Source organism: Rhopilema esculentum, chromosome 15 (genome assembly GCF_057945365.1).
Source record: "Rhopilema esculentum isolate cy_ngs chromosome 15, ASM5794536v1, whole genome shotgun sequence".
In the NCBI taxonomy this organism is placed as follows: Eukaryota; Metazoa; Cnidaria; class Scyphozoa; order Rhizostomeae; family Rhizostomatidae; genus Rhopilema; species Rhopilema esculentum.
In genome coordinates this window covers 417,184-538,248 of record NC_142829.1, presented here as the reverse complement: position 1 = coordinate 538,248, position 121,065 = coordinate 417,184, and the positions used below count along the sequence as shown (strand labels likewise).

Sequence of the window (121,065 nt, the reverse complement as noted above, 5' to 3'; positions counted from 1 at the left end):
AGAAAGTGTTAAAACAGGGTCGCTTGAGGGGTTGGATGTGTTTGTTCGTTGGAAAACATAAATCCCCAATGCACACCTTGTGAGGCACTTTGCTTGGATACTGCCTCTGTCATCTTTCGCTATATTTCTAAAAACTCACCATCCAAAGTAGCGAGACGCTTCTAAGGATCTTTTTTTGCTCGACGGATTCAACGTATAGAAACTGCGCCAGTTGTCATCCTAGCAAGCGATGTACAGCAGCATCAAGCGCCAGCGTCTGTTACTCCACTGAGTTTTATCTGCTTAACAATAATGCATGAACATTAGAATTTCAACAGAAGAACGACTCTTAGGTGCCTTATTGCCGTCCCCCCGCTAATTAATTTTCCAACCCCCCCTCCCCCGCTCTTATCATAACCCCACCCACCCCCCCCCCCCCCCAAATTTTTTTGGCAGGCAAAAAACCTGTCGGCAAAACCGTTTGTTTTATCAATTTCCTTAGCTTCTAAACATTTTGCATAATCATTTGTTCTGTTGATATGGTTTGTTCTGTTAATAAAAATTGCATTTTGAGTATTCAGTATATGTAACTTCATAATTTAGACCCCCGGTAATTGGAGCCCCCCCTGCCAATTAATCTTTAACATAAAATCCGATCCTCCTTTAATTCTGACCCCCCCCCGGAAATTAGGTACCTAAGAGTATACTTCTAAAAATAAAAGGCTTATAGATTTGTGAAGTTGATTGGTTAAATTTTTCCGTAGTAGTTATGTCTTATATCCAACCTTCATGAGATCAACCAAATCACTTTATTACACAGAATTTCAAATCATAGAATTTCGGTAAGCAATAGTAGATTGCCAAAGTATACTATTGTATTTCCCTGCGCTGGGTTCCAGAGTAAAAAGGGTTTTCAATGGGATGCAGAGAATCTTGGTTTGGATTTACCCTGCGCACCCCACCCAAAGAAGGTGTATTTTTGTCACAATATAAAACAAATATAGAATTTAAATGATTGTCAAAAATTAATTTTTCTTGGTAACTACAGAAAGGAGCCCGAATTTCATGAATGTTCACCTCGGTTATAAACCAAAGCGCTTATCTGGGCCTTTAGCTTGTTAAATAAATGCAATAAAGATCGCATTGAGCAAAAAAAGGCAACCCTAACAAAGTCAAAAAACGATTGAACAGCTTTGAAAGAAAATATGATAATAATAATAATAAGCTCTTTATTTACAGTTGGTTTGAGCAATAGTTAATATACATAGATAATTATGTAAAATCTAACTATTTACATATTTTACAACTACATCTGTCTCCATTCCAGGTAGGTATGTATTTTTAAATTTAAATACGTTTTCCACATTTTTTATCGTATTATGCAAGGTGTATCAGGCCAGAGAATGCTACCCCGGAATGCTAATGATATCGTTTCGGCAGGCGGAAGTTGCAGCATATTTTTCATTTGAAAATTACAAGTTAATTCCCTTTGCACGAAAAACTCTCTCATGAATGAGGGACTCTCATGATTTAACAATTTGTATATCTCTATCATTAATTTTTGTAAGTTTTTGGTGTGGATGGCTATTTCATTGTTCTTTGTGAGGAGACATTCAAAGGTGGATTCATAATCACAAATCATTAAGACGGAAATTAAAGCAAGTATTAATTAAGAAGGGAATAAAAGCAGGTATGAATTAAGAAGGAAATATAAGCAAGTATAATTGCTACTTTGAAATAAACGAGTGGGTCAAAGCATCAATATGAAACGGGGACAACAAGTACTGTGCTTCCTGTGAAGTAACGCCTTTGTCTAATCCACTTCATCTGCAGCAGCCTTTTTCCAATATTCTGAATGAATTTGGACAAATAAGTAACTATAAACATTAGCTTCCCAACCATTATCAACACCATGATCAAGGTATTTAACTCTTTCAGCATCAAAGATACTTTGTTCTTTTGAGGTTCTTCTGTATAGACAATATTGACAACACCCTTCTTACTTCCGGGAGACCTAAATCCTGGACAGATGATGTTTCAATTTTGCCTTCCCGTCCTCAAGCCCTTTCAGTGATATATCTGTTATCAAAATACTTGTAAGCAAAATACTTGGGTTTGTGTGCATCTTTAATTTTGATTTTGCACTAGTTGGGAAAACAGCCAAAAAGGTCCACAATTTTTACAGTACGAGTTTACTACTGACATAGCACCAGTATTCCTAGAAAAACAGTTTTGACACATACTTTATCCACAGGGGCATTTCTAGCAGTTATGAAGTTTGTTTGTTGCTTGCCACCACCAATCGGGATAAAGGAGCAAAGACATTCCTTTAAACAATCAACTATGCAGTTCAGAGCCAACTATCTCTTTTTTTTGCACAATTCCGTATGTAACTCTTTGTAATAATACGAAAAGAGTGTGATAAATGTGAGTCTTTGTAAAAATACAAAAAGGCGGGTGGATAATATGTTACAATATTCGAGTCCCATCGTTCTTCTCTGAATAAGCGACCCAGATTGTTCATGTTCTTTCCTGAGAGGTTTAAAGAAAACCAGTTATATGAAACAAAGTTCGATATCGTGTACTCCGTTTCTTAACGCACAAGGAAATTCCAATATTCAGTGCTTCTTAACTATGAGTTTCTGAACTAAGATGTCATTAATTCTAACGTTCGGGGTCCTAGATTCATTTTTCATGCCGGGAAAGTTTCAAGCAGAACCTTACTAGATCGGGTTTTCGCAATCCTAAGCAGCAAGACTCGTCAATGTTTCCATTGTTTTTAAATGCTCGTGCTCTTTCTGTCAAGAGATTGGCTATCGCTAATGCTGTACATGTTTAGAACTTGTTCAGGGCTTTATGATTTTAAAAATTCACTTCTTTCGTAATGTATTCGCTAGAGTGCTGAAGTTTCTTAATTTATTCGTCGTTATCTAGTACAAATTTCTCATAGCGAGTTTCATATAGAAAAAAATCTTTCATTACAATATGGACAATATGGAAGTGTTTTACTCTGCACTTCTACATTGTATGTAGCCAAGGGTGGTGGTCTGACAGACTTCTTACATTGTGTTTTTTCATCGTGTCCTGGCGAGGTAACAGATTGAGGGAGGGGCTGAAACATTTTTGGGGAGGGGGGGGGGGGGGCTAAACATGTTTGAAACCAAGAACAAGGCAATTTTGTATGGTCGGGCAATTTTTTTGGGGGAGGGCAATTTTTGTATTGCCCCCGCTTCCGCGGTCCCTGAGCAGTCTACATACAAGTACATGAACCTACTTTGTCATCTGCAGGGCGTTTTTTTCCTCGTGACCGCACCACCATTGGTCACAGAAAATGACAGGAAAATTATGTTTCTCTCACAAAAAACCTTTGTATAGACTATCACGAAGAATTCACTAAAAGTTGCTGCCAAAATCCTAAATTCTGTTTTGCATCATGTATCTTTTAATTGTCTTCAACAACACTATTTTCATTGCATACATGGGGAATTTTAATATCACAAATTCCAAATTACGCTATCATCGGAAATTTTCTTCGAACCTTTACGGTCACATGAAATCTCTAGATAAATAGCACACTGGTCATCTGCAAAAATTTCATTTGCAATTAGAACAGGGTATTTTTTAAAGAACTAACTTGTGGAGCGTTTTGCTTGTCCCATCAGTGAAGGAAAAATCGGTACATTTACCCCAGTGGCCAAGTCAAAAATGGGGTTCTTTTTTCATTATTCCTTGTAGACAAGAAGTTGTTAATTATTCCTTGAATTTTCCAGATCAAATAAAATCTCGGGAAATCACCTATCAGAATTGCATAAAGAAATTTTTGTTGAGAATGAATTAATCATAATTTGTTTATTCCCAAGGGCATGTCTTCCTTACCAGCGCCATTCTTTCCGGCCTTCTTCCCTTGTAAGGGCATGGTCACGTAGACTGTCCACAAGACATAGCACTATAAAAGTTGTGCAGTGCTCACAACAGTTGTGCCGTACCCCCAAACAGTTCTGAAACCATCCAAGAAAGAAAGAGAAAGAATTTATAATCTATGATTACTCCATGCCAAGAGCAGGAGATGAAATCAAAAGCAAATCTAGCATTTCAACGAGCATCTCTAATAAAACACTGATAAATGCGATATAGATTTCGACATGATTCACCCTAAAGGGTGAATGTTCCCAATATGCACCGTGCCCAATACCTCGTTTCTCAAAACGACTCTTATCACGCCCCTTAACTGACCAGTAAAGAAATCCAGAAAAGCAAACAGATTCGATCTTTTTCTCAATTGATTCTGAGAAATTTCATTGAACGGCTCCAATCTTGGGGTATACCGTGCTCAAAATGCATGGAGAGATGTGCTTTTTTTGTTTTATGCAAAAGTGTTCTGTTTATCAAGACAACTCTTAAACGTAGGATTTCGTCTTTACTTTCTTCTTCAAACTGCCACCAAGAATATCCCAATGACGAAGAAGTAAAAAGATTTATACTTGCAATCAAATAGTAAATCAACTACAAGAAGGTATTTTTGACCTCCGTCAGGCCTACAGAAATAAATGGCAAGAAGGTGACGAGATCCTAGTATTTTATAGAAGACTGAGGGAGGAGTCAACGCTAAGAGATGCAAGAGTGAGATACAAAGGGTGAGATGCAAAGGGTGAGTTGCCCTCTTCTTACACAAACGCTGCATCAACTGCATCAACTGCAGCATCGTATTCATGATTGCCAGCTCAATCACGATTTTTTGCAAGATATTGCCCTTCTTTCTCTATTTTTCAATCGGCCTACTATATGCGTACAAAAAGCCACGGTTTTAGCTGGTGTAGTGTGTATATATAATATTTAATGAACTGAAATGAATGAATGTGTTTTGAGGTAATGGTGTGAACTGCTCATAGGTGGGTTGCACAGCATTCTCGTCATCTTGCATCTTAAAATTTACTGGCAATAGAACGAAAGCTTTCTTAGACTCCGAATAATTCGTGAGCTACCAACACTAGATTGTTAAAAAAACTCAAAAAACATCTGAAAAGCGACTCTTGAAATAAATTTTCGGGTGGAACAGCAATGATGAAGTTCTATAGGACTGTAGTGTTTTATTCTTAGGACTTCAGTTCTGAGGTTTAAACCATTGTAATTAGATGCTATATAATTAAATTTGCTGAAAGGTTAATATGTGTGTAAATACTATTAAATGAAATGTGAAAAATGAACGAACCTCTTTCCAACCAAAATTACTCCAAGTTAATCAAAGCTTCACCATCAATCAAATGCATAGAAATACCTGAACCTGGTCACCCAGTCCATTTCCTGTTCTTCCTGTCTCTAATCAGAGTCATTACAGTATACAACAGTATACAGATTCAAACATTATCTTGACCACAGAAAGCATGCCTCGGGACACAATTCGTACTTCTATAATTTGCTAAACCACTGTCAGCAATGAGAAACCTCTGACTTCTTAAAGATGAACCAAATTATAGACTTAAAAACAAACAGCAAATGAAGAGCTAATTTCTTTAGGATTTACGCTGCAGACATAACAGTGTAAAACGGCAAAGACTACCATGTGAGATTCAATTTTTCATGAAAATATCAAGTGAATTTTTTAAAATATTTTGCTCTTAGAAAATATCAACTGCAAGAGATTATCGATGCTAGTTTTGACAAAATAAATACATAAATAGATGAAAAGAAAAATTAATTTGCATATAAACAAATTCATTTTTGCTGTCTAGACGCAGAAGCACTCAGTGGATCTCAATGAAAGTCACGGTTGAACTGCTACAATTACAGTACTTCACTGTACTTCAGTCCTCGCGTGCGGCAAATATATTTCCACACGAGCCTTTCGACTCTGTTGGCCTCAATAGAGCTTCTGCTTCCAAGTATCTACAAAAAATTTCGAGGAGATCATTCGGTGGAGCTGAAATTAAATGGATTCAAAAAGGTAAACTGATGTCAACAATGTGGTTCTCCTTCGCTTTGCGAGGTGTATGCACTGTACTTAGAGAATGTTTTACAGGTATCATAAAATTAGAAGTTATCGGCTATGGATTCAACTACAGTTTATCGAAAGAAAGGGGTTTGTGAAAAAAAGGCCATGGAAACGAACGACTTTAAACTCAGTCAGTATAATTTAAGAAAATTATGAACTTCAATTACATATAAGATATTGGATCTGGGGTATACAAAGTCTGTATGAAAACCAACCTTCACGACGCATTTTTTCAAAATCAATTTGTACTCAGCTCCGTCTATTTCACCGCTCCTAAAAACCGGTTTTAACACCTTCTTCACTTCAGATTCAGCAAGGTTAAGACGCTGTAGCCGACTTATGCCCTAACGTAATAAAGAAATAAATGCGAACTTATTATCATAACTTTTCACTAAAAATCTTTAGCAGCTACCTAAACGATGAATTGAGAATAACTGTTTTTAAATTGTCACGACTCTTTAGATGATGGCGACGGTCCCCGAAAGAACAGGGACTGAATTAACTTGTTCTCAAGTTCACCTGGAGAAACAGAAACATAAAAAAACATTTTACAAATGTCTCTTTTCCTTGAGTTATTCTGTTGAACGTGTGACTGCCAAGGATAAAAACAATGTACTGTAAAAATGTTAGCAATTGTTAGTTACAAAGTGGGGGCTAATTTAAGGAGGACTTATACCAATCAGCTTTTCTGGCACACTTTTCAATAAAAGGGTTGATAAATCAAGCAATTTTTACCAATTTAATATACACAAGATAGACCTTACATGCCGAGAAGAACATAAATCGACAGCAAAATAGAGTGTGGAAGTATCTCGTTTCGTACATGAAAATCTATTCCGCTAACCAACTGTCGAGAAGCTCTATAAATAAATTGACAGAAGCGTTCATGTCGTGGTTGCAAACTTGTTCCCTAGGACTTAGCTTTACTTCGGTAAAGAGACTCTATTTATCCAGCAAAGTGTAAACGGGGTCTGAAAAAGATGGGAAATTGAGAAAACTCACCCTTTTTCTAATTAGGGCTCGGTCCTCTTCTGTGATCAAAATATGCCCATCTGAATGAGGATTTACGGTTTCTGAATTCAAGCCATCGTGAGCGACAAAGCGTTCTTTTAAACCACCAACTGAAGGTCCAGCTTCAGAACTGACTTGTGTTAAACGCATGTGATGCAATGGACTTGTCTCAATTCTGTCACTTGTCGCCAAGTCCTGTTCTTTATAGTGTCGCTGCAATGCATGCGAGGGAATCGAAACTTTACTATCTAATCTCTGACTAAGAGAATCTTTTCGCTCCTCAATCATTCTCATCAATCCTGTCCTACGTCTCCCCACTACATAGGAAATTTCAGAAGGTGGGCTCTCGCTAAGAACATTTTCGTTTTTTAGGTTCCCTTTAGAAACCTTTGAACACGCCTGCCTTTTACCATCATAAAAAAGTTGTTTATCGTCCAAAACTGAACGAGAAACAGCCCAACTTGCAACTTTTTTAGAATCTTCTTCAATTGCACTTCGGTTTGCTGCAATTTTCCCTCCACTGCCTGGCAATAAAACTCTAGGCGTTAATCTATCAGGAACTCTAGACATTGCCTTATTGTAAGACGCTACTTTTGCACCAGCCTTTGTTATTGCCTCCATTTTGGGCTTCGCGGACGGCGTCCATGGTTGGCGAGCTTTACGAATAAGCGTATCATGGTAAGCATTTTCTTTTGTCGCTGAACTCGTCACTTTGAAACTTTCTGTTGATGAATTTTCGCGCTTCTTTGCCATTTTTGGTATTTTGAACGACTTGAACTCTTCGATAGCCGGCAATGGCTTGTACTCCAAAGCATAGGAATGTGATCGCCAAGACTTTAGATCTGTTGGCACAGGTGCATTTGGCACACATTTTGCGACAGTTGATAATGACCGTGGTTGACAACCGTTAGTACTCCGAGAAGCAGTTGAAGCAGAAGAAATCACAGTGGAACAAGACGTTTTCACCTCTCTGAATTCACGGGTTGCACTTACATCTAGGGGCCGATACTCATTATGATTCGCGACTTCTTCATCTGACGAGCTTTCCTCAATCTGACGCTTTACATTTAAATGCCTAACACGCAAATTAGGCCCATCCTCTTTTCCCGTACTTGATTCAAAATGGACCTTCTGTCTTTTCTTGATGTTGTCAAATCCCTCTCTTTTTCTAGAGCTACTCTCGGAATCACTGCTATCTGAATATATTACTCTTCTAGCCGAGTATTTCTTTTTTTGTATTAAAGTTCCATCCCTGGCTATCGTGACGTTTTCCGGATCAAGACTGCCAAAACCTTGGATTATCCCAGAAAGCACATCAGGGTTGTTCGACTCAGGCCTGAAATTCGAAACAATTATGTCAATATAAAAAAGTCTGAATTGGGTACCGTATTTCCTTTAAGGAGCACTTCCTTCTAATGAACGTCTCCCTCTTATAAAGTTCCCCCTCTCGTCCCCCTCCTATAAAGTTATTTTCAAATTTATCATTCTGTAGCTCACATACTCAAACCAAAGTGCCGCAGCTTTTCTTCTTTCTCGTATATCTACACAAAGAGTCATTGCAATCGATTTCTTTCATATAAAAACAGTAAGTCACATAAAAGGATAAGCCATGCTACTCGTTGGGAATTTCTGTAAAAACAAATAACATGAAATGACTATACTATATTATTGTTAAGTTTAAAGAAATTTGTTGATTTCCGATTGAATTATCCAATGATCCGAGACTTGGAAAAATATTTGAGATACCTATTACCGCACTGTTTATGGAAAGACAGGTTGATACTGTTGCCTTCGATAGTTTTAAAAGCTAAATATTTCAAAGAACGCAGGTAAAGAGCAAACTTGGCATTACTGTTGTACTTCAGTCTTGTTTACGGGTTGTTCATCTGGTGGTTCTTCACAGAACTCATCCAAATCAAACGGGTTGCCTCGCAAACTGAAGCTCAGCGTGGGTTCAAGGCTGGCAGACCCCAGCATCGACAACCTTCGATTACCTCCTGCCTCATTTGCTCCAGCCCCACTAGATTTCTTGATCGTTCCACTACTTTTTGTTGACTCTTTCTTCCTACTTGTCACAGATGTGGTCTTTTTCCTCTTCTTACTTCGTTTCTTTCGAGAACGCTTTCTACTCGGATTCGCAGCTGCACCAAAGGAAAAATTCGATTATAAAGTTCCTCTTAACATCTATCCTTTTATGGTTTTCTCTGGATTTTAATTCTGACCAACTCAGCATCAAGATTAACCTCGTAACTAGCCTCTCTTTTCCAAACGTCTCTAACCCTGCCTCGTAATTAGTTAATTGATTCATTACCTCAATAAGTAAAACAATAAATAAATCAATGAAACAGAAAATCACTTCGATCAATATCAAAGGCTTGCAATCATTGTAAGACAGAAAATGGGAATATTCAATTTTCAACATTGGTAACTCAAATAAGCCTTCCATACTGTAAAATTAAAAAATAGGGCGGGAAGGCGGAAACATGTCATATTGAGGTACTTTTCGTCCGACACTGCTTTCGCTTTGCTTCGTTTCGTCTGCCCAACACAAAGTATAAACGTGATAACGACCAAAGGTAAGCAGAAATTAATACCCATCAAAAGTGACTTTAGGGGAAGAATGGCACGTTAGGTTGGAGCCTTATTGTTGACCAATTGGGAATCAGTAACCCCTCACCTGTGCCGGACCAAAAGATCTTCAGCAATATGACATGTTTCCCCGTTCTGTTTTAATTTAAAATGGTACTTCAGTCAGTGCATCTATCAAAATCAACACTCACAAGAATCTGTTTTCCTCGTTTTTCTTTTTCTCCTTCTCCGAAACCCACTAACATAGAATTCCCTGGAAGCAAGCCGGTTTTCTAAAATAACAACAAAATAGAAGGATTAACACTTTGCGTGCACTTTGAATACTTCATCTTTTTGATTGAAAAATAAAGGTGAGAAGGTTAACTTTTTTATCTTTTGGAAATATTTCGAAACCACATGACAAGTTTGAAAATGACAAAACGCAAAATACAGTTCAATTTGAACTACTAGCATAGCAGTTGGACCATATGCAAAATGCTCCTTTTTCTAAAGATATTGCCGGGGTTCGCTTAAACTAGCTTAAACTGTTAAGTTGCTCTTTGAAAGCAATTAGCAGTCATTCTTGAAAACCAAGTTACAGTTATGCAATCATCTGACTAGACCTTACAATCAACAAAGTGTCTTTAGCTTACGCTTATCGCAGAAAATTTTCCCAGAAACTCCTTATGCCATAACTTCCGAAACAGCCTTACCTGTAAACCAGGCTCTGACAAGCCTAGCATAGTTATTCGAATACTGCACAGTTCTAGCGCCTCTGCGACGGCGTCTTGTTGGGTATGCCGTTACAGTGACGACTTCTTCATCCAACGGCCGGCTGGGGAGGCATCTAGGGCAAAACCAGTCACCAGAAGGAACCTCTTCCAATGGAGGATCTAAGCATTCAAGGTGGTATCTACAAAAAAATTACTCCCATCGAGTACAGTCATTTTTGACTGGAAAAAAAGAATTTTACTGTATACGTAAACGACAATTGACTGAGAACGACAATTGACTGAGATCACCGTAATGCTACAGCAATTATGGACTCACCCACGGTCACATTCATCGCATAAAAGCATTCTGTCTTCCCGGTCTCCCATGTTACATATCTTGAAAAAGAATTCAGTCTTGTCTTATTTTCAGGCATTGAAATTCATAACCCAAAATTGTATGAATCTGAAAACAGTTTTATAAAATGTTTTTAATTACCTGGCAAAAGGTTGGGTCCTCAAAATCGGAATCATTTTCTTTTGGTTTTACATCTGCAATATGCAACTAGGTAAGAAGATATCAAAATGCAAAAATGCAACAAAAATCTCAAAAAATAATACTGCTCAGAATTATACTGCAAACTATTGGGCATTCAAATCACAAATTACAGATAATTCAAAGATTCTTTAGAGGAGGGCATCCTTACCCCCTCCTCCAAGGAGGGCATCAGAACCCTTATCCTCTCTTTCAATGAGGGCATTGGGACCCTTACCCCCTCCTTCAATGAGTGTGTACTTGGAAGTGAAGGCCATTGTCACAATTTATATGTGAACCCCTAATAGTTTATGATGGCCATGTTTTTCTAAATAGGAAAGACCTGTGTTCACATATGTAGAAATAGCACATAGATTAATACATCCAGTACCCAACATCTACAAGTTAATACATCTACAAGAGAGTGCAGCAGATGGATAGGGTGTGGACATGGGCGTGGCAAACAGAACAAGCCTAAAGAAAATCTCACTGTCATAACTTCGTACCACAAGAGAAGCTCACCATGATTCTGTCTTAAATATTGATCAGATGAAGGACTAAGATACAACTGTAAGTTTCTTAACCATGTTTTAGTTTAGCATTTATGCAACTTGAATGAAGCTGAGAGTTTGAGAAGAAAAATAAGAAAAAACCTCTTCAATAAGTTGACCATTTACACAACTCTTTACAAAGAGTTTGTTGAACTTCAACCGATCTACGGGACAGCTGTTCACATTCTGTTGAGAAAAGGTTGAAATTAAGAAATTAATTATGATTTCATAAAATCATACATAAGAATTAAGTTGACAGCAAAATCAATAAAAGACAAGAACTAGGTGCAATGCATAAGCTACAATTATGTTTGAGAATTCATAAGAAGTGTAGTTGCCCATAGGTCTGTGATTACCACAAGATGAGTTTCATGAAAAAGCAATGTCAGCATTACCAAACCTCACAATTAAAGAATATTGAAAAATGATATTCAAGTGCTTCAAAAATACATACTTTGGACCATTCTTTTATGCAGTCAAAACAAAATGCATGCCTGCACTTCTCTGGCTCCCCAACCAGTTGATCTATTAATTCACCAAGGCAAATAGGGCAATCTTCTGAGATAATATCTTTTTCACCTTTTTTCCCAGAATTAAATACTTTGCTATCATCTTCACATTTTGCAGTCAATGGTGAGGTCTTTTGAGAATCATTAATACATTTCTGTTCCCCAGCCATATCAATACCATTCTTGCCAACATCACTTGGGCCCTCTCCAGAACTGGCTTCACTGCCATCAGCAATTTCTTCTTCGTCATCTTCAGAACTGTCTGTTGTCAATTCTAAAAATCAAACAGCATATCCAAATAGATACAAATGTAAATTGCCAAATGCATATGTTGCCAAAATACTAATGTAATTTATCTACTTTAATAGCATTTGATTATCAACAATAACCAATTAATCCCTTATCACATTTAGAAAATCATACAACCCTCACAACACTTATTTGTCAGCTACCTTCCTCACCGCAATTTACTTTTATCCTTGAAGTCAGTATTTGATTATCTGTGTGAATTAGTGTTTGTTGCATTAACATGTTGTATATTCAATGGTTACTTATATGAAGTTTCAGGATGCCCAGCTACACAAGTCATGAGGTGTAAGTAAAATCACTGCTACAGTTTTCATACAAGGCTCTGAGCACTGAAATTCATAAAAACATCATTTAATTAACAAAAACAAAGGATAGAAATGGATGAATCTAACTGGAAATGAATCTTATTAATATTTTCACATTGGCATTGGCAATGTTGGCAGTGGATCACATGGAGGCCTTAGTGGAGACTTTCTAGAGGAGAAAAAGATTTCCAGGTTGCAATAATGGAGCTTAGTTACTTACAAGATAGTCCAATTGCAACTATTTGAATTAGGATTTTAAATCTAATCTGATGATAAGGATGTGTTTTCATATGAGAAATTTGACTTAAATCCATAAAATTGTTTGTAAAACTATATAATAATACTGAGATAAGGAAACCTTACCATCATCAGAGAGGCTGTTATCATCTTCATCATCACTGTCGCTTTCAGAAGAATATAAATCTTGCTTCTTACGTTGAGGCACAGTGAAATCAGCATCATCAAAATCATTATATTCACTCAATGATATGTCAATATTGCAGCAAAATCTCTGCCTTTTTCTTTTCCCACTCATTTTAATTTGCTAGCTCATTCTTGCCAATTACATACATGTTGACAGCAACATCTAAACAAAATATATTTGTATCTTTTAAATCAGCATTAAATCACTCCTTATATGTATATATTTTTATAAACAGTGGCATATGAAGCAATTTGAAGGGATTCAACTGTATTTGAAGCAGTAAAGATTTATCAAGCCATTGAACACTTCTAGAAAAAACATTCCTTCTGTCTGATCCTATTGCTTGACATTATTCTTAATATTCGTAACGACCAGATAATGTGTGAAAATTAATGACTAGGAAGGAAGAGGGATAAAATTGTATTTTTGAGATTTTCATACCCTAGGACTATATTACAAATTGAATTAAAAGGGACTTGTGTCTGCATTTACACATCTATCTAATTGTGCAACAAACTAAAGGAAAACCCAGTCTTGGTCATTTTATGCATACAATCACGCAGGTATCAAGAGAACAATTAAAAATGTTTAATTTTTTTTCTAAATTGTATTTAAAAAAATTATTTGCAGACAGCAGGTCCCTATCAGTTGCAAGCTAGCTGCAGGCCTGGCCGTTTGCATTTTTATAGGTGAGCTGTGAATTGCTCCCCTCATATGCTGAGGCGAGCTAAATCAGTAACACATAGAATGTATATACTTTAAAGACAATCGACAGATGACTTAATAAGCCCCTTTAGTATCTGTCGGTTGCCTTTAATAGCCGCAGTCAGGAGTATGCTGTTTTACTTCTTTCAATTTGTATTTGCTTTAACCGTGACTTAAGCACCCCCTTTTCTTGAAGTATTTAAAAGAACACATTCTTTCAGTTTCATGTAAAGCTGGCACAACACAAAAACAACAATTCTCTTGCAAAACAACCTTTTTGTTGTACAGAATTTGAAAAAGGGCTTTGAAATTTTTTTTAAAACAAGCTGAAATTATACGTCTGGCACTCTTCAGAGAATAAAACGTCAGAACATAGATGGAAAACTCTACGCTAAAATACCCAGTTTTGGATCGAAATAGGCCAATCAGAAAACGTGAGCACATGACTGTTGAGGTCGCCCAATCAGTGCCGTTTTCCTATTGAAAATGTTACTAACGGAGTCCTAAGGTGAAAACGAACTCACTTATGTCTACGCAAAAGCGGTCGGTCACGTTTATATAGTAGATACATTCACAAAGTGCTAGATGGAACGATTATCAGGCTTTGCCATTAATGCCAAACACGTCGCCGTTATAGTTTTTCATCCAATCTGGGTTTTTCAGTAAATGCTGCTGGATAGTGGAATTCCATGTTTTGGTTGTCGTTTTTGATTTGCAAGACAGAGTACCCTGTTCTCTTTGAGGGATAGTTTTGTTTCTATTACTGGAAGGGACCTGCTGTCTTATTATATCCCCAATCTACAATTCCTACAATTTCTTCGACTTTCTTTCCAAAAATATGCCTGTTTTCTTAAGATTGAAAGGTTCTAATCACTACAAACGTACCTTTTGGTTAACTATCCTTTTCCAAATAGATCGAAGTTTATGCCTATCATCGTCCAACAAGCAAAAAGTTAATTGCAAAAAATGCAATGACGGGAGAAATCGCTGCTACAAAAATAAACCAATTAACCTTGTGCGTTTTCATAATTCTCTGAATAGGAAATTTTAGGGGAGCGATTCTTCCTCCATGTTCTGTTTAGGAGAGCAATTCATTGCTCGCCTTAGGTTGCGAGAGGAGCGTGGAGACTAGCGCGAGCTATTGCTCGCCTCAATCGGCCAGGCCTGTAGCTGCCATTAGTTTAACCTGCTTAAACAAATAAATATGTATATATGTATGTATGTTGTATGAATGTACTAATTGCCACATACAATGAATGTACTAAACGCTAATAATGCGAACAATTGATCACAAATGAATTATATATTTGACCATTGTGTTTGAACTCATTACATCTTACCCTAAGACAAACCAAGCTTAAAAAGAGAAGCAAATTTGTGTGAAAGACAACAATTTTTGACACTGAAATTTTGAAATAAAAGCTTAAATGTATTCCTATTGATGCTGTCATCGAATTTTACTCCCTCTTAGTAACTTGAAAAGCAAGATAGGCAAGAGTGTGAATTGCATGCATGAAATAGGGTAACAGCTGGATAACCAAATTTTTATTGGAAATTTCCACCATTGTCACCAGAGTTCCATTTTGAGAGACCACAGGTCATGGGAGGGAGACCACAGGCCACTGAAAGAGTTGCTGGTCTCAGAGGTCATGCTACTTGAGGGTGTGGGGGATGTGACACCCCCAAGTGTTACCAATTGATTCTTTACTCATTAGATTTGGCACTATTTGAGCTTACTCTGTAAACTTGGTGGTGGCACAAATTAAAAAAAAACAATGATAGTAGATGGTATATTTGATTGTTTTCATTTTCATTTTGATTTGATCCTCTTTGCTCCTCTGCACATTAACATTTCAACTGTTAATTTGCAAACTGAAACCAGTGGGAACCAAACTCCACATTACAATGTTTCAGGGTAGGGTATACGAATGACAAGAATGATTTCAATAAAATTGATTAACATTAACATCAGGCCTCTCCATGAATATTTTAGTGGGCTCGTGCTCAAACCCGTGCCCTGCCTTGCTAAGGCACGTATTTTCGTGATTGTGCACCTTAAAGGAGAACTGACACGCAAAAATAAGTTTGGCTAAAACGGTAGTTTGTGACAAGCAAATTCCAGGATCGAAAAAATTTTTTAATCACAGTTACCGTTTTTGAAATACAGGCGTTTTAAGTTGAGAAACGACAATTGTTCCGACAACTTGAGACTCGAGGCGAAAATCGTCACGAGTGGACGATCATCTTTGACGTCACAAGTGACATGTTCTCAGCACGTATTGTGTTTCTCTATAGCAACCTTTAACAAAATGCTGCGGACAAATGTTTATTCTGTGCATGTGAAAGGAGCTAATTTTGCATTTTTGACACATAATTGACTTTTTCAATAGTTTGGGACTCTGAATCAGAGTTTTATTACACTGATTTCGAAACAAATGGAGAGTTTCAGCCGTCTGAGTTTTTGCTACCAACCAGCGCTGCCGCTTGGGCAGACAGTCGTCCTATGGCTCAACAGTGACGATATTGTAAACAAAGAACAGACTGGAAGTACAAACTGATATGGAATTTCTATTAAAAATAATGCTATTGCTACAATCTAAATGAGATCAGGTATCGTAAAACTAGAATTTTATTTCAGATTGAGGCGTCTTTGGCCAGACTGCTTTGTCTGTATGGCCTAAATTGGCTAAAATGCCCATGATGCCCTAAACGGAACTGCAAGTTATTAATTGTTAATATAACATTCTATGATTGTTTTTCAATGTTTTAAACGCGTTAACTGTATAGTGATATTGAATAGTAAAGGCGGGTTAAAAGTCGACTTGTGCGGATTTTATGCCATTTTCACCCAGCGTGAAGGGTTTCGGGAACTGATAAGTTACCTGGCAGTCGAAAGATCTGGATTTACGAAATAGGCTCTTAGCTCTTAGTCAAAGAATTTGATTTCTTAGTCGAAGAAAATGCTGTTTAGTTGTCATAGGAATATCAACTGGCGCATTATATTCTTTTGCAAGCAATTTTGACTTGGGTGGGGGTGGGCTTTTTGCAAGACTAGGTTATTCCCTAGTATCTCAACCTCTGTGAAAATACAATAATCAAGTTCAGTGAAATTATTATTTAGTCACACTCGCAGCTCCCATCAACCAAGGTTTTTTCTTGAATTCATATTTCTGCACCCAAAGCAGGTTGCAGGATCGCTTTTACCGCTGTCTCCACTAGATTTCGTTTGTCTTTTGGCTACTGCTTCAACCCCCTCCCCCCACCCCCATGTTGCGATTTTTTTGTAATTGTAAAAATAAAACTTTGAAGAAACGGTATCAGTTTTCAAACAAAGTCGACTCCTTTTTTCACAAGCTTAGAGGTTCTTTCAATGTTTCAAAGCATGCTGGTTCGAAGATATCATGGCATGAAAATAAATTTTATGTGGATATAAGCGTCTTAGCAGACATGTAGCTAGGATTTTCTAGCTTCTATATACTTATAAATAAAATGCCTGACAATTTTTTGTCTTTTCACCGCGGACTTTTTTCAATAAAACACAAAACTTCACTTGTACTTTCACCGTTGCGGTGAAAGCCTTTACAACGGCATTGTTAACATGTCACTTGTGAGGTCAACCGAGAATTTTAACAACTCCTGGCGATAATCTTGTTTCCGCTTCGGGAAATTCCCGAGTCCTGGCTGTGACGTATTTGACGGATAAAAGTGCAAATATCAGAAAAACGGCGAATCTAAGAAGAAAACTTTTTCCAGATTTGAAATCAGCGACAAATTTTGCATCGAATTAGCCAAAGTTATTTTTGCGTGTCAGTTCTCCTTTAAACAGAGAGCCCTGTAACATCAAACAGCTTTCTGCCTAAGGATATTAATTCTAGGGGAAAAAGTACTTTTAGGTCTGGGGATAAACAGAGGGTTTTAAAAATGAGCCAACCTTCAAAATAAATGAAAAATTTTGAAGCTTTATTTACACTCACAGAAGGAAAACAGAAGGCCCCTTCTTCTTTTTTTGACATCAGAGTATACCTTCATTTAATTCAATTGAAAAATCACTGACTCTGCAACCTGACACTTGACACCCCTTAATAAATTTTTCAATCATGGCCCCTGGCTGGTCTCCAGCCGTGGGACCATAATTTTATTGGAATTGTCCACCACTGTCAAGTTAATTACATTAGATAATGCTGCATCATTAATAGCTCCTTTATTGCAGGCATATCATGCACAACTCCAGCTTCTAATTTACTTTAGTTTAATTTCAACCAGCCAAATATTGGATAAGTCGAAATCAGATGGCAGTAAGTTTAGAAATAAAGCTAACTATAGTAAAATCAATTGAATCATACTTGTTTGTTTATTTAAACAGCTTTTTATTCCACATTAAGTCTGCAAGGAACAAGACGTTATTGGTAGTGGAAACAACTGACATAAGTTCTTGTTTGAATTTCAGTCAAAATTACTTTGCAATAACCAAGTGTAATGTCCTGCAGTTCAGCAGTTTGCAGGTCCTTTCCTTGCAAATTCAGCAAAGGATGAACTATTTCATGCAAAATCAAGTATCTCCAGTTCACTTTTTGCTCATTCTCCTGTTCTCATCAAATCTTACACATTTCCTATGTCTATATCCAAATTTCCCGTGACTTTTCCTATAAATTCATAACAGATGTATAGAAAATGAAACATAACTCTATTACTAGTATTTGTATTCAAATTTCTAGAATTCCGCCAAAATAGCCAGTTTATTCGAACAATGTCAAAAATTCGCCTAAAATGGCTCACTTCCTATGCAAATCAGTTTAACAATTTGGATAATAACTTACCCAGACAGCCTTGTAATAGTGTTGACGGAACAACCAGCCAACTCGGGCAGGACTCAGTATGGACAAGACCCTATCACAACATTGTGCAACAACTACCAGTAGCCATTATGCATTCCATGAGTCAAAATGAGATATTCTTGAAACGAGGCTCTCAGATTTCCTTCAGGAAGACTCATTCCCTCCAACTCAACTTCAACTTCAACTTCAACATTTCATTATCAGTATATTTTAAATAATTAAAAGTGATACGGTAGTGCTAACATAAACGATTAGAATATTTAAAAAGCATAATTTACATGAAATTGTCAGCAAGGAAAAATTAAACACTCAAGGACACGTAGAAATAACTCAGAGGAGCTTTCGAGCTACGCGCGATTTTGTATTTCTACAGGTTACATTGTATATATTTAAAGAAACAAATTCAAGGAAAAACATGTATGTGAAGTTGTATCATTAACAAAAACAGCAAGAATATATAATAAAGGAAACAACTTAAAGAAAGTAAAAAATAAAAATTGATATAAAAAGAAAAGAAAGTGGTGGCAACACTGTGTGGTGGGAAAAATCGCCCCGTCCCTTTTATTTTTTGATACTTCTGAAGACTCCCGCTCCTTATTTCAACCAATAGCCATTCAGCCCAGTAAACAGTTTGTGCTCCTTCTGGTAATTACATCCTGCAAACTTCTGTCCTGTGCCTGGCAGATGTAATCCAACGAGGGAGCATCTACCAGATGTGCCCGAAATACTTCATTTGGGACCACAGAATTTGACTCAACAAGCATGGACGAAAACGTTTGCCTAAAACGTTGAAATTTAAAATGTCCTTGTAAACACTATCAATAATACTTTCTTTCGCTCCAGCTAAGGTCGACCCTCCGTTTATGAAAACTCTCAGGTTTATTTAATTTTGGATTTTGCCACGGTCCCCTGTTTATTTGAACAACATATTCCACTTTTTCCCGATCTCAGAGTAGCAATAATGTCCCTCAATTTTTTTTATTAGGAAACGGCTTTGAAAAAAGCACATATTTCACAACATACTACTAATTTGGGCGCACAACCCAAATATTGGGGGATAGGATAAAGCAACATGTTCCTTCCAACATATGAAACAAAACTGCCCCTCAAAGAGAACAGCCTGTTCGATTTTTAAGGGTAAAAACGCAGTAGAAATTAGTGATTCTGCCATCGGTCAACATCTTTTAGATAACCCAGATTGTGCAAAACTCTATAATGACGACATGTTTCAGATAATTGGCAGAGCCCAGTCGTCTTTTCATCTAGTAGTTTTGGAATCGATCTACATACAAAAAAGCCGCCATTGTAGCGTTTTCTCTCTTGAACTCCAGTGGCTATTTTTCTATAGGCACGCGGCACTGATTGGTCAACTATACCGGTCTTGTGCTTGCATTTTTCTGATTGGCCTATTTCGATCCACAACTGGGTATGCATTTCCCATCGTGTTCTTTTGGACCCTTATTCTGACGTTTAACGAAAAACCTTTTAGTATTATGTTGCGAACTGTTTGTTTTTCAAAACCATTTTCAAGTTCTGCACCGCCAAAAAATTATTAGGAAACGTTATTCTTATATGTTTATACACTAAAAACAGCATTTGTTAGGGAAAGTGTGAAAGACTAACTTTGCATTATCAAAATGAATTGTGACTATCACAAGAGTTAGAAAAATTAAATTCCAGAAAACAATTTGTGAAATATTATCTTATAAAGTTTTAAAAAAGCTAAAATCAATTGAAATTGAGAACACAGTCAATTCGAACAATTAAGGTACGATTCAAAGAACATTTTGCTCCTACTTCTCAATAGAAAACAATTACTTTGTTACTACCTGCCTCCCGAAGGTCGTTTTCGGACACCGGGAGGCTATGTTTATCGAGCAGTGTCACATGAAATTGCAGTGGGCTGGGGACTCCCCTCACTCTGGGCTGGGCGAAAGTTTGTTAATGTCAGGAGCTGGAACCCAGACCCTTGGATCTGTAGTCCGCGACCCTAACCACTGAGCCATCCTTGTGCCTAATGTTCTCTTGGCTCAAGAGCCTGTTGTTACGGAGAAAATCATCCCACCTTTCAGCCTGTGAACCCTCCTATAGAATCCTTTGTATTTTTAGTCTTGCACTTATATGGCAAACGAGTCAGCCCGGTTAGGTGAGATCCAACTATGTGGGAGGTGGGTTCACACTTGGGTGGGATGAATTTCTTCCATATAAAGGCTGGAAGGTGGAATGAAGCTGGAAGGTGGGATGAATTTTTCATATACACGCCATCAAATTTCGTCCCACTTGTCAGCACATAGACTGGTAGGTCGGGTGATTCTCTCAATATACAGCAGGAAGGTGGGATAGAATCTGCATGTAAACATTCGATGGGTTGGGTAAATTTGCTCATATCAACAGGCTAGAAATGAAAAACTTCTGCAGGTTTAGAACAGCGCAAAAACTAAAGCAAAGTTAACACAAAGCAGAGTTAACACATGCAGCTTAACATGCAACAACTATTTGACCATAGGAATGTATATCAAACTGCATTGCAGTCCCTTTTAACGGTTTACAGACAATAATCAAGAGATGGGCCTAGCCGATGTTTCGAATAAAGAAAGGCCGATATGCTCCCCCTGCACTACCGAAGCAAATCAGATACGGCAGAACTGAATATAAAAAGCACTGATAAGCTTTAATTTTCCGTTCATCTTCTGGCAAATTTAGGAAATATGAAGTGTTGAATTGGAATGGGCGTAGTTTTGATAGATGCTGGCATATCACAAATCAAAATGTTAATATTTTGGCTACTTTAAGTACCAAATCTGATAATAACAAGGCGTCCTGCAGGGTGGGCAAAATGTCTATTTGTCTTCCGCCAGCCTCGATTGTGCATGCAACCTCAAATTGCAAAAACACCCGTCCTCATCAACTCTGCTCTTCTTTCTTCCATACAGGGCATGACACTGTATCTCGGTTTCTCCGAACCGTGATATATTCTAATGGGTTGTCCTTGGCCTTATAATGTACCAACAGTTCTTCAATTGCTTTCTCTTCGATCTGTGCAAATCAGAAATTAGATTAGCTGATGATGTTTGATAAAAAAAGCGATATTGAACTGCGAGAGCATGTTTTTGCAAGTTGAAATGCAATGATAACGGCGAAGCATTACTTGGGGCTTACCTGAATAAGCTGCAGTGGCTTCTTTAGCATTCTGAAAAATCAATCAACAAGCGGTCACAAATGCAAGTACCTAATTGAAGTTACAGAGCACAAGCAGCTTACTTCTCATCAACAGTTGGCAATTGATAAAAAAATAGAAGAGGTTCAAAAAGCGTTCCCTAAAGGAACATTCATTAAGTCATTGAAGAGCTGTTATTTTTTTTCAAAGCGGAAAGACAGAAGTTTTAAGAACTAATGAAGGCAGGATTTTTACCTGGTGGATGAATCTCTTTCGACAATTTGAGACTTCATAATTGCTGACAAACTCATAGCAGAGGAAGGAGGACTGGTGGCTAATGACGTCATGTTCCAGGCACTGAAAAAGACGAAGATTTCTTATATGTTCATAAGACAAAAGACAGTTTCACACAGACAAAAGGCATAAGAAATTTTTAGGGATAAGCCGATATTCTTGTGGATTTACAAAACACAATTATTTGAGTAGGTGCAAACTTTTAGAATAGTTTCCATTAAAATTGAACAGCAAATATCTAAATTAAGTTTATTAATTGAGTTCATATCACGTCCAACTTCAAATACCTCTCTGTTGAAGGGCGTTTTCCAAATTCATGGTTTTCGTCACTGCCTTTCTTCCAACTACGGTAAGACAAAATAACTGTTTAGCTCAGGGATGTCCAAAGTTTTCTCAGCGAGGGCCAAATGCAGAATAATCAACAAAGGGTCGGGCAACACACTACTGGCAACATACTGATACGAAAATACCATGTGTATATTTCTAAACGCAGAATAAATTGTTCCTAAAATTTGAAGGAAATTTATTTTCATTGTTTGAAGAATTGCTCTGTTTTGTGCTGAAAGATGGCTGATAGGTCAGCAGAAGTTGGGTGGTTGAGATACGAAGGACTTCACAGTTATGGCTATTTAGCAGAAAAGACTCATCATTTTATATGCATGGCGTCTCGTGAGAGGAAACTTGTCATTATCCAAACTCTGATAGAAGTTAGGAGTGATGAGAAGCTGATTTTGACTCGTCAGAGAATCTTGCACTGCATTTCAATGAACCCCAACTGTAGATCCTCTTCCACTTCTTCTATATCCACCAGAAAGGAGGTCGACCACGGCTTAATCTCTTTCTCAATGACAGCAAAATCTTGAAAACCCTCGTTAAATTCAAAAAATGCAATGACAGAAACATATTTCTCTCTCTTAGCAGAAAGGTCAACCGTTGGAAAAGCAGACTTGATTTCAGACAGGAAAGGAAAGCGAGGACAGTTTGTTTCCACTGAGGACAGCTATTTGAAAACATCCATATACAATCTTTAAAGATTATAAATGGCAGAAGAAGTAGTGTAAAACTACCAACAATAAATAACATCAGAAATAGGGCGTGTGTTATTGAGGTCTTTAAATGCTTGGCACCGCCATACTTCATGACGTACTTTCAGAAAATTAAGCATTGCAAAGCAAATCGTGAAAGCGAACACAATTCATTGCTTCCAAAAGTGAAATCTGAAGCAGGGCGGAAAACGTTTGCCTTCCAGGGTGCAAAAATATCCATTGAAATCCCAAAGGAACACATAACATAAGTTCTAAAGTTCATAAGTTTCTGCAAGGATTTTGACTTTTAAAATTTTTCTTTAGACTTAATCATTGCTTGCTTCTTTTGTAAAACGTATTGTAAACATATTTGTAAAACATATTTAGACTATTGTAAAACATTCTATTTTAGAATTATTCAAAATTATTATTGTAAAATATTATAGGAACACTAGCTTAACAGGTTTTTGATTGATAAGCAAATTATCTTGCTGGACAAGTTCACCTTTATAAATATGGCTTATAAATATATTATTATTATTATTATTATTATATCTTCTGTTGTCGAAACAAACCATGGCTAAGCAACGAACTAATTGACTTTTAAATATTGTAATGCAGATAAGCCAATTATATGATGCCTGTAAAAGCGAGTCGTATAATTGTAAATTTAAAATGTATTCAATGAAAATGAGATGTTTAAAAAAAAATTATTATTATTATTATTAAGTGTGTAGTTGTAAGTTTTGTAGTTGTGTCTAAAACATGCGGAGCTTTATACAGAAGGCATACAGGTGTGGCACCAGCAGTTCTTTGCATTTTGGCCTCTTGTTAAGGGTATTCAGGTGATCCAGTTATGTGCGGGCCACATAAGTATTTCAAGAACTTATTGCGGGCCAATAAAAACTGGATTGCGGGCCGCAGTTGGCCCGCGGGCCGTAGTTTGGACACCCCTGGTTTAGGTCCACTGGGCAAGGTCTTTGGAATACTAACGTCGCATTTTCCCTTCGCATTTTCCCCCACACCATCAGAAGAAAAACAGTGCCTGTTTTTACCTTAGTTTTCGCCTGACTTCTTCGACGGGTTTCCTCTCTCCACCATTTTGCAAACTCTTTCGAGTTAATTCCATTTTTGACTCCTCGCTCATAACATCTTTGAAGCTTCTAACTTGGGACTGCTCAGGTTTCCCCCTAAAATATTGGGTTGAAAAATCAGCAGAAATTCATGAAAATCTTGATAAATTTTCTGTTAAAAGCATTTGGTGCAATGACAAAACAACAGAGGAATTGGAATGCCTGTATATCACTGAATATGATTTGAAAAAAGGATGTGATGACAAACCATGGACAAATAGGATCTTTCGTTTGGGTTGCTTCCTCCATTATTGGAGTGTTATCTGCGGTAGGGTTTAAATTGCCGTTGACTTTGGTGGCCTCTTTCCTCTGCCTCTGGGATTTCTTCTTAGACATTTCCCATTTGATTGGCAGACTGATACTGGCTTCCACAGGGCTACAAACAAAACCCGATAAAAGGTAAAATGTTGATAACCATTTTCATATATTGTTATCATTTCATTTTATTGGCCTTATAAAAAGAATTTACATGGTGCACAAAACTCGAAAGTAGCAACACATATCTGGCAATGGTGACAGCACAAAAAGGGTGGATATAAAAAGAAATTCCCTTTGTTGATTTTTGTTAAATAGGCTGTAAAACAATTTGTGAAAGAAATGATCAATTTTTTAAATAAACGATAAATTTGATGAATGCGTAATAAACAGTAGAATCGATAAAGGCCGAATAACAAATAATAAAAGGCCGTATGATAGATACATCAGTAGTATAAAACCTCCTATTTGTTTATCTCGATCTCTCGTTATCTCGAGAAATATTTGTGCCATTTCTTTCTTTGCAATGCCCTTTACCAATTGGTACCACTTTTCAGAGCTGTGAGCGCTGGTAAATAAATGCAGTTTCTATTCGAGAGCGGCTTATATTCGAGGGGGCTGCTATTTGAACGCGGCTTCTATTCGAGAAAATACAGTATGCATACAAATAAAGGTTCTTACCTTCTTTCCAGTTTAGATGTCTGTTTCAAAGCACGTTGATTCTGTAAAAAAAACACGGGTTATATGATGATCTTATATGAGCCACTAAAACAGTTTCAGAAAAAATTGAAAATTAATTCTAGTTGGTTTCTTATTTGCTGTCTATCTATATATTGTCAATAAATTATAAGCTTTTCAGTCTTTTAAGAAAAAAGGAACAGAGAATGAGCGAGCGAATTAAATTGTGAAAGCTATAATGCATGCTGAAACATGCTTACAAGTTTGTTTAGTGAATTCTTCTCTTCCTCTTCCATTATTTCTTTTAAAGATAGCATTCCACGTGTAGGTGACTTTGCAATCTGGGCAGGCTTTAAATTTTCAGCTTGTTGATCCTGCAAGAAAGTGAGACCATTTTCGATTTCCAGAAACGAAATCTACAAACCGAAAACTTAGTTACCTTGAACGTTTAAGTGAAAATTAAAACCACATTGCCACAAAGATAAAGCTGTATTATTCAACGTAGACAAAAAATTCAAGAGGACGTGCAATGCACACAACTAGATTCGAAAGCGTCACAAATCTACCACAGAAAGAATTCAATGACCTAATCTTTTTCCAAAGCTAGAAATTATTTTTCCACAGAATAATACATTTAATTATTCCTTGAATCATTGTAGCGCATCTCAGAGTTGTAGGAATAATTTCAAGAAACAAAGAATACCTCAAGAATGCGTTGTGTAACGTCATGCGTTTTGTCGGACCCCACCGTTCCATTTGCATACTTGTCTTTGATACTCGAAACTGGCAAATCCTTGGAAACATTCACCGTCTTTTCTGAATTGATGGGAACAGTACTGCCTTCGTTATGAACTGTTACCTCAGAAGACCGGTCGTCTTTCGTGGAGCTCGACTTACGTCTTCTTCGCCTTTTTTTCGCGGAATCGGCTTTGTCTCTTGGTGAAACCACGTCGTGCTTACTGTCTTCATGGAACGCATCAGTTTCCACTGGAAAAGCGGCTGCAGCTTCGTCTACTAAGTCTACTTCAACATGATCCATCAAGGGCGTTATTCTTCGGTAGGCCATGTTGGGAATCTGAAAATGGGTCGCATTTTTAACGAGCAATAATTTAAGTAAAATAAGTAGGTCAAAAAGCGAGTACAACAAAACTTTCAAATTTAGATCTTGTTCTATTAATAAGGGCAGAGAATCAAATATTCTTTTAAATAAAAATGCAATTTAGTGTAGAGAAGAGAAAAATTTTTATCGCAAGAGAATATCTCATTCTCGAGAGTAAACAGCCAAAAGACAACAAACTCACCAGTGATTTGTAAACATTAGACAAATCTGATAGCGCATCCACCGGCAATGTATCCAGATTCCTACAACAATTGGCAAAGAAACAATTTAATTATGATAGATTGACGTCATCTAATAGCAATAAAATATAAAATAGGGAGTAGCAAGAGAAACAAATGGTAAAAAGGAGAAAATACTCGGATAAAAAAGGTAAAACGAGAAAGACAAGAGGAAAGGGCATGCCAAAACAATGTTAATGGCATTAATTTGCATTACTCGAATGTTGATGGAAAAGCGATGGATTGGATGCCAAATGAAAAGAAACTGAAAAACGTCATCATCATGGTATGGAAGGGATTACCAAGAAAAGTAATTCACAAAACTGCAACAAATAAAGCACTTTTGTGTAAGTTGGCCGTGCTAAGGCAGTTGCCAGAAGGAAGATCACAAGTTGTGGTTGGATGGCCATACTGATATTTCAAATATACTTTGATTCAATCACCTTGTTTCCAAAAAATAGGTCAAGTTATTGCAAATAAATTCACAGCAAACTGTCTGCAGTTGTTTTGCGTTGTATGTAGAGGCAAATTCCAGTATTTCTATACAGTTCTTTAGCGAAACTGCAAAAATAGGTAACAACATCAACAACACATTAAACTAACTTACGCTAAAGCACAAACGAAACGAGTCGCTCTCTGTTAAGTATCAATCGACACAAATGGCTGTGATTAAAGAGCCAGACAATCAGATGCATAAAAACTATTCATGAAAAGAACAGAGCATCTTTCCAAGAAAAGCTTGACAGTCAACATTAGCTTACTGTAAGATTTTTAGCTAACTCTACATGGCATGAAATCTTCCTTGAGAACAACACAACTGAAAACGTAGGGTTAAAAAGAAAATAGCCTTACTTTGTTTGGCAAGGGAAAATTCGCATATCTCCTTTAATCGGACAGCAAGTAGCTGCAAAATGGAAAGGAAAATAACCAGTTACATCACTTAAAGCTAATCGACATTATTCACTTGATTAGTCCTTGCTCAGAGAAAGCTCTATTCAGTAATCAAGGAAATGCATAATTAGACGAAATTAATGTAACGATTTGGTGTATAGAACAGGGCGGTTTTTAGGTGTAAGATTAGTGCAAAATACATAATTACACAAGGCTGAAGTTAATGGAGAGAATAAGAAGAGCAACGAATGACAGAAGATGGTGGCGGGAGCTTGTACAAAATTGGGTTGACGGCAACGGCAAAAATGATGATAATGAAAGTTAATCCTTTTTATAATCGTAATGTAGGCATTCCAAGAAAAAAGCTTAGCCTGTGCATCTTCTGAATGAGAAATTTTTCTAATTTTTTTATTCCTATTAATATCTTCATAATTTAGAAACTTTCAGGCAAAGGGAGATTTGTAGTTTTTGCAAATTCTTGCAGAATAATTAGACATGGAGCCATGGTGTTAATTTTTCAAGTGTGGTTTGCAAATTTCTAAGGCTACCAAAGTTCCACCAATTTTCTAATCGTCAAGGCGAGTGTGTTGCGAAAAATCAAAGGTTGAAAAGGAAAGAAAATTGACTCAAACCTGATCGGCGTAGACAATTATTTGGCAAAGCAAATCAATGTTTGTGCAGTCTAAATGAAGAGATACGATAACAGGATTAACAACTTTAGAAAAGAATTAATGGATTGAAAGCAAATTTACTACTATAAAGCTAGAGGACATAGAAAGTTCACCAATTAAATATAATAAAATTCAAATAAATAAGACACCAAATAAAATTCAAGACATAGAAACTGAAGCACTTCTTTTGTAGATTCAATAGACATGAAATTTTGACAACAAAAAAGGATAAGGAAAGCCTTGAATAATTGGAAAATTCCACCTGCGTCACAGTGTGTGGGTATCTAACAATGTGTCCAATGTGTGGGTATATTACAATATGTCTTCAAAAGTAGCCGTGATTTTCTAGAGAGCCATCACAAATGGAACAAGAAAACTGGCGTCAAAATGCAAAACTAACCTTTAAGGTTATTTGCTTCGCCAATATATACGAAGTCTAAGATAATTTTTAAAATATTCTCCGGTATTGGCATCTTAATAGTACTGTGAGCCCAGTTCGACTCCATCCACGGGTTTCCCAGCATGCCTTGAAAGTAATCTAAAAAAAGGGAACCATTGTATCACATATTAAAATATCAAATGAAAGACATTAAAAGCAATCATAAGCAATGGCTGTTCACCTTTAACCTTTACAATGTTCACAATAGATGGTCGGGCGGACGTCAAGCTGTCGAGGAGGGGGCTTGCTTTGTTGTACTTTGAACTCAAAGACAGTAGACGAAACCATTTTCCTTTTATAGTTATTCAAACACCCGGTTATACTCTAAGAAAAATGGCTGCTGATCGGTGCGAATAACAAGTTCAGTTAACGTTTCATGAAATTTTTGAGTATGAACGTGCATTTTTAGATATTTCTCAAAATGTTCCCCCACATCAGAGGGCAACAAGACTTACCTAGTCTTGAAACTAAGATGCATTTATGACAATGGAAGATTGAGCCATTTTCAGCCTCTATCTTTATATCGGAAATGCTGCCCATTTGCTGCCAATTAGCAAACCCTCGATTGATTTGGCCGACAGCTTTGCTGCATGGAAAAGCAGTTAAACATCTTCAAAAACTATACAGGTCAGAGTTTTCATAACGTGTATCTTACGATTTTTGCCACGGCTTTTTTGCACACCACTCATATCATATTTTCCAGGTATCAACAAAAATATTTTAAGCAGCAAGAGGGCTAAAGGTGTGTTGGACTGAACATAGGCAAGCCGGAACCTACAAATTTGTACCAACGAGAACATAACAGTGTTTGAAACGATTCGATACAGTTGAAATTACTTGTGTTTAATGCGTAATGATAATGGTTGGAAGACGAGAGCCTCGTGTTGTTGCTGTCGCACGGTGTAGCATGACGCTCTCTGCGATTTCGATTCTGTGATTTTTGGCTTGCCGGGTAAAACAATGATGGCTGAAAATAGAGCTCTAAATGAAGGGGAGGGATACCTTCGATTGTCCTGATGGTTGACGGCTAGAAAGAGCAACTGACAATGGCGTCGTTTATTACTTATTGCAACAAGCAATTACAACTATTTTAGAAGACAAAGCAAGTTTTGTTTACCTACGCTTATCCTTTTCTTCGTGCTTATTTTCTTTACCCTTTTTCTTCTTCTGTTTTCTTGGAGCAGGCAGCTCCTGAACAAGTTCACCGTTTTCACCACAAACAATGCGTGATCCTTCGAAATCCGGGTTTTCCAGGTCTTGCAGACAGAATCTTTGCATGGATTGAACAACCATTTTATCAGCTTGATCATAAAAACAGCCATTGATTGAACTATCTTTCTTGTCACCAGGCATATCTCTTGCCTTTTGCAGAATCTTTCCATAATCATCAGGTTCAAGCACGGTAGATTTCGTATTCCTATAGACATCAATCAGCCAGGATTTCACGGTTTCCATATCAATTTTCGTTAAATCCAGCACATACTTGCCAATATTGCCATCAAAATTTAAGCGAGATTCGAAGTCACTTTCTTTGATTTTTGAGGCAATTATGAATCTGTGTGCAGGTAGCATGCCGTCACTTGCCTTCAAAAAAGTGAATACTAAATGTTATGGTCAATGTGAAAGATACAGTTCCATAGAGAGCATTAAATCATTCTTCAATTTCCTTTCTATCAAAGTTTCGAGGGTTTAAAGACAAGGCATTCAAGAAGGACCTATGTTAACTGGTTGTTCAGGGTAATGCTTTTAGCCAATAAAAGTGGGTATTCCGTTGTACTCGTTGTATAAAAAATGATCAACAATCGAGAACAATCAAGACCATATACACTTTTATTTGCATCGAGGTAACTAGGCCTTGCTGAAGCCTAACCTGATTCCAATGCACTTTGCTTTCAATGCTTGGAGGTTCGAGCAGTGGGTTTGAGACGGTACGTGTCTGCTCACTGTGGCGAGAGGCAATGTTGTCAAATACGTCACAGGAGCTAGGATGTACAATGTTTTGGCATTTTCCAGCCCTGTTGCTCAATTTCAACGCCAACAGACAACTTTGAAAGGGACAAGCATTAGTACGATATCCAATAAATAAATGCTGTCTAGCAAAGTCTTAAGGTGCTTGTCTAAATAGCCGTTTACTACCTTGCAATTTTTATTCTCTTCATTTGAGACATTGACTGACCGTTTGTCTGCAACTCAACATGACTATTCTCAACAAGAGTGCATGCCAGCCAACCATTTAGCAGGTGGCCCACATTAACGTTTCGTATTATCTTTACATTTTTGCTCTTCGAAAAGCAAAATCACCAATAAAAGAGGTCCTTATTCGAGCACGATAAGCTTTTCAAACATTTAGCGACACTATGAACTTTGCTACGAATTCGCAACATGGCAAAACATGAAACATAGACTGGGAAGCGAAATACCTTGATCACAACATCATGTATATTGTCAAACAACTCTGCCTCGCCTAACATTCTCTCTAGATCGTCTTCTAATGTTCCAGAACGTAAACTCACGACTGAGTTAAGGCCAATTCCTGGATCATTTTGAATGACAGCAAACGTTCGACTCTTCACATCACACGCTACACGGTAGGCCCTATACAGAAGAGGCACTCTTTCTATCATAACTTCTTCATTGTCTTCGCGTCTTCTCTTCACTTTCTCAATTAGTTCTTGTATGCTCAAGGAACATTTCATTGGGCTTTTACTTAAGCCACTCTTCCCTCCATCAGGGCTCAGTTTTGCAGTTAAATTATTTGAGATATTGCGAAAGTGACCATGAAATACAATTCCCGAGTCAGTTGCAATGACTAGATGCTTTCCTAAACAAACATCAACGATCTGCCACTCGTCTCTTTTCTTACCAGCCCACCAACACTCTTTGAAGTTCGTATACCCTGGTCTCCAGCAGGAGACAATGCCGTGAGTGGTAAGTGCTGCCACGCAGAGACTATCAGGCTGGTTATGCTGCAAATCGGCTAGGGCTTTTGACTTTAATTCACCGCCCACCATAACAAGCCGCTTGATATTTGCCATCCGAGTAGCGATGCGACGACATTCGTAATCCTGCAGCACAAAGACATCGCCATTGCTTAAAAGGCAGCAGGTCGCCCCATCTGAGACTGCGACCAGTTCAATATGGTAGTCTTTTTTGCAAAGTCGAGTGACAAGTCGAGGGGTCGACTGCCATTCATCGCCCTTGAGGTGCCCTGCAGTGAAGGAATAGAAACATAAGAAGGCTTTGGTAGTTTGCGTAGTTAAAATAAAAGTGGTTCAAAGGTGGTAGCCTCAATCACGGACCAAGAATGAAAAGGTTGGAGGGGAGAAATTAACGGTAAGTCTGATTACCTAACTGTCCAGCATTCAACCCAAATGTGAATAATTCGTCTTTCGTATGAATTACACTATGAAATCTTGCAGCGGCTACTCCAGTCATGATCTTTCCTTTCAGAATTTTGTTGCTTATCTTGAAAAATAGGAGATGAAAAATAAATCACGACTACCAACATACTTGAAAACTTTGCATTGGAACCATTAGTAGATCAAGGCAGCAAAAACGTGCAGTTGAGCATTAAGGAATACAACATACCTGTTTGGGCGTCAAATATTGCTGCGAGACCGGATAATGACCGAGTTGGTGATATGCGTTTAGCCCAAAGCTGTAAACCTGTCCCATTTGATCAAGTACAAGAGAATGGTCATTTGCATTCGACACAGCCGTACAAAACATTCCGTTGAGCCCTGCAATCTTCTGGGGAGAAAGAACGGTTTGCTCATTGCCATGTCCAAGGCGGCCACCACGCCCCTGTCCACAAGAAAGAACAGTGCCATCTTCGGTTAGAAAAATTGTGTGGTACTTGCTGACAGCAACCTAAAAAAACAAACTTTTTGAATCAAATAAAAATCTGCAACGAATTAAAAAAACAGACTACTCTCGTATATGTCTGACTCTTTAACATATTAAGAACTTGATTTTCATATGATGTCGAAGCGCCAGGTCCCTGGCTGAACTGACACTCCAATATTCAGGAAATCTCTCATTCTAAGGGGCAATGGGTTCGGCAATCATTTCTGGAGATTAGGTACACCCGACAATAATCGCAGTAACGCTATAGAGTTTTCAAGACTCACCAAGAAATTATCAATTTGAAGATTTTAAAGTCCACAAGGACAACAAGCTAAGTATTAACTTGATTATGCTTGAGTGGCAAAGTTGTTTCGTCATTCGTATGTTGATGCTTAGAAATGTTTCTTCATTCAAGATAATGGTAAAACCAAAAATGCTAAAAATCACCTCTTTAACACTATATCTTTGGCTGTGTAGACCTTTAACAAGCTCAGGAACGTCTCGGTTTCTTGTATCTCCCAGACCCAGAGTGAGGTTCGAGTTGTTTCCCCACGAATACACGTCAGACTTATGACCTAAAATGAACAGTAAAATGGCCTTCAACACCCATACACTTTCAATTAAAAAGAGTATTTGTCAAAGACAGATAATGGAGCATTTTCAGTGAGCTGTATTATTAGCCCAAGGGTACTGAGTGGCTACAAGTTTACATCATTGCTAAATATTTAATCATACAATGTGATTCCTGTTCCTAGAAGTACGAAGCTGACAGTTTTCAATCAGTGATGTTTTTTCTTATTACAATCAGGGATACAGACTACAGTTGCTTTGATGCAAAATGGTGCCTTTACTTCTAATATACCCTACCACACACTCACTCAGAGGGTGAGGAAAACGTGAGTATAATTCACAAAGTTTAACCGCTTTTTCAATAGTACTACCATGTAAAGCCATTCAACTAGGACTGACATAACACATTTTGATACTATGTTCATGCCAACATATTCAGTTCCTTGTATATCTCATCAGTTTTGATGAAAAACAATATTTTTTTTAAAAAGGCAGATAAACATAAACAGTAGTGACTGAAAGCAAACCTTTATTTGTGAATGCATCATCAGAAAATTCACTTGATTTTTCACCAAGAATGGCAACAAAATTTAACGGGAATTTTCCTTTCTCTTTCGTTCCAGTTTTTCTTCCAAACCCCCATCCTGTTGACTTGTACTCTTTTATAATATCCACCAGCTCGTCGATCTCCAGTGACAACTCACCTGGTTCTGATGCATGGTATGGTAATATGACTCTGCACAACTTCAAATGATCATCTAGCATAAGATGATAATATTTAACAACTGGTAATGGAAAAATCACATTGAAGCTATAATGAAAAATTAATGGACTAATGTGCTGGTGAATTTTAATCATGAAATTTCATAAAGAGATACCTTACCTTTGAACGCTTTTGTTCTCTGGGAATCAAGAAGTACAATCTTTAAAGGGCTAACTCCATCTTTATCTTGAATCGAGAAATCCAAGCCTTTCTTAAAAAAAAAGTTTAAGAAATGAAAATTTTACTTGAATTTGGCTTATATCAAAATGAAAGATCCAAAATTTTGTTTCTGAACTTCAATATGATTTGAGCTTTTCACATAAAAAATAAAAATAGCTGGGCATTACTTTATCAAAATTAAATCCAGATGATATTGGCATAATTTGCAATGTTTTCATGCAATAGAAGAAAAATTTTAAGATCAATGAATCTGTTATCATAGCTCGTAAAGTATACCTTTAATAAGAGAATTGCACATTGAATATTTCCATAATACAGACTTCTATGAAGGGCATTCCATCCTGACTCAAAGTCTCTAGCTTGAATATCAACAGCACACTCATTTATTAGCCATTCTGCTATATCATACTTTCCACAGGAAACTGCAATATGCAATGAATTTCTAAAAACAAAAAACATTTAACACAAAAATTGAATAGGGATGCCATTAAGGTTTGATCTTAAATGCCAGAAGGAACAGAAGCTTGGTGAGACTGTATGCTGGCCTTCTATAATCTTGCTGTCTTGCCATGAATTTTTCTATTGAGCATTAGGGAGAAACAATACAATAAGATAATAAATATCAATATTGGCAATGTTTATTTGTTATGTTTATTATGTCTATAAAAACATATGATCCTGTCATAAGGTACTTTACTCTAAGATAATATTAAATGAAAACAGATCACTACAATGATCTTTAATGCACTCCAAGAAAGATTAATTGCCAAAAAAAATGTGCTTCGATTTCAAATTTCATGTACATCACAAAGGTCATATAGACGTTATTGCCAGGTGATCAGAAAATGTTGTTCCAAAACTTTTAAAAAAAAAGATTGAGCGGCCCAGAAGATGTTCCAATTGCTACTGTAGTTCAAATACTAAGTGCCTATAGTAATCCTGAAAATTTGAGGTGGAATTGAGTTTCAAATGCATTCTTCTGTTAAGATTCAGTTACTTATGTTTCCTGCGTTTTGATATACCACCTTTGTATTGTCTGTCATTTGGTTGGGTCACAAAGATGACTAGAAATGTGTTAATTCGTGAAGCATTTATTCCTTGCAATTTACTTTTTTGCATGAGCGATCAACTGCTCTCATGGTTGACTTTGCGTGGGTGCTAAGGCAATCGCGAGTCATTGCTTGCCTTAAACAAAAAGGCCACAGCAATCAAATACAGATTTATATAGTAACTAAAAGAGCAACCTTTAAAAATGAAGTGAAGTTGACAGGCCATACCAGGAATGAATTTGCAGGAATGAAGTGAATAGCATTCTTTGTCACATCAAGGGGTGCAATAAGGTGCAATGGGGTGCTATGTCCATAAAATTTTTATCAGAAAGCATATAAAACGACACAAAATCAAAGGCTTCTGAATTGCTATCAAAAGTAGATATCTACAAAAGTAAGACGAAAACAACGAAAACAGCAACAGAAACAGTGTGAACATTCAAAACCACAAAACGGGAATTTTTTACTTTGTGCACAAAAAGGGGAGTTTTTGAAAACGCTCCAAAACAAATTTACAAAATGGTAGCAGTGGAAATGGTCAAAACCAGAAAAATAGGTATCTATATTTACTCTGTTTGTTGTGAGCAGTGTGGCTGGGAGTGCAAAACATTTGCTATTAGAAAAAAACTAGGTCATGCCTTTTTGTCAGAAAGGCTGAATTCGATATCAAAATTAAAACACAGTATAGCAGTCTGGTACACTAAAGCATTTTCATGTAAACAGAGCACCAAATCCAAGATGAAATGAACATGAAAACATGTTAACTGGCAAAAATTATGTGTCAGGTTGGGAAACTAAATACGACAAGAAATGAAAACGTTATTATTGTTTAAATAGGGCCTCAGGATGTTTCCTGTAAAGGTGGTTACACATAACCTTTATAAGGCATGTGATAGACTGCACTTATTGGGAAAACCAGGAGGGTTCCAAGGTGTGAGATCACACGCCTCAATGAGGATGGCCTGAGTTGACTTTTATTTCAACCTGGTATACAGGGCTTCATCAAAGTAAAATGAACAAAATTTTCTTCAGATGTCAACTGTTAAACTATTCTCTCGGCAGGTAATTTTTTATGGATTCACTGAGGCAAAGTCCCTAGGCTCTCTGCCATACCATACACCTCTATGATATCATGAATAAATCAATTAATGTTTTGCATCTTGGTATACATAACATACAAGATCTAACAGCAAAACGGTCATGACTGCAAACATGGAACATGGATATCCAGCCATAGAAAATATGGGTTTACAATATGGATAATCTTCAATCCCCACCTTAAAAGAAACGTAAGACCTTTCTCAAAAATGGACTTGAGATTTGAAATCTTCATCTTAAAAATTAGTTTATACTAATACATCATGTCATTTGGGTAGTTTAGCCACAAGCTACTTTGTTTTGAATATTTAAATATTTCTTTAGATTTGACCAGAATTTGCTGATAAATGAACGTTTGAGAGTAAAGGAAAATCAATGGATTTTCCAGAAGGTAGGACCAGATTGCAGAGTACAGCAGTTTCCAACAAGATCTCAGGTGTGCAAAAGCAAAATTTCAAGTGTGCAAGTGTGCACTTTGGTATAGGTATAAGTGTGCACTTCAAATATGTATATAGTGGGCACAGCATCGAGGCAGACAAGAAAATGAGCATATTTGATAGTTGCTTCGTATCTATCAAACCAGTGAAAGATTATGTCCATGAGGAAACATAATTCTTCATTTGCCCTAAGCAATAGGAAATACCAATGTCACGCCCAGAACTCAAAATGCCACACCCTTTACCAAGTGTGCAAGGACATTTTATAAAAATATCTCGGGTGTGCACTTGCCATACTCTGCAGCCTGGGACCAGGTAGGACTACAAAGTTTTAAGACTGAGAATAACAAATTAAAAGGAAAAATACCTTCCAAAACGATCAAATATACTTCCAGGGTTTCCGAGTTTTTGTTTGAATAACCTCTTCAAGGATGTCAAATCTTCTTTCGTCACACATGATAAAATGTAATCTGCATCGTCATTATGCCACCTCCTCCAAGAGGACTGAGTATCTCCATGTCCCGCCATTTTTCCTTGTCACATTGTCACGTCCTTTTTTATGCACGGTTTACAGCATCATCGAAATCAAAAGATCTTCATATTTTGGTGCATGAACCTTTTTGCTATTAGGGTTAATAATCACTGTATTTGGAGTATAAATTGATTTGAAAAACACTTTTAATGCGCTGGCCATGTTTACCACGTCGATTAGGCCAACCTCAAAGCGAGGTCCTACCTGGATCGAGACTCTTCGTCCAGGGTACCTTCATCGGCCATCATTAATGAACGCAAATGTGAAATTTTTATACCTGTTTATTGCTAGGCAGACTGAAATATTTGCCAGTCTTTTGGAAGAGGGAAAGCTCTAGAAATAAAAGGCGGGAAGACGTCGCCGAGGAAAGAATACCCAGGGATGCAATGAAACAAAACAACGTTTTTTCTGCTGACTGCCAGCATTTAATAAATGATGTACGAAAAATAATGAAATCAATCTACTTGCCAAAAGCACTCGTCATTCAAGTAGGCTGCAGGTCAATTTGCATCCAATGAAGATGATTTTCTTCAGTTTACTTGAAGTAACTTGAAGTTACAGATTATTTAGGCTGCTGTATTAGACCGTTGTCAATAGAAATCCATTTAGAACTGAGGGAAATGCTCTTCATTATAAGCTTACCCGCCCGCAGAAAACATTTCAAATGACATAGAAGTCATGGGAGATGTCTCTTCTGCCCCCAATAACTCTCCAAACAACTAGAAATTGTACATCTTTTGTCGTAGTTATTGCTATCCGTCATAATTGGGTCCTTTTCGCTGTTAGCTTCAGATGCATACCAGATGAATGTACTTCCTGCCTCAAGGCAGTGACGCGATTATGCTTGGCAAGTCATTCTTTACTGCAAATTCAATAACAGGCATCCAAATTAAAATAACTAAGCTCATGGATTTCACTTTTTTCATACCACATACCCAAGACATTATTAATGCCACTCAAAACCATAAATAAACTATAAGCGACAAGGAAAATAACAAACGATACAAATTCTACATTAGCCATGGTACGATAAACATCTCTAGACATCTGTAATGATCTGTATTTAGAACTGTTTTTACTGTATAAAGACAATATACATACTGAGTATAACTATTAGTTCTATTAGCAATTCTTTGTGAATTCTTAAATGTTAGTGAACATTGTTAGTGAACAAACGTCGCATGGTAAACGCGTGCTTGGTTGGAGTTATCATTCCAGCGTTAAGAGCCTCTCTCTTAATGTTCTGCCAGATGGCAGGTGCTATTCAAAACTAGTCTCTTCTCTGCTATTTGCTTCAAGCCCATATGGAAATATCAATCTAGTAAATGTCAATTATCGGCAAATGGGCAAGAAAATAACCGTGACATCTGGCTGAACTGACGCCCCTAAATCCACCATAAGACAGAGGGTACAGTGCTGCATCGATTATGTGAACCTCGATAAACCGAATCGCGGCCAACCGAACCTTAATTAATCGTAAAAAATTTGGAATAAAAAAAGAAGCAATGAATATGTTGGACAAAAACTTGAAATGGGTTCAAAGTCAGCCAGGGATCACTGCTGCAAGCACGTCACTTGCTGCATTGTCGAAAGCTAAAAAATGAGACGCAAGCAAAATGGCAAGCGTACATTAGACCATTTTTCGTGAATTTGCTTTGTATTTCCATATGAGTTGATATGAACCACGTCAAACCTTGCCTGAGAATAATTGAATTGACCGGTTTTTCGGGTTATGGAATCGTTTCCCAAATCCGTTTTGACGAGGCGTTCAAAAAATCAATTACATACTGTACAATATACAAGATACTTCCTAGCTATTCTCTGGTTGGGTGGCATTATATATATGCATGAATAGTCTTAAACGTAATTAAAAGAAAATTTATTTACAAATATAGGAAAGGTATTACACTGTAATTATAATAACATTTTGGAAAAGATCATCGGAAATAACTGTCTACAAAAATCCTTTCTCCCTAAACTACGACAAAACCCCCGTGCTAGAAAATGTTTTTTCTTATGCAAGTAATGATCCTAATTACTTTGTGCTAACACCAAATATGTGTCTCAATATACTTATCAAACTATTTTACGTCACAGAGCAAAGCGACCCCTCTCAGCGTCCAGTGGTCAGGATGCTGCATCGTCTTCAGCTGTAAGCAAAATATGTAAGTCAGATCTGTTCTCCTTGGCTTTTTATACACTGGGCATTCGTATAACTTCGGGTCTTTGCCCACCACTGAATTTACGGCATACACGTGCACGACAGGAAGTGGCGTGAACAAAACCTTCGGCTGAGGCTCGACTAGTTTGCAATTTCTCCTGTCCCAGCCTGCACCGTCGAGAAATAGGCCATGGATATAAACACCTTCCTGTGGGGATGAGGTTACGTCTTCTTTCATGAATTTTGTCACATCATTGGCAAGCACAACGCTGTCCAAGGCCCAGCCCTTGTGGGCTCTCGTGATTTCTTGTCTCATTGCGGTCAGAAATCCCTTGAAAAGTGATAAAATACGATAAAATACACTATTATATTTATAAACTATCATGATATTCATAAACCGTTCTAATGCTTATTTCATCACATATTATCAGATATGTAAGAAATAACAAAATGTAACAGATTTGGATCATTGCATTCCATCAAGAAAATGTATTCGTCTACCTGTGGGTTGAAAAATCCTGTCATCCAAAAATGTTTTGGCCTTCCTTCAAACAACCAGGCGGAGAACTGTGCGTTCCTCTCGATCAGCTCGGTGAACCAGAATCCAAGTGTTGTTGAGTCCCAAGAAATCTTTAAAGAGAGAGAGGAAAATCTTTAATAAATGTTTTTATTTAAAGTTAACCAAGAAAAGTTTCATGTATTATGGAAAGTATAAGGGGACAATTTCAAGTTGTTAAAGATAGATAAGAATTCTACTCCAAAGAGGCTTGTCGCCCCCCCCCAAATACTCAACATTATATAATTAATTATTCAAGAATTAATCCAACGGTATTTAAAATAAATTTCTGCGTAAACTTACTTTTCTCCAAAGGGCAGGCACACGTGCGTCGAATATGTTATCTAAGGCATCTCTCAAATTCTCACTCATAATTATTGTGCCGTCAATCGCAAGTTTCAAGTCGACCAACGTTGATCTTACAATAGAAATCACCCTCTGCATTCTATCAACTTCTTGTCTCAAGAATATATTCATTGGCATCAAGGCACCCATCTTTGAAAGTCTCGAACGAACCTGAAATTCAAATACGTGTTAGTGGTTTTTAAAAATATGAAAAAAACTGACTACCATATAAGTTGCATTAAATACCTGCAAAGAAATTAAAATTTCAAAACCTACAAGCAGTTAATTTCTGAAAAGTATCTTGTTTTTGAACATGTTCATTCTGTAGGGCAATGTCCTATAAACCATCCATTATGAGGAGATATCTTCATTGCAAAGCACTACATTTAGTATCAAAGTAGCCCATTTTCATGACTCTTCGACCTTGCAACTCCTGCATGCTTCTCCGAAACGAGGTCCACGTACAGTCTGACTTTTTTAAAGGAGGTTCTTTATGTCGTGCACATTTTCCATTTTGTGCACGACACTAAGATGCGGTTCTGATGAGAATAACATTCATTATAAACTAAGGGCAGATGCCAGCCGACTTTCCAAATGGTTGTTGACAACCAGATGAAACTAAATGATGCAAAATGCCATTTTATGTTATTCGAACGTGAATCCTGAAAGCACAGGAAATATTTAACGTATCTGATGAATTAATATAAAATTCATCTCTGAAAGAGTCAAACTATTCTTGGCTCTTGCTTCGAATTTTAGGGCATGAACTCTTTCTTACTCTCAGTGAATGTACATTAAGAAATTGCAGGGCCAGCACCTGGTAACATCTTAAAGGTGTATTTTGCTGATAAGCCGGGTCGTTGGCAGCTCATTGGTTAGGGTCGCTGACCACAGATCCAAGGGTCTGTAGTTCGTGTCCAAGACATGACGAAACTTTCACTCAGAGAAAGGAGAATCACCAGCTCTCTGTAACTCCATGCGTAGGAACCATGAGGTCTGTTTACATTGAGCAAAAAGACCAGGACTCGATAAGAAAAGCTTCTCCATGCCATGAAACTTGCCTTCGGAAGGTAGGTAGTAACAAATACAAAGGGTTCACCATTAAAAAAACATAAGCGAGCAAGTTTACCACCTACAAATACTACGCACAAGTCATTACGGTGACGATTAGTGTTACTGTTGACGCGAACAACGTACCTCATGAGGTATGTAGTCGTCAGGAAGCTTGTCAAGCATTTCTGTTGCTTGCCTTGCAACAACGGATTCACGCGTTTCTCCGCCACCACTTGTGCTGTCCTTAGGCTGAATGTTGACTATGGTGTCAAGCACATCTACTGCAGTCTTTGTTTGGTAGGTAATATCAGCGTTAGGGTGCAGTCCAAAGGCCTAAGAAAAGCAAAAAGAATGGAAATAACGAATAGCAAATAGGGCCTAATGCCACAAAGACAAGCTCACTTGCGACTAAAAAATGACACGGAAACTAAACAAACCTCTGGAGAATCAACGATTGGTAGCTCTTCAATATGATTTCTGAAGTCGTTCAACGCATTGCATTTCGGTATAGAATATCCTTGGTAGAACTTGAAGCTGTCGTTGAACATCGTTTCCAAGAACCAGACTCGACAAAAAGTGTTCAATAATCGCTTGTCGAAATCATCAGTGACCCTGCCACCATACTGTACTTCGCCAAGCATGTAGCGGACGGTTGTCCAGGAAACACCCTGAAAGAAAGAGAGCTGTGTAACAGATATGACGATTTTGCTGGCACTACTGTTCTTTCACGGTTCAAAGTCCGTAGTAACAACATCAACAAAGCGATTTGCAAAACAAAATACAAAGCACTTAGCTGGTAATAGTGTCAGAATCCCTGGCATGGTGTCAAACAGAAAGAAAAAGCACTTAAATACAATCCTGGACCAGCTCAAAACAAATTACCAATTATGTGAAGAAATCAGGAAGAGGCAAAATTTACTGATAAGACTAAACCCTCAAAAAAGAATTTTAAATAGCAAGTAAATAATAGAGAACCAAGATATGACGCACATGCAACAAATATAAAAGAGGTGTGCATTTTACCTTTTTGTCCATATCATCTAAATGATTTTGCACAAACTGGACACTTGCTGTGAAGTCAGATGAATTGAATTCATACGGGATATTCCAGCCAAGCGGGCCGAATTTGCGTCTTTCTTGAACAACGGTGTGCAGGAAGGCGACGGCAAAAAGCATTGGCTTCCACTGCGGCAAATTTATGATATCGAGCTGATCCTGTAATGCAAAGGAAAATGCTGTTGAAATGCAGACCGAACTGTACCCAAACGTGGCCCTCTTATTGCAGGTCAAGAATGAAGCCTTTTTAAACACATGACGTCATCGTCAACAAGTTAGTTTTTCAATATCTGCATTTACCTGGGTTATACCAGCATAAGTTCGTTTGAGTCCGGCTTTTATACCTTGCGGTGGCTCATTTGTAAACTTGATAGACATTTGTAGCATATTGATCGGGAACTTGGGGTGGACCTCTGTTGTCATCCACAGTCTAAAGTTGTCATGAGGAGACTCTGCATCGACGATCTAGAACGCAACAGAATAGGGCGCTAAAATGTAGACCTTGTTTCATTTTCTATATAGGATGATATCCTTCATAAATATCTAAAGAATTTCACCTCTTTGCAGTTATAAGAAAAATTGACAGTTAAAGTCAATCTCAGTATGACAGTAAAAACAAAGCTTTGTACCGTATCAAGAAGTTCATCCATGAAATTTAGACCAAGATGACAGTTTTGAAGAAGGACCCATCCACCTTCCGACATGAACTGTTGCAGCAATCGACGAGCATGGACTTCTTGGCCCTGTCCCATGGAAATCGCTCGACAGTCTGTGGATAATTGGCAGCGTTAAACTAAGAAATTACTCTAAGGTTGTGATACAGCAAAGCTAACTATCAACAACCGACTGTTTAACAACAATTAACTACGCTATAACTGAAATACTTTTTCTAAACTTTGAAGCTTCTTCGCTTGGATTACCAGTGCAAAAGATAAATCCATATACGATATTAATGGAAATATGGCCGAGTTATCTACATTGTCATAAAATTTATTACTTGAAAAATATCCGCAGAAATTCTCTTTTTATCAAACAAGATGTGACTTCATTCACCTCAATGCTTACTGAATCGTCAACATCAACATGAAATCATTAAAGAAGAAAATTCCAGAAACAGAATTGAAACAAGTGGACTTACTGAGGTTTTTCCTTTTAGCTAGAGCTTCGATAGACGACGTTGGATCAGAGCCCATGGATAGGAGACAGATCATTGGCGTGCGCATGTCACTCTCTTCCCACATTCCTTCCATGCTTAATATCACTCCTTCAGCATACTGAAATAAATGCAATTCAAATATACAGGGACCATCGACAGAACTGAATGAACCAAAGAAAATCGAAATTTGGTTGCTTACTTTGTACTGCAAAGTGGAAAGAATGAATGTCTAAGGGGAAATCATCGATGTATTTCAGGAAAAGGTATTTATTCATGTAAGTATATTCACTCATGCACGTGAGAAAAAGAGGTAAATGTTTTTCTCTCTCTAAAGGAACATGAAGGTAGCCTCAATAATTTCTACAAAGCTACAGAATGAATTCACAATTCAATTTTCTTTTTGCGCCCTTTGATCTAACCAAAATGATCAATGGCCAGCATCTTATATTGAATTTGTGACTTATTCTGAGCTCGGTTCCGAGCAGCCGTGGCCCTCTTCACATTCAAGCAAAGCGCTCCAAAGACAACAGACACTTGAGGACAAGCCAACCTATTCCACTTCTACAAGAAAAATTCTTTCATTCGTAAGTATTTCCGGCAATTTTATTGCAAGGATATGAATATTTTCACTTCCCGCACCGATCGAGGTAAAAAACGAGAAAGCTTCAATATAGCATGGTATTGTTTACCTACCCTAACACCAATTGAATCAGCAATATACCGTCTTGCTTGGTGGACAGTACGGTCTGGGCACCATGACCTTATTAGCAGCAGCTTCCTAAAAGTATCTAGAGAATCTCCATAACCATCAGGGATAACCTCTTCTTCTGGTGTTTCGCTGTCAAACCATATTTTCCAGTTTTTGTCGTTGCGAGCCACCTGAAATGCACAGATTGAAAAAAGGATTTAACATTCATTTGTATTGCCTTTTTAATTAAGAATCTTTTTAAATGTGATTATGCATATTTTTGCATCGGTGGCCACTTGAAAAATACCATTTAACATGGAAAATGCTTTTAACGTCCTAAAACGGCAACTCCTAGTCAATTATCTTTCAAAGTGATTATAGCGCAAAAAAACATTCGAACCTGATCCAAAATTTGCCCAAACTGAGGAAGTTTGCTGAGGGCAACTAGATTCAACCAAGTCATATCTTGAATCCATTTTTTCGGCTTTGGTTCTACTGCATTCAGATCTAGAGCAGCTCCACCTGAAAAAAGAAATGGCTTGAAAACGAACAAATGAGTTTATTCGAAAAAGATTAGCATCACTAAGTGACTAGAAAAGGAACGAGGAAGTGAACGATAAAAGAAAGATTGGCATAAATGAAGAAATGGGCATGAGAAGTAGGAATGGACGGTTTTTATAATTAGGAAAAATGCAATAAAAGAATAGCTACCTTCATAAAAATCTACTGGAAGCAAAATCTATAATGTAGATGTCCAAAGTAATTTAGACCTACCCTTAATAAGTACTTGAAACTCTTCTTGTTTCACTTTCCTTTCTTGCAGAGCAATTTTTAGTGCTAGAAGAAGCGTGAACAGAAACTTGTGCTCCTCGTAAAGACCACGAGTCGTGTACTTGAAGACTTCGTACGTAAGGAAATCAACAATGTTCTGAATTCTTTTCGATGGAATCGGTGACTTCGCTGAGCGGTCCATTGACAAATCAAACAAGCCCAAGAATTGCCGCAATGCAGTCTGGTACATGATGTTGACGTAAGACATTTCGACGATTAGGAAGTAAAGAATACTCCCTCTAGTTGCAACTGGAAAGAGTAGATATTACATCAATGGCTAATTCCCTGCTTGGCAGCCAGCTGGCTGAATAGTACAAAAACATTTTGCGACTAAAATTGCAAAGCTAGGATTGTACTATCAATTGCCAAAATTGGGAATGAACTACGTCAATCTACATCAATGGTGTTTAAGCGGAGTATAAAGTATAAAGATTTTAGGAAAAATTAAAGGCAAAACGTGAATGCGAGTGATGCTCAATAAAGCGGCCATGAAAGAAGACCTTGAAATATTGGGTCTAAACCGTTTCTACCATTACACAGCTTACGATAGTCCACCCAATTGTCTAATAGTCTACCCGATGTTTTAAAGGAAGTCTAGCAGTTAAAGCAAAACGTGGTTTGCTATTGCTCGCCCACCTGGCCGGTACTCCTCCCTGGCGGTGTTGATTTTTAACTCAGTCTCGGCAGCGACGATTAGTTTTTCACTGACTTCCTCCGACGTCTGTTTGGTTACACTGAGGACCCCGATCAAAGATTCGTCATCAACTAGAGAGCCCTGAGTACTGGTGAGTCGGTAAAGCAAGTTGTCCTCCAGGTCTTTCATTTTCCTCTTGTTCGCCGTGACCTCCTCCATCAGCTTCACTCGCTCTGCTTCAAGTTCCTAAACAATTAAAAATCACTCATTAATCGTTTCAATCGCACAAATTTTTTTACTAAAATGCTTCACCAATAGTTTTACTGGAAACTAATTTACAACAAGAATTTAAACAAAACAAAGCAACGGAAAATAAGTATGATTAAAAAATAGCCGATTAATTTTAAGTGATCTATGAAAAAAGACAACAAAATATCTACACTGTATCGACAACTCAGGCAGATGCACATCTTTTGCTGTGAATTATTAATTTTGTAAGATTTTCGAATTTATCAGCGGCTCTGAATTTGCCTGCGCAATTTTTAGTCAAACAAAGGATGTTTTGCACGTGTTTCATTCTAATAATTTGATTGTTTGGTGATTAATTTTTAACGGAGAAACAATTTTTTAATTCAGAATATAAATGCAAAAAAGAGAAAATTAAAAGTTTAAAAAATCCAGCAACAAAAATAATACCTGTTTTTCTTTGAGAATGACCCTGCCGAGTAGCTGGTCTTCCAGTCCTTTGATGGTGACAGTGAAATCAATAATGGCTGTTTTGGCACTCACTTCCGGGGTATACGAAGGGTTTGGTAGCTTTGTGGTGACATACAACTTGAATCCTTTCATGACATCAACTTCCTTGTCACCAATTTTTACCTACAGATAACATCAAGTAGCAATTCAAATGCATAGAACAGTAACAGAGTAACATCAATGTTGTATTGCTTTTGAGCAGAATCATCAAACTTCACCAAACATGGCCGGACAAAGTTCTTTTCACTGTCTATAACATTTAACTCTTGCAAAGAACAACCTATTTCAAGAATCATTCTATTCTCGGTTCTTACTTCAAAGACACAAATTGTCATTCAAGGGTCAAAAGCTCTTTTTCCCTGAGCTATATTCCAAGATATAAGGGGCTAAAAGATCTAAAATGTCTTAAAATTCCGAAAATCCTTGAATAATTCAATCTCAATTTTTTTCTCTGAGGCACAAAATTTGTTATGAATAAAAATACAGAAATTTGGGGATATCGCTGTAAAATCACGAAACTTAGATATTTTCCAACCATAAAGGTAATCAAGATACAAGGTGCCTTATGATAAAGGCCAGTTTGCAGTTCTTAAATTCTTACCTTCTCCTTTGCAGGGATTTACTATATTTCTTAAGGTTTCAAGATACTTTTTCCAGCAATCCTTTTATAAATATAACACAGTGTGACTTATAAAGAGTTATTAGTTTAGTACTACAAACAAAAGAAGCTGTCTCTACCTTTAAAGTTTTGCCAGATTTGATGAAATTCTTTTCCAAGACATTGTCAAGGGCTGGATCGAGCTCTTCGCCGACATCTTCGATAATCAACGGACGGCCAAGAGAGAGACAGTCTTCAAGATGGGTTCTGAAGTATTTGTGATTTAGCGCGGTCACCTGTAGCTCGTTGCTAGCTTCTTTCTTCTTGATCCAAGCCTTTCCTTGGCCCTTTAAAGAAAAACTTATATCAATCACACTGCCATGAAAAGTTAAAAGCTTTGGAAAATGTTTGGTAGATGTTGGAAACTGGATTAGATTTCAGACATTCATACGTTTTACTAATTAACTTCTCTTTCCTTGCATTCAAAACGAAATTTCCAGGCTTAAAACATATTTATTTATGATTTAAACCAAAGAAAAACGTAAAGGTGAGGTCATGGAAATCAGGCCATGGAGAGCTTACCTGTGGATCAATTAAGAGTGGGTATCTTGCAGCTTGGGTGACGATTATTCCATTTTGAACAGAAAGCTCATCATTGGGGAGACCTTGCAAAGACCATTCGCCTATCGTTGCATTATCAGCCAACATATTTGTTAAATTCAGATCCTATAACGGAAACGGCAAAATGAAATCAAGAATAAGGATTGAATCTTTTAGCTGGCATGCTTAAATAAAAAAAATCATTAATTAAGTAATTATGACAATATGTGTTCATTTCATTTTATTTGCTAGAAAAATTACCTCTGAAAATGGGATCTTGGTTTTTCTCATCTCCTTTTTCCAATTGCTTAAAAGCAAGTCTCTAAATTCTTGGTTGAATGGGCCAGAATACGACAAGAATCCCGTAGCAAGCAAAACATCACCAACTAATCTAAAAATCGAATTGAAAGTGAAACTTAGTTGGAATGACAGGAAAACGCCGCATAGAATAGTATTTGCAATTGTGGCAGGTGAAGTTCTGATTCAATACAATTCTTATGGCTATAAAGAGGCCAACCTGTTGATTTGTTGCTCAAACATTTTACTCTGTTCAGTCCAACGCACTTTCTCGCCACCGAGACCATCAATCAAAGCAGTAGCATTGGTCATCTTTCTGCGACAAGTCTCTGCGTCATCCAGCAACGTCTACAAAAGCAAATAGCTTCAAAATCTTTGTACACCTTTCAAGTTGAAATGCAAAATGTTCGGAAGTATCGAATACAAAAAGAGCAAACAAGATGCCAACTTGCAATGTACCTGCTTTTCCTTCATGGCATTGTCAAACTTCTCTCTGACAACAGCCAACTCGGATTCCTTTGCGTCTAGCTCTTTTTGTGCCTTCTCCAGCTCTCCTTGGGCTGTGTTCAGTCGAGCCTCTTGTACAATTAAATTCGCCTGCAGAAACGAGAAAGCTTGAAGAATGCAGCGACAAAATCTAAAATATCATGCTGTTGTTAAGATGAAAAAACAGGTGAAGTTGGAAGCTTTTTTTGGCATTACCTGCGACGATTACAAAACAAAAGTAACTAATTGAACAAAATCTTGGAATCGGTGAAGGATACAAGTTTCGCTAAAAGCATAAACAAGAATTCAGTGCCTTTTATTATTCCCTTTTCACGTTGAAATTAGCAGCAAAAAATTGTTATAATGAGATATCGCAATTCTTATTTAAGAGGCATTGAGTGGAAATAATCTGGTACCTTCAGTGGCAAGACTTCCTTATTAACACCGAAGAAGAAGGACATGGCTTTTGTCCATTGCAGCAATCCAGCAACGTCACTGCTGACCTTCTTAGCACTCTCCAGATTGTAGTCTTCCATTTCCAAATAAGGAGCAAGCAACTCACAAGTTTCCCCATTTATGCAGTCCTAAATTAGGAGCAAACAGAAAACGATTAAATAAACACTCTCGAAAGGTGACACTCTTACAAATCAATCTAACAGGATTTTATAAAATCTATTTTGAAATGAACACAAACGCCAACAGTTGATTTGAACAACATGGTAAATTTTACCAAATCTAGCATGGTGCAATGGCGTCTAGCGCATCTTCTTGTTGCAATAAAGGCTAAACGTTACCAATCCTTATAGTTTGGAAATGCTAAAAATGCAAGCTTACTTTTGGAAAGTTCATCAGCTGCGGCAGAAAACTGGTCTGGCTCATGAGTTTTAACGACTCGCTCCATGACGGCTTGACAGAGTTCTTTTCAGGGTCCATGACAACAGGGTCCAGTCTCAAGTTGAACAATATGAGCACAGCATCCATAACTCTCATGATAAGGTGAGGTGGTTTCGGAAGCTTTCGTACGGATGCGATGTGGGCTGGTTTGATAGTCTGAAGGGCAGATTCTGCTTCAGCAAGAGCTGGCTTGGCAGCCTCTAGTTTTGCTTCAGCAGCAACTTTGTCTACCTGTTTACAGAGTACGTCATCGATCAACACGCATACAAAATATGTCACAGAGACGTCCCAGAAGCAACGCACCGAGGAAACAACTTCAAATACATGGTTTTCTTTCAAGAAGGCATTTAAAATCGAAAAGAATCGTGAACCAATTAATTATTCGCCAAAGAAACACGTGGCTGTCGAACATCCCCCCTCCCTCCTTAAAAAGAAATATAGGCTACAAGTCGCTTTTCTTACCGCAATGTCATCAACAATGGCCTGAGCTTTGTCCTTTACTTTCTGCACTTGAGCCTTGACTTTCTCGGCTGCTTGAGCACTGGCAGTAACTTCCTAAATCAAAGCAAACACCTTCATCAGGCATCATAAAATTGATAGACTCATACGAGAAAATTTTTTTTATTATTCTTAAGAATTCATTCAGCAGCAGCAGTCGTCAGGGTTGAATATAATTGATAAAAAACAAGCTTCCCAACTAGAAAACATTTTGCACACGAAATTTACGGACGCGACACTATTGGCTGTGAATACCGTCATTCTGCACTGACTTCAACCGGTTAGATGCAACATGATGGGACGAAAGTAGAGTAAAACAATACTGTATTTAATATTATTTAATAGCATAGAATAATTCATAACAACTGCGAACAGCTAATATTATTCAAAAAAGATATCAGGCAACACTACAAACACAGATGACAAAACCAACCTGCAGCACTACGTCAGCCTTTTTGGAAGCAATGGCGAGTTCCTTCTCCTTCACAGCCAACTCCTGAGAAAGCTGAGCTACGGAAGCACTTGCTTCCACCAGTTTGGCTAGGCCAGTATTCATGCGCTCTGCAAGAATCTCAATGCCCTGGTGCTTGTCTTTGTAAATGCCTTTATAACCAGCAATGAACGACAAGTAGGACTTTGGGGTCACGTGGGTCTGGCGTCGATACCGATCAAAATACTTTAAGCATTCTTCTGCCACCCCGTCCTATAAATATTAAAAAATCTAGTTATTGATTAAAGTCAAAAAAATCTAATTCAAATTCTGTAGGAGATCGTGAAAAATTCAAATTACAATAGAACAGATTATATAGGTTTTCCTAAGGTCCAAAATTTAGCATTACTTATCTTTAAATCTCTGTATTATAGCCTTTTTCCTTACTATTTCTGGTTTAGTAGTTTTAAACAGAGTAGTTTCAAACAACAACAAAATATTATATAAATCGCTCTGGTCCTTAAATAATCAGCAGTACAAAATTCAAAGCTCCACTAAGCAGGGACAGCAGAAAAGGAATACCATGGCTCCCATACAGGGCCATACGAATTAAGCAATTGCTCTCGTACATTGTAGTAAGCTGCTGTTTAGAATTGATAGCAAAACTTGTTCTACTCTGTGGCCTCTCCAGGTTGAAGTTCAAGGGGCGGCCTCAGCTGGGATACTAAGCGCACTAGCAATGCAGACTCACGTGGAAAATTCCCATTGTGTGCACTATTGACTCTTTTGTTTCTGGGGTGCAAACAATTTCATAAGACGATAGGAAATGCCGGGCTACAGCTACCAGGGCATCTTTCGGCCATCGGCTGAACCAATCCATTGTGCAACCACTGAACAGCCCGGGGAATTTTAGCGACCGATTCCGGAATTTCTCACCAACCTAGCAAGCAGACATGAAACAGCGATGAGGTACGACCGTAAGTAGAAAGTTTGCAGCAAAATGGTTATGCAAAGATTGAAGAGTTACGAGTTGCCCTGTGCTTTATCTACTCCAAAATGTGTCATTTCTGTCTTGAATTAATATTGCCAACGGCAGCAAACAATTTCCAAATCTAATTATGATCATAAAATTTAAGCGCCGGTTGGCAAGTTAACTCTCACACTGTCTCTTGCCATACAACATCTGCACAGGGCACATCATTTTATTATATTTGAACTTCAGTATACAAATGCATACCGGTGAGAAGCAAAGGACAACGTGAAGGTTGTTTTTCACTCTTGTGATGAAATATTCGTACAAATTCTCGTTGGTCGGCGGTCTGCGAGGATACTCTTTTTTCATCACTGGAATCAACTCTTGGGTGATTTCATCTATTTCGTCTCTTGCAAAGAGATTCGAAACCTGGAAGACAAATAGAAAGAAGTGAGAAAAAACAGGCAAACAGAAAATTAAGAAAAAGAAGTTAATGTCATGAGTCCCATAAAAAAACCATTAGATTAAATTTTCTTCAAATGATAGAAAAACGACAAATTTATTTAAAAAAATGATAGCTAACCTCGCCGGATGCAAGTAGATTGTTCATGTACTCAAGGAAACCCTCATCCTTGATCTCATTATCTGTAAAAATGAAAGTTATTCCCTTTCCTTTCTGGCCAGCCGTTTTGTAGAGGAACTTCAGATCATCCATCAGATTGCCAACGTTGTATGACCTGTGATACAGAGATACTTTAATACAAAGACACTGTGATACAGAGATACGCTGATCAAGCAAACATCAAATAGCTTTTTTTAAAAAGTGCAAACAATGGGAATGTTCCACACGAGTCTACATTTAAGCTTTCTTTTAATTACAAGAGAGCAGAAACGGAATTGATTAGGAAACCAACTAAAAGTAACACACTTACCTTGTCAGCGTGATCTGGAAAGTTTCGAAGCCAGCAATAAACGAAGCCAATCGGGTCAGGCTTTGTTTTCCTGAGCCACCCACACCAACAAGCAGTGCATTGCCTCTTGGTGTCCGAATTATTCTAGATACCTTAACTAGGTGAACCATTGCATCCTGAAAAAATCAATCTACAATGTTAGAATCGGAAAATTGCTCGGATGAGCTGGTTCTAAACCGACTCGACCAGCTGGAAGCAATACACGAGCCTCATTATGAAGATTTAAATGAACGCTCAACAAACTGTTGCTATAGATCTGTCATCAAATATAACAAACACTGCCAACCTTAAAAAACACAAGGTCCAGGCCAGCTCCTCTTGTTGTTTCATTGTACATTCCCATAAACATATTAAGTCTTTCTTTTAACGACTCAAAATCAGCAATTGGCTCATAAATTTTGGGATCTTCAATAACGGCATCTTCTGGTTCATCGCCTGAAAAATGCATAATATTTGCGAATGAATGGGAAAACTTGTTGAGTTTCTACATGTAGGAACTGTCACATATGTTTAAGTCAATGCACTTATAAATAAAATTGTTTCCGGCTACTTTGGGCAAGAAGAAAGAGGATGGGTAAGGTGAATACCAGTAATTTCAGGCGCATCTCTCAGGAAATCCACAAAGAAAGGCTCCATCGCAACGGATGCTGCCACCTCTTGATCGAGCTCTTCAACCACAATTTTGATTGTCTTCTCAAACCAGTCTTTATCAATTGATGAAATGAAGCGGTCGGCAATAACGCGGGTACACTCGTGTTTCCACAGATCTAGCAGAATCTTCTGGCTCGTCATAACCTCACAATCCACAACAAGCATACCCTGAGTCAAAATTGATCTAAGTTATAGCGACAATGCGGCAGAGAGAGAAAACATAAGATTTTCAAAGAAAGATTCAAGCTGCTAAAACCGTACATTTTGGAGAGGGTTTACTTCAAATCAAACAAACTCTTTAACCAAAACAACTTTAACCACCATGAAATTTGGTGGATATAAGGATTCAATAAAGATAAAAAATTGATTAAAGCCTCCAAAATAAGATTTTTCATTCTTTGGGCCCTATCACTTACCTGCCAAATACGACTGAGATCTCTCAAGTTGAATATGTAATGGAATTTAGCTGGAGTAGGCAACATTTTGACCTTGGTCTTTTGCCAAAGGCTTCTTGTGCAAGACACTAAATCATTGACAAGTTGAATAACATCAGGGTTAAAGCCTCTCTCGCTGCAAAAATGCCCGCAGCCTATTGTTCTAAAGATCTTGTCAATAGAGGCATTTGACGGTATTGTACAGTTTATGACAGTGAACTGTCGCTTCAAACGCTGAGGTATGTCGTTTCTGCCACCTCCAGGGTGAATCATGGCGGCGATGAACTGAATGTCAGCAATATTTGTGAAGTCCCCTGGCTTTTCAAGACTGTAGAATCCCTGCACTTCCATCACTTGCCTCACAATTTCATTGGTGACCTATAAGCAAATGAGAATCAGAAAGTTTGAGTGACCATGCCAAAGAATATTCTACCTGCCGCTCTTCAAAGCAAAATAGCACACTCCAAAAATTAAGGCAAGCTGCCTACAGAATCAACTAACCTGGTCCTATTATCAATAAAGACTAACCTGGTCTCCCCATTCGTTGATCACTGGCATATTAATATCATCAATGAAGACTGTCATCTTTCGGCCTGCCGGTGGACCAAAAGTGTTGCCCATTCTTTTGTCAACGTAGCTCTCTATTGTTCGCTGTAATAAAAACCGATTTTTGCTGAAACAACATTCTTTTTGCAGATTTATCATCGCATTCATCATTTAATGTTTCAGATAAACGCAAATTGAACGGTTCTCTTCACAGTGTGTAGAATCAATATTCCAAACATGAATGATTGAAAACAAACCAGTGAGATAAACACAAGTTTAAACTAGAAAAAAAACAAACACCAGCATGCCTTCAATCACTGTTCCCTTTTCAACAAATGGGTTTACACACCTGAAAAATTAGTGGGGTGGTCGCTGACGAAAAATTCATGGTTTTGAAAAGGTGAAGCTCTGGATCATATTTCTTGCAATAATTTTTTACTATGACTGTTTTCGCAGTTCCTTGTTCTCCAATTAGCATGATAGCCTGTAGAGAGGAAGACATGAATTTGAAAATTATTAAAAGAACTAAATCCAAGTCATTACTTTAGAACAGAGACATAAAAGTTAGCTGATAAAATGTGACTGAAAATGTGAATACAGTATCTTAGAAAAGATCTGATAAAAAGCTCAAAAAGGCAACAGACGGCTGAGCATTTACAGAAGCTGCTAGCCCTAGCGCGCAGACCTTACAAATATAAGAGCATCCCCTCTTCCCAAGGTCTGCATGCAGTTAACAAGCTGCTAAGAGACAGAAGTAGTGAGCTGCTGACCTTTCCTTGCTTCGAAATGGCATTGATAAGGTAGTCACTTCTTGTATTGTCCACATTCGGAACCAAGATTGATGAGTATTCTGGAGTCGAGTCAGTAGGATAGACGTATTCGGACACCTAAAAGGACCAATCAACCAATAAAATCACTGGAAAATACACATGAACAAGAATGCAGGTAATTTTAACTTGATGATATCTCTCTGTGCAATTTGCCTATTTCATACATTAGACTTAAGCCTAATACGTCTAGACCAGCAAACTAGGGGTGACGTCCTAGAAAGCTAGGATGGAGAGCTGTGCTGTAAGGAACATCTACAAACTATTTACCGATTCTATAAGGCTAACTGAACTTGCTCATTAATGCAAACTCAACAGCATGAAAAGCGGTTTTTTCACATTGCCAAGTCGCAACCAAACTACGTCTGGCTTGTTAAGGGCCCCAAAATCTCTACTAATTTTGAAAAAGGGGTCAACCCCACTAACCGCCCTCCACGGCACCACTGCATTAAACTCAACAGCAAAGCAAATATAAAATGAACTGACATTGCACTGATAAATGGCCTTTGAACTGATAAGCTTTACTGTACATGGAGTGCACAAAACAAGAAGGTTCAAACTCACTCTCTCATCCCAGTGCTCCCACTGACCATCCTCGTTCACGAGGAATTCAAATATGGTGTCCTGCCCCTTACAAGGAGGAAGATCCAAGCTTGCAAAATTCTCTCGTATAAATTCTTCGAGCTGTTAAAAGAATAGCAGTTAAAAAGCTTCCTAATAATTGACACTGTACATTTTATATCAAAATATATAGCAAACTTACAGAAAAAAGGGCGAGAAGAAATATTTGAGAGCTGCAAAGCTAGGAGGATCTTGCCAAAAAGCTGGTAAAATAGCAAGGAATTTAACAAAAAAGTTTGCTATTAACTAAATGCCCATGGCAAGACGAATATTTAAAACCAATTCAGCATGCAATCCTCACAATAACCAATATAAAAAGGATGAATCTGAAATACCTTTTTTCGATCGTCTAATTCAAGCAAAGCTCCTGTGCTCCACATGAGTGCAAAAACAAACAATTTGCTGATAAACTTGGCATCTGCCTGCTTTGGAGAGTCTTCGCCTGGTATTAAACCAGTTAGAAGGTTGATGGCTTGAGCGACTTGATTACATTCTAACACCTAAGAGGGAATTCAGCTAATAAGCAAAATCGCTTTTATACACTAAAGCTTAAAAGAGCAACAATAGAAAGACGAATTTACGAAGACTCAAGTCATCAAAAAGGTAACCAAAAGCTCAAATGTCTCCGTTTTTGGTGTTCACACTGAAAACAGAGCGTATTCAATTCGCACCGTATTCGAAAGTATCCGTTTTCATAGCAGAGTAGTGTGAAAGCAAGGCAAAAACGGATTAGTTTGACTCCGTTTTCATTTGAAAACGGAGTAGTGTGAACGGGCCCTTGGAGATGAAAAGAGGAAACCAATATGTTCTCCCGTAAGTAGACGGTCAATAGATGGTCCGCCTGGCCGCCAGCCGTCCGTCACAAAATTAAATGATCGTGCCAGAAGCCAGTTATCAGTCGGCACAGCATGTTTAAAGAAACAAAGGTTAAATGAATTTCGTCACCTCCATCTTTGGGTTCAGGTTCTGTGCCACAAACGTTCTAATAGCCGTGAATGTTTGCTGAAATAGTGGCATCAAAACATCTCCTTGCATATCAGGCCTCCCTTTCAGCCACGCTTCCAAAATTGGTACGTAGTTCAGCCCAGAAGAGCTCATGTAAACCATTCCGTTTCTACGATTTACAATATGCTAAATTATACAATCTATGAACTTAAAAGCACAATTTAAAAAATAAGCAATCTTCTACTTCACTGATAAGATGCTGTATTGAATATAGAATCAACAAGAAATGGCTTTGTCATGACACGAAAAGCCAAAATCTAATTTTAAGCAGCAAAAGGGGTATATTTTTAAATTTACCTTGAGACAGTGGCCGGTGACGCATTGTCAATGTTGTGAGGCTCAAAAATGATCTTGCAGTTGGGCGACATTGGGATACGATCCCCGTTCGCCAGGGTTAGCGTCTTGTTATCATCCAAAACTGAATTTAGATTTTCAATCCAAATGGCATCCACGGGTCCATCCAAAACTATCCACACGTGTTCTCCCTGTTAAATGATAATGGAATAAGAAAACTCAAATCAACTAGAGAAAAGCTGAAACAAAAGTTCGAAACAAAGGACAGATGACCGATCAAAATGTTTACCACGGTCAAGTTAATGGAGATTATTTGCCAAGAGCGGATGTCAAATGACTTGTCTAACAAAACACTGGAGTATGCCAAAAAAGGTTTCAGTCACTTTGTAGAACCCAGGAAATGTGTCCCCACTACAACAAAAGACACAATTTTCTTTACCCCATTTACAAAAGTGAAAAAGCACCTGACGAGCCGAAATTTATTGAACAAATTAAGCATAACCTTCCGGAAGATCAGCCATTCTCTTTATTTTAGTCATTTAGTTATTATTTTCTTGCAAACCAAATATCAATTAAAATCTAATATTGCATTAAAAGAGTATTGTTAGAACTGATAACAAGCATTATAAGATACAAGATACAAATAGCTTAAAACAATTGCTAAACCCTCAGTACGCGTGCGCAATAAGGCTGTTTGAAACTTTCATTTGATGTTAGGCGTTGCTCTTTTATGCATTTAACGTCAAAAAACAGTTTATAAAGGTCAGGTCACTAGCATTTAAAAAGTTGTCTAGCATCTAGCACCATGTTCTGCTCCTATCCCGAGCCACAAAAAGCCAAATTTCCCTGTCAATCGACGCAGGCGCCAGCTCCATATCAATTTGCTTAAAAATGGGTTGAGCGTGTGAAGGATTGAATGTCAAAATATGCTTACCTTTTTCGTTTTTAGCGTTTTTCTCCACAAAGCAGAGAATATTCCGTCTGTCCAATCATTGGTGGCCACATCAAGCCTTCCAAACATCTGCGGCGCTGTAATGGCCTTAGGGTTCATCCTGAGTTCCCTGTGGGGCATGCCACAGACTGTCATTGCCTTCATGAGAATGTGTATGCATGTAGTTTTCCCTGCGCCACTCGGGCCAAGCGTCATCATACCATGGCGAACTCGTTGGGTTTCATACAGCTACAAGGGACATGCACATGAGTACTAAATGATACAGCGATAGGAGATCGTAGATAGTGAAAGAGCGTAGAACTTAAGGGAGCGTAGCATAAGCATAGCCATATCAAGCAGCTCTGGCTGAAGGGAAAAACTTTAGCAATAAATTATCATTGTTTACCTTTGCAAAACCAGCAGAGTGTAGGTCGATGTTTCAGTTTTTATGGAGGCCTAGTTCATTAGTATTTTTGCATAAAACATTTCATTCTATTGATAATATACTTGAAAGTAGGAGCACAGTATCAAACAAATAAAACAAAATGCAAAAGACATTTAAGTTATAAAGAATTGGCAAAAAACTGCGGAAGTGTATTTCTTCCATCTATTGACATTCTGCATCACAACACCATCACATTGCAATTCAATCTCAGTCAGTGCTTACCTGAATAAGCTTTAGTTTCCATGGCGGATGATTGATCAAATTTGCTTCTTGCACACAGTCAGCGATCGCCTGTTCGATGTCAGGGTAACCCGCTTTTTCTAGAGTCAGTCCTGGGAACAGGTCTTCGATGAGGCTCAAGAACAATGGCTCATCTTCATCGACAAGTTTGCTTAAGTTCATGTCACGCAGGACTCGCATTACGATTTTTTCTTCACTGTCCTGAGAGAAAAAACGATGGAAAATTTATTAAGGAATATGAAAGGTTTGAACTATGAGGATATCGAATATAGACACAAGGAATCATTATATTGAAAAATAAAGATATTCCTTCGACCTACCTGTGCATTTGCACGTTTAGCCGCACCCAGTGTTCTCAGAACAGATAAAATATTTCTCAAACCAAAATCGTAATGCACCTAAAAAAAGGAAACGAGAAACATGGATAGGGTAGAACTTTATAGCAACTGCTTCTAACAACACCAATATGACAAAGCTGAGCTGCAATTTCGAGCTATAATTTCTTTGTAAACGCGGCTGAAATAAAACGAAATCTTGCTAAGAATGACACCAAAAAGAGCCCAGAATAACATTGCAAAGAAGCGACCCAATATGTCACCTAATACCTTCTAGACCAAAACAATTAATTACAAATCTATAAAAAAAAACCAGAAAATGAAATACCTGTTTGCTCAGTTGCTCCTCACAAAGCTTGTACAGCGTAAAGAACTTTCTAGCAAGATTAATGTTCTGAATAAAACCTGACGCAGCAAGTTTAACTCTCATGATGATCTGCCTGTCAGGAACCATCATTGCTACTGTTCGGAACTGAATTTTCAAATTTTCAGGAAGCTCTTGACGCCCGGCGTATCCAGGATTCTAAAAAAAATACCGGCATTCAGAAAAACACGCAACTCATCTACAAACGTAATGGAATAGAAATAGTTATTCTATTCACAACGATGATTGATGGAACTCCAAGGCAGTAGCTAGGAAGACTAAAAAAACGAGAAAATACTTGCCATGGTCAGAAAGAGGCCAAACTCTGGATCCAAGCTGACAACATCACCATCCGTAAAAATGAACTGTCTTTTTCGCTCCTTCTTAGCTGTAAGTACAATGTATATTTGCTGCGCAGCCACTGACAGTACGGGTAACTCTATACGGTTAAATTCGTCGAAACATCCCCAGCTTCCTGACTGTGCTAAACCTAACAGTAAAAACGAAATAAAATTTTCAGTGCCCAGCAATCTTTATAATACCCGAAAAACTTGCCTTCTGAAACTTTTTTTCAGATTTAAACAACCACGACCATTAAGCAAAATATCAAAGCTGCAAAGTTTTTGCCAATCCAAAATATGCAAATATTTTACATACCTTTGTAGATTCTCCCAAGTCCACGATAATCCATTTGATCAGAACAATTGAAAACAACCACGTATTTTCCAAGAGCTTTGCCCATATCCTGTCGATTGAAGAGCAACTCTATGAAGGACAATGGTTCCAGGCACGTAGATGTCACTTGGCAATATAAACTATTTTTCTAGACCTTTTTTTGCAACATAAAAACTTACGTGTGTGAAAAAGAAAAGGCCACGATAGCAGGCTATATAAAATCATACCGTTGGCTTAATGCATGACAAAAAGCCCTAAATAGTCATTTGCGAACCTAGTTCTATTGTAAGCAACGATCGCAGTAATTAAAAAGAGTGCAAACCTTAGTTGTTTCTGTTTTCCCAGTGCCGGCAGGCCCCGCAGGCGCTCCACCCATAGACATGTGTAACGCTTGAGCAAGGGTTATGTAGCATCTACATTCAAAAAATTCAACCAAATTTAAAAACACGAAGCCACAAAAAATTCACATTAAACAAGTTGCTCGTAGTTTTTATAATGTGTAATTCAAAGATGCTAATAAATTTAAGCATAAAAGCCAGCAATTCATTTTTATTCGATCTCTTTTACATATATATATATATATATATACTATTTTACATACAGTATGTCACTCGGACATAATTTTTTTTTGTTATTTGAAGACAGCCATGTTGAAAAATTACAAAAAAGATAAGTTAGGTTAATTGAAATTAACAGTGCTAAGATAATTTGAAAGCAAATCAACTTTGACTAAGACGGTTGTGCATTGAATGTTTTTCTGTCCAACCTGTCGACCAAAGGGGTCCTTAGTTTCGGATACCATTGGAGCAGGTGCAATACTTGCATATGAGTCCACCAAATGATTCAAAAACGAATTTTACAGTTTCTGATAGTATTATTTATAGCATATTAGGTCTTTCTAATAAGAGCTGGTGCGTTGAGAGGAAATTTCAAAATTTTATAGACCCTGCTTGCAATAGTCTTTGGTAATAATTGGTAGCTATCATAGCTCTGCCACAATTGGCCTGTTGGTAACATTGAATAATATAGACCAGTCGCATATACGGTTCTAAGTTGCTACTAGTTTCAAGTTTAATGTGACCGTCAGGCAACATCGGAGCATAGCCTGATCGTAGATATGCCAGTATGTGTATATACCTGTCCGTAAGCGGGGTGATCACAAGCCTATCTGTGCATCCAAGGAACTCGTTTTGGTAAATGAAGTCAACATCAGTAATTGATACAATGCAATGATTGAGGTCTTCGTTGAAGTAAAACCTTGACTGCTTCAGCCATTCGAAGTCAGATGGGGATTTCACGTGCATTCGAAACTAAGAAAAGCAGAGAAAGCTTCGGTTTATTGGCGGCATAAAGAAAAACCAGCAATGATAAAAATCAAAGTTGTTTGAGGGCATATTGAAACATTTTGGAATCAGATGTTTTAGGATCAGAAGAATCTTAGTAAACAATTCTTTGGTAGTACAAAATTAAAAAAAAGTTTTGAGAAAAGCAAACTCAAGCATTTCGTCTGACACTTTTCAAAGAATGAAACGTTAGAGTGGGTCTCATATGAGAACGTTAAGCTTACCAATTCATCAAAGATATCGCGTTGATGAACGTGGATTGTGACCAGTGTTTCATACTTTACTCTCTCTATTGGAAGGAGGTCACGTGTCGTCACCTCAATCAGCTGATTCAAAAGCTCGAGAAAATAGGTGTTTGTCTGCTGCATGATCTGAAACAGAATTTGGTATGCATGAATTGGAGAATGATTGGTCATTGCTGAGGATACCAGAAGCGAATAAATGAAATGGAATTCAATCTAGATGCAAAAATAAAGTGACGGATTTACCTTTCTGTCTGTTTTTGCTTTCGTGAGTGCATCTTCTGAGTCCCTAGTCCAAATCATTTGTAAGCCAAGAAGGCCAACCTAAAATAATCGCATTCAGTAGAATTAAAATTTCCACCCAACTGCAATGGAGATGGAAGGTTGCGTAAAAGTTCTGATATGCAGCGAGATAACAAGTTTATTCTACTAGAAATATTTGTGCTAATGCTTCATACCGAGATTGAAATATAATCATACCTTAGCTGTATTAATGAACTGAAATCTGGTAAACAAGATGTATAGCTTCTTCAAGATTTCAATTCCTATCTCTTGAAATTCACTCAAATTTGTCAAATAAGATGAAATTTATCTGCAAAAAAATAACGAACCTGTGCTTGGAACGTATCGAGAAATTCGATTAATTTGAAAGACGAATCCTTGATGGCAAAAGCTGCTCGATGAATGACTGCGTGGAGTGATTTGCGAGCTTCTTCCAGCAAGTTTCCGAGCCAAACTTCCACGTTACCCTGTGTAAATAAAGTGAGATCTGATGTCAAAACCTAATAAATGAGAAACAGCATTTGGAAGCAAATTATTTCAAATCCAACCACTTGAACTGACTAAATGGAGATATGATTCAGGACATGTTTAGGTTTATTGGGGTTTTTAAAATGCGATCATCAGGCAACCGCTGCAACTGTTCTGTTCTATACACATAAAGCGTGTATAGATCTTCCTATACTGCATCGAGCACATTATGACAGACCAGTTAACAAAAATGTTCATTATCTTATCAATGCGAAAAGATGCCAATTAAATAAAGGTTATCATTAAAAAATATCTCTGCTCCCTTGACGGATATTATCTCTGCTCCCTACATACCTGAGCAAGGACCGACTTCTCCAGGGTTACTTGCTCGTTTTCTCTTGAGTTGATAGTGAGGATCAAGTCATACTGCTTCTCATCAAATGTCACAGTTTTGACATTGTCAAAAACGCCAAGCAAATGGGCTTGAATCGTATGGGAGTCACTAGCCTGACCAAGAATTTCCAAAAGTGCTGGATCAGAGATGAAGAAAAATCGCGGAAAAACAAGACGCTTCTTTTCCAGATACCTGAAGAAACAAAAGAAAAATTTATCTATCTGTGCTTTACGCGGTGGATGACATTTCAAACAGTCGGATGTTCTATTTCAAATTTGTGTATATGCATTATTACAAAGTCATAGAATGGTAGCGTGAGGGTAGGTTAAAAAACAGTACAGACATTCAACCAGTCAACTTACCCAGTTAAAGACTTTTGACAAATCTCAAGTTGTTCCAACAAATGCGGCAACAATTGGCTCAACGTTTCATCACCAACACAACACTGAACAACGTTTGGGTTCTCGTGTGCGCGATTCATAATTTTCATCCACGATTTGTCGATGTGGGAAAAGCGCTTGGCCTCTTGCGGTAACTGCTTGGCAATGTCACCTCCAACAAAAACAGCCTCGAGGTAAACCCATAGATTTTGGACTGACAGCCAGTTCTCTATTATTTCCGTTGTTCCAGAAAGATTTGCAATCCATTTTTGGATGTCTGCTTTAAATGGAGCATTGTACCTAAAAATTCAAGTTTCTTGATAACATGTGAATTATTGGAATACATTAAAGCAAGCAACTTAAAGAGACTTGCAGTAGCTATCACGTGGCTTACTTAGCACAAGCTTCATATCTTAACGTACCTGTTACTCAAAAGGGATCCTAAAATCATTAAACTGTCTTCCATCAATGAAACTACGTCAGAGGTATCAGCGCCCTTGAGAAGCAGCTCGCCGCGGTTCTTAAACAAAGCAAAAGACAACTCTTGTGTGTTCCATTCAGAAACTACGGTCTTCAATTTTGCCTCAATGTCCCTCTCCTTCACAGCTGAGATGCAAATGTCCTACACAAAAATAATTTTCATTATCTTTTTGCATTATCTTTAAGAAACAGTTTCTTCATATTTATACAGGTTATAAACGATTTTCAACAAGAAAATGTGATGAACAGAAAATATTGCATTAAAGCATTGTTCACTGATAGCAATACAGCACAAAAACGAACCTCGATGTCTTCTTTGAACTCGAGAAGCGGCGCTTCCATCAGATTCCTCAGCAAGAACGCGTCCGATTCAACATCAAATGTGTGCTTGGTGATGTCTGCTATTCTGTCCCAGTGTCTCGACTTCATTGCTCTGTGAGCCATCATCTCCAACAACGGACAGCATTCGTTGAAATCATCAACTTTCTTTTTCAAGTCAATGAAGGCTTGCCAATCCTTCAAAGCCTTGGGTAGTTTTCTTATTCTACAAAATTAACAATTTCAAAAATTAAGAAACACCAGACAATCATGGACAAATTAACTCAGATATCAAAATAATAAATTCAAAAAGAAAAATACTGAAAAGGGCTGCTTTGTTATGGGGGGCTGCCTTTGCAATTTTCAGCTGATGAGTCAATACTTGTACTCATTTCATGCAATTTTCAGCTGATGAGTAAATACTTGTACTCATTTCATGCTAAGGCAATCAACCAATACGATACACAGCTTGAAACTACTGCACCCATTACCTGTTCTGGTAATCCTGCAGCTCTGAATTTATCTTCTCAATATTGACCTCAACCCATGGGATGTCATAATAACCATTGACATTTTCGATGACCGAATTATAAAGACTGTAAAGTTTCTGCAAAAGACCCAGCTCTCTTTTGATCTGCTGCAAGTCCGGATAGTCTGTGATGCTAAGTCCAAAAAGCTCCTCCCCACCTGCAAGTAGAAAGAAGCATACTTAAGCAAATGCTGATCTAAGCTCAACCATCTGCTGAATTGCTATGCATGGCGATTTTTCGTGAAAGAGTCAAGACGAGCAAAGTTCCTTATCAGAAGAAGAAATACTTAACTTATCATCACATATTGTAAAAATGATTGTTTTCTAAACATGTTAACATTTGCAGTCAGGTTGGTCAATGCAAAACAGAGATCCATTTAGGAGCAGTAGGTTTCAGTAGTGCCGAGGAAGATTCTCATTAATTCAAGCAAGTCTCTACCTAATTAGCTCAACTACTAGTTGAGTTCTAGCAACGGCAGTAGCAGCTTATGAGAAGCCATGATTAATACCAACCTGAATAAGTGATGTATTTTCTCCACAGCTCTTCAAACCTTGCTTGAAAAATACTGAGCCTGTCACTTGCTTCCCCAGGTGGTATTCCAGCAGCTCCAGGGCCTCTATTGCGTAAATTAACAAGAATAACTTAACCATTCAGTTTTTGATTAATGAATCCAAAGCAACCTTGTTCTCAACCCAGCTCATCGTAAAAGTTAAATGAAAAAGCGACCGAGAGATGGCTTTTCCGTAGATCAGATCAAATAAAACAAATCTGCAATAATGCACGTTTCAAAAGATGCAGAAACTACGGGAAAACGAAATCAGATAGAGTCTATAGGTAGTGCAGATTGCAAAAAATGGCAACTTCTAAATTTCAATAAATGCAGCTTGTGGGCAAAGCGTATTCAAACAAGCACGATCGAATATAAGTGGTACTCAATAGACTTTTGTACTGATGGGGCTCATTCCAACATTGGGACCTGGACTCAACAGATCTGTTGTAAAGTTCTGGCATTGAACTCAGAATGCAAGTAATTGAAACTGAGCATTGTGCTTACTTGTCCTGATAATCTTGAACAAACTCTTGCAGCTGAACTTTAAAGACATCGATGCCATCCAACAAGTTGGTCTTGAATTCCGGTTGAATAATGAGCAAATGCTCTGCAACGGTGCTGGCTTGTGTTCTCAGCTTTTGCCAAGCGTATGTCAGCCCGTCAACTCGTTCTGCATCTGCGCTTGGGTAGTGTAGTCCGTAGCGGTTGAGCAGTGCGTACGACTCCTCTATTGGTGTGATTGTCATATCAATCCTGCAAATCAACAAACATGGAATAAACTCTATTTATCAAGCACAAATTCATTTGTGCTGTGAAACGTGTATATATTACATATATTTAATATTGAGATTGCTATATCAAGAGTGGCCTGTTGTTTTCCAGAATGGAGAACTGCGGTGATCAATGGCGCAAAAATCTGCATCTTAATATGCAGTAAAGGCTCCAGAACTGCTACATAAATTCACTAACTCCTTAAAATCGCAAAGTCTTTTGAAGAAAAGAAGCGTATACATCACAGAGTAAGCTCACAAAAATACAAAACCATCTAATAAGCGGCTTCTTAAAATAAACGACAAAATGAATGGCTCATTTAAAGAACAGTTGAAGGGACATACAAAAGAAACTTGAAGCAAACAAACCTTATCTCTGCCTCGCGAATTTCACTTAAAGCAGCCATGCTTCCTCTCACATCATCCAGGTCTTTGATTGACCTTGATAATCGCTTACTCAAGTTCTCAATGAAAGTGAATATTTCTTCCATGTCAGCACTTGCCTGAAAATAAAATAATCAAGCGATATCAACCCTGCCTAAGTGCTTCTCTATAATGTTCATGAGCTTTGATAACGAAGAAAACGCCAATTGTCGTTTACCTTATCACTTAATAATGTGTTTAGAAACTTTGTGAATATAGCTAGGTAACTACCTTATTTGCTAGAGCGCGTCCATAGGCTTGCTTCCAGACGCCTGTCTCTGTCATGAGAGCCCGCTTCAAAGGTTCTGTCATGTAAGTCACGGCACCTAACGTGTAACTTGGTGGCAGGTCATCTGCTAGGGCTTCCAACTCTTGATAATACCGTATCTGAGCATCAAACTCGGAAAGTAAGGGCTTATTCTCAAGGAAGGCTTTCACCTTTGCCTCAGGTTCCTAAAATAAAAAGGGCACCTTTAACACTGAATAAATTATCAAGCTAGACTTTTCTTACACTAACCAGTACCAATTAAAAGGTAGAATGAAGAGAGTGCAATAAAGATATTATTTGATTGCAATGGAAGACTACAGAAATCTAAAAAGCAGTTTAAAAAGATCGATTTTATACATATGAGCATCAAATGAGCATTGTTATTTGAAGACACATCAAATCAAATATCGTCTAGAACACTGGCTTGTGTTGAGTAAGTTCAAATCACACGGCTTGCAGTCAGTGATGAAGGTTGACTACAAGCAAAATAGGAAAATGATAAACAGAGATAATCGTACCTCCGTCCACAACTCCTGGAAGTCTTTCATCTTCTCAAGCACCTTATTGGCATCGACCTTTGAAGAGCTGATTATAGAGCTCAATACGATGACAACTTTGACCACATCCTTGTGCTCAGAAACAATCTTGTATAGAGACCGGGTTGCAGCGGGTGGGGTAGGCTTGCCTTCCTCCACCACCGGAATGGGTAGCTGATGAATCACATGATGTTGTCGCCATTCGTAGACATCCTATAGAGCAAAACTACACATATACGAAATTCAACTACCATTATGTTATTAAACAAACGAAGGGTTTTGCTGGGAAATCGATCACATGGTCGTTAAAACAACTGCTCCCTTACTTGACAAACTTTGAGCATTGTCTGGACAGTTCTATTGAGAACTTGCTGGATGTCATCTAAACTGGGTTTCATGACAATTGATGGAATCGAGAGAATGATGCCAGCCTAGAAATAAAAATAAAAATTCACGTATTCAGTAGACAAATACAGAATATTGAAATGCAAAGTAAATTTACAGACCGAATAGACAACAAAGCTGAACATTCTTAGCGCGTTTAATCTTAAAGCGTTGCAAGAAAATGACATTAGTCACAAGGGCATACCTTGAAAAAAGCTGATTTTGAATCTGAGCTTAACGGAATTCCAGATTCAGTTGAGGCGTTATATTTACTTGGGGGTTGCATACGACGCTTGAGTGAATCGAGAGAGAGTCTGGTGCATTTCACCAAAGAATCGATGGTCTTTTGGTTGTAGTAAGATATAAGATTCCAAAAGCAGCATGGGGTGCATTCAAAGCACCGGTTGCCTTTGTTGCCTCTAGCTTTGTTCGAATCTGGTATCAAGCAAGGGAAGTTGTTATCTTTAACTTCTTCCAGCTCCTTTGGTTTTAAATGCTGCTTCAGTGTGTCAATAAGAGCATCTGTTGCAGATTCAACCAGCAGGCAATAACTGAAAAAAAGTTCAAATTTTTGTTAATTTTTCAATCGACTATCTTTTTGCTTGATAATTAATACTGCGTTGTTGAACAGCTATATATACTGTTTTGCTGACAGAGTGGCACATGGGGCTTGCCGTTTCCTTGTTTTGCGCATTAATGTGCATAGGTCAGTCATATGTTTCACATTTCGGCGCTTGAAACCTTAAAGAAGAACATGAAAATAATTAGTTAGCAGAAGTTGATTTGACACCTACTTGCTCAACTGCTGTGCCTCGTGGCTACAGACCTTTTCAGTAGCCTGGTAAAACTCGTCAGGGTTGGCAGCCTCTTCATCAGGCAGCCAGCAGAGCAACGTGGAGCCTATTTCTTCTAGAACAGCCTCGATTCTGCATTCAAGAATATCTTGAACCTCTTTACTGAGCTGCTCAAACCTTAGTAAGGCAGCGTGAACGTCTTTCACATCTACAAGGGGAGAGGTTTCAATGTGAACACGCGGATGAGGTTTTCAAAATAAGATGCGACAGGCGAAAATAGTTTATATCAAAATACACTAAAATAACGAGTATAAAGTTGCCTAAATACACCAATCTGATCAAATACTCACTTTTTGCCCGATTTCCGTCGCTGCAAGACTAAATCTAGTTAATTCTAACCGAAATTAAACGAAAAAACCAAATCAGGCATCCCTGTCTGCAAGACGATAGCAGTCATAGATAGCCCAACACAGGAAGTGAACACGTGGACGGAAATACTCACAAGGATCGATGTTAAGCGAAGACCAGGTGAGCATGGTAAATCCCGGTTTGATCGTCTCATCAACGCGATTAAGAAACGGCTTCATCAGCGGCATTATAATTTCACTGATTTCAGATTTTCTTTGATTGTAATTCTCCAGTATTTCGGTGAGTTTCATGTGTGTTGCTTTGATGTGATCTTCCTTCAGACAAAGCACCTTGGCCGAGTCCGGGATCTGTAGGCAGGTTACGAAAATAAAACTTTGCATTAATATGTGAGAGTAGCAAGTTGAAATTGAAAACATGCAGAAAACGTAATCACATTCTAAATACTGCTTCATGGAACATGCAGTGGTTAACAAATGGTACAGAATTTTGAACGATGTATTGTCATAGAAACCGGATACCTGTAACCCCATCCTCAGCATTGCTTTAGACTCCTGTATCAACTCCAGCACTTGAGGGTCAAAATTGACGAACACTTGCTGCAAAAAGCAAATGATCGGGTTGTGTTATCCAACTCCGGACACAAAGAGCGCAAGCACCAGAGATTGACTTAATTTCATTGATTGCAAAATAGTTTATTTCGAGACGGGAAATCAAATACTTGGAAAAGAATTGATCTAGTGCTTGTATCTTTGGCGTTTTGTAATTGCCTTAGCCAACATGAATGAGTCATATCAACTAAAAGAAAGAAAGAAAGAAAACAAAAAAGAAAAGGAAGAAAAAAAGGAAGGAAAAAACGGAAGAAAGAAAGAATTAAAGAAATACAGAGGATTATAGTGCAGAAAATGCAGTGCAGATGAACGTTACCAAGGCCTGTAGAAAGCTGTATAAATACCAATAAGAAGGAACAAGGTAGGCCAAAGATACTTGGTATTCTGCTGAATAGCAGAGAGACTACTCATGGTTAAGAATTAGGGGCAAATGGAAGCAGAACCGGGCAGAGAGGATCTGTATTAATAAACGAAGTGAAAACAAAGCCCCGATGAGCAAATCAAAACTGAAAGAACCTTGGTCTGCGGGTGCTTGACAAGTAATGATGCATTCATTCCACTCCTTAACGATTCCACTGCTTGGTACCAGCTTCGATGATACAAAACCTTCAAAGTAATAAACTGTTTACAAACAAGTCATCTAGCTACCTAAAAAACTTATCAAAATAACTTGTAATTTCTACCAACCCATTTACGCTTTCAAAAGGCTTATAAAAGAAACCATATCGACATTGGATGTTGTCCAAAGAAGGGACGATTTATTGCTTTGAGACGAACAGTTTCTAGCTGTGTTAAGAGGCGAATATTTGTTACGTAAAAACAAACCTCAAACTCCATGAGAACTGAAGCAAGCTTGTTATACCCTTTCACAATTTTCTTGGCATCTTCACCCTACGACAAACATGGAAAAGAAACTTATTGAAAAAATACCTTGACAGAAAATTTCAAAAATACAAGCTCGCAACGAGGGTTCCAAGAAACTTAAGTGACGATTATAAAATGAAACAAAACTCAGTCGTGAAAGAAACAACTTTGTTTGCTGTTTACAGAGAAAACAGAATAGTTATACTGTCTTTAGTAAAGAAAACTCATTCAACTTTCGTCAGTAGGTAGTTTTCACCTTTAGTAAGCCTTTGCAATTCCTGAAAACTGCCATTGGCTCCGATATTCTTCTGAATAACTGCCTAGCCCAGGAAATTTTACCTGATATCTAGAAGAAAAAAATGAAAAATTGACAAAATCAAAGAGCAAATGCAAAAGAAATTCAGAACAGCATAAATCCAGAAATGAAATTACAAAGAAACATGAACTGACATGTCACATTTTATCAAATTAGAACCTAACGAAGCATATAAGGCCTTTTTTAAGATTTCAAAAGCTTACAGGTGGAATATTTCGGTGAAGAGGAGGACTGTCTTTCTGCTTCTGGTAGAGTCTTTTTGCTTGATCCAGATCCCTGCAATGTAACCCAGATAACGTAACTAATTAAAGATAACTATGACAGTGGTGACAGTTTAGGCTGTTGTTTCTTAGCGATCAAAGTCTGCTTTATTTAATGTGAAATTACAAGGCCTTCCAATTGTGTGCCTCGTTAATCACTTTAAAGCTTTAAACACTCTTTTACACCCCCCCTGCCTATTAAATTCCTCTCTAATAAGCCACCTCTCTATCTTTGACACCAGATAAACTCAGCCTTTCAATTCAGCATTCCCCTCCTTGTTTATGACCAGACTTGTCATTTGACCCTGATGACAATAGGGACATTATCAAGTCGTCATTAAAATGATATTTAACCGCTTTTTTAACTTTAGAAGCAACTTGTATTAGTTATTTTTCATAGATGTAGAAGAAGAAAAATAAAATAACATTTCATAACTTTTGTCCTGAATTTCTAGTCCCTTCTCTGAAAAGCCTCCTCCTCTTAAAGCCCTCTTCTCTTAAAATTCCCCTTCTCTAATAAGCCCTCTTCTCTTAAAATTCCCCTTCTCTAATAAGCCCCCTTCTCTAACGTGATGATAAAAACGTGATAATAAAAACGTGATAATAAAAGCGTGATGATAAAATGTAATGAACTTACTTTCCATAGTTGGTCAACACTTTTTGATATTTATCCTTTAGATACAGCTCAACCCCAGCAATGCTTTCGAATTTCTGCAGCAGCTCCAATGCCCTTGCCGTCTTGAATGGAAAAACAGTCAGCTAATTTCATGAAACACATTACAAAATCTACTAGAATAAATTGATTTGTTTATGTGCCAGTGATTGATTAATTTTAACAAAACATTTCCAGTGTACTTCAAAAATACCCTAAAAGTTATATTAAGCCTCGGGGGGCTTATTAATTTTTTCAGTCCTAGAGGTGGGCTTAAAAGAGGGGGCCTAATTAATAATTCAAAGTAGAAAAGTTATAGAAAGGTATTTTGTTATTTCACACAAATGTTCTTGAAAAGCTTTGCTAGCAGCTAAGAAAGTCAAGGAAATTTAATCAATTATAATGTCCTCATCTACATCATAATTACTAGCATCAATTGATAACCCTGGGACATCTTCTAAACAATTTCATCCTCTTGGACTCCTTCGAAAGAATCAACATCAGTATCTTCTTGACTTCTAAGGCACACCAGTAAGTTGTAAGGGAAATGTAGCAAAACTCACCGTCAAAGATTTATCAAACCAGGCATCTACAAAGCCTTGCAGCTGTTGCTTTAAAGACTCTATGTTCAATCGAAATTCTTCGTAGTCGGAATCGAACTGAAAACAATGACTGTATTCAAAACAAAGCATTTTTGTATAAACAATTGTCGAATGGTTGGGACATCACAACAGAGCAAAGAAAGCATGCTAAACTACCGTAACAAGAATGGACAATAAAACAATTTGGAATATTCTTGATAATGCAGCTTATCAAAGATGGATAAAAATTTGATCTTTGAAGAATACCTCACTCTTTCTGTGATCGAGTACATCGTATGACTTCTTTTTCACAGTTGAAACAATGGTTGTGTACTTCATTGCAATCGGCTCAATGCCCTGGAAGAGCACAATGATCAGCAATCAACACAAAGCCTAAAGAGTTCTCAGCCAAACATTATTTTTAAAACCATCTCTGGAAAAAATAGCTTCTAGGTTGAAAAAAATTGGCACCACAGCCGTCATGACTGAGTTTCGGGCATAGGGAATGTAAGACAAGGTGTTTGCGAATAGGATAGGGGTGGCTGTAAGTGTTGCCTCAAAACTAAATTCTCGGGGAATGGGAGATATTCTAGATTTGAAGACATGTCCTTTTGCTAGACTATCAAATCTAATCCACATAGCTTTAATTGTAGTTATCTTTTAATTCATTTCATTCAACCGAAAATAACAACATTCATTTAGTAGCTAATTACACTTACTTAGAAGAGTCTGTCGTACAGCAATACTAGTTTAGCATATGCGAATTAACGTGTGCATTAACAGGTGAATAAATGAATTTACAAGGAGTACGAACAGAAAAAATATCATCAAATTCAATACAAGATTGCTAATGCTATCAATTCTAGCTAGAAAATGAAAGCCTAGAAATAAACTTGACATCAAGTAAAATGAAAAATCACCACTCAGTACAGATAATCCATAAAATCCTTAGGGGCGGGGTGAGAGGGAATTCTTATCCGCAAAACAGCTATCGACATGTGGACTTAAATTTTAGTACAGACTATTTATACTGATACAACTTCACGTGGAAAAACAACTTGAAATTACTATCACCCTTGCATACGCAATTCTATTCTAACTTTCTTAAAGACTCGATTCTCTTTCTTTCTCCTAGGGCTAAATAAATTCAGGAAGAAATTCGTCAATGGATCCTGATAAATAGACTTTGCTTAAAGAAACTGAATGAAATGCGCATATACGTAGTTACATTAAAAATATGCGCAGAATGACCCATTTAAAATAAAGACGAAGGAAACTTCAAACCTCGATTTTGACTTCTGGTAGTTTCGAGAGATTGTCAATGGTTGTAAGCATGTCATTTAACTTCTCAAGACGTTTACAAAAGGCATCAAACTTTCCAAATATGTAGTTTTCGCTGGAATGGAAAATAACTGTATCAGTTAGAAAAATTATAACAAAGACATTGTAACTGCAAGACCTAGGCCTTATATTGAACATCGTGGCGGCTTTGAGATCAACAAGAAACTTTGAAGCCAGTGCAAGAAACAAGGAATTTCGAAGTGAGCTATAAGCTAAACGATATAAGACAATTGCAAATCAGAGCTTGATTCTACCATCACGATATCAGAGACATAAAATGAGCAAATAAGGCAAATAATGCATGCTGCGAGCCTCGCAGGCAAGAAATTTGCAATCTGCTAATGGATGGAACGAAAAATACCTGAATTCAAACTGCCTTTCTTTTGGGTTTTCTTTCAACTTGTTCTTGGTTTTATGAAAGCATTTCTGATATTCCTCGTTTAATTTTATGCACTCATAAAGACGTTCAGATAAAACTGGCCTAAATGAAAAGAGAGTTTATATTTAACTGGGATAAGAATAAGACAAAAAAGCAATAAAAATGTGTTTTTAGATTGACATGAATAGGAAAAAGACGAGCCAGCAATTTGTGTAGAAAATATTCATGCATACTGTTAATATAATTTGGAACAAGTGATTCTAATGATTCAATGCATGCAAAAAGCAGCATACAGGCCCAGGAAACCTCGATTTAGAGATGTTTAGAAATTCATTTTTCACCTGGGTATGTCCCAGATCTTGGAGGCGCCTCTGTTTATGTAAGATTTGCAAGTGGTTATCATTTGGTTGGTTATTTTCACAAAAAGTGACGTCATCCTTTCTGACGTATTGTAATACTGCGAGATGCTGTGGATCATACGAATCGCGTTCATCAAGCTTGGGATGTGTTCGATCATCTCTGTCTAAAAAAGTCAAGGGAAGAAAAATTACATTTGAGGAAGGAATCTGAGTAGGCATCAGCTTGTCAAAGTGATGTAGCCATCTTAAAGTTAAAATTTTGGGAATTGCAATGAACCAATCTACTGTAAGGTGCGTAATACTTGTTGCCTACATATGACATTGCGCGTGAAAATCGAAGTGGCATCATAGAGCTACCCTGTTTTACACACCAAGCATAAGATGGATATTACAAATCTTACTTAACATCTAGCACTTGGCATATTATATTTGGTTAAACAAATCTTTTTGCTTAAGAAACACATTTGTCTCAAAAGGAAATGATTTCGTTTGTCAATTTAAGGGAAGTCATCGCCCTAATCTTAAAGTCGCCAATCAGAATCACTTCAACCATCAAGTTATTACATTCAAAAAACAATTCTTGTTAACGAAAAGTACACGAATCTTGATGGCAGAAAAATGCAAAATCTTTGCATCAATGCTAGGGTTTTCAACTAGAAACTCGGTGGACTTTCTGCATCAAAATTTGCTCACCGGTGAATGCTTTACAAGTGGCACAAAGAATTTGTCGAGAGTGTACAAATATTTCACATTATCTTTGGCTTCATTGGCAGCGTCTGTAATCCTGCTGTCAAGCTCTCTCCAGTATCGAAGGCTTTTTGAGCGAGCAGCGTATAATGTACCGATGGCAGCTTTACAGTGTGGGCTCTTCAATTGATCCAGCAGGCTGAGAAAACACAAAGTTATCACGTTAATGAATTGCTCAAAACGTGACGTTATTAGGAATATTTAGTGTAACAGATGCAATTGACTAAAAAGAGCAACAAAATCTTGGAACCTGTTAAATTTGGCCATTCGTTTTCGCCAGTGGTCTAGCTCTGCACTTGGGCCAATGTCGTCTGCCTCTTTCCTCATCTACAGTGAAACAAATTTGGTGTAAATTAAGGACATTGTCACTGATTCAAAGTTTTTTAAAACTATTAAAAAACGTGTGCTACAGAACTTGTGTGGTACTAAGCAAATGACACATCAATACCTGTTCACTTTCTGCCAGAACCTGTTCAATTTGCTTCGTCCAGACTGCTACAAGGCCTTCAATCTGTTCCAATAAGTCCGAGTTATTTCCTAAGGGATGTATCAAAGGCAATTAGATATTTCACTTCCAGCTGCACATAAATAGGAAAAACGAAAGACTAGAAGAAACACACTGATACCTGCTTGAACATATTCTGACGGAGTCCTCATATTGGAGAGCGTGTTTGTGAGGTCACCAGCGTCTAGCAGAACCCTGTAATGAAAACACTGAATTTTTAACCAAACCAAGAAGACAATGTCAGGCGCAGATTCTAATTTTGCTGTCGAAATAATGAGCTATTATAAAAAAACCATCTGGGCGATTGCATGTAAATTTAAGAAAGATGCAATACTATTGCATTGAATATTCTGCTTGTTGAGGATTTTTGCCAAAAACCAAATTCCAAAACAATCTAAAAGACACACGGCCAAACGGCTTTCAGAAATAGCTACGAGAAGCACACAAATTTCTTACCTTCCAGCCATGTTTTCTCTTGCAGTAGAAAGGATCCCAACGAACTTTCCAAGGGACTCAACGAATTCTGTATTTGATGTTTTCGAATGATCTGCAAGCTTACCCCAGTCCTAGAAAAATGACGTCATAGCTGGCAATGGGAAATGAATATGGGCATAAAAGTTGATAGCAAAAATAAAAAGGAACAAAGTGTGTGTTGGGTTTGCATTGGTGTCACTTTTTTACTTTGGTCATCACCTGCCATTTGTTTTAACGTCGCGGACAACAGAACGGAATTCTGGTCTTTTGATGCAGAACCCTTTGTGATATTTTATCAAAGTACGCCCACAATGCTACAGGCTCCTGGACCAAATTCACAATAATAACAATAATAATAACAATAAGAGCTTATAAATTCACCTTCTTATCCAAGTTGTCCTTAAACTGCCTGTGACATGATTTTCGTACTTTTGGGTTTATATATCTATTCTTATGTAAAAAGGCCTGTTATTTTCATTTCCGAGGTTAGCTTTTACGTTTCGTGATTAATGACGGAGTTATTGGCGATCTTCTACGCCAAAAATCGCCATCTTGGTTTTCAGAATGAGTAGACTGTGACGTCACGGAAGGGACCCGATCGCCTCCTCCTTTGAGTTTTTGTATCGTAGTCAATGAGGGAAATCTAACAGGTCCAAGATGAGCGATATTTCCAGAGAAAGTAGTGGCAGCGAGGGTGATATTTTATAAGGTAGTGGTTACATTGTTACAATAACGAGTTCCTCCCATGACGTCACAAGAAAACGGCGAATGATGATAAAGCGACTTGGCTAGGCCGCACTATTTCGCTTAATTTCAATATAAAAACGCTTTTATTTCAAAAAAAAGTTCAGATCTACTATAAGAGCAGTGCAACGCTTCAATTAAGAGAATAAAAAAAATCATGTCACAGGCACTTTAAGTTTATAAGCGTTTTATGATTATTCAAGTTCAGCTACGGAGTTACTTTTACGCAGTTACCTTGCAGGCGCTCAGAGATGGGACAAATATGCTCTGAAAAACTGATTCGAGTCCTTCAAGAAGTTTGCCATTGGAGCAGTCCATCATCATGAAATTCACATCCTGATAAAAGAAAAAGCCACTATAAAACATGCAAATCTGGCTGACACATTTCAAGATACATTTCATGATCTCAGGCAATTTCCTTCTGGCTCCCTTCAAAGATGATTTTGAAAAAAGGAAGGTTGTAATTTACTGAAACGAGGGAGCAGATGAATGAGCCTCAAAAACTGAAATATTTTGGGATGATTCAACGATTTTCCATCTTTAGATCCAATGATCTTTAGATTTTTCATTTACAAAATGACCGACATCAAGTATCTAAAACTGCAGACAGATCATAAACTAAAAATATATTTATCAACGCAAGGGCTTCAAGTCGTACGATACTTTTGCTGAATCAAGGAATACGGGGCTTTAAAGCTAGAGGTAAAAACAAACAAATCCTACTATACGTCAAACTGCAAAACCGCTAAATCAAAGCTGGCAATTACCTGGGCGACTGACTGCGTAGTCACTGGTTTGCTGTTTGAGTTTCGCAAAAAGATGTAACAGACTCCAGTGAGTGCCTGTCAAAACATAATGGAGAGCCTGGTTATATCAACGCCACTCAAAAATACTACGCACACCGGTTTTAGAAAAGTAATATCTTTAATTGACAATGAAATGTCCCTGATCCCCACCCCCGCCCCTTCTTGCCATTGGATAAAAATAAAATAAGAAATTACGTATACCATATAAATCACTAAAAAATTAAACAAAGCACAATAAAAAGGCGTTCGGGTGGAGAGGTTTGATTGTTCAGAACAGTTTGAAAGACAAAACTGAACAAATTAAGGAACTACCTCGGCTGAACTAGTACCAATTACAAGTTTCTTCGGCATAGCTTGAATGTGCGGGGACAGATCCGAACGGTGAAGCTGCAATGAGCAACGAATAGATACATACGTTAGCTAAGAAAGAAACGTGAAATAAGTTTCTCTTACTTTTACTATTGTCATTAAAGAAGTGATAGTGCGACTGATAAAAAATGGAAAGTATAATACTTACACCAGGAACCTCTTGATAATAAAATGAGAGACTTCTGTTGCCATTTGGTTCAAAGAAGTTTGTCATTACATCATACTTGAAGAAAAAAAACCATCTTTCATCAACATTTTACATTTTTCATAAATGTTACATTGCAGAGGAGATGTTGATAGATTAAATGGTTTACTCAATGACACAAGATTTAAAATCTATGATTATGTCTGAGATTGGAGCACCAAATTGCACAGCTTTAAATGCTCTTAAAAGAAGAAAAGTACAGGGAAAAATAGCATTTAAGGGCACTTCACTTACATTTTCATCCCCCAAAAGGAAGTCCTCAACAACTGACTGATCTAAAGGTATTGAGTCTGCAAGCTAAAACATAATAAGCTGTTATGAGAGTGGAATTTTACAAAGCAACATAAAATTTGATAGGAATAATCAATTCATCAGCAGAAAAAAAGCAATCCTGGCTTGGATCGCAGATAAAATTTTGCTATTTGGGTGCAACCAGTTCTAAAAAAAGAAATTAACTTCGAAAAAAACCAACTCACTCGAGAAAGAATATACATATGTCTTGCATCCATCTAAGCGAAAAGAGAAATATTTAGAAGTTATCAGAAGATACAAGGCTTTAATTATGATGTAAAATGTTTGCTTTTCCAAAAACCATTTTCAAATTTTGTAATGCCAAACAATTTCTCATATCAACATTAGAACAATTAATATAACACCATGTATGTTTCAAAAGCAATTTCTGAATATTCCATCCTTAAAGGCAATGCAAATTGCCAAATTGTCTGAAAAAAACCAGTGTTTTCTGGACGATATGTTCATTGGAATTCCATTTGTCCGAAAGAAAAGAAAATTGTTCTAATTAAAACTTTTGCTCAAAGGGCACTGATGACATGCTACAATAATGAATTGTGTCCTGAGCTTGACAAATCAAGGAAATTCTTCTGGAGAACGGGTACCCACAAGATGTCATTTGACAAAAAGTCGCTAGTTTTAAACAAAAAGTCGCTAGTTTTTTGGCTGGAAAAAAGTTTCAAATTCTTTGTTTTTAACCAATCAATGGTTATACAAAAACAAAGATGTTTTGTGATATTAAGTGTTCAAAGCAAAAAAAAATCACAAGCAGAGAGAAATACTGTAGACAAATTTGATACTTTTTACAGGGGTAAAATCTTAATATAGATAATGTTCTGATCTTAATATCAACAAGACTGAGTCACAAAAGCCATTAACTGCAGTGAAGACAAAACCTGAGAGAATTTTCTTGCATATGATGCAGAACATTATCTGATGAAAACTTTGACTTACAGTGGTCCTTCGGTCACTTTTCAAGCTTCTCATTTGCTTTATCATATCTTTTGCAGCTTCCATAGATACTGTTATCTTTCGACTTGCCTAGAAACCAAATAACACAATTAACAATTATACACATTGACCAAGCTCCATATTACATTCTTTCCTCTAAATAAAATAAGAAAAACATTTACATTTGGTTGCCTTAAGCAAGTTCAAAGTTTTCAATTTCAAGCAGGCAAGGAAATTGACCTAGCTCATTTATTGGAAGAGCACTCAATCTTCTAAATAAAACAGTAAACAAATTTAAAATTTGGTTGCCTTATGCAAGTTTACTTCTCTCAAGGTTTTCAATATTAAGCAGATACTGGAAATATGATTTGGGGTTCTGTACAATGTTGAGAAAAGCTAAACATTAATCCATTCTGGTTATTAGAGAATAGATATAAATTCCTAATTATATGAGAAGCTGTTCATTAGTTTTGTTAATACGATAGCAAACTTTGACTAGTTACAAATTGACTAATTTTTCCAAATGAACTGGAACTGGTAAAGATTAGAATACAACAAATATCTTTTTCTACCTCTGGAATATACCATTATTTACTGACAAGAAGGCGAAAAATAGGGCACTTGAGGGATTCCTCTCTTCAGCACCATTCTAGGTGAGTAAAGGCCAACATATTTTGACATTGCAACAATACTTATTCCTTTTGTTTTTGAAAGACATGTTAAGAAAGGCTAGTGTCAAATTGCGTTTACTATAACAGGAAACAACAAGAAACAACAAGAAACAATAAGAAACAACAAGAAACAACAAGAAACAACAAGAAACAACAAGAAACGAGAAGAAACTATAAGGAAACAACATGAAACGATTTGTGACTTTGAAGAAACGACTAGATCTCCAAAACGAGGCAAGCTTATCCATCCACGTTGGCATTGTCATCTTCGATGCAGTGGCCTAAGTGTGCGGCCATGTTGTTCTCCACCGCAAAAGCTGTTGTCTTAGATGAGGTTACGGAAACCCAGTGATAATGCTTACTTATGTTTCTACAACGCTAATTTTAGCAAAAGAAACAGAAACTAAAAGAACAAACTCCAATATACTAGAGGAACAAGCTGTATAGGTTGACAATCTACTTCTTGAACAATGTTTTGCTTGGGAGCCTAACCCTAAAGCCTCTATAAAGTTTCAGTAAGTTCCTAAAGCAACTGAATTCAGGGGGGGGGGGAAGCTTGATTATTAGCCGAGAATTTAAATTGCTTTATTTTGACCTTCCCGGTAGTTGGTCCATGTTAATCCCAATGCCAGTGAGATTTGCTCTTACAATACTGGCACTTCATATCAGGCTTTCATAGTTTAATTCCTCTTACAAAAATACCATATCAATATCTACCATCATAGCTTTTAATGCAGGATTTCCACTAAATAAATAAAATTGTTTCTACTTGTTTCCAAGTTGTTTCTTACTTTTTTCCTAGCTGTTTCTACTTGTTTCTTCTTGTTTCCTAGTCGTTTCTACTCATTTCCCATTATAATAACCATGAGTGTCGAATAGCATTTGGTTTGAACTCTCTTCATAACACTGTTTGTTTTTTTCTCATTGACCAGTCAATATCAAATGCATAAAAACTAATTAGCAATACCTGAGCTTGTGATGAAGCATATACAACCTTTGGTGACTTTAAAGGCTGCCTTGATTTCTTTGTCTTCTTGCTGTCATCTACAATGAAATGTTCAAATATTGCTAAAAATGAGTAATTGACAAGGTTTTTTATTACAAAGTACCCTGTAATTTCCATTAACACAAAAGAGAGTGTGTTCAAGAAAGGAGAGAAAAACTAGATATCCCTAGCAAGCATTTAAGACATGCAGCCACAAAGCCATACAAATCATGGAAGCAAGCCTCTATATTCAAAATTCATTCATAGCTGACCAGATTTGCCTGATTTCACAATAAAACTTGTCTCACTGGTTAAAAAAATGATTCATACATAATAAATGAACAAGATTATGTGTCAAATAAAAGGTTTAGCTTGAGGCCTGCATGAGGACAAAGGTTGATGGAAACTGAAAGAATCCCAGAAATTCTCTTCATTCCCCTAAATAATTAATTACAAACTAGGTCTACTTGATTTTTGTGGTACTATCTCAATTTACAGTTAAAGCTGTTGGTTAGAAAACATTCTGCATTTGCAACACAACATAGTTTTTCTCTTATTAAGGTCTGTCTGGTTCAAAACCTTTATAGGCTTTAAAACGGCTTTGATTATGCCGCTACATGCATCATTTAACATAAAAGTGAGGTCTGATAGAAAACATTTGACATAAAGCAATGACCATATAATGTTTGCCTAGGTATGCGCTTACATGTATATATTTTAACAAAAGCATTACATATTAAGAACTCCTGAAAGAGGGATGGTGTCCCTAAAAAAACACTGTAGAGGTGGTTCTGGGGGCCCATCTCTACTATTAGCCCATTAGTTCTATCTATGACCATGACAACAAACCAAAACTCAGATATTGGGATAGTTGGAGGGTCATGGTAGCCAACCTTCTGATAGAAGATGGTACTTGATGATGATGATTACATATTAATTAATACTCATAGTGGAGGCAAACTTTTACCATAAAAAATATGATTTTGTAAATTTATTACAAGCACGAAGGCTAATAATTTAATATATGCAAAGAACATCCAGTTACCAACTGCAAATGATAAGGATTTTGTTAGAAAGGTTTCAGAACCATTTAGGACCTTCATCAGAATCAGATATGTTGTAAATAATATTTGGATTCATGGAAATTCATATACATTTCTGTTGGAATAAACTTTTACAACCCATATTATGACACTGGATATCAGGTTGAGGGGAAGCCCCTTGAGGATTTACTTTAAACTGCATGATTGCCGGTCATCAAAAATTTCTTGTTACAGTCCCTCAGCAAACAAGCAGTCAATCCTTTCAAAGTCAGAAAATTAGCGCGCAATGGAAATTCTGGAGAGCATATGGCATAGGAATGCAGTGACTGAAAAACCAATGTATCCTATCTATTTGTTTATAAGCTGTGAGATTATTATATTTGACCAAATGAACACAAAGTGATATTTAATGAAACAAATGAAACAGGCTCAATAACTGCAAAATTACTTGGAGGATAAAAAAATCCAAGAAGTTTGTTGCAAAATGTGTGAGAATTCTGCTTTGATGCGTGTGAGCATAAGCAAGAACAGAAAAGCATGTGTCTAACGCAAAATGCGTGTGTCTCATGCAAAATATGTGTGACTTGGTAGGTCTACCATCAGGGCACTCGGCTTGAAAACCTTTTGGTTCTCTCAGTGTTCTGGGCAACTTGTTAAAAATTATATTCGATAAATCATATTGCATCAATCGATTCTTATCTTTGTATCTTTTATTAAGACATATTTGGTTAACTTATATTTGATAAATTGTAAGTATGTTGCTGAATTACATGAATTTGAATTTGTTAAAAATTGATAGCACTTGATATGTTCAACTTAGTGCAAAATTCCAACTTTATATCTAAAAATATGTATTGTTTGTATGCTTTATAAGGTCACATACCAATTTTATATTGCTTGCTATGAACCACTTGTTGAAAAAAGATGCCTAAAACACCATTTTAGATTTTTTTGCATTCTTAGGAATACCAAAAACATGTCATTTGTAAAAGACATATACAATCTACCTGTCAGTTCATATTTGTCAATAGACCTTGCTTGAAACAGTTAAAGAATCTGCACTAACAATTCTCTACTGTTCAATCAGGTTAGAAGCAAGATGGTAGGACTGGGGAATCAAGCCATGGGCAATTAAAAGTCATGATAGTGCTCCTAAGAGACAAAGATTAAATTGATGATGATCAAGTGACTGGGCAACATTCGAAATCAATTCTAACCACTACTGATGAAAAGAAAAAATGCCTTCATAAATGGTAAAAACCTTAAAACAATCAGTTTATTGGTAGAGTTCAAGTTTTATATTGCTTGCCCTTTACACTCAATTATAATTTCTTTAGTGTTTGGAAGGGGGAGGTTTCAAAATGACAACACACAGGTTTCGTCACGAAGCCATTCAGTGCCTTGAACACATCTTGCACAGCCAAACAGCGTCTTCTACTTCTGCATATTTCCAAAAAAGTTCCTTATCAGTTGCAAAGACAGTAGTGGGTCTAGGGGTTAAGTTATCTGGTAGCTGGCTGCTCTGTTGCTTTGCGGGCACAACATCTACCTACCATTTTTATTGGCATTTTCGTCTGTACCGCCTGAACTTTCACTCTTCCCATCCATTTTTGCAAATCGTCGTGTGAGCAAAATTTAACGTGTTTGATAACAAATAAGGCTTGTGTTTACATAACTATTAGACTGGAAGTAAACTAATCGCTGCATTTAAGGCTCATAAGATCAAACATCATGCAGCGAGTCCTTGGTAACTGGACGCACAACTAAGATAGCAGTTTATTGTCCAATCCTTAGACTACCTCTATTGTTCTATCAGCTACATATTCCCGTCTTCTTGTATCTATGACAACCATGTAGTCGTTACTGCCACAGAATAAAGTCCTTGAAAGCCGCGGACACGTCTTCCCCAAGGCGAGTCAAATTTTCATACACGGGTAGGTCCATCCACATTTATCAAAATTCACCTAAACGTGTCCAAAAGAAATTAAAAGAACCGAAATGATCAGCTAAAAAGTGCTGATAGGACACAAAAATATCAAAAAGGACCATCGTGTTGCTGAGCACATTAGAGACCACTTGTCATAGTAATTCAAAAGTAAGTTTATAATAATCAGTTTCAACACATCTTTTATTTTATTTCTGTTTTTGATATTTTTATCTGGTTGTTGAACCTATAAGTATTAAAAAGGTATATTATTAAATCAGGTACTCCGAAGTATCACATATAATCACGAGGAAAATTCTTACACGTAATTATCGGATTTCGCTACATATCAACTTCATTGATTTTAAAGCTGCATTTGACACGGAATAGAGAAAAGCTTTATGGAAGATGCTAAGAGCTTTAGGTGTGGAAATATGATTTTGAACATCCTCTATGAATACACAGAATGCGCTGTGTAATAAACGGCCACTTGACTGGTTTGTTCCAAGTTAAAGTCGGAAAACGGCAAGGATGCCTGTTATCACCAATCCTCTTTAATCCCAGGGTTTATTTTAACGTGCAGTAAAAGCCAATATATGCAGTGATAAATCATAATTGCGCAGCGAAAAACTCAAATTTGTGCAGTGATAAAACTAAGAAAAAGAGATTTGGCATTAAAAAAGCAAAATTGCAGCAACTACCAGTAGACACATAATGCTTATAAAAGAGCATTACAAAATTAAAAAGGACAACATAAAAGTAACAATGATCTTAATCTAGGAAATCTCTTTGAAATTTGTTCATTATCAAAAGCTTTTGAGTTTTGTTCATAATCCAGTTAGTTTGATAGGTGGGGTCATGAAAATTCTCAAAAGGCGACATCCAAATTTTCAAAAATTTTGAATATGTGCAGTGATAATAATTCCTTAAAGTGAACCAGGTTAGTGTCTGATAACAACTTTCCTGCATAAAAAAGAATGTGTTTATGTTCCTGAGCCGATTTCAGCAAATTTGGTTTTGTAAATGCTTAGATCTAGTAGAGATGTGCTGCGAATTCAGTGAATCTAGTGAATCAGAATCCGTTGAATTTTGAGTGTTTCAAATCTTCGTGAGTGATCATTACATGTTTTTTGCGTTGGAAAATTTAATGTTTCTTTACAAAAAGAACACAAAATGATCAAAAGCCGTAGGATGAAAAACTTTAACGAGCAGGCATTTCTGGATGATCTTGCTGCAATATCTTGGGACCAAGAAATTTGAGATCCGAACGGTGTAACTATCCTTTTGCATTGTAAACGTGCAGAATCAGCTAAATGTGTTACGAATTGGTTGACAAATGGCCACATGATCACACGCTCTTTCTCCATTGAAGATTAAACCTTATGAACACAGCCAAAATAAAAGTAATCTCTTAGCAAACTTGAAGTCTTTGACTGGCCATATCTTACCCAATTTTCGCCATATTTAGCTAATTTTGCATATTTTTAAGTATTTCATGGTATTCTTTTATATCAAAAATCAATTCTGAAAATAACTCACTGCGACATCGTACTAAAGAGCAAAATTCGTCTCAAACTTCGCTAAAAAATCTATTTCACTCTACACCAAAATTCTTGAACCCCTCCGCTTCTGCAGCGGCCCCCCCTTCAATATATGAGTGTTAATTTTACAATAAATTCTAATGGAGCAACAAAAACTGATTTAAAGCTTCCAAAGAAAAGCATATGCAATGTGCAGAAGTCAGTTTCGTTTATGGGTGCTATACTCACGGCCGTCTCCAGAGGGGAGGGGGGAGGTTGCGGGGGGTACGGCACCTTTCTTGGAAAAGTCATGTCGGCAAATTTTCGAAAAATAGAGTTTTGTCGGGTTTTGCTTCCAAATTTCCCAAAGCAATAGCTTTACAAAACAGTAGGGATGAGATGAGGATAAGAGCGAAAAAGTATCACGTAAAATCTCTCAGCAATAAAAAATAGGCACAGATGGCGCTATGGATGTCACGGAGAGGCAAGTGTCCCCAAAAAATTTCGAATGACTCCCTGTCGGAAGCCGGGGTCTAGAACCTGGTAGACAATTATCGGCATAACTAGGGTCACCCAATTTGCACGTAAAGATTGGGGAAAATTCTTAGTTTATTGAAAAACCAGGAACGCTTATCCTGGAGGTACTGGAAGCCCCTGTGAGCAGGGCAGCCGAGAGGCAGGGTAAGGAGGCAAATTGCCCTAGGGCCGCTAGGTCTAGGGGGTCTCACAAATTGCTACTCCAAGTTATCGTTTTAAACCACAATGAAATGCATTTAAGAATGGAATTAAGGAAGTGTAGCAAAAAGTATGCCTAAATATAGCAAATCGTTCTAAACGATTGCCAAAAATGACTGCAAGAAATATTTTGAAGATAATCTAAAGGGCACGGTCGCAAAAATCTCTGCTCGTTACGCTCGCAGGGAGCCTAGTCTTTCGGTTTTCCCCCCAAGGCCTCCGAATCCTCTCGGCGGCTTGCCTCTGAGAACATACTCTTTGATGAATAAAATCAACTGTGTCAAAAGGCAACATCCAAAACCGAATATATTTTAGGCCACGCCCTACTTCAACAAATTGGTGACTGGCACCCCCCACTCCCCCTCCTGAATGTTTTTAGCGACGGCCCTGGCTATACATTCGAATAGCCTAGATACCGAAGCTAAGCAGGTAACCTCTCTGATTAGATTCAAAACTTTACTCTCAAAATTGTTGCTTTTAATGTAAAAATTTGACATATTAAGAGAACTAGAAAAGATTAAACAGGTGAAGATATAATTATCTAAATGAATCAGAATCATTTACAAAGTGAGACACCTCGAGCAAAAGGACACTCTGACATCCTTTACTTTACATCCTTTATTAAGATAAACGCACTAAATGAAACACTCAACGGTGGATGGGCAAATAAATCATCGACTGAACCAATAAAATGTAACTTGTGTGAAGCTATTCGGGGAATAGCTCTTGCAAACTTTACTGTAATAATGACCCACTACTTAAGCGTTTCAAAATACTTAATTTCAATAAAACTTACAGAACAATTAGAACTCTTGAAAATTGATTTGTCGACACAAAAAATGGCATAAATCATCATAAGGCAAATCTTTCGCCATGGTTTCTCTTTACCATCCAAATCTATTTAAAAAGAACGTTGCTACTTCTCTGGGAATCAAATTCTAGAACCACTTTCCAATAGAATTGAAAATTATTTCAAACTGTAAACGAAATATTTGAGAAAAGCGATCAAGTTCAGTTTGGACACCAATCTTTTCACTTTCTACTTTTCTTTTCCTTCCTTTCTCTTACTGTTGTCATCGTTTCCTGCCATTTTATCAAAAAATATGAAACACAGAAATTTGAGTCTCTGACGATATCTCAACCTTTTCATATGAAGTGCCTATTTTATTTTTATATCTTTAGGCTTCTTTTGATATGCACGACATCGCATTCTCGTATATGATATATGAGAGATATTTCAAGACGCAACCCCCCGAAAGAGTGCAGCATTTCAGATGCTTGTTGGTATACAAGATCAGCACATGAATCTAATCCATTAACCATTTTGTCGTTACCTGGTGTTAGATACTTTGAGAACTAGCGCGCCGAAAAAAGCTACTCTTTGGTGGCAAACAACTTTTGGTGTCATAAAAACTGCTCGATTTGCTCCTAAGGCACTACACAAAGGCAAAAACAATACAAGACTGCTATGGCATTGGAAGCATCTCATTACACTCTTGTTTCCGGCTTCACATCGCAATAGAACATTCACTCGTACCAATTCTCTATGAATACTTTGTTGTTTGGCAATAGCAGTATTGGCAATGTCTTAGCAGTATTGGCAATGTCTTTTTCGTCTGCAGCATTGGCATAGTCTATAACTTACTATTTAATGGCTTTTCTTCTTAGGCTTCGGTTCGATTTCAAATGACGCGGAAACCTTCACATTAATATGTACAGTTGCTGCCTCCACCCGCGCATTTATTCCTTGATCCCGCGTACTGCCATCAGTTGATGTAGCACCTACCACTTCGGAAGAGCTTTCCTCTATAATTTCAATCGCTGAGCCAAGCTTTTGATTAAGAAATTGTGCGATTGCTTCTGCCTTCATCCGGGCATTTTTGACAGCATTCACGACGGCTTGTCGCCTGTGAAGGAAGAGCAAAAAGAAACCTTTAAAGTCTTTCGAGGTTTATACACTGACTTTTTCAACAACAACAAACTCTATCTGGTATTCTTATCGGTGAAAAGCTTTGCCTTCCAGTTCCACTCTCTGGACAAACCAATGAGTAATTCATTGGGATTGTACTTGGGCTGATATTTGCCAGCACTATATTGCAAAAGAGATTTGAACAACGTTGCCTCTATAAATTAAAATAAAACATTTTTCTTCAAGTACCTTCAAAACTAGCTATTTTGATTGATAATTTGGCTTTCAACTGAAGGGTGAGACAAATAAAATCTCAGTGTGAAATGAGTGTAGCATAAAATATTAGTCTGGAGGACATTCCAAAGAAACTCTGCTTATGGCAAAAAAAGTGAAGTTGCAGATTACAAGTTAATCTTTGTCCTACATATCAGACATATTAAACATACCTCACAGCATCAAGCTTTCCTTTTGAATGGCTAAAAGATGGTTTGCCAACTACAACATTTTCATCAAGTTTTTCCACTAAGAAATTGCAAACATCTTCACATACTTTAAAGTCAAAAAATTGGACATTGATTTCCAATTGCACTTGGTATTGGTCATCTACACGTTCCAATGATCTGTGGGTACTAAACTGGGAGTCCTTAATGCCATTGTTACGCAGAGTTTGGAGGACATAATCAGCCCTCCTTTGAACACTGTGCTTTGCCGCTTCCACGGTACCCTTGATAACAAAAGTAATAAAAACGCAATAATACCTACAGAAAGGTATGTACTCTTGTATATCAATTGATTTTTTGCATATAAACTTTTTTGTATAAGAATAAATTCCATAAGAATATTAAGGCACACTTGCTGAGATTCAAGAACAATTTAAGAATAATGCAACAATTGATCTATTCCATCTTCATCAAGAATTAATTTTTTTGTTTATCTGATTTTTTTGGATCCGATCCCTGAAATGGCAATGCTTTTACACGGACCCGATCTAGAACCATTTGCGCTTACACGGGAACAGATCCAGATAAATTCAACAGGTTACGCGCATGCGCTTTTCGAAAATTAGCGCTCATATGACATTTACAGAACTTCGTGGGTGATAAAAACACAGTTCAACCTCAACATGGGGGGAGGTAACGCTAAGAAGGGTAAATTTTCATTGACCGAAGAAAAAACTGCGCTAATTTGAAAAGTAGTATTGGACTACAAAACTTCAAAGCTTGCAGGTGGACAGAATTAAGAAAATATGAGGACAAAGTATGACAACATATCGTCAAAATTTCGTAATAATTCTTCAACACAGTAGTCTATTAACTTGATGTCGGTTTTCTGGCGCCAAATAGCCACAGATTATATATTCAAACTACCTTCCGATCTGGATCAGATCCGCCCGTTTACATGGGATCTGGTCAAGATCGGATCCATACAGGATCACATCTGAAAGCAATCCCAAAAGTGTTTGGATAGTGGATTCAAAAGTATACAGATCCACCAGATCCCATGTAAACACAAGACCTCTTTTGGATCCCATCCGGTTCTGATCTGCTCTCATGTAAACGGGCCTTAAATGCCAGTTTCACGCTATACGTCTTGAAATAGACATATCTGGCCTTGGAGTCATTAAAACTATAATGCAACCAGGTTATACCTTTTGTCGCTTAAGAATATAAATTTAAAATTGAGGAATATTGAGGTTCAGCAAACAATTAGGTATTCTTAAAAAAAGTGTGTGTATCTATCAACTTTCAAATAACCCATGAAAACAGCCTGCCAGCTATGACAAATATCCAAAGAACCCTAAGCAAGCACTTGCTGAAAAATACACCTAAGTTTTGTATGCTTTGTATTTGGATGTTTCTGCTTATGTCACTACAAACATGATCATAAAAAATTAATTGAGTCGTAAACATTGATGAGAAATTTCAAGAGATGGTAATAAGGACAGAAATGATGGGTTAATAAGGGGTTATGTACCTTTAGACTTTTGTACGAAATAAAAACATTGGCAAGGTCAGGTAGAAGTTCAGCTTCACCAGAATCTGTAACTGCCACTCTGTTAGTTGCCTTTGATACATCTCCACTTTTATCCAAAAGGTCTTCTTTCATCTTAGCTACATCATTTGTAAAAAACTTTCCAAATGTTTGAGATGGACCAAACCATTGATGAGACATCTATTGAAATACAATGCCATCTTATTTTCAACATAAAAACAAATTGAAGATCATGGTACTACAGCTTCGAAATAGCTGCCTCTACATGATAGAATTGATAATGATCTTATCTGTGAACCCAGCAACAAATGCAACTGGCAAAAGATTCAACCTTCTCAACACCAGAAGAATCAAAACTGGCTCTTTTGGACAAAAGCACCAGGAAAAATCAGTTCAGTTAATTTTTAAAAAAAATCCATACATGCAAATCTTTTAAAATACAACAACAGGTTACAAAAGATGAAATAAATTACATACAATGAGAAAAATAGAGAACAACAAATATTTATAATTTTACAAAAACCAGGGAGATTTGCATGCAGGAATTTCTTAAAGGAGGAGCTCTCTCAATAGATAGAAAAAGAGAGGAGAGAGAAAAGATTCAAAGAGAGGTTTGATTGCCTAAGGAGCTCAATGAAATTGCAAACCAGTTTATAATCCTGACTTAAAACTACCTTAACAGTATTGGAAAGTTGCATGTCATAAGACTTTTTGATGACAAATTTACCTCTTTGTTTTGATTATTAGGATTATCCCCAGACAGCAACAAACAATGTACTTACATTCATCCTACACATTATTTGCATGTAACTTTATTCTGCTTTCTCCCATCAATATCCTATAGATGCCAAGAAGCATGGATCTCAATTCCCAGAGAAATTACCTCAAGCACAAATATAAAAGTTTTGAAAGCAAAGGTCTATCAGCCAATTCTTGCTTATGCCAAATTTGCAAACCATTTATAGGACAAGTGAGCAAAATGGGTTTCATAACATTGTGACCCATTTTGACAGGTAGGACAGGAAACCCATTTTGAATACTGAACTGTTAACAAGTGCGTAATAATGTACTAGATACCTTACCAGCAGAGATAAACACCCTTTTAATGTATAGTAGCCACTTATAGAGCCAGTTATGGAAAATAAAGTTCCATATAGTAAATTTTCAAATATGCAAAACCATGGGCCTTGTTGCTATTCATATATTACTGTAATATAAGTTGCTACCTTGAATCAACTCTTAAGCATCTTTAAATTATTTGTTTTGTTTTTAAGTTATGCAAAACTTTGCTTAGCTTTCCTTTTGCTTTTTCTGTGTTAGAAGAAAATATGCTTTCCTGCATGCTGACAATAAAACTCAAATGGCCAACCCTTCAAGAAAGACGCTTTGTTGCAAGGTCATGTCTCTTCCATAAGACAGTAAATGATAATATTGCTGTTAACATTCCATCCTACCTAATGGCACCAATACAGCTTCAAGGAATACAGGCAACTTAAAGAAGAGACATTTAAGAGGAAGCTTCAGAAAGAAATTGAACTGAAGAACATAAACATTGTTAATCCACGGACGCACGATGTTCACAGACAGGTGAAAGAATTGCCTTTAACTGTATAGATATTTCTTTCAATTCTATTCTAGCATGTAACTTTTATCATTAATTTGCACCTCTATTAATTCATAGATGCCACTGACCAATCCATTACCACAATGCCCTCTCAATGTTCCTTTTAATTTTTAGTCCCTTTTTATTCGAACACTCGTTTGTTTCATTTACTCTGATGAAGCCCTATATGCCGGGTCAAAACATTAGTATTACTTAAATTTAATTTATTTTGAAAATTGTATCTTGTTACATTGGATTCTTGTCATGGTATTGCTTTGTTACTGTATATCTTTCGTATTATTACTCATTGCAAGATAAACAGAATCCGGCGGACAGCCTATCCTGTGGTTCTTCCTTCTTACACAACATATTATTTTTTGCACTTTGAGTATTATACCGACCGATACTCGGTCCTGCTCAGTATCAATGCAGAAGTAGAAGTAGAAAACATGTTAACAAAGCCACTTTTCAGCCTTGACACATTAATTGAAAAGTTACACAGATTTGAAAAGTTAGAACAAATCATGGAGTTCTTGACAAGACCAATGTTGATTGACCAAAGATCGCCCTATTATTGGTTAACCTGTTGATTGCTCCAAGATTTTTCTTTTGGCTTTAGAAATTTACTCTGATTCAAAGTCATTCGGTTTAAGAATGGAGTTAGAAACTAGGGGGTTAGATAAGCTTGAGAAAAAGAAAACATCAATTGGTGAATTAATTGATGGGAATTTTTACCACTTTTTGTTTTTAAAAGAATCAATTATTCACAAATATTGATGAATTTTTAAAGTCTGAAAGGCGACCGGCCTAGATTTCGACAATCACAAAACAAGCAGCTAGTAGTTCAACTTGCTAATACTAGGAAAATATTTTGAATATTGACCTTTGATTCTAAAGGAATATAATGCACACATTTGGAAAGCTGCAAATGGTTTATATTCTTTTTATACACTTTTAGCAGTCTTTTAAACAGCTTTATCATAAAAAGTGCACGAAGTGGGCGCGACGCCATAGTTCAAACCAGTCATACAAAAATTTATACATATGACAGTCTCAAGTTTTTGGAACCCTTGTGATACTATGTATAGAGGATAAGAAAGCCCTCAAAAGATACATTTGGCATCAGTACCTGGTTTCCAGCGGGAATTCAGCTTTCATAACAAAAGAGACGTCTTGACCCAAGAGCTTCCATAGTTCGTGTTGACAAAGATAAGGGTGCACAGCAACCATGTTCAAAACGAGGCTGTGCGTGTGGGGGGCACCTCATTTTGTGGGGCACACTGATCTCTACAAAAGACCCCACCACAGATCTTGTATAGAGATAAATGGTGCGGAGGCAGGAACTCACTAAAGTTTGTTGATTTTAGTTTTGAATAAAGCAAGTTTGATGGCAAAGTTTATAAAATCTGGTGATGAAGCCATGAAGGATAAGTTGTATATGTATAATGAACTTATTTGGGTGGGTGAAAAGGGATAGCTTTTAGATTCAATGATCTTCAAAGAATCGATTATCTATAACCAATATGAAAAAATGACTTTCTGTGCAACTCCTACGCTAAAATGTACAACAAACAAAGGGGAAGAAGGAAAATTAACTAAAGTTAACAAAGGAAAGGGGACCAAAGAGACGATCCTTAAGCGTGCGTACTTTTAGAATAACCCCCCGAAACATACCTTTTTGTCAAAAAATCCTTTGGTTCAAGGGAGCGAAAAAATAAATTAGGCTTTTCGACCCTAATCAACTATAGGTTCTGTTATTGTTGTAATACCCGCTGATTTACATTAAAGGATGAATGCACAAAATTGTCATAGTATGTATATTGTTTTTCTTGGGTGGTATCCACTTGTAATGTAATGTAATGTAATGTAATGTAATGTAATGTAATGTAATGTAATGTAATGTAATGTAATGTAATGTAATGTAATGTAATGTAATGTAATGTAATGTAATGTAATGTAATGTAATGTAATGTAATGTAATGTAATGTAATGTAATGTAATGTAATGTAATGTAATGTAATGTAATGTAATGTAATGTAATGTAATGTAATGCAATGCAATGCAATGCAATGCAATGTAATGTAATGCAATGCAATGCAATGCAATGTAATGTAATGTAATGTAATGTAATGTAATGTAATGTAATGTAATGTAATGTAATGTAATGTAATGTAATGCAATGTAATGTATTCATTGCACAGATCCTAAGATAATAAAGGTTTTTAACTAGCAGTAAAATAAAAAAATAATTAATAGAACAAAAACCTATAAGTAAATATCACCAAATGTAAGTATAGTCCTTATTATATTAAATAAAATTAGGCTAGAAAATATGTACAAGCATAGAGATAAAAATTACATTATATATTATAGTCTGTAAAACTACATTGATTTTAAGTTTTGCTTAAACTGGAAAAACGTTTTTGATTGCTTCACTCTTGATGGTAATTTGTTGAAGTCAGCAGTGGCTTGATACAAGAATGTTCTATGATGGCTCGCCGTTGTCGACATAGGTACGTGCAAGTGGTGTTGTTGTCTTGTATTTTACTCATGAATTTGTGAGTTTGCATGGAACAATTCAGATAGATATTGGAGGCCTGCTTGTTTAGACATTTGTACAGTAAACAGAGCCTATGAGTCTTTCGTTGTTCCTCAAGCCTTTTCCACTGAAGTATGTTTAAAGCTGGTGTCACATGATCAAACTTACGCATCCCAGTAACTACCTTTGCCGCAAAGTTCTGAATTGACTGAGCTTTGTGTAGTTCTGTTTGTGACGCATTGCCATAGACATATCGCCATACTATACGCTTGAGAGTACACATGCTTTCACAACCTTTGAAAAAGTTTCTCTTTTCATACAGTTTCTGATCTGTTTCATTTGTATTAGCTTCCCTGCACAAGATTTCTTTAGCTGAGAGATGTGGCTGTTCCAGGAAGTGTTTGATCAATCTGCATACCAAGTATTTTAACCTCCTTTGCAGCCTCAACTCTATTGTCCTGAATATATATTTTTAAACATGATGGTGGAATTTTCACAAGTTGCTTATTTGTGCCAAATATGATAAACTGAAACTTGTCGGGGTTTGCCTTTAACTTATTTGCAGAAAACCACTCAAGTATCAAATTAATATCATCCTTCAACATTGAGAGCGTTTCTTCAACCTTTTCATCTTTGCAAGAGGAGTATAGCTGTAAGTCATCAGCATACCCATGTATATTTGAGTCATTAGATGATAGTTTCTTAAGCATGGCTGGTATCTCGTTTATGTACAGTATGAATAATGTGGGTTCCAGGACAGATCCTTGTGGTACACCGCAGGGGACATTTGCTGCACTTGACAATATGTTGCCGACTTTAACGCATTGAAGTCTGTTTTGGAGGTAACTGTTGAACCAAAACATTGAATGAGTGTCAAAACCATACTTAAGTAGATTTTTAAGGATTATTGGGTGGTCAATGGTATCAAATGCTTTGCTAAGATCCATCAGTTTTGTGGTTGTGATAAGGCCTTTGTCCACATTACATAAAATATTATCAGTTATGCTTATGAGGGCAGTTTGAGGCAGCCTTTCCGCAAGCCCGGGTTAAAACATACCCGGGTTAAAAGTTATCCGTTTTGAAAGTGAGTCAATGGAAACGGTATTTTTCTTCGACCCGTTTTTAATCCGTTTTTGATCGTTCCCACTAAAGCCGGGTTAAAATGTATCCAGGGTGAAAAGTTGTAAGAGAAATCAGTATTTGCATCAATAATCCTTTAATTTCTGTCGTTGTAGGCCAATGGAAGCAACATTGACATCCAGGATTTGTTTTTTAATTTTTGGCACCATTTCAATTCTTAAACGTTGTTGTTGTTGCAAGTGGATCAGAAGTTATCCGGGTTCGGCGTTTCCATTAACTTGCAGGTGGGTCAAAAGATACCCGGGTAAAAACTGACCCACGTTGAGACCCGTTTTCAAACTTATCCGTTTTTCAAGTGGGTTAGTGGGAACGCGACGCAGAAACGGATAACTTTTAACCCGGATATGTTTTGACCCAGGCTAGTGGAAAGGCTGCCTGAATTGAATGATTCTTGCGAAACCCAGAGTAAAATTTTGTGAGAATATCGTTATCTTTCAGATAGTGGACCATTTGTGAGTTTACAACCTTTTCCATCAGTTTGGAGAGAAGTGGTAACACAGACACTGGACGATAATTTGCTATTGCAGTTTTAGCTCCAGCTTTAAAGACTGGAGTAATCGATGACGATTTCCATATCGAAGGGAACTGTGCAATGCTCAGGTTTAATATGGATGCAATTGATGGGGACATTATGTCCGCCACAATTTTCAAAGATTTGATGTCAATGTTATCGGCGCCAGTTGCTTTATTAGATGTTTAGCAGCCAATTTTTTACCTCAGCACTTTTTACAGTCTTAAAAGAGAACTTAGATCTTATGTTCAAAGGAAAGGGGAAGCTCTGTCTAGTTGGCTGTAATTTATTTTTGGATCATCACACCAATTTCTGAGAAAAAAGTGTTCAGTTTATTTGCTTGATCTTTGTTCAATCACTCAGGTGGAAGAGGGTTACTTTGCTTTTTTGTTGGAGCAAGTCGCTTAATACAGTTCCACATCTGTTTAGGGTTGTTTTTACATTCAGTTAGTGTCTTTTGAAAGAAGGAGACTTTTGTATCTCTCACAGCCTTGATAACGCTCTTTTTCGCCACTAAGTTTTGCTTCCATACTATTTCAGATTTGTAAGCTATTCCTTTCTTCCTGGTATTGTCTCTGTTGTTGATTAGAGTCTGTAGTTCGTGTTTAAACCAGGGCTTTGGTTTTGATCAAATTTTTATTTTCCTCAAAGGAGCATGCTTATTTAATGTGTTTGTGTAAAGCTCATTCCATTTACTAACTGCCTCATTTATGTCATTTGTTTCGAGACAACCCTTCAATGGTAGCTGTGAGACATCAGCTCTGAACTTTTCAGATATAAAGTTCTTGTAAGATCTCACTGTTTTTGTAATGGGTGCTTGGCTCCGGACACTTTCTCTGCAGTATACCAATGAATGATCACTTATAGAAGAGTGATATACTCCTGATTTGATTGTGTTCAGGGTGGCTGTCTTAATAACCAAATCAATCAAGGTTTGTGTCTCTGCAGTTACCCTTGTTGCCTCAGAGATTACCTGACTAAGGTGGTAAGATGATATTATCTCAATAAGCTCTTTATTGGGGCTCTCTTGTGATCGAAAATCCCTAACCACCAAGATCTCTTGGTTAGTTGATATGGCTTCAAGCAAGGTGTTTTCAAGATCAGCCACATGGCTAACTGTGCTGTTTGGAGGTCTGCAACAGGCTCCAAGTATAATTGGTTTACACCCTCCAATGCAGATTTTCACCCAGAGTTGTTCTATTGTGCTGCTTTCTGAATAGGTATGTCTCAGCTCAACAATCTCGTTTATATCAATGCCATTTTTAGAGTAGATCCCTCCCTCCACCTCGCTTGTTTGCTCGGTCAACTCGAATGTCACAGTTGTAGCTTTCAATCATTAAAGTATGTCTGTCAATTTCCTTGTTCAGCCAGGTCTCTGTTACAACCAGGGCATCTTTTCCAGACTGATCTAACAAATGCTCAACCATGTGTTTTGATGGTAGCAATGACTGCATATAATTATGAGCTATTTTCATGTTTACGTCATATCTTCTAAAAGTAGCTTGTAGAAGGTTAGCTGCGTTTTGATGAGGCCCCACTGTCTCCTCTGGAGTGAGTCGGTCATGATCAGGTGGTGTTTTAGGCCCATTGATTATCGGCAGAGCATTCAGGTTAAGTCTCCTTATACAAGCTTACACTTATGTAGACTATACCTTAATCACACTCGACAAGATGGTGTCGAAGGTAAAATTTACAAAAATCGCATGACTGGGATTTATTTCCTAGGCAATCAATTTCAGAAATCTTAAATTAGGCTATATTCGGGCGAAAAATACTAACGTATGAAATGTTTTCGCCTCTCCTTGTCATCTTCAAATTCTGTGGTACCAAAGGCATATCTAAATAGGTTGTATTTTGCAATCATTGCTGATTTGTGATTAGCACATTTTATGAAAATGAAGCAGTCATCACTGGTATGAGAATACTGCTGGTAGCGATCCTGACAATTATTCCAAGAAAAGGAGATAGACACCAAGGCTAGAAACAAATAACATCAACCTTTCGATTCAACACTGATTAATTTTCTCAACGGTAAACACATCTTTAACAGTGTATCACTCAAGTTATACGACGATAGGAAATTAAAAATACTTAATTGAAACATACACATCAAACGAAGAATCACGTATATCAAGGTTTGTTCTGCTGCACTTGATCTAGAAAAGAAACACGCCTTATCAAAACTTTGGAACATTATCTTCTGTTTTATATTTGTTAGATTGTAAGATTGCAGATAGATTTTATTTGTTAGATTGCAAAGACTTAAAACGAAGACAAGACTATAAGAATGGGGGTGGGGGTGGGGGTGGGTGTTAAAACAATTGATGCTTCACTGTTTCTGGTATAGTGTCCTATCAGTTTTAGTCTGTGTTAGCATTCTGTCAGTTAAGAGAATGGTATTTTTGCCCCCGTACAATACAGATTTTTAGCGTTATCAAAAATAGACGTCCATCCCACGCCTATTCCACGCTCATTCTGATCCTATTAACAGTGATTTTCCTCCAGACGACCGAAGAGGAAGTTTAGTTGCAGTGGCGGACACTTAACTGCTTACTGGGGAGGAGGCCAAAGAGATACAATCTGGGGATGAAATCCCCGGGAAAATGTTCCGTGGCCAAGCCCTTTTCACGCTCGGAAAACATGGGCAACGCCCATAAAGATAACATCATCAATGCCATTTTTAGATGATTTAAACCTTTTTTCTAAACAAAATCTCTTTAAGATATTCCAAATTAGCAAAAAAAATAAAGAAACACAACTACTGGAAGAGGATATGGAAAGTGGAGTAATGTTAATGGGGCCTTATCATAGAATAGAAATTTTCTTTACATCAAGCAAAACATTAAGAGAGAACACTTTTCCCTTCATTTAAAAATCCCTAGCTTTAGATAAAGTACCAATACGTTTTTCAAAATGACAGAATTTTCTTCTTTTAATAAACTTGCAACCTTATTTAATGTTAACATGGGATTTGCTTTTGCTATTTTGCAATAGAGTAGGCCCATTCTATCAACTTACTCATTGAATAAAAGTAGCATGAGGCAATCTTTTATAATTCTTTTAGAAATAAAGTTGTTCCTTTTACTATGAAATTGTTTGTATCCGCCACTGTTTGGTTGGAAGTTTTGCTAAAAGCAGATCTTATAGACATGAGAATCTCTGCATATGACATGCATAGAGAGCATTTCCTTGTAATTTGACGTTCATTCGCATATAATCTAATAAAGTGTCAAATACAGCTTGGGTAAAAAGAGCATAAGCAAATAACAATAATAGCTATGGTATTGCCACCAAAGCTTTAGAGTGTCCTGAAGCCTGATTTGTTACTGATATTGTACCTTTTAATGTGCTTGTGTAAGTCCTAGTAGCAATTTCAACTGACTTTAGAAGTGAAGAGTTATTGGTGATTTGATCTGCAAAAAGATCGTTGTTTTCTTCATTTTATTTGGTTTGATTTGATTCGATTTGGTTTAATGCGGCAAAGAATGATGAATTCTTTATGGTGTAAGCGAGAGTGAAAGCTAGATAGCACTTGACGACAAACCTGTCAGCCATTCGACACCTTCATGAAGCCCTTCCCCTGTCAACGCATTGCTAGCACTGAAAAGTAATATAGTCAACGTTAAGCATGCCGCCAGTGTAGGGAAGAGTGAAATAGAGGAAATATGCGGAGAGAAACGAACAACTCGTTATGAAGCTAAAATTATATTTAAGTAACATTATTCGAATTACAAAGGGCATCAAAGAAAAAACTATTTATTGGCAGCCTTCGGGCGTAAAGAGACAGTCATCAGGAAAGACATACAGCCAGAACTAAAGGTGACACTGGGCATTTCTTGGAACAGCTTGCAAATGACCCGAGACGAGGCGAAAGAGGGGTGAGGGAGTCTCAATTCTAGGCCAAGCGAGGATACAGACACAGTGCCTGGGGTTTTCCAACCTCATATGTAATTAAATCAAATGACTAACTGCTTTTGAAGAACAAAAGGTAACAATCTCAATACTGCAGGAATATATTTCTGGATGAACTGTGACTGCTACTACGAGAAGTTTGATTTAGCTAGTCAGTAAATATCGCTAAAATTTTCGATATTCTGGAAGATTCTTTCAAGGTATTGTAAAGAACAACTTACTCCAAGCCAAAACTAAAATATTTCTAGCAGTTTTTATTTGCGATGATTAAAGATTATTACCATATATGCCAGGGCTTCTCTTTGATATTTTCTAACTTTAAAAGGCCTGAAACCTGAAAAAGGAAAATGATTTGTGAAATCCACACAAGAGCCATATCATAAGGCAAACAAGAAAAATGTTGAATCTACAGCTTTAATATCCATCATTTAGAACGTCTGCTACCAAACGAGTCTTATCGAAGAACATTTAAGTTTTTGAAAAACATTGAAGTATTTTACTTACTTTTACAGACGATAATGATTCCCTCAGGTCCATCTTATTTGCAAAGAAAAGTATTGGAATCTTTTTAGCTTTTATATCTACAAAGAATTGAAGCAAATCAAAGGAATGTTTGGTGTACTACAAACTTTGTAAGTTTGTAAAAACTTGCAAGAAACAAGAATCAAAGCAAATATAAATTAATGAATTACCTGGGTGCTTTAGCAGTTCATCCAGCTCTTCTTTTGCAACCACCATTCTCAGTTTATCACTACTGTCAATTACAAATATGACTGCTTGGGCATCCCTAAATAAAATTAGCAAAGAAATGATAAATGTCTAGGAATTTCAAGCAACCTATGAAGATCTTTACTTAATAATGGTTATTTTCTAATGCCAATTTTTGACTAATCAATATCATAGGGCTACAGATTAAAGAATTATATGAGAAATGTTGAATTCTTAGGTATTGTTTACTTTGAACCAGACTTGAATCTGAAGTGAAAGAATAGGAGATGTTAAAGGACAGTCTCTGTTTACCTTGTTAGAAGCTGCTAATTGAAAAATCAATTATGGCAATGACCGGTTCAAGAAGTTCTGTTTTTTGGCTAAACGCTATATGTGATGAAAGCCTTTTATTTTGAAAGGCTAGGTATCAGAGTGGCAGAATATTGGACTAAAAGCAGTGAAAACACAGGGACCATCCATCCATCCATCCATCCATGAGAAATAGATTCATTTAAAGTTACAAAAATGAAACCACCATTTTTGCCTGGAATGACAGATTGACAGTGTTGAAAACGACATATGCATATATGTTTGCAGTAGAAAAAACATGGGGGCAATTCAGTAATACGGTACACAATAAGACTTTGACATTGTTTTGCAAAGTGCTATGTAGGCTTGACTGAATTAAGAACCATAGGCAACTTGTCCATTCAACTATAAATATTTTGCAGCATAAAACTAGATGTAATGTATGAATGTATTATTCCTCAAGCAGTCAAGTTGTGTGTTTTCCTCTTGCTTTGCAAGTTGCAATAAGGCATTTAAAAAGCGCACAAAAAAGTTTAGGCTCAGTGAAGAAAAGGAAAAAATACATGAGACTTAGCTGCATCACAACATATTGCAAAAAGGGAAGCACAGTGATAAGGGCAAAAAAGCAATGCCCTTCTATTCCCTAGATGAATTATGCAGCCATTATACCAAAACTGTATCTACAAATTCTAGCACCAAATGGCATATTAGATTCAAAATGGAAAAACTACAACTTAACTACTGCAAATATGCTTTATGGATTTAAAAAGTGAACAATGAAGCGTGTTCTTAATTCTAATTTGTCCCAAGGCAAAGGAACATAAAATAGAACTAAAAAAAAGAAAACTTTTTGAAGGAAGCATAAACTGCAAATATTGTAAAGAACCTTTACATGTTGTATCAGGGTAAAATAATGCAGAGAACAAAAGCAAATGCCTTTCAAAACAAATACAAACTTTACTTGTAATAGTGTTCCCATAAATTTCTGTATCTTCCTTGTCCTGACATATCAAATATTGTAAAGCTGAGCCTGCAATTAATTTGTTAAAACAACCAATCAAAAACTAATACTTTGTAGAGCCACAGCGTTAAAAACATGTGTGCCAAAAATTCAATACATCATATATTTGTTAAAGCAAGTTAACTAAAAGTGGCAACAAAAATGGTCATGTGGACAATGGTTAACTATTTAAATTAAACTACCATGAAACAGAGGTGGAAATTCAGGCTTTCATTTGGGGGGGGGGGTATGGTTTTCCAACAAGATAACATCATGGCCCACGTCTAATTTTAAAGAAACTGCACATTTTGACATAAATAGTTGATTCTTTGACGGGACTCTTTAGAAATCTTTGCTAAGCTCCCCATAATAAAGTAGCAAGAAGAATAATCCATTTATGATTTTTGATATCAAGATAGATATCTCATCTAAGACAATTGATGATGCAAGAGGTAGACTGATTACACCTTAGACAAGTCATACATTCTTTTTATGCATTTTATCTTGTTTTCATCAGTGAGAAATATGTTTGAAAATAACTTATTTGGAAGAATCCGATGGAAATTTTGGCTAATCTTTGCGGAATGGAAATATACAATTCACAAGCAGTTTGATTTTGGTCATATACTGTTTGATTGATTATTTAGTACTGGCTAATATTTTACCAGCTATGCTATGTTCAAATTTTGCAAAAAGGGCACAGAGAGGTTATAAAGACCCCTGGGATAAAAAAGGAAACGTGGATCACCTGCAAGCCAAGCGAGCAGAAAATTTGGCAATTACGCCCCTTAGATTAGCTCAAGGATTTCTTGGAGTAATTTGGACATGTTAAAGGGTTGTCAATTATCTGATGAAAGCCCAAATTATCTGATGAAAGCCCAAATTATCTGAAGAAAGCCCAAACTACCATGAAATGCATCCCCAGTTATCAAAACAGACAATTTTCATGTCATATGATACAATAGCAAAACAAAGCTATCTGTTAAGTCTGAATATGCTAATGGTTATTGCAAAACATAGTTTGCCTCTAAGCTGTGCTCCATTCCTTTCAATCTTTTTATCACATTCTTTAAGTTTTAATTTATCACTATGAGTGCCCAGTAAGTTTCCTGTTATTTCAAAATGAAAATTCAAATTGTTAGTGAGATTATGCAGACAAGAAAAGAATATATAAAGATAAAAGTAATAGTTTTCTGTGATTATTTCACCAAAAAAAGGAAATTCTACTTATGTGTTAATTAAAAAGCCAAACCAAACAGTTTAGCACCTACGTGCAGTGGACTGACTACATAGCAGTTTAGCACCTATGTGTAGTAGACTGATTGCATAGCAGTTCAGCACCTATGTGTAATAGACTGATTGCATAGCTGTTAGAGGATAATAAAATTATATAGAGGACATTTTCTCCATATATTTAAGCCAACAGTCCCTCTAATAGAACATTTTAAATATTGCATGCAATTTCGAGTTTTTGCGTACAAAGCTATCCATTTTAAAATGAACTCAGGAGTGCATTTGCGATACTCTACAAACTGGTTCACAGGGGCACATTATTTTTTAGTTAATATATGTGTGAGTAAAAAAAAGCTGCAGGATAGGCTGTCTGCCGGATTCTGTGAATCTTGCAATGAGTATCATATAAATACAAGGATGAAATTCAGGAACAAAGCAAAACGACAACGAGAATCCAATGGTTTAAGATAAATTTTCAAAATAAATTAAATTAAATGAATACTAATATTTTGCCCTAGCATACAGAGTTTTATCAGAGTAAATGATGCTGCTTTGCTTTGTTCCTGTATTTTATCCTTGTTTTTTCACACCTTGTCAATAAAAATTGATGCTTGCCAGGTGTTAAGTACTATGCACATGAAACAAACTTTTTTGGTATACTTTAAAGGAGCCCCAATTAACTTTGGACCCAACAGTCGTAAATGCAGCCCTGTAATTTGCTGTCATGTTCTTGTATATTTCTGTAGTTTAGTTGTTTGTCACGGTAGTTATTATTTTATAAAACCAAACAAACTAAAATCATAATAAACTAACAAATTCATTTAAAATGATATCAAAATTAATATGTATCAGCTTTAAACAATGAATAAAGACGTTTCTATAAAATATGAAGCTGCTGCTAAAAATTTATGCTCAATAATTCATAGCAATGTCTCTATCAAGATAAATAATAGAGGAATCATTGAAGGATGCTTCGTCCTTCTCTTTTTCAAAATAAAACTATGGTTAAAGATTCGTTGTTAGAGGCTGTTTATACTAACATAGCTAATAAAGTTGGAAATTACCCAGTCATGGATACTTTTTCAACTGTAAAGCCAATCGTCGGCACAATATCTGAAGACTGCGATTTATCAGGTTTTAACTTGTTTATTATCGTTGTTTTCCCACTGTTGTCAAGCCCGAGACAGAGAATGCTCGCCTCTTTCTTTTTCACCCCAAAGAGTGCTGTCAGCCTGTCTAGAAACCCCATGTTGAAATATTTTTAGGTTCTGTAGTATTTCCTCTTGCAGTGCGTTTACAGTAGCGTTGACGGCCCTGCAGCGGTCGTTAATGGCTGCCAAATGTTGATAGTTGTGAAGCAAACTAGCTCAAGCAACAACAACATCAACAACAGCAACAACGAAAAGTATTTATTAAATTTAATTTTTTTTTAAATTACATTTCACTACATTGGATTCTCGTCGTCGTGTTGCTTTGTTCCTGACTATTTTTCGTATTAGTACTTATTGCAAGATTCAAAGATTACGGCGGACGGCATATTCGACTGAAAAGGTCTTAAAAGTTCTAGGGCTCTGAACGCAAATTATTGACATCATAACATGAAGATTTATTTCTAAATCTTCACTTTTGAATGCATGTGCAAAAAGAACACGCTAAAATGTCTGTAAACGTCTTTAATGCACACAGCAGTACACGCACATCATTAACAAGCCGCCAAAGCGTAAATATTCTTTATATATTCAAAAAGTGTTTAGGCATAAAAGATATTAAAGACAGACATTATAGACGTTAACACATTTTTGTGCTCTAGAAGCGGGAATGGCTGCATTTCCTTCGGTATATTTATCTTTTCAGAACATTGCGTCACAAGCGTTGATGCAAGCCTTACTAAAATGAAAGTATGCATTTGATGGCAGTGCCGATTGGAATCTTTGCTCAGTGAGTGGATCTCTGTAGCACCGCCCTGTTTTAGTGACAATCCCCAGATCCATGGGGGTGGTTCGCATAGCCGGGACCCAAAAATCTAGCTTGACAGCCGTAGTAGCTTGCAACATTTCTGTGGCAGGATTTCAATAAAGTAAGAACATAGCCGCTACCAGATGTTCTGGAAACCCGGTTTGCATCTCCTGATGATGACCAGAAAGCAGTTCTGGATGAAGCTGTTGGTCTTCGGAACGTTCTCCGGAGGCAGGAGACAAGAATGACTGGCCTGAAGTCTGTTAATATGATATTGGCAAAGGCTGGTGTTGCTGCTGGGGCCGAGTAGCCACTTTGCTGCGGTTGCTCTTTTTGAATGTGCCTGTCTAGGCGTTCTATAAACTTTTTAACTTGTTCGTCTTTTATGCCCTGCTCGCTTCTCTTTACCCGCAAAAAAGAGATAAATTATTTGACCACTAAGAATCGAGCACTTTGTCTACAAACTTAGCTAGTAAAACTGAAGGAGTTACTTAATAATTTTGTTAAGCATAGTATGACTGCTTTTGTTTGCCACAATTGAACATTTTTCCTTGGAAAGTAGCACTAAGAGCACTGAAGCATTATTCATATCTCCTTTCAAGCAAAAAAGCTTCATTATTTCCAAATCAGCTTCAAAGTTCATTGAAGAAGTGAGCGATGTTTAAAGACCATCTCTCCTGCAAGCTTTTACCTGCATCAAACAAACGCCTAACGGAATCGGCAGGGGTTGTTTCGGTTGAACTGCTGGACAAACTGAGCAAAAAAATTTCTTTCTCTCCCACCACATTAGCATGACCACAGATCCTAAATCCCTTTTCCCCTGAAGCAGTACTTTGATTGGAAAACTGCTTTATTTCTGCTTTTGTCATACGATACCACATGAGGCTGTGATGATGGCCGTTTGCTGGTTATCATATTCGAATTTTTGTCAGCTGGTCTTTGGACAATATTCCTACTTTCACTCAGAAGTTTGCATGCCTTTTTTTTATTTCCTGTTGAATCGATGTTGGATTTCCCGCAAGGATAAGATTTGGCAGTGAAATAGAAGGGGCAGAAGCAGAATTGTCTATTTGCCGCTCACTTTCGGTGGATTGGTATGGCGCGATAAATGAATTGAACCTCTACATTAGGCTACAAAAAGAAATAAGGTATGTTTAAAGGAACTAGAAAAAGTGCCATTCAAAAACCATTAAAACAGTTTAATAGCCACAATTCTTCCGTTTGTCGTGAGTTAAGGATTGTCAAAAAAGTAGTTCTAATAACTTTTTAACGATGTCACCCATGCGATTGACTAAAATGAAGCAAAATAAGGGAATGTAAGACGGTAAATGTAGCACGAAATAATATCATACCAATCTCTTTGCCCTCTCCAATCAATCAATCAATCAATCAATCAATCAATCAATCAATCAATCAATCAATCAATCAATCAATCAATCAATCAATCAATCAATCAATCAATCAATCAATCAATCAATCAATCAATCAATCAATCAATCAATCAATCAATCAATCAATCAATCAATCAATCAATCAATCATTCAATCATTCAATCAATCAATCAATCAATCAATCAATCAATCAATCAATCAATCAATCAATCAAAAACTTTATTAATGTGTCAAAAAATATTTAGCTTACAAGCTAATTGGGGACACAACGAAAGAAGTATATAAAGTTAAATTAGAGCATAAAATATGAAATTACAGTATAATTATTAAAACATAAAAATTTCTAAAAATCCTATGTACAACTAAACTAAAGTCTACAGTCTCAAAGAGTTTCTAAGTCCATTCTTTTTATACATTTCTTGAATTGGGTTATTGTTGTCACCTCCTTGATAGCTCTCTTTAATTTGCTCCACAGATATAGGCCAAAGTATCTTACTGAATGTTTTCCTTCTTTTACCGTACGAAATTTCGGAATTACAAAGTTGCTGTTTCTTAATTCATAGGGAGTTTCTTTTACTGCAAACAAATCCTTTATAAAGTGTGGGGCTATGCCGTTTTTAACTTTATACATAAGTATGGCAATGTCCTGAAGTCGTCTATTCTGGAGAGATGGCAGGTTTGCTTTCATAAGGAGTTGTGCATATGGCGTAGACTTATCATTATAAACAACTCTAAGGGCTTTCTCTTGGAGTCTCTCTATCTCCGCAACTTGCACCTTGCTTGCAAACTCGCTATAGATCTTGCAAGCTACGGATCTTGCACGCTACGGATCTTGCACGCTCCTTTATCGATGATAGCAATCTTTCGTCCTGGCTAATGACTTCCTTGCAAATGAGCCTAACTGTCTCCTTAAGTGTAAGGGTTTTAAGAATCGACTTAATGCACTCATTTGCGTTTTGTGTGTATTCTAGAGAAGGATTTCAACAGCCGCACGTTTCCCGTACTCCAGCTATCATCGATGACTTCATGCTCCTTTTTTTCCAGCTAAATACTTATGAAACTTGGAACAAATATTTCCTCTCTCCATCCACTTGCGCTCGATTTAACATCATTCGTGTGCCAACGGCTCGGCTGTTGCAACATCCAAAAGAACTTTTATCCTTGATATCACCGCATGCTTTACCAAACGCCTCTTCGATATAAGTATTGTTATCCTTAGCACCTAGACTGCAGGTGTTGAAGGCTGGGTCGACGCCCAAGACACTCCAACAATAGTCGGAGACGATGAATCTGCGTATGTCGCTCATTGTCTATCATTTGCCAATAAAACACTCAACACTGGAGCTGCTCTAACATCTCGTACAAATGCATTTGGCTGTTCGCAGGTTTCTTTGCACAAGTCTACTAGTTCTACTACATCACCTCTCTTCTTTACGGCACCTCCTTTCTTACTATGTCGTATATCTGTTTCTCTTGGAACTTTTCCTTTCAAATTCTATCTGATGCTCACCAACATCAAAGTAGTATTGAACATAAAATAAAGGTTGGATCTTACCAGATTCCAAGTGCTTGACGCTGACAAACACCTTGTGGAAATCCCTGTGATTGTGAACACAAAGATTGTGAAGATGCGAAATTAAAGTAAATCATCAAAATCATAGACAAGTAGAACATCGATTGCAAGTGCAGGTTCTGTGGTGAGAAAGTAGAACAAAGACAGAGGCCAAAGGTTTGTGAATAAAAGCACAAGAACAAGCGAACATAGAGTAAATAATCACAATCATAGACAAGTAGAACATCGATTGCACGTGCAGGTTGTGTGGTGAGAAAGTGGAACAAAGACAGAGACGGAAGGTTTGTGAATGGAAGCACAAGAACAGGCGAACATAGAGTAAATCATCACAATCATAGACAAGTAGTTCATCGATTGCAAGTGCAGGTTGTATGGTGAGAAAGTGGAACAAAGACAGAGACCGAAGGTTTGTGAATGGAAGCACAAGAACAGGCAAACATAGAAAAAATCATGAAAATCATAGACAAATAGAACATCGATTATAAGTGTAGGTTCTGTGGTGAGAAAGTGGAACAAAGACAGAGACCGAAGGTTTGTGAATGGAAGCACAAGAACATGCGAACATAACTTAAATCGTCAAAATCATAGACAGGGAGGACATCGATTGCAAGTTCAGGTTGTGTGGTGAGAAAGTGGAACGAAGACAGAGACAAAAGATTTGTGAATGGAAGCACAAAAACAAGCAAACATAAAGTAAATCATGAAAATCATAGACAAATAGAGCATCGATTACAAGTGTAGGTTCTGTGGTGAGAAAGTGGAACAAAGATAGAGGCCAAAGGTTTTTTGAATGGAAGCACAATAACAGGCGAACATAGAGTAAATCATCACAATCAGAGACAAGTAGAACATCGATTGCAAGTGCAGGTTCTGTGGTGAGAAAGTAGAACAAAGATGGAGACCAAAGGTTTGTGAATGGAAGCACAAGAACATGCGAACATAACTTAAATCGTCAAAATCATAGACTAGTAGAAAATCGATTGAAAGTGCAGGTTCTTTGGTGAGAAAGTGGAACAAAGATGGAGACGGAAGGTTTGTGAATGGAAACACAAAAACAGGTGAACATAGAATAAATCATCACAATCATACACAAGTAGAACATCGATTGCAAGTGCAGGTTGTGTGGTGAGAAAGTGGAAGAAAGACAGAGACGGAAGGTTTGTGAATGGAAGAACAAAAACAGGCAAACATAGAGTAAATCATCACAATCATAGACAAGTAGTTCATCGATTGCAAGTGCAGGTTGTGTGGTGGAACAAAGTGGAAAGTGGAACAAAGACAGAGACCAAAGGTTTGTGAATGGAAGCACAAAAACAGGCGAACATAGAGTAAATCATCACAATCATAGACAAGTAGAACATCGATTGCAAGTGCAGATTCTGTGGTGAGAAAGTGGAATAAAGATAGAGATCAAAGGTTTGTGGATGGAAGCACAAAAACAGGCGAACATAGAGTAAATCATCACAGTCATAGACAAGTAGAACATCGATTACAAGTGCAGGTTGTATGGTGAGAAAGTGGAACAAAGACAGAGACCGAAGGTTTGTGAATGGAAGAACAAGAACAGGCAAACATAGAGAAAATCATGAAAATCATAGACAAATAGAACATCGATTATAAGTGTAGGTTCTGTGGTGAGAAAGTGGAACAAAGACAGAGACCGAAGGTTTGTGAATGGAAGCACAAGAACATGCGAACATAACTTAAATCGTCAAAATCATAGACAGGGAGGACATCGATTGCAAGTTCAGGTTCTGTGGTGAGAAAGTGGAACAAAGATAGAGATCAAAGGTTTGTGAATGTAAGCACAAAAATAGGCAAACATAGAGTAAATCATCACAATCATAGACAAGTAGTACATCGATTGCAATTGCAGGTTGTGTCGTGAGAAAGTGGAACAAAGACAGAGACGGAAGGTTTGTGAATGGAAGCACAAAAACAGGCGAACGTAGAGTCAATCATCACAATCATAGACAAGTAGAACATCGATTGCAAGTGCAGGTTCTGTGGTGAGAAAGTGGAACAAAGACAGACACGGAAGGATTGTGAATGGAAGCACAAAAACAGGCGAACGTAGAGTAAATCATCACAATCAGAGACAAGTAGTACATCGATTGCAATTGCAGGTTGTGTCGTGAGAAAGTGGAACAAAGACAGAGACGGAAGGTTTGTGAATGGAAGCACAAAAACAGGCGAACGTAGAGTCAATCATCACAATCATAGACAAGTAGAACATCGATTGCAAGTGCAGGTTCTGTGGTGAGAAAGTGGAACAAAGACAGACACGGAAGGATTGTGAATGGAAGCACAAAAACAGGCGAACGTAGAGTAAATCATCACAATCATAGACAAGTAGTTCATCGATTGCACGTGCAGGTTGTGTGGTGAGAAAGTGGAACAAAGACAGAGACGGAAGGTTTGTGAATGGAAGCACGAGAACAGGCGAACATAGAGTAAATCATCACAATCATAGACAAGTAGAACATCGATTGCAAGTGCAAGTTATGTGGTGAGAAAGTGGAACAAAGACAGGAAGGAAGGTTTGTGAATGGAAGCACAAAAACAGGCGAACATAGAGTAAATCATGAAAATCATAGACAAGTAGAACATTGATTGCAAGTGCAGGTTGTGTGGTGAGAAAGTGGAACAAAGACAGAGACGGAAGGTTTGTGAATGGAAGCACAAGAACATGCGAACATAACTTAAATCGTCAAAATCATAGACAGGGAGGACATCGATTGCAAGTTCAGGTTGTGTGGTGAGAAAGTGGAACGAAGACAGAGACAAAAGATTTGTGAATGGAAGCACAAAAACAAGCAAACATAAAGTAAATCATGAAAATCATAGACAAATAGAGCATCGATTACAAGTGTAGGTTCTGTGGTGAGAAAGTGGAACAAAGATAGAGGCCAAAGGTTTTTTGAATGGAAGCACAATAACAGGCGAACATAGAGTAAATCATCACAATCAGAGACAAGTAGAACATCGATTGCAAGTGCAGGTTCTGTGGTGAGAAAGTAGAACAAAGATGGAGACCAAAGGTTTGTGAATGGAAGCACAAGAACATGCGAACATAACTTAAATCGTCAAAATCATAGACTAGTAGAAAATCGATTGAAAGTGCAGGTTCTTTGGTGAGAAAGTGGAACAAAGATGGAGACGGAAGGTTTGTGAATGGAAACACAAAAACAGGTGAACATAGAATAAATCATCACAATCATACACAAGTAGAACATCGATTGCAAGTGCAGGTTGTGTGGTGAGAAAGTGGAAGAAAGACAGAGACGGAAGGTTTGTGAATGGAAGAACAAAAACAGGCAAACATAGAGTAAATCATCACAATCATAGACAAGTAGTTCATCGATTGCAAGTGCAGGTTGTGTGGTGGAACAAAGTGGAAAGTGGAACAAAGACAGAGACCAAAGGTTTGTGAATGGAAGCACAAAAACAGGCGAACATAGAGTAAATCATCACAATCATAGACAAGTAGAACATCGATTGCAAGTGCAGATTCTGTGGTGAGAAAGTGGAATAAAGATAGAGATCAAAGGTTTGTGGATGGAAGCACAAAAACAGGCGAACATAGAGTAAATCATCACAGTCATAGACAAGTAGAACATCGATTACAAGTGCAGGTTGTATGGTGAGAAAGTGGAACAAAGACAGAGACCGAAGGTTTGTGAATGGAAGAACAAGAACAGGCAAACATAGAGAAAATCATGAAAATCATAGACAAATAGAACATCGATTATAAGTGTAGGTTCTGTGGTGAGAAAGTGGAACAAAGACAGAGACAGAAGGTTTGTGAATGGAAGCACAAGAACATGCGAACATAACTTAAATCGTCAAAATCATAGACAGGGAGGACATCGATTGCAAGTTCAGGTTCTGTGGTGAGAAAGTGGAACAAAGATAGAGATCAAAGGTTTGTGAATGTAAGCACAAAAATAGGCAAACATAGAGTAAATCATCACAATCATAGACAAGTAGTACATCGATTGCAATTGCAGGTTGTGTCGTGAGAAAGTGGAACAAAGACAGAGACGGAAGGTTTGTGAATGGAAGCACAAAAACAGGCGAACGTAGAGTAAATCATCACAATCATAGACAAGTAGTTCATCGATTGCACGTGCAGGTTGTGTGGTGAGAAAGTGGAACAAAGACAGAGACGGAAGGTTTGTGAATGGAAGCACGAGAACAGGCGAACATAGAGTAAATCATCACAATCATAGACAAGTAGAACATCGATTGCAAGTGCAAGTTATGTGGTGAGAAAGTGGAACAAAGACAGGAAGGAAGGTTTGTGAATGGAAGCACAAAAACAGGCGAACATAGAGTAAATCATGAAAATCATAGACAAGTAGAACATTGATTGCAAGTGCAGGTTGTGTGGTGAGAAAGTGGAACAAAGACAGAGACGGAAGGTTTGTGAATGGAAGCACAAGAACATGCGAACATAACTTAAATCGTCAAAATCATAGACAGGGAGGACATCGATTGCAAGTTCAGGTTGTGTGGTGAGAAAGTGGAACGAAGACAGAGACAAAAGATTTGTGAATGGAAGCACAAAAACAAGCAAACATAAAGTAAATCATGAAAATCATAGACAAATAGAGCATCGATTACAAGTGTAGGTTCTGTGGTGAGAAAGTGGAACAAAGATAGAGGCCAAAGGTTTTTTGAATGGAAGCACAATAACAGGCGAACATAGAGTAAATCATCACAATCAGAGACAAGTAGAACATCGATTGCAAGTGCAGGTTCTGTGGTGAGAAAGTAGAACAAAGATGGAGACCAAAGGTTTGTGAATGGAAGCACAAGAACATGCGAACATAACTTAAATCGTCAAAATCATAGACTAGTAGAAAATCGATTGAAAGTGCAGGTTCTTTGGTGAGAAAGTGGAACAAAGATGGAGACGGAAGGTTTGTGAATGGAAACACAAAAACAGGTGAACATAGAATAAATCATCACAATCATACACAAGTAGAACATCGATTGCAAGTGCAGGTTGTGTGGTGAGAAAGTGGAAGAAAGACAGAGACGGAAGGTTTGTGAATGGAAGAACAAAAACAGGCAAACATAGAGTAAATCATCACAATCATAGACAAGTAGTTCATCGATTGCAAGTGCAGGTTGTGTGGTGGAACAAAGTGGAAAGTGGAACAAAGACAGAGACCAAAGGTTTGTGAATGGAAGCACAAAAACAGGCGAACATAGAGTAAATCATCACAATCATAGACAAGTAGAACATCGATTGCAAGTGCAGATTCTGTGGTGAGAAAGTGGAATAAAGATAGAGATCAAAGGTTTGTGGATGGAAGCACAAAAACAGGCGAACATAGAGTAAATCATCACAGTCATAGACAAGTAGAACATCGATTACAAGTGCAGGTTGTATGGTGAGAAAGTGGAACAAAGACAGAGACCGAAGGTTTGTGAATGGAAGAACAAGAACAGGCAAACATAGAGAAAATCATGAAAATCATAGACAAATAGAACATCGATTATAAGTGTAGGTTCTGTGGTGAGAAAGTGGAACAAAGACAGAGACCGAAGGTTTGTGAATGGAAGCACAAGAACATGCGAACATAACTTAAATCGTCAAAATCATAGACAGGGAGGACATCGATTGCAAGTTCAGGTTCTGTGGTGAGAAAGTGGAACAAAGATAGAGATCAAAGGTTTGTGAATGTAAGCACAAAAATAGGCAAACATAGAGTAAATCATCACAATCATAGACAAGTAGTTCATCGATTGCAAGTGCAGGTTGTGTGGTGGAACAAAGTGGAAAGTGGAACAAAGACAGAGACGGAAGGTTTGTGGATGGAAGCACAAAAACAGGCAAACATAGAGTAAATCATCACAATCATAGACAAGTGGAACATCGATTGCAAGTGCAGGTTGTGTGGTGGAACAAAGTGGAAAGTGGAACAAAGACAGAGACGGAAGGTTTGTGGATGGAAGCACAAAAACAGGCGAACATAGAGTAAATCATCACAATCATATACAAGTAGTTCATCGATTGCAAGTGCAGTTTTTGTGGTGAGAAAGTGGAACAAAGATAGAGATCAAAGGTTTGTGAATGTAAGCACAAAAACAGGCGAACATAGAGTAAATCATCACAATCAAAGACAAGTAGAACATCGATTGCAAGTGCAAGTTCTGTGGTGAGAAAGTGGAACAAAGAGAAAGACCGAAGGTTTGTGAATGGAAGCACAAAAATAGGCGAACATAGAGTAAATCATCACAATCAAAGACAAGTAGAACATCGATTGCAAGTGCAGGTTGTGTGGTGGAACAAAGTGGAAAGTGGAACAAAGACAGAGACGGAAGGTTTGTGGATGGAAGCACAAAAACAGGCAAACATAGAGTAAATCATCACAATCATAGACAAGTAGAACATCGATTGCAAGTGCAGGTTCTGTGGTGAGAAAGTGGAACAAAGACAGACACGGAAGGATTGTGAATAGAAGCACAAAAACAGGCGAACGTAGAGTAAATCATCACAATCAGAGACAAGTAGTACATCGATTGCAATTGCAGGTTGTGTCGTGAGAAAGTGGAACAAAGACAGAGACGGAAGGTTTGTGAATGGAAGCACAAAAACAGGCGAACGTAGAGTCAATCATCACAATCATAGACAAGTAGAACATCGATTGCAAGTGCAGGTTCTGTGGTGAGAAAGTGGAACAAAGACAGACACGGAAGGATTGTGAATGGAAGCACAAAAACAGGCGAACGTAGAGTAAATCATCACAATCATAGACAAGTAGTTCATCGATTGCACGTGCAGGTTGTGTGGTGAGAAAGTGGAACAAAGACAGAGACGGAAGGTTTGTGAATGGAAGCACGAGAACAGGCGAACATAGAGTAAATCATCACAATCATAGACAAGTAGAACATCGATTGCAAGTGCAAGTTATGTGGTGAGAAAGTGGAACAAAGACAGGAAGGAAGGTTTGTGAATGGAAGCACAAAAACAGGCGAACATAGAGTAAATCATGAAAATCATAGACAAGTAGAACATTGATTGCAAGTGCAGGTTGTGTGGTGAGAAAGTGGAACAAAGACAGAGACGGAAGGTTTGTGAATGGAAGCACGAGAACAGGCGAACATAGAGTAAATCATCACAATCATAGACAAGTAGAACATCGATTGCAAGTGCAAGTTATGTGGTGAGAAAGTGGAACAAAGACAGGAAGGAAGGTTTGTGAATGGAAGCACAAAAACAGGCGAACATAGAGTAAATCATGAAAATCATAGACAAGTAGAACATCGATTGCAAGTGCAGGTTGTGTGGTGAGAAAGTGGAACAAAGACAGAGACGGAAGGTTTGTGAATGGAAGCACGAGAACAGGCGAACATAGAGTAAATCATCACAATCATAGACAAGTAGAACATCGATTGCAAGTGCAAGTTATGTGGTGAGAAAGTGGAACAAAGACAGGAAGGAAGGTTTGTGAATGGAAGCACAAAAACAGGCGAACATAGAGTAAATCATGAAAATCATAGACAAGTAGAACATCGATTGCAAGTGCAGGTTGTGTGGTGAGAAAGTGGAACAAAGACAGAGACGGAAGGTTTGTGAATGGAAGCACGAGAACAGGCGAACATAGAGTAGATCATCACAATCATAGACAAGTAGAACATCGATTGCAAGTGCAAGTTATGTGGTGAGAAAGTGGAACAAAGACAGGAAGGAAGGTTTGTGAATGGAAGTACAAAAACAGGCGAACATAGAGTAAATCATGAAAATCATAGACAAGTAGAACATTGATTGCAAGTGCAGGTTGTGCGGTGAGAAAGTGGAACAAAGACAGAGACGGAAGGTTTGTGAATGGAAGCACAAAAACAGGCGAACATAGAGTAAATCATTACAATCATAGAAAAGTAGTTCATCGATTGCAAGTGCAGTATGTGTGGTGGAACAAAGTGGAAAGTGGAACAAAGACAGAGACGGAAGGTTTGTGAATGGAAGCACAAAAACAGGCAAACATAGAGTAAATCATCACAATCATAGAAAAGTAGTTCATCGATTGCAAGTGCAGTTTGTGTGGTGGAACAAAGTGGAAAGTGGAACAAAGACAGAGACGGAAGGTTTGTGAATGGAAGCACAAAAACAGGCAAACATAGAGTAAATCATCACAATCATAGACAAGTAGTTCATCGATTGCAAGTGCAGGTTGTGTGGTGGAACAAAGTGGAAAGTGGAACAAAGACAGAGACGGAAGGTTTGTGGATGGAAGCACAAAAACAGGCAAACATAGAGTAAATCATCACAATCATAGACAAGTAGTTCATCGATTGCAAGTGCAGTTTGTGTGGTGGAACAAAGTGGAAAGTGGAACAAAGACAGAGACGGAAGGTTTGTGAATGGAAGCACAAAAACAGGCAAACATAGAGTAAATCATCACAATCATAGACAAGTAGTTCATCGATTGCAAGTGCAGGTTGTGTGGTGGAACAAAGTGGAAAGTGGAACAAAGACAGAGACGGAAGGTTTGTGGATGGAAGCACAAAAACAGGCAAACATAGAGTAAATCATCACAATCATAGACAAGTAGAACATCGATTGCAAGTGCAAGTTATGTGGTGAGAAAGTGGAACAAAGACAGGAAGGAAGGTTTGTGAATGGAAGTACAAAAACAGGCGAACATAGAGTAAATCATGAAAATCATAGACAAGTAGAACATTGATTGCAAGTGCAGGTTGTGCGGTGAGAAAGTGGAACAAAGACAGAGACGGAAGGTTTGTGAATGGAAGCACAAAAACAGGGGAACATAGAGTAAATCATTACAATCATAGAAAAGTAGTTCATCGATTGCAAGTGCAGTATGTGTGGTGGAACAAAGTGGAAAGTGGAACAAAGACAGAGACGGAAGGTTTGTGAATGGAAGCACAAAAACAGGCAAACATAGAGTAAATCATCACAATCATAGAAAAGTAGTTCATCGATTGCAAGTGCAGTTTGTGTGGTGGAACAAAGTGGAAAGTGGAACAAAGACAGAGACGGAAGGTTTGTGAATGGAAGCACAAAAACAGGCAAACATAGAGTAAATCATCACAATCATAGACAAGTAGTTCATCGATTGCAAGTGCAGGTTGTGTGGTGGAACAAAGTGGAAAGTGGAACAAAGACAGAGACGGAAGGTTTGTGGATGGAAGCACAAAAACAGGCAAACATAGAGTAAATCATCACAATCATAGACAAGTAGTTCATCGATTGCAAGTGCAGTTTGTGTGGTGGAACAAAGTGGAAAGTGGAACAAAGACAGAGACGGAAGGTTTGTGAATGGAAGCACAAAAACAGGCAAACATAGAGTAAATCATCACAATCATAGACAAGTAGTTCATCGATTGCAAGTGCAGGTTGTGTGGTGGAACAAAGTGGAAAGTGGAACAAAGACAGAGACGGAAGGTTTGTGGATGGAAGCACAAAAACAGGCAAACATAGAGTAAATCATCACAATCATAGACAAGTGGAACATCGATTGCAAGTGCAGGTTGTGTGGTGGAACAAAGTGGAAAGTGGAACAAAGACAGAGACGGAAGGTTTGTGGATGGAAGCACAAAAACAGGGAACATAGAGTAAATCATCACAATCATATACAAGTAGTTCATCGATTGCAAGTGCAGTTTTTGTGGTGAGAAAGTGGAACAAAGATAGAGATCAAAGGTTTGTGAATGTAAGCACAAAAACAGGCGAACATAGAGTAAATCATCACAATCAAAGACAAGTAGAACATCGATTGCAAGTGCAAGTTCTGTGGTGAGAAAGTGGAACAAAGAGAAAGACCGAAGGTTTGTGAATGGAAGCACAAAAATAGGCGAACATAGAGTAAATCATCACAATCAAAGACAAGTAGAACATCGATTGCAAGTGCAGGTTGTGTGGTGGAACAAAGTGGAAAGTGGAACAAAGACAGAGACGGAAGGTTTGTGGATGGAAGCACAAAAACAGGCGAACATAGAGTAAATCATCACAATCATAGACAAGTAGAACATCGATTGCAAGTGCAGGTTCTGTGGTGAGAAAGTGGAACAAAGACAGACACGGAAGGATTGTGAATAGAAGCACAAAAACAGGCGAACGTAGAGTAAATCATCACAATCAGAGACAAGTAGTACATCGATTGCAATTGCAGGTTGTGTCGTGAGAAAGTGGAACAAAGACAGAGACGGAAGGTTTGTGAATGGAAGCACAAAAACAGGCGAACGTAGAGTCAATCATCACAATCATAGACAAGTAGAACATCGATTGCAAGTGCAGGTTCTGTGGTGAGAAAGTGGAACAAAGACAGACACGGAAGGATTGTGAATGGAAGCACAAAAACAGGCGAACGTAGAGTAAATCATCACAATCATAGACAAGTAGTTCATCGATTGCACGTGCAGGTTGTGTGGTGAGAAAGTGGAACAAAGACAGAGACGGAAGGTTTGTGAATGGAAGCACGAGAACAGGCGAACATAGAGTAAATCATCACAATCATAGACAAGTAGAACATCGATTGCAAGTGCAAGTTATGTGGTGAGAAAGTGGAACAAAGACAGGAAGGAAGGTTTGTGAATGGAAGCACAAAAACAGGCGAACATAGAGTAAATCATGAAAATCATAGACAAGTAGAACATTGATTGCAAGTGCAGGTTGTGTGGTGAGAAAGTGGAACAAAGACAGAGACGGAAGGTTTGTGAATGGAAGCACGAGAACAGGCGAACATAGAGTAAATCATCACAATCATAGACAAGTAGAACATCGATTGCAAGTGCAAGTTATGTGGTGAGAAAGTGGAACAAAGACAGGAAGGAAGGTTTGTGAATGGAAGCACAAAAACAGGCGAACATAGAGTAAATCATGAAAATCATAGACAAGTAGAACATCGATTGCAAGTGCAGGTTGTGTGGTGAGAAAGTGGAACAAAGACAGAGACGGAAGGTTTGTGAATGGAAGCACGAGAACAGGCGAACATAGAGTAAATCATCACAATCATAGACAAGTAGAACATCGATTGCAAGTGCAAGTTATGTGGTGAGAAAGTGGAACAAAGACAGGAAGGAAGGTTTGTGAATGGAAGCACAAAAACAGGCGAACATAGAGTAAATCATGAAAATCATAGACAAGTAGAACATCGATTGCAAGTGCAGGTTGTGTGGTGAGAAAGTGGAACAAAGACAGAGACGGAAGGTTTGTGAATGGAAGCAGGAGAACAGGCGAACATAGAGTAGATCATCACAATCATAGACAAGTAGAACATCGATTGCAAGTGCAAGTTATGTGGTGAGAAAGTGGAACAAAGACAGGAAGGAAGGTTTGTGAATGGAAGTACAAAAACAGGCGAACATAGAGTAAATCATGAAAATCATAGACAAGTAGAACATTGATTGCAAGTGCAGGTTGTGCGGTGAGAAAGTGGAACAAAGACAGAGACGGAAGGTTTGTGAATGGAAGCACAAAAACAGGCGAACATAGAGTAAATCATTACAATCATAGAAAAGTAGTTCATCGATTGCAAGTGCAGTATGTGTGGTGGAACAAAGTGGAAAGTGGAACAAAGACAGAGACGGAAGGTTTGTGAATGGAAGCACAAAAACAGGCAAACATAGAGTAAATCATCACAATCATAGAAAAGTAGTTCATCGATTGCAAGTGCAGTTTGTGTGGTGGAACAAAGTGGAAAGTGGGACAAAGACAGAGACGGAAGGTTTGTGAATGGAAGCACAAAAACAGGCAAACATAGAGTAAATCATCACAATCATAGACAAGTAGTTCATCGATTGCAAGTGCAGGTTGTGTGGTGGAACAAAGTGGAAAGTGGAACAAAGACAGAGACGGAAGGTTTGTGGATGGAAGCACAAAAACAGGCAAACATAGAGTAAATCATCACAATCATAGACAAGTAGTTCATCGATTGCAAGTGCAGTTTGTGTGGTGGAACAAAGTGGAAAGTGGAACAAAGACAGAGACGGAAGGTTTGTGAATGGAAGCACAAAAACAGGCAAACATAGAGTAAATCATCACAATCATAGACAAGTAGTTCATCGATTGCAAGTGCAGGATGTGTGGTGGAACAAAGTGGAAAGTGGAACAAAGACAGAGACGGAAGGTTTGTGGATGGAAGCACAAAAACAGGCAAACATAGAGTAAATCATCACAATCATAGACAAGTGGAACATCGATTGCAAGTGCAGGTTGTGTGGTGGAACAAAGTGGAAAGTGGAACAAAGACAGAGACGGAAGGTTTGTGGATGGAAGCACAAAAACAGGCGAACATAGAGTAAATCATCACAATCATATACAAGTAGTTCATCGATTGCAAGTGCAGTTTTTGTGGTGAGAAAGTGGAACAAAGATAGAGATCAAAGGTTTGTGAATGTAAGCACAAAAACAGGCGAACATAGAGTAAATCATCACAATCAAAGACAAGTAGAACATCGATTGCAAGTGCAAGTTCTGTGGTGAGAAAGTGGAACAAAGAGAAAGACCGAAGGTTTGTGAATGGAAGCACAAAAATAGGCGAACATAGAGTAAATCATCACAATCAAAGACAAGTAGAACATCGATTGCAAGTGCAGGTTGTGTGGTGGAACAAAGTGGAAAGTGGAACAAAGACAGAGACGGAAGGTTTGTGGATGGAAGCACAAAAACAGGCAAACATAGAGTAAATCATCACAATCATAGACAAGTAGTTCATCGATTGCAAGTGCAGGTTGTGTGGTGGAACAAAGTGGAAAGTGGAACAAAGACAGAGACGGAAGGTTTGTGGATGGAAGCACAAAAACTGGCGAACATAGAGTAAATCATCACAATCATAGACAAGTAGAACATTGATTGCAAGTGCAGGTTGTGTGGTGAGAAAGTGGAACAAAGACAGAGACGGAAGGTTTGTGAATGGAAGCACAAAAACAGGCGAACATAGAGTAAATCATCACAATCATAGACAAGTAGAACATCGATTGCAAGTGCAGGTTGTGTGGTGAGAAAGTGGAACAAAGACAGAGACGGAAGGTTTGTGAATGGAAGCACAAAAACAGGCGAACATAGAGTAAATCATCACAATCATAGACAAGTAGAACATCGATTGCAAGTGCAGGTTGTGTGGTGAGAAAGTGGAACAAAGATAGAGATCAAAGGTTTGTGAATGGAAGCACAAAAACAGGCGAACATAGTGTAAATCATCACAATCATAGACAAGTAGAACATCGATTGCAAGTGCAGGTTCTGTGGTGGGAAAGTGGAACAAAGATAGAGATCAAAGGTTTGTGAATGGAAGCACAAAAACAAGGCGAACATAGAGTAAATCATCACAATCATAGACAAGTGGAACATCGATTGCAAGTGCAGGTTGTGTGGTGAGAAAGTGGAACAAAGACAGAGACGGAAGGTTTGTGAAAGGAAGCACAAAAACAGGCGAACATAGAGTAAATCATCACAATCATAGACAAGTAGTTCATCGATTGCAAGTGCAGGTTGTGTGGTGAGAAAGTGGAACAAAGACAGAGACGGAAGGTTTGTGAATGGAAGCACAAGAACAGGCGAACAAAGAGTAAATCATCACAATCATAGACAAGTAGAACATTGATTGCAAGTGCAGGTTGTGTGGTGAGAAAGTGGAACAAAGATAGAGATCAAAGGTTTGTGAATGGAAGCACAAAAACAGGCGAACATAGTGTAAATCATCACAATCATAGACAAGTAGTTCATCGATTGCAAGTGCAGGTTGTGTGGTGAGAAAGTGGAACAAAGACAGAGACGGAAGGTTTGTGAATGGAAGCACAAGAACAGGCGAACAAAGAGTAAATCATCACAATCATAGACAAGTAGTTCATCGATTGCAAGTGCAGGTTGTGTGGTGAGAAAGTGGAACAAAGACAGAGACGGAAGGTTTGTGAATGGAAGCACAAAAACAGGCGAACGTAGAGTCAATCATCACAATCATAGACAAGTAGAACATCGCTTGCAAGTGCAGGTTGTGTGGTGAGAAAGTGGAACAAAGACAGAGACGGAAGGTTTGTGAATGGAAGCATAAGAACAGGCGAACATAGAGTAAATCATCACAATCATAGACAAGTAGAACATTGATTGCAAGTGCAGGTTGTGTGGTGAGAAAGTGGAACAAAGACAGAGACGGAAGGTTTGTGAATGGAAGCACAAAAACAGGCGAACGTAGAGTCAATCATCACAATCATAGACAAGTAGAACATCGCTTGCAAGTGCAGGTTGTGTGGTGAGAAAGTGGAACAAAGACAGAGACGGAAGGTTTGTGAATGGAAGCATAAGAACAGGCGAACAT

At 37.5% G+C, this 121,065-nt stretch overlaps 5 protein-coding genes across 8 annotated transcripts; all 5 read right to left on the bottom strand.

Moving 5' to 3' along the window:
• Positions 1 to 5,540: 5,540 nt before the first annotated feature.
• LOC135685289 (uncharacterized) lies at positions 5,541 to 18,550 on the bottom strand. 2 transcript variants are annotated; one of them, XM_065201183.2, is made up of 13 exons: positions 18,413 to 18,519; positions 17,939 to 17,978; positions 12,830 to 13,052; positions 11,798 to 12,126; positions 11,446 to 11,529; positions 10,757 to 10,822; positions 10,598 to 10,656; positions 10,261 to 10,460; positions 9,760 to 9,840; positions 8,832 to 9,120; positions 6,971 to 8,315; positions 6,184 to 6,312; positions 5,541 to 5,862 (listed from the first exon to the last, which is right to left on the bottom strand). In XM_065201183.2, the coding sequence occupies exons 3-13, from the start codon at positions 12,999 to 13,001 to the stop codon at positions 5,761 to 5,763; spliced, it is 2,856 nt and encodes a 951-aa protein (XP_065057255.2). In that variant the 5' UTR covers positions 13,002 to 13,052; positions 17,939 to 17,978; positions 18,413 to 18,519; the 3' UTR covers positions 5,541 to 5,760. The 2 variants fall into 2 exon arrangements, with proteins under 2 accessions (XP_065057255.2, XP_065057254.2); XM_065201182.2 differs by lacking the exon at positions 17,939 to 17,978 and having other exon boundaries at positions 18,413 to 18,550.
• A 1,563-nt stretch (positions 18,551 to 20,113) lies between these two features.
• LOC135685287 (inhibitor of Bruton tyrosine kinase) lies at positions 20,114 to 37,534 on the bottom strand. Of its 2 annotated transcripts, XM_065201177.2 has the most exons (24): positions 36,622 to 37,534; positions 33,947 to 34,112; positions 33,611 to 33,701; positions 33,255 to 33,485; positions 32,605 to 32,732; positions 31,900 to 32,181; positions 31,659 to 31,776; positions 30,732 to 31,519; positions 29,429 to 29,895; positions 28,767 to 28,897; positions 28,273 to 28,410; positions 27,834 to 27,883; positions 27,163 to 27,214; positions 26,754 to 26,871; positions 26,274 to 26,334; positions 25,676 to 26,047; positions 25,233 to 25,346; positions 24,976 to 25,016; positions 24,248 to 24,415; positions 23,962 to 24,096; positions 22,169 to 22,225; positions 21,843 to 21,944; positions 21,590 to 21,620; positions 20,114 to 21,466 (listed from the first exon to the last, which is right to left on the bottom strand). In XM_065201177.2, the coding sequence occupies exons 1-24, from the start codon at positions 36,780 to 36,782 to the stop codon at positions 21,335 to 21,337; spliced, it is 4,134 nt and encodes a 1,377-aa protein (XP_065057249.2). In that variant the 5' UTR covers positions 36,783 to 37,534; the 3' UTR covers positions 20,114 to 21,334. The 2 variants fall into 2 exon arrangements, with proteins under 2 accessions (XP_065057249.2, XP_065057250.2); XM_065201178.2 differs by lacking the exon at positions 36,622 to 37,534 and having other exon boundaries at positions 33,611 to 33,697; positions 33,947 to 34,103.
• A 156-nt stretch (positions 37,535 to 37,690) lies between these two features.
• Positions 37,691 to 83,749, bottom strand: LOC135685286 (dynein axonemal heavy chain 5). The gene is made up of 87 exons (XM_065201176.2): positions 82,373 to 83,749; positions 79,759 to 79,835; positions 78,124 to 78,210; positions 77,355 to 77,387; positions 77,113 to 77,175; positions 76,822 to 76,896; positions 76,617 to 76,691; positions 76,266 to 76,340; positions 75,733 to 75,834; positions 74,737 to 74,846; positions 74,402 to 74,475; positions 74,224 to 74,312; positions 74,026 to 74,102; positions 73,722 to 73,914; positions 73,011 to 73,192; positions 72,652 to 72,771; positions 72,234 to 72,345; positions 71,217 to 71,306; positions 70,932 to 71,027; positions 70,354 to 70,454; positions 69,660 to 69,732; positions 69,397 to 69,486; positions 69,102 to 69,167; positions 68,793 to 68,882; positions 68,187 to 68,264; positions 67,802 to 68,015; positions 67,300 to 67,507; positions 66,711 to 67,056; positions 66,448 to 66,552; positions 66,104 to 66,334; positions 65,549 to 65,770; positions 65,264 to 65,397; positions 64,629 to 64,877; positions 64,087 to 64,190; positions 63,536 to 63,731; positions 63,030 to 63,270; positions 62,669 to 62,868; positions 62,229 to 62,546; positions 61,827 to 62,058; positions 61,334 to 61,471; positions 60,969 to 61,046; positions 60,705 to 60,851; positions 60,275 to 60,447; positions 59,460 to 59,550; positions 59,120 to 59,207; positions 58,765 to 58,952; positions 58,427 to 58,621; positions 58,084 to 58,161; positions 57,746 to 57,964; positions 57,082 to 57,327; positions 56,151 to 56,338; positions 55,794 to 55,962; positions 55,184 to 55,348; positions 54,792 to 54,911; positions 54,171 to 54,287; positions 53,750 to 53,884; positions 53,383 to 53,505; positions 52,837 to 53,232; positions 52,357 to 52,588; positions 52,056 to 52,204; positions 51,731 to 51,885; positions 51,382 to 51,535; positions 51,063 to 51,227; positions 50,577 to 50,765; positions 49,829 to 50,098; positions 49,360 to 49,452; positions 48,838 to 49,128; positions 48,420 to 48,587; positions 47,977 to 48,114; positions 47,738 to 47,865; positions 47,482 to 47,611; positions 47,203 to 47,346; positions 46,761 to 46,967; positions 45,963 to 46,145; positions 45,269 to 45,512; positions 44,576 to 44,881; positions 44,202 to 44,323; positions 43,807 to 43,992; positions 43,096 to 43,231; positions 42,587 to 42,726; positions 42,258 to 42,422; positions 41,925 to 42,116; positions 41,339 to 41,569; positions 41,046 to 41,234; positions 39,807 to 40,019; positions 39,449 to 39,577; positions 37,691 to 39,278 (listed from the first exon to the last, which is right to left on the bottom strand). The coding sequence occupies exons 1-87, from the start codon at positions 82,425 to 82,427 to the stop codon at positions 38,868 to 38,870; spliced, it is 13,797 nt and encodes a 4,598-aa protein (XP_065057248.2). The 5' UTR covers positions 82,428 to 83,749; the 3' UTR covers positions 37,691 to 38,867.
• A 1,775-nt stretch (positions 83,750 to 85,524) lies between these two features.
• On the bottom strand, positions 85,525 to 91,749 carry LOC135685295 (interleukin-1 receptor-associated kinase 1-binding protein 1). Its single transcript, XM_065201189.2, has 4 exons — positions 91,632 to 91,749; positions 88,882 to 89,079; positions 87,354 to 87,631; positions 85,525 to 86,905 (listed from the first exon to the last, which is right to left on the bottom strand). The coding sequence occupies exons 2-4, from the start codon at positions 89,077 to 89,079 to the stop codon at positions 86,647 to 86,649; spliced, it is 735 nt and encodes a 244-aa protein (XP_065057261.2). The 5' UTR covers positions 91,632 to 91,749; the 3' UTR covers positions 85,525 to 86,646.
• A 4,931-nt stretch (positions 91,750 to 96,680) lies between these two features.
• LOC135685296 (ADP-ribosylation factor-like protein 6) lies at positions 96,681 to 103,230 on the bottom strand. 2 transcript variants are annotated; one of them, XM_065201190.2, is made up of 8 exons: positions 102,919 to 103,230; positions 100,583 to 100,651; positions 99,297 to 99,391; positions 99,109 to 99,185; positions 98,886 to 98,938; positions 98,237 to 98,292; positions 98,031 to 98,105; positions 96,681 to 96,848 (listed from the first exon to the last, which is right to left on the bottom strand). In XM_065201190.2, the coding sequence occupies exons 1-8, from the start codon at positions 103,101 to 103,103 to the stop codon at positions 96,823 to 96,825; spliced, it is 636 nt and encodes a 211-aa protein (XP_065057262.1). In that variant the 5' UTR covers positions 103,104 to 103,230; the 3' UTR covers positions 96,681 to 96,822. The 2 variants fall into 2 exon arrangements, with proteins under 2 accessions (XP_065057262.1, XP_065057263.1); XM_065201191.2 differs by lacking the exon at positions 98,031 to 98,105 and having other exon boundaries at positions 102,919 to 103,228.
• Between the last annotated feature and the right edge of the window lie 17,835 nt (positions 103,231 to 121,065).

Coding starts and splice junctions, on each gene's coding strand:
- LOC135685289 (XM_065201182.2), bottom strand. CDS start 13,001: ATGAGTGGGAAAAGAAAAAGGCAGAGATTTTGCTGCAATATTGACATA. Junction 10,657..10,756: donor AGGACCCAACCTTTTGCCAG/GTAATTAAAAAC, acceptor TTCTTTTTCAAG/ATATGTAACATGGGAGACCG. Junction 8,316..8,831: donor AACAAGACTGAAGTACAACA/GTAATGCCAAGT, acceptor TTCGAATTTCAG/GCCTGAGTCGAACAACCCTG.
- LOC135685287 (XM_065201177.2), bottom strand. CDS start 36,782: ATGGCGGGACATGGAGATACTCAGTCCTCTTGGAGGAGGTGGCATAAT. Junction 29,896..30,731: donor TACATGATGTTGTGATCAAG/GTATTTCGCTTC, acceptor ACTTTTTTGAAG/GCAAGTGACGGCATGCTACC. Junction 26,048..26,273: donor CTAATGTTTACAAATCACTG/GTGAGTTTGTTG, acceptor ACCCATTTTCAG/ATTCCCAACATGGCCTACCG.
- LOC135685286 (XM_065201176.2), bottom strand. CDS start 82,427: ATGGATGGGAAGAGTGAAAGTTCAGGCGGTACAGACGAAAATGCCAAT. Junction 64,878..65,263: donor ATTCGCGAGGCAGAGATAAG/GTTTGTTTGCTT, acceptor GTTGATTTGCAG/GATTGATATGACAATCACAC. Junction 62,547..62,668: donor GGATCCCTTTTGAGTAACAG/GTACGTTAAGAT, acceptor TTGAATTTTTAG/GTACAATGCTCCATTTAAAG.
- LOC135685295 (XM_065201189.2), bottom strand. CDS start 89,079: ATGTCTCATCAATGGTTTGGTCCATCTCAAACATTTGGAAAGTTTTTT. Junction 87,632..88,881: donor TTTCGTACAAAAGTCTAAAG/GTACATAACCCC, acceptor TTTGTTATCAAG/GGTACCGTGGAAGCGGCAAA. Junction 86,906..87,353: donor GGAAAGCTTGATGCTGTGAG/GTATGTTTAATA, acceptor CTTCCTTCACAG/GCGACAAGCCGTCGTGAATG.
- LOC135685296 (XM_065201190.2), bottom strand. CDS start 103,103: ATGGGGTTTCTAGACAGGCTGACAGCACTCTTTGGGGTGAAAAAGAAA. Junction 100,652..102,918: donor GAAAAAGTATCCATGACTGG/GTAATTTCCAAC, acceptor AATTAATTGCAG/GCTCAGCTTTACAATATTTG. Junction 98,106..98,236: donor AGGTGTCGAATGGCTGACAG/GTTTGTCGTCAA, acceptor ATCTTTTTGCAG/ATCAAATCACCAATAACTCT.